Source organism: Rhinopithecus roxellana, chromosome 14 (genome assembly GCF_007565055.1).
Source record: "Rhinopithecus roxellana isolate Shanxi Qingling chromosome 14, ASM756505v1, whole genome shotgun sequence".
Lineage (NCBI taxonomy): Eukaryota > Metazoa > Chordata > Mammalia > Primates > Cercopithecidae > Rhinopithecus > Rhinopithecus roxellana.
In genome coordinates, this window is record NC_044562.1 from 81772733 (window position 1) to 81906473 (window position 133741).

Genomic DNA, 133741 nt, shown 5'->3' on the forward strand with positions numbered 1-133741 from the left:
ATTTGGATAACTTTTAAAATGTATTTTTTTTAACCATTGGCCAAGTATCCTCACATCTTTCATTTCTGTAATACACCATGTTCCTCCAACTCCAATCTGCAGCGAGTGCCCTTGGGGCCTCCTGTGCATCTCCCTGTCGGCACATCCATTCACATCATGAGGAAATGCCTCTTTGCATTTCTCATATATTGAAACCCTGTTTATTTGATACCAGGAACTGTTTCGTTTTGCTTCCTCTTTGGATATATTACACTTTCCAATAACTTCTTTAGCAAGAATACATAAAGGTGAAAAAGTGCATATAAAATACATTTTGGGGAACTTCCATGTTTAAAAATTATTTGTATTCTCTCATATTGATTTATGGTCTGAATGTGTATAGAATTCTAGATTAGAGATAAATTTTGTTTAGAAATTTAAATATGCCACTCTATTGTCTTCTGGATTCCAATGCTGCTATTGATACATTTGATACCATTTATAGCCCAATCCCTTGTTCTTGTTTTTAATCTACAGACTTCTTTAGAATCTCGCTAGTGCCCATCAGTGCCATTTTTTCTGGTTCAAGATCTATTTCAGGCAATCTGGCAAGATGGCCGAATAGGAACAGCTCCAGTCTGCAGCTCCCAGCGAGACCAACGCAGAAGGCGGGTGATTTCTGCATTTCCAACTAAGGTACCCAGTTCATCTCATTGGGATTGCTTAGACAGTGGGTACAGCCCATGGAGGGCGAGCAGAAGCAGGGTGGGGCATTGCCTCACCAGGGAAGTGCCAGGAGCCAGGGGACCTCCCTTCCCTAGCCAAGGGAAGCTGTGAAGGACTGTGCTCCCCTGCCCAGATACTGTACTTTTCCCGTGGCTTTTGCAATATGCAGATCAAGAGAGTCCCTCGTGTGCCTCCCTGGGTATTGAGCACAAAACTGGGCTGCTGTTTGGGCAGACACCGAGCCAGCTGTAGGAGTTTTTTGTGTGTGTGTTCCCCAGTGGCACCTGGAACCCCAGCACGACAGAACCATTCACTCCCCTGAAAAGGGGACTAAAGCCAGGGAGACAAGTGGTCTCACTCAGCAGGTCCCACTTCCATGGAACCCACAAAGCTAAGAACCACAGGCTTGAAATTTTCACTGCCAGCACAGCAGTCTGAAGTTGACCTGGGATGATGGAGCTTGGTAGGGGGAGGGGCATCCACCATTACTGAGGCTTTAGTAGGCAGTTTCTCCCTGAGAGTGCTAAGGAGGCTAGGAGGTCTGGACTGGGTGGAATTCACCACAACGTGGCAAAGCAGCTGTCACCAGACTCCTTCTTTAGATTCCTGCTTACTGGGCAGGGCAATTCTGAAGAAAAGGCAGCAGCATCAGTCAGGGGTTTACAGACAAAAGTCCTATCTACCTGGGACAGAGCACCTGGGAGAAGGGATGGCTGTGGGTGCAGCTTTAGTGGACTTAATCTTTCCTGCCAGCCAGCTCTGAAGAGAGCAGCTGATTCTGACAAGGAGGATTCTCCCAGCACAGCATTCAAACTCTGCTAAGGGATAGATTGCCTCCTCAAGTGGGTCCCTAACCCCCGTGCCTCCTGACTTGGAGAGACCTCCCAATGGGAGTCAACAGATACCTCATACAGGAGAGCTCCAGTGGTATTAGATGGGTGCCCCTCTGGGACGAAGCTTCCAGAGGAAAGAGCAGGCAGCAATCTTTGATGTTCTGTAGCCTCCACTGGTGATACCCGTGTAAACCATCTGGAGTAGACCTCCAGCAGTTTTCAGCCAACCTGCAGAAGAGGAGCCTGACTATTAGAAGAAAAACTAACTAACAGGCAGCAACAACATCAACATCAACAAAAAGGACCCCCACAAAAAACTTCATCCAAAGAGCATCAGACGCAAAGATCAAAGGTAGATAAATCCACAAAGATGAGGAAAAACCAGCACAAAAATGCTGAAAATTCCAAAAAGCATAATACCTCTTCTCCTCTATATGATCACAACTTCTCTCTGGTAAGGGCACAAAACTGGATGGAGAATGGAACTGATGAATTGAAAGAAGTAGGCTTCTAAAGGTAGGTAATAACAAACTCCTCTGAGGTAAAGGAGCATGTTCTAACCCAATGGAAGGAAGCTAAGTACCTTCATAAAAGGTTACAGGACCTGCTAAGTAGAATAACCAGTTTAGAGAGGAACATAAATGACCCGATGGAGATGAAAAACACAGCGCAAGAACTTTGTGAAGCAGAAGCATACACAAGTATCATTAGCTGAATCAATCAAACAGAAGAAAGGATATCAGAGATTGAAGCTCAACTTGCTGAAATAAGGTGTGAAGACAAGAGCAGAGAAAAAAAGAACAAAAAGGAATGAAAAAAGCCTCCAAGAAATGTGGGACTATGTGAAAAGACCAAACTTACGATTGATTGGTGTACCTGAAAGTGACAGGGAGAATGGAACCAAGTTGGAAAACACACTTCACAATATTATCCAGGAGAACGTCCCCAACATAGCAAGACAGGCCAACATTCAAATTCAGAAAATACAGAGAACACCACTAAGATACTCCTCGAGAAGAACAACCCCAAGACACATAATCATCAGATTCTCCAAGGTTGAAATTAAGGAAAAAATGTTAAGGACAGTCAGAGAGAAAGGTCAGTTTACCTACAAAGGGAAGCCCATCAGACTAACAGCAGATTAGGCTGCAGAAACCCTAAAAGCCAGAAGAGAGTCGGGGCAAGTATTCAACATTCTTAAAGAAAATAATTTTCAACCCAGAATTTCCTATCTAGCCAAACTAAGCTTCATAAGTGAAGGAAAAATAAAATCCTTTACACACAAACAAATGCTGAGAGATTTTGTCACCACCAGGCCTGCATTACAATAGGTCCTGAAAGAAGCACTAAGTATGGAAAGGAAAAACCAGTACCAGCCACTGCAAAAACACACCAAAATATAAATACTAATGACATAACACTATGAAGAAACTGCATCAACTCATGCACAACATAACCAGCTAGCATCACGATGACAGGATCAAATTCACTCATAACAATATTAAACTTAAATGTAAATGGGCTAATATCCCAATTTAAAGACATAGACTGGCAAATTGGATAAAGAGTCAAGAACTGTCAGTATGCTGTATTCAGGAGACCCATCTAATGTGCAAAGACACACACAGGCTCAAAATAAAGGGATGGAGGAATATTTACCAAGCAAATGGAAAGCCTCTCACCGCCCCACAAAAAAAAGCAGGAGTTGCAGTCCTAGTCTCTGATAAAACAGACTTTAAACCAACAAAGATCAAAAAAGACAAAGAAAGGTATTACATAATGGTAAAGGGATCAATGCCACAAGAAGAGCTAACTATCCGAAATATATTTGCGTCCAACACAGAAGCATCCAGATTCATAAAACAAGTTCTTAGAGACCTACAAAGAGACTTAGACTCCCACACAATAATAGTGGGAGACTTTAACATCCCACTGTCAATATTAGACACATCAAAGAGACAGAAAATTAACAAGGGTATTCAGTGCATGAACTCAGCTCTGGACCAAGCAGACCTAATAGACATCTACAGAACTCTCCACCCCAAATCAACAGAATATACATTCTTCTCAGCACCATATGGCACTTATTCTAAAATCGACCACATAATTGGAATAAAACACTCCAAAATGAATGCAAAAGAACGGAAATTATAACAAACAATCTCTCAGACCACACTGCAATCAAATTAAAACTTAGGACTAAGAAACTCACTCAAAACTGCACAACTACATGGAAATAGAACCACATGCTTCTGAATGACTACTGGGTGAATAATGAAATTAAGACAGAAATAAAGAAATTAATTGAAACCAATGAGAACAAAGATACAATGTACCAGAATCTCTGGGATGCAGCAAAAGCAGTGTTAAGAGGGAAATAGCACTAAATGCCCACTTCAGAAAGCTGGAAAGATCTGAAATTGACACCAGAACATCACAATTAAAAGAACTAGAAAAGCAAGAGCAAACAAATGCAAAAGCCAGCAGATGATGAGAAATAACTAAGATCAGAGCAGAACTGAAGGAGATAGAGACATAAAATCCCTTCAAAAATCAATGAATCCAGGAGCTGGGTTTTGGAAAAGATTAACAAAATAGACCATTAGCTAGACTAATAAAGAAGAAAAGAGAGAAGAATCAAATAGACACAATGAAAAATGATAAAGGAGATATCACCACTGATCCCACAGAAATTCAAACTACCATCAGAGAATACTACAAACAGCTATATGCAAATAAACTAGAAAATCTCGAAGAAATGGATAAATTCCTGGACACATACATCCTCACAAGACTAAACCAGGAAGAAGTCGAATCCCAGACCAATAACAAGTTTTGAAATTGATGCAGTAATTAATAGCTTACCAACCAAAAAAGGTTCAGGACCAGACGGATTCAGAGCCAAATTCTACCAGAATGCTGGTACCATTTCTTCTGAAACTATTCCAAACAATAGAAAAAGACTCCTTCCTAACTCATTTTATGAGGCCAGCATCATCCTGATGCCGAAACATGGGAGAGACACAACAAAAAAAGCAAATTTCAGGCCGATATCCCTGATGAACACCAATGCAAAAATCCTCAATAAAATACTGGAAAACCAAATCCAGCAGCATATCCAAAAGCTTATCCACCCCTATCAAGTTGGCTTCATCCCTGGGATGTAAGGCTGGTTCAACATATGCAAATCAATAAACGTAATCCATCACATAAACAGTAACAAGGACAAAAACCACATGATAATCTCAATAGATGCAGAAAAAGCCTTTGATAAAATTCAACATCTGTTCATGCTAAAAACTTAATAAACTAGGTATTAATGGAACATATCTCAAAATAAGAGCTATTTGTGACAAACCCATAGCCAGTATCATATTGAATGGACAAAAACTGGAAACATTCCCTTTAAAAACTGGCACAAGACAAGGATGCCCTCACTTACCACTCATATTCAACATGATATTGGAAGTTCTGGCCAGGGCAGAACTTCAGGCAAGAGAAAGAAATAAAGGGTATTTAAATAGAAAGAGAGGAAGTCAAATTGTCCCTGTTTTCAGATGACATGATTATATATTTAGAAAACCCCATTGTCTCAGCCCAAAAACTCCTTAAGTTGATAAGCAACTTCAGCAAAATCTTAGGATACAAAATCAATGTGCAAAAATCACAAGCATTTCTATACACCAATAATAGACGAGTAAAGAGCCAAATCATGAGTAAACTCCCATTCACAAATGCTACAAAGACGATAAAATACTTAGGAATACAACTTACAAGCACCTTCCCTGAGTGAAGGACCTCTTCAAGCAGAACTACAAACTACTGCACAAGGAAATAAAAGAGGACACAAACAAATGAAAAAAAAAAAAAAATCCATGCTCATGGATAGGAAGAATCAATATCATGAAAACTGCCATACTGCCCAAAGTAATTTGTAGATTCAATGCTATTCCCATCAAGCTACCACTGACTTTTTTTGCAGAATTAGAAAAAAACTACTTTAAATTTCGTATGAAACCATAAAAGAGCCCGTATAACCAACACAATCCTAAGCAAAAACAATAAAGGTGGAGGCATCACGCTACCTGACTTCAAACTATGCTACAAGGCTACAGTAAACGAAACAGCATGTTACTAGTACCAAAACAGATATATAAACCAATGGAACAGAACAGAGACCTCAGAAATAACACCACACATCTACAACCATCTGATCTTCAACAAACCTGACAAAAACAAGCAGTGGGAAAAGGATTCCCTATTTAATAAATGATGTTGGGAAAACTGGGTAGCCATATGCAGAAAAGAGAAACTGGACCCCTTTCCTTACACCATATACAAAAATTAACTCAAGATGGATTAAAGACTTAAATGTGAAACCTAAAACCATAAAAACCCTAAAAGAAAACCTAGGCCATACCATTCAGGACATAGACGTGGGCAAAGACTTCATGACTGAAACACCAAAAGCAACTGCAACAAAAGACAACATTGGCAAATGAGATCTAGTTAAACTAAAGAGCTTCTGCATAGCAAAAGAAACTATCATCAGAGTGAACAGGCAGCCTACAGAATGGGAGAAAAGTTTTACAACCTATCCATCTGACAAAGGTCTAATGTCCAGAATCTACAAGGAACTTAAACAAATTTACAAGAAAAAAACAACCCCATCAAAAAGTGAGCAATGGGCCGGGCGCGGTGGCTCAAGCCTGTAATCCCGGCACTTTGGGAGGCCAAGACGGGTGGATCACGAGGTCAGGAGATCGAGACCATCCTGGCTAACACGGTGAAACCCCGTCTCTACTAAAAAAATATAAAAAACTAGCCGGGCGAGGTGGCGGGTGCCTGTAGTTCCAGCTACTCAGGAGGCTGAGGCAGGAGAATGTCGTAAACCCGGGAGGCAGAGCTTGCAGTGAGCTGAGATCCGGCCACTGCACTCTAGCCTGGGCGACAGAGCGAGACTCCGTCTCAAAAAAAAAAAAAAAAAAAAAAAGTTGAGCAATGGATATGAACAGACACTTCTCAAAAGAAGACATTTATGCAGCCAAAAACATATAAAAAAGATCATCATCACTGGTTATTAGAGAAATGCAAATCAAAATCACAATGAGATACCATCTCATGTCAGTTAGAAAGGTACTCATTAAAAAGTCAGGAAACAACAGATGCTGGCAGCACTGTGGAGAATTAGGAACTCTTTTACACTGTTAGTGGAAATGCAAATTAGTTCAAACATCATGCAAGACAGTGTGGTGGTTCCTCAAGGATCTAGAACCAGAAGTATCATTTAACTCAGCAATCTAATTACTGGGTATATATCCAAAAGCATTGTAAATCATTCTACTATAAAGACACATGCACGCATATGTTTATTGCAGCGCTATAAACAATAGCAAAGATTGGGACCAACCCCAATGCCCATCAATGATAGACTGGATAAAGAAAATGGGGCACATATACACTATGGAATACTATGCAGCCATAAAAAAAGAATGAACTCATGTCCTTTGCAGGGTAGTGGAAGAAGCTGGAAGCCATCATTCTCATCAAACTAACACAGGAACAGAAAACCAGGCACCACATTTTCTCACTCATAAGTGGGAGCTGAACAATGAGAACACATGGACACAGGGAGGGGAATATCACACTCTGGGCCTGTCAGAGGGCGGGGAGCAAGGGGAGGGAGAGCATTAGGACAAATACCTATGCATGTGGGGCTTTAAACCTAGATGACAGGTTGATAGCTGCACCCAACCACCATGACACGTGGATATCTATGTAACAAACCTGCACATACTGCACATGTATCCCAGAACTTAAAATAAAATGTAAAATAAAATAAATGTTTGATACAAAAGAGCAATAAAATAAAAGATCATTTCAGAGTTCCATGCTATATTTAATTGTTACATTGCCTTAGTCTCCTATAATCCATGACTGTTCCTTGGTCTTTCTTTGCCTTTCAAAACCTTGACACTTTGAAGAGGATGGACCGACTATTTTGTGGAATATTCCTTAATTTGAGCTGCTCTGATGTATTCTCTGGTTTATATTGAATTTATGCGTATTTGGGAAAATACCACAGAAATGATATTGTTGCCTTTACGGTAAATTATATCGGAGAAACATGGTACCTGAAGTCTTATTATTGGTGATATTAACTTTGGTCATTTGATTATGTTGGCCTTTGTCAGGATAATCCACTATAAAGTTACTATTTTCCCCTTTGTAATGAATACCTATCCTATAACTAGATTCTTTGAGACTGTGCAAATACTTTCTTTCACTAATCTTGGCATCCATCAATGAGTCTTGCCTACACAAACAGGACTTTTTTAAAAAAATTAAATAATAGACTTTACTTTTTAGAGAAGTTTTAAATTTAGCAAAAAATTGAGAAAATATTACAAAGAGTACACATATACCCCCAAGATATACACACAATTTACTCTATTATTAACATTTTACATTAATAGAGTACATTTGTTACAATCAATAAAACAATGTTGAGACGTAATTATTAACTAAAGTACATGCTTAATTCAGATCTCTTCGGTTTTTGCCTGATGTCCTTTCTTTGTTCTTGGATCCCATTCAACTTGCCATATTACATTTAGTTGTCATATCCATAGGCTCCTTTTGGACATGGATGTTTCCTAAACTTTCCTTGTTTTGATTTCTTTAACAGTTTTGAAGAGTGCTGGGTATATTGTAGGTTGTTCTTCTATTGGAATTCGTCTGATGTTTCCCCCATTATTAGTCTGATGATACGGGATTTTGGAGGAATATCACAGAGGTAAAATGCGATTTTCATGATATCACATATCGAAGGTACATACAATCAATATGATTTATGACTGTTGATGCTGACCTTGATCACCTGGCAGAAATAGGGTTTGTCACATTTCTTCACTTTAAAGTTAAATGTCCATCTCTTTGTCCTTTTTTCCATACATTCTTGATAATTTCCATAATTTTATTACCAAAGCATTTAATAATAATAATAATAAACTCTCATAGATTAAATTTCCAAGAGCTCTTTCATATACTGCTCCTTTATGTTTTAGCTTTATTGAGGTTTGAGAAATAAAAGTTACATATATTCAAGGTGTACAATGAGATCATTTAACGTATGTATATATTCTATAATAATTACCATGGTCAAATTAATCAACACATTCATCATTACACATAATTACTATTTGTGTGGGTGTGTGTTTGTGGTGAGGACACTTAAGATATACTCTCTTAGCAAATTCTGACAAAAAAATAAAGTATTACTGACTGTAGTCATCATGCTGTACACAAGATCCCTAAAATTTATTCATCTTATAACTGAAAGTTTGTGCCCTTTTCCCAACATCTCCTCTCCTTATTTCTCCTATGTCCCAGCCATTGGAAACCACATTTTCACACTCTGCTTCAATGAAGTGGAGTTTTTTAGATTCCACATGTAAATGAGATCATACAGTATTTGTCTATTCTATTCCTTTAAAATACAACATCCTCTTCTTGCTTCATAAATATACCTCTCTTATTTCTCATATTGATTGTATTATGTTTGAATTTTCTTCTGTGCCTTACGATCTCTACCTCCACTAAATCACTTCTTTCAATAAGTTTGTTTCAATTTTTCTCTGCCATGCTGAAGGCATTCCTCACATATCCAATGATTCTTGGTTAGTAATCACTAAGAAACCAACAGGATACTCTATGCATTTATGCATATGTTTGGGAGTTGAGGAAGTCAATCTTGAGGATTAGAAGGCTTTATTCTAGGATGAGCCTGTAATCAGTTAATTTTTTTGTTGAGGACACTAAAATGCCAATATCAGTGGGTCTACCCTATGGGTCAGGTCAGGTTTTTCAGAGGAAGACTTTAGAACAGTCCTTCTGAAATATAAAATATGGGGACCGGATTTCTGGGTTCTGAGTAAGGGAAAGAACCTGGAGTGAGGGGAAGAATCTCATGATTTAGAATACAAACTTTTTAATGTTCTTGCTTCCAGGGCAGCACTTCATCTTCTGTGTTTAATACCTCAGATTTCAAGACTCTATAATGCAGATTTTCTACAGAACATACTTCTCACCTTAAGCAGAGGATGAGAGCAGTAGTCAGGGTAAGTTGGAGCTGGCCTTCTGGTGGTCTAAAGATGTTCAAACAACTTTCTGTTTTCAGCATCCATCGTTGTCCAGTTGCAAAATAACAAGGTCTCTTCAAGGACTGAGATGTCATAGTTGTCTGTAGATAGAATTAGCTTGATTCTTACCAGTTTCACTTTTTACAGACAATTAAGTTAGACTTTCTTTGTTTTACTTTACTAAATCATTTTTAACTTTTCCATCTACATTCTATTTAATATTGTATATTTTGATGTTACAGATGTTTCATAGTTTCACTGAAAATGTAGTTAGGAATTTCTGGTTTTTGTTTTCCTTGTCTTAAATAATTGGGGAAGGAAAAAATATGTGAGAAAAATTTTGAGCTGGTGTCTTATCAAACCAAACACAAAGTGGAAGAAATAAATGAAATAATATAACTGTGAAACCTAGTGAATTTGAGGAAATAAACTAGAATCTATTATTATAGTATTCAATTGCTTGTTCTTCAATATGAATTCCTTACTTGGTAATTCTAATTTAGGTTGGAGGAAAGGTTTATTGGTAAATTTGATTATGCTTTTGCAAGTTTTAAAATCTTTGAAAATCACACATTTTTCCTAATTCAGCAGGTGCATCCAGTCCAAACAGAATGTCAACTGTAGACACAGACATGGCATGACAGACGTGTTGGTCATCCCCCCAAACTTACTGTTACCTTTATCTACCTTATTAGAAATCTCAATTTTTAACTCTTGAAATAGTCACCAAAATGAATACATTACTCACCTTTCCTTGCAACCAGTTGTGTCTATGGGGTTAAGTTCTGGCCAAAACGATATGAACTCAAGAACTATTAATTAATGCTTCTGGTTTCCTCTATTCTATTTTTCCATTGCCTAGAATGTAAAAGTGTTGTTAATCCATCCTCATTCATGCAAGTGGGGGTTGTCCACTGGAGGCAGAAAAACCAACAAGATTGAAAATATCCTGATTCCTTTGTATTTTGTAGCCCTGGACTGCTTATACCTGGAATCGCAGGTTTGAGAGAAATAAGTTTCTGTTTTATTCAAGCCACTGTTATTTTAGTTTTTTTTTTTTTCTTTATTACAGCAGTCAATTCTGACTTTTGCACATGGCATGCACATATTCAACTATTTCATGTATATGCACACAAGTAACAATGGGACTTCCAGATAAATGACAGATTACAACTTTGTAATTATCTGTGTAATTGTATTTTATTTTTTCACTTGAAAATGTACTATCCTGGGCTTTTGCCAAGCCTCACTGGGAATTACTTGAGAGAGAATTTTTGGACATGAAATTGGCAATGGAATGTATTATGGTCAGGAACATTTTGAACACAAACTCCAGATGTTCCTATGATTTTTGGAATCTGTTTTAGGGAATACAAAGTATTAAATAATATAGGTATAAAATGTCCAACTTATATTATGAGTCTGTTTTCTCAATGAGATGTTTGACATATTTTCTCTGCTGATTTCTAATGTTAAGTCGACTTTTTTTTCTAAGATTTGTATTGACTATGCCTGACTTTGGAACATATTTGAAAAGTAGGACTGGGACAATGTGTTTATGTATATATCTTAGGAAAATTGAAACCAGTTTAGAAATGTATCAGTGAATTATCAATAGTCTAGAGGGGATTTTGTCTACGTTTTTGGAGAGAGGTCCAAGTGACTCTTATCATCTATGACCTGTTCTTTCATTTCTGAGAATCCCTGAGAAACAAGCTGTTTATTTTTCTCCTCTGTGATTCGCAAACAGCTCTTCAGAGTTTTTTTCACTGATCGGGTACAGATTCTTATAGTTCTGGAACTTAGGACAGGGTTGAAGATTGCAGCAAGGTTTTCTAGAGCAATTCCAAGGAACTTAAACACATGAGTATTAATAGAATCATAAGTTGAATGTTGTACACATAAGAACAATGACAAGAAACTGATTCTGGACAGTACTGTGTTTGTACAGACATGTAAGGATGATAAAAAACTGAAAGGAACAAATAAGATGTATTTCTACACGTTCTCATGAGTGGGAGCTAAACAATGGGTACATATAGACACAGAGTGGAATAAAACACATTGGAGCTTACAAAAGGTGGGAACGTGGAAAGGAGCAAGGGTTGAAAATTGCCTCAGGTGAGGGGTACACTGAAAGCCCAGACTTCAACACAATCCATATAAGACATCTGCACTTGCAGCCCCTAAATGTATTATTTAAAAAAAAAAAAAAAAAAAAAAAAAAAGACAATAGGTATTTGCCAGCGATACTGCCCATAGCACTTGAAAATATAACCTGCATTTGCAAAAGAATATATGAAGTATTAAGAATATAAAAGGCCAGGCATGGTGGCTCACGCCTGTAATCCCAGCAGTTTGGGAGGCTGAAGAGGGCAGATCACTTGAGGTGAGGAGTTCAAGACCAGCCTGGTCAACATGGTGAAACCCCGTCTCTACTAAAAATACCAAAATTAGCCAGGCATGGTGGGACACACCTGTAATCCCAGCTACTTGAGAGGCTGAGGCAGGAGAATTGCTTGAACCTGGGAGGTGGAGGTTGCAGTGAGCTGAGATCATACTACTGCAGTCCAGCCTGGGCAACAGAGCCAGACTCTGTCTCAAAAAATAAAATAAAATAAAATAAAATAAAATAAAAAATCATAAAATTCAAATGATTCAGAAAGACATGATTCTACAAAATGATTCACATTATATTCATTTTTCTAGGCTTGCATTGTGACAGCAATCCAAAATCAGTCTCTATTTTATATTATCCTATAATAAAGCTATGGGAAGTATCCATTCATACTCTTGACACTGATGTGTTTGAGGTAAGAATAACCAACCCTTATTTAAATGGGCTAAAGGGAAAGCGATGTCTCCCAGGGCCTATCTGGTTCAAGTGCAGTGTGAAAGAGGAGGTTTCTCTCTTGACAAGACAGCACATTTGGGTCTAGATCTTCTACCTTCTGAATGCATTCTAAGAAGCACAGCTCCCTTTTTTGCATTTTATTTTATTTTATTCTACTTTATGTTAAATTAATAAATAATTGTGTATATTTATGGGGTACACTGTGATGCTTTGATTTGTATATACATTGTAAAATATTGAATCAAGCTAATTAACATATCCATTGTCTCACCAGCTTATCCTTTTTTCTGTAGTGAAAATGTTAAAAAATCTATTCTTTAAGCAATTTTCAAATATGCAATACGTTATTTTTAGCTGTAGTCACCATGCAATGCAATAAATCACTAAAATGTATTCATCCATTCTAACTGAGACTTTGTACCCTTTGATCAACATTTTATATTTCCTTCTCCCTTACCTTCCCAACCAAGCCTCTGGAGACCACCTTTCTGCTCTCTGTTATATGAGATTGACTTTTCTAGTTCCACATATAAGTGAGATCATGTGGCACTTATCATCCTCTGCCTGGATTATTTAATTTAACATAATGTACACTAGTACTACCTTGTCTTGAATGACATAATTTCCTTCTTTGTAAAGGCTGTATGGTACTTAATTTTGTATATATACCACATTTCTTTACCTAGTTATCCATCAATAAACATATAGGTTGCTTCCATATCTTGGCTACTGTGAATAACGCTGAATTAAAATGGGACTGCAACTATCCTTTTGACATAGCAATTTAAGTTCCTTTGGATATATACCCAGGAGTGAGATTGCTAGATCATGTGGTAATTCTATTTTTAGTTTTTTGAGTTTGCCCTTTTCCAAAATGGCTGTACTAATTTACATTCCCACCAACACTGGACAGGGTTCTCTTTTCTCCACATCCTCACCCACACTTGTTATCATTCATCTTTTTGATATTGTCAGAATGAGATATCACCTCATACATGTTAGAATGGCTATTATCAAAAATAGCTTAGGTTTGAGGCTGAGTGCTTTATTTCTCTGCATCCCTTGGTATTCCCCATAGACAGGACTGGACTTTCTTATTTTTACCATTTCTTTTCAGGCAGATCCATGCTTTATGTCAAGATTCTGAAGCCAGAGGAAATTCTCACACCTATGTATTATAGAAGATTTAAAGCATCCAAGCACCAGGGTTTAAGAATGAAACAGACCAACAAACAATTCTCACGTTCTTTATATTACATGCGATCTGTGGTCTATTCCTATAGTGAATCTCCACATTTTCACACAAAGCATAGAGTAGATTAGGTCATGCATGATGCTCAATACTTTAGCAAATATACTGGTACCTATTCTACTACATCCTCTCTTCTAAGCCCTATTGTAGAACAGGGAATAAACAAGTATCAGCTGTCATGCAGAATGCATTCTAGTGGAACAAGATAGAAAATAAACAAACAAGCAATAGATATTTAGCATGCCAGATAAGCGCTAAGAAGAAATACAAAGCAGTTGCTAACTATGATAGGATTCAAACTGTGAAAGCGGGAATTGATAGCAGAGATGATGTGGAGAAAAAGATAATCCATTAGGTATGAAATCAGAAGTTAGGCTGTTGGATGCTTCATCCAAATGTTGTTGGTATTCAAATGGATGAGAAAGTTTTTAAGAAGGAAAGCAAGAGTGTGAATGGAGAGAAAGACTATCGACCGCAAAATAAATTCTTAACAAATAAGAGTGTCCATAGAGGCAGAATATGATGGCTACCATGTAGCCAGGTAGAAAAAGATGATGCAACTGGAGAACAAAGCTCCAAAGAAAGAGTTTTGGGTTTGTTTGAGTGTGTTTTGGGAGAGTTGTTTGCTTGTCTTTTTTTATACAGGGTTTCATCAACTCTGGATGTAGAGAAGTTTTTTGAGAATTAAAACATCGGGTCCATCCACACTTCTGACACTGACATCTCTGAGGTTACAATAAGCAGCTCCCATTTAAACAGACTGAAAGGAAACCAATGCCCACAGGGGCATATCTGGTTCAAGTGTAGTGTGATAGAGCCAGCTTCTTTCCTGACATGGGAGAGTATGCAGTGTCTAGAGCTTCCACCTGCTGAATACATTCATAGAAAGCACAGTTTAGAAATATGCTTATAAAGTTCTTCAGGCAGAAATGTTGAAAACAGACTCTCCACTGCATAGTTCCTCCTGCTGAGAAACTCAATAGGGGAGGAAGGATCCTCAGCTCATCATTAGGGGCACAGTAATTGCCAAAATTTTTCAGATCCCACCTGGTAATATTACATAACCATTATATAACTGTAGTGCCAAATATTTGTTCCAAAACAAATATGAAAACAAATAAGAAAATGGCTGGCCAACTCAGAATATAAAACCAACACCATTGGTTTCCCATCTATTTGCCTCTTGTTTATATGATTGGTTTGTACAATATCTTGGGATCAACTGCCTGTTCATTACACATTATAAAAAGCAGTACTTCTTTTTATTTTAAATGTCATATTTGAACTTTGAAATATTTGATATTTTTAAGTTCATTAAATCTATACTGTGTTTGAATGTACGGAGAGGTGTGTAGAATTTTACTGGGTGAAAAGGGACATATGTGTCAGACTGCTCTAAGGGAAAGTTTCATGCTCTAGAAAATTCATTTGCATCATCGCCAGAGTGCGAAGAGAAGCTGCAATCAGTCAGTTGTCCACTAAAAAGAAATCAAGTGAATGTTTGATGCTACAGAATAATTATTGTTAATTTTTAGATGTGACCAGGGTATTGAGTTAAAATCTTAAGAAGTTCTTACCATTCAGAGACATATGCTGATATATTTTTGAAGTAAGTGATGTGATGTGTGCACAAAATAGGGTGACAAAATGAAGGTTCTGTGGTGTGGCCTTTGGGAAGAAGGTCCAAACCCTCTTGCCTTCACTCCCAAACTAACTGTATTGCCGCAGTTCTCTAAAATAAACAATTTTTCCTCTGTCCCTCGTGTTTCAAATCACTAGAGTGGGAAAGTCATCCAGAGTACAAAGCAGCTCCAGCGGACTCTTGAATCTTTCCTAAAAACAGCTACACACAGACTCACACGACAACAAGATTACAAACTCTTAACTACAGCAATGCCCAGATTTGAATGCTGCAGGCTGACAATTGCCCCTCTAAGTTCTGCTGGACCACCTAGGCAAGAGGAGAGAGAATACAACTGGAGGTTAAAGAACCAGAGTAGCAGAGTTTGCTGTCTTCCTCTCCTTTCCCTCAGTTTCACTCTCCCTTCCCCCCCAACTTAGCTTCACCGCGCTCCTCCTTTTCCTCTCCTCCTTGGCTGTTCCCTAGCCCCTTCATTCCTTCAGGCTCTGAAGGCCCTCTCCCCCTTCCCCTCCTCATCAATCCCCACTCCTCTTCCTCCCTCCCTTCCAGGCAGGGGCTGGAGGAGACGCCACAGCTGCTGCTGTTACTGCCGCTGCAGCAGGTCTCTGTCAATATCACCCGCCCACGCGCGATCTGGATGCTGAAGTCGCGCACTGGCCTGGAGATGAGGGCGGGGGAGAGAGTGGAGTGGCTGGGAGAGGGGAGGGAGGAGTGGAAAGGAGACAAAAACAGCTTCCAAGCAGCGGGCGCGGCTCAGCTGGACATCTGGGCAGGAGAGGTCTCTGGGTCAGCGGCTGGAGAGCCGCCCCAGTGAGTCGGTGTCTAACTGGAAATTCAGTGGGCCCATTTACTGCAGAGCCACAGCTGGTGAGGGCAGACGCCAGCCTAACAGCAGCTTCTCAACTAGAGCTCAGTAAACCCGAGAGATCCGTGGAGAAAGAGAAGCCCAGGAGGAGGAAAGGGCTCCAAGGAGCCCTGCTCCTGAAGGTTCCCTCAGGCACTGGTGGAGACCTGTCGCTTCGTAGCAAGTAAGTGCCTTTTTTTGCTGCTGTGTCCTTAATGGTGATAGCCGCTATCTGTTGCCAGCCTTTCCCACCCACTCCCACCTGCCCCATCCTATACACACCCTTAGGGTTCCCAGCAGGAGGATAGAGGTTTTAAATTTTGAACGTGCATTGAGAGAGTTACTTCAAGAGTACACTTCGAGAGCAGCCGTGGTCTGTTGGCCTTTGCATGGCATGTGCGGTCAGTTTTCTAATTCCATCAGGTAAGCTTTTGAAACCAACATTCTCTGTTAGTGTAAAATTCTAGACACCCTATGTGACAATGACTTACATGATACAATGATAGTATAAAATGGAGGAAAGATTACGCAGATTGGTGTACACTTCTAGGAATCCTATCTCTTATTCTAAATAACAGAGATTTCAAGACTGATTTTCCCAAAAGAGTAGTCAGTATAAAAGTAGAGGCATTGATGTGATTGGAAGCAGTGTGGTCGATTTAGTCAGTTGGGCATTTTGGTATTGACTGGATCAACAGAGATGATGGTTGTTGTTGTTTTTGCATTGTTTTGCTCTATAAAATGCCTATCTTCTGGAGGTTTTCTTTTACAAGTGATAGTGTGACCGGTTGTATTAGTCTCAAAACTTATGACTTTGGTCAAAACCAGACAAATGATGAGCGCATGTGGAATGACACACCGATGGGCCCCTTTCATTAATGAAAATGATGGGTTCCAGTTTGGAAATTGGACTGAAAAATATCTTGAAATGGGAAAGAGCTTGGGTGATGCTTCTTGTGGATACTTTCCCCACTGCTGTTCATTCAGGAAAGCAGTTTATGGCAAAGTAGAAGGAAACTGGGCCCTGTAATAAACAGAATCCTGGGAACCATACCTGCTATGACTAGCCTTAATTAAAGATTCTATAATCCAACTGCTGTTTTTACAAGTGAGACCTGTAAGGAGTAATTTGCTGAGGCTGCCTGGCAATCAGTAATTGAGCGGGAAGTCCAATGAAGAGGTCTTTGGGATTTAGAACTATAAAACTTGATTTCAATTTGTGTACACATTAACCCAATTATTTAACTTGAATAAGCTTTGTTTTCTTTATTTATAAGTGACACTCCAAAAAGTCCTGATAAAAACTAATTGACAGAGATGATATAAAGGGTTTATGAAAGTATTATGTGTAACTGTTGATTGCATAAAGGATTATTCTGTGTATTTATCTGCTTCACTATTCTGGTTTTCCTTCTAAGTCTGATTCAATATAAGCATACAGAGGACTTTGACATGCAGCTCTAGAATGCACTAGAGGAAGTGAAATTCTAATCCATTTCTTGCCACCTGTACAGTTTAAAGCATATTCTAATCTGAAAGCCTTTATCCTCAAAAAAGTGAAAAGTGTGTGCTTTGGATGGCTTTGCATATTTAAATACCTTGTAATATTCTCCAAATATGCTTTACCCTCTTTCTGTTTTTTGTTTTAAATTTGATTTTAGATGTGTAGTTCTGTTTTCTGGGGATGAAGCCATTACGTATATTGGATATTGCTGAATGTATTTGGTCCATTACTTAACATAGGAGAAATCAAAGTTTAGACATAAATACTCTACTCTTGACTGCAGAGATTAATTAAAGTCTTGCACCTGGGGGATAGGTACTGTGAGTCCCTTCTTTCCCATGGATATGTTTAAAGTAATAGAAGAAAGACCTCAATTTGAACATGGGCTCAGGAAAAGGGGTCAACAGATCCCAGATGGCACACAACCCTTGGACCTGCTGCTGCATATCAGTCTCCATTGGAGAACTGGAGGCAGAGCCAAGCACTTCAAAACTGGACATTCTGTCTCCATAGCCTTGTATGGTAGATAGTTTGGTAGGGGATATACACTCTCACTGATTTTCCCAAAGTACGATAAATACCTGTCTAAAGCATACTAGAAATAAAAATAACAGTATTTTCCCCAATCCCTTACTCAGGGATTGGGAAATCGACACTCCAGCCCTAGATCTCATTGGGTTGAGATATGCATCACAATTGGGGTATTCAGAGATTGACTCACCATCTATCTACCACCTTAGACTCCCTCCTGAAAGCTTATGGTGGAGGCATTGGAGTAAAAGGGATATTCTTGATTTCTGGGAGTCTGATCCCATTATTTCCACTAACCATTTTCAGTATTTGTCAGTGTGAGAAGAGCATCTATAACCTCTGCCCACCCCCACCCCCACCCCAGATATCAGCAATGCACAGTCACCCATTGTCACATGAGAAAATCTTGTACAAACAGATCTCACTTTTCTTTTCCCGCGTTGGTTCCTTCTCTTCTATTAGTGAGGACTAACCAACCAGACAAGTGAGGTCTCATTGCAGCAACATTGAAAGAGGGAGCCTTTGAGGTTAAAGATAAGATTTCATCTGAGGGCTTCAGAGGTTATTTTTCAGTTGGTGAGTATCTCCTGACCCAGCTGAGATTATTATTTACATACATTTGTTCAATTATTGTTTATTACAAATGAGGCTCCATCTTCTTATATTCCATCCTGGAATCCCTAGCAAACAGGTATCCCTGTTGTCTCTGCAGTATTTGTAATTGACTTGACTCAGCCTCGTGCTGGATAAGGATAACCAGCTCAATGGACGGCTCTGATGATGGTGTGAGTCAGGTGCCACACTGACTGCCTAGACATCAAAGAGCTTGATAGAAATGCAGAATCTGGGGCCCCACTCATGGAAATTCTGCCTAGAAATGTCTGATAGTATGATAGGGCATTTGGTTTTAAACTAGAACAGGAGGTGATACTGATTTGGGGGCCATAGACCCTGGGTGAATATATTGTATTGAGTAGAATAGTCTGTCTTTTCTATTTTTTTATTTTTATTTTTATTTTTATTTTTATTTTATTTTATTTTATTTTATCAATTCATCATTTATATCATGTATAACTCTCCAATGCAATCCCTCCCTCCTCCCCCCTCCCCCCTCCCCATGATAGGCCCCAGTGCGTGACGTTCCCCTTCCCGAGTCCAAGTGATCTCATTGTTCAGTTCCCACCTATGAGTGAGAACATGCGGTGTTTGGTTTTCTGTTCTTGTGATAGTTTGCTAAGAATGATTGTTTCCAGCTGCATCCATGTCCCTACAAAGGACGCAAACTCATCCTTTTTTATGGCTGCATAGTATTCCATGGTGTATATGTGCCACATTTTCTTAATCCAGTCTGTCACAGATGGACATTTGGGTTGATTCCAAGTCTTTGCTATTGTGAATAGTGCCGCAATAAACATACATGTGCATGTGTCTTTGTAGTAGAATAATTTATAATCCTTTGGGTATATACCCAGTAGTGGGATGGCTGGGTCATATGGTACATCTAGTTCTAGATCCTTGAGGAATTGCCATACTGTTTTCCATAATGGTTGAACTAGTTTACAATCCCACCAACAGTGTAAAAGTGTTCCTATTTCTCCACATCCTCTCCAACACCTGTTGTTTCCTGACTTCTTAATGATTGCCATTCTAACTGGTGTGAGATGGTATCTCATTGTGGTTTTGATTTGCATTTCTCTGATGGCGAGTGACGATGAGCATTTTTTCATGTGTCTGTTGGCTGTTAAGGTGAGGCTTCCAGTCCACCAGCTGCTCACCCTCTGAGTTCTCCCAGAGGCAACATGGTCTAAGCACTTGATTACAGGTTCTTGCCCATATCTACTCTCTTTCTCTGGCCCTGGGGCTCTATGTTGGACATTTTTGCCCAACTCAGAGTGAGATAAAAACTAAGTCATGCTCACCCTAATATGTTTCAAGGCACCTCTCTAGTTTCTCTCCAATTTGAGAAGGGGATGGACATCTGTATTTTTGGTTTCACATTTGAAAAGCTGAAGGAGCTTTTGGGAGTGTTGTGGGGAGGGTGGGTTGGAATCCTGGAAAACCACACAGACATTTTTGGAGTTGTCGGAAGCAGAGGTAAATAGCCAGTTCTAAGAAGCCTCCAGGGTTTCAGTAAATGTGCCAGTTCTAGATTTTTTTTTAATTCAGAAAATGCCTGGATCAAAAACTTTTAAGAATTATAATCCAAACAAATGGCAGTGCAAATGACAGAGTCTCCTTTTTTAAAAGTCTGAATAATGTTCCATTGTGTATATAAACTACATTTTCTTTATCTATTCATATGTTGATGGATACTCAGGTTTCTTCCATATCTTGGCTATTGTAAATAATACTGCAGCAAACATGGGAGAGCAGATATCTCTTCGACAAACTAATTTCAGTTCTTTTGAATACACATCATTTGTGACAACATGAATGAACCTGGAAGACATTATGCCAAGTGAAATGTTCCAGGCATTGAAAGACAAGTACTGCATGATCTCATAGATATGTGAAATCTAAGAAAGACAAATTCTTAGAGGTAGAGAGTAGAATGGTGCTTTCCAGAGACTGGGGGTGAGGGGGTGAATGGGGAAAGGAAAGATGTTGGTCAAAGTGTGCAAAATTTCAGTTAGAGAGGAGGCATAAGTATAAGTGCTCTATTGAACAGCATGGTGGTGATAGTTAAATAATAATGTGTTGTATATTTCAAAATCCTAAAAGAATAGATTTTAAATGTTTCCACTACAAAGAAATAAGTTTGTGAGATAGTGGGTATATTAATTAGCTTGATATAATCATTCCACAATGTGTGTGTATACGTACATATATATATTTTATATATATATATATATATATATATATATATATATATATATATATATAAAATAGCATCACCTTGTATCCCCTAAATATATATAATTACTATTTATCAGAGATGAAATAATTTTTAAATGGAAGTGCATATTTATGCTTTTGAGAAAGTTGCTTACTTACCACTTTCTTTTGCAAGATAACATATTCTAGGAATTTGTTGGCTGAAATTGTCAGAGTGAGAAAGTTGAGTCCAGAATTAAGTGGACATATTGAAGAATAGAACCTGAAGCCAAAATGGACTGACTTGGAAGCAGAACATAGCTGCAGTCAGAATCCAAGGAGAAAGTAGCAAAAGTCAATTAAGTCAGCCTTAATAAACTGTTTGCCACAGACAAGTAAAAAAGTAGGTATCAGATAATCAACGCCAAATGGGAAGTAACCAACCCAAGTGAAAAAATAATCCAAAAGCAAAATCCAAGTGGGTTGAAGTCAAGAGGTATTTAAAGAACGTTTATTCACACAGATGGCTGCAAAATTTCAAGTGGATTGATGTCATTTTAGTCAAGCTGTCCTTTATTCCTCAAACTTCAGTGTGCAAATTTTCCATTTCTGGGCTTTGGTAATACATATACATGGTGAGTTATGTTCAAGTAGTATAGAAATATTAACTGGAAAGCAACAGAATCCTCTGACACCTTTTTGGACTCTTTCCGCAGATGTAACACTTTACTCATGTCCAGAGGGGAAAACATTATGCACATGCTAACGTATACAACTTTGTGTATATAATCATTATACATTTTATTCAAAGGTGAATGGTGCAAGTTGTTCTCAACTTTACATTTTCACTTAGTAATTGATTTGGTGAAACTTTCCATATGAGCACAGATATATCCATCTCATTCCTTTTTGTAACTAACTAGTATTCCATGATAGCAGTGTACTAGAATTTTTGTTATTAGCCCCTTAGGGTAGACATTTTATTTCTACTCTTTGGAGTTAAAAGTATTGTGTTATTATAAACATCCTTGCAAATATGACTTCTCAAACTTCAGCAAGGATTTCTACATGGTAGCTTAATTGCTGAGCCAAAGAGTACATGAAACTTTATTTAAGAAACTGTTGGTCGGATGCAATGGCTCACACCTGTAATCTCAGCACTTCGGGAGGCCTAGGTGGGCAGATTACCTGAGGTGAGGAGTTTGAAACCAGCCTGGCCAACATGGTGAAACCCCATCTCTACTAAAAATACAAAAATTAGCTAGGTGTGGTAGCACGAGCCTGTAATCCCAGCTACTCGGGAGGCTGAGGCAGGAGAATCCCTTGAATCAGGGAGGCATAGGTTTCAGTGAGCCGAGGTTGCGCCACTGTTCTCCAGCCTGGGTGACAGAGTGAGACTCCGTCTCAAAAAAAAAAAAAAAAAGAAAGAAAGAAAGAAACTGTTGACAAGTAGCCTTGTAAAAAACTGTACCAAGTTATATTCTCACCTGCACTGTGTGAGGGTAGCCTTTGCCTCCGTATCCCAGCCTGTAAATGGTCATATTCATTGAGATGAATCTCAATTATGTCTCTACAGAGTTAGACTACTAAAATTACTGATTGAGGTAATTTTATGTATATCCTTTAGAATTTTGTTGGCTTCAGTCATCTTTCCTCATAGGTTTTGGCTTCATAGAAGTCAATGATAAAATTTTCATAGCCTTCCATAAAAATTTTAAAAAGAAATGCATTTAATATCATTTGAGTTGTAAACCCTGGGGGGAAAGCATTCTAGTCAGAAAGCTCTAAGGGAAAAGTTCCTGCATTAGAGAATTTAGCTGTAAGTCATTATGGAATGTGAGAAAGATGAAATATAAGCCATAATGTATCTATTAAGTGCAGTCAAGTTGCCCAAACCAACAAAAATGTCAATATAAGTTGGTCACTAAATTGCTAAATTGGTCAGCAGGTATGAGTCTTACATTCTCAACAATACAGATTATGTACAATGGTTGCATTAACTCTGTATCTTTACTTATGCAAATGGTACCTTCTAATCCCAAGTTAACTTAGCTTTATTGTCATCACTGCTTTGTTTTTACACCTATCTAAATGTCATTGGTGCAATAGGCATGATACATTGTCCATGTCTGATGTATAGCATAATTGTTTCAAAGTAGCTTGAAAACAATTAAGTGAGAAGTCATTTTATCCTTATTTCCTGCTGCACACAGAATGAAATTGGCATTTGCAATATTATCCTCAGTCTATTGATCCACTGTCCTTACTTTTTTGTTTCATTTTTCTTAATTGATATTATCTTGCTCTATGGTCTACATTCTTGAATGTGAACCTCAATCCGTTTTGGAATGCATTAGGAATATATATTTGATATAGAATAGAACATTCCACAATTCTATCTGGCAAAGCTAATCTAGCATTTGTTTTATCTCCCCTAGGATCAACTCTATTTTCTCAGAAAGCAGAGAGATTGATTCTTTAGGTGCTGCATTTTCAATTCCCTAAGATGGGAATAAATGGAAGTGAGGAGGCTGTGCCTGACCTGGGCAGTCATCTCCTACAGATGGAGAATCTGTCTCCACAGCTTGAGTGCATTTCTTTCAGGCTGTGCTCTAGAAATAAAACTGATGGACAGGGGAAACAATTGGGAATTGTGAGTAAGGAAGAAGAAAAACACTGACTTCTGGCATTCCTTTTCTTCCCTGTCTTTCATTGTCTGAGAAGATGCAGCTGCGGTTGCTGTTATGAAATGCTGTTGATGCAGCCTCTTGCATGGGTACGGGGCTCTCTAGAGAGAGCATTTGCTCACTGATTGAGTGGCCATGTAATTTATCATCCAACTCAGGATGTTTTTGAAAAGAAAAGGATGTAATTAATAGTTAATCCTCAACAACAGGCATAAACCCAAACTGCCCTCAAGTAACCTAGAACTTTAGGCCACATAACTTAAACATGAGATTGGATGGTTGAAAAGGAGAGGACAGAGTGGAAAGGGAAAAGAGAGTTGTTATCCTGGAGGTGGGTGGGAGCCACGGGCAAAGGTGAATGTCCCAGCTGTGTTTTTTGATTTCATACTTTAGAGCTGTTTTGCAACAGGTCCTCCACCATGTGAATGCCAACATTGCAAGGTCATTAGAGCTGAGGGAAAACCAGTGCCCAAAGATACGAAAAGAGTGTGGATCTTCTGGAGAAGGGCTGTTGCTGAACAGGTATTTGTCTCAGCAACTCCTGTATATGCTTTATCTCTCATACTCAGGCTATTAGATGAGAAAAAACAAACAAGAAAATGTAATGATGTGTCTGCTTGCTTTATAAAGGTAGTTGGGTGAAGCTTAGCTATCAGCCAAGGCATCTTTCTGCCTAGCAATCTGCATCAGATTCGTCTTAATGGGCTGCAGCACAAGCTATTCTGAAATAGTCTGTCTGGATTGGGCCACTGGCTCCTAGATTTTCAGTATTATCCCCAGGAGATTTCTGATATGCAGTTCAGAGCTTACATGATTGAAATCACCTGTACTGAGATTTTCTTTATCTATATCTCTCAGTACCAGCGTGTTAACCAGAGGTCACCATCCTCTCATCTTCTCTGTCCTCTTAGAAGCTCCAGGACTTGTGAACGGCAGATTTGACATGGTCACATCTAGTCAACCTTCCAGGGTCTGGTACATTGTTGAAGGTTTTGTGTCTATCTGAATCTGACACTGAGCCAGACTTGGTGCTAGAGGTTTATGAGTGACCTTATATGACACTGTTTAGAACTCTTCTGTCTATTCACTGATTTAGGGTATCATTTGTGGATCTATGAGCTTAGTTCCACTGCTGAGAAGCTGGCAACAATGAAGGGTCAAGGAAATCTACAGATTAAGTCTAACCACAGATTAAGAGGATACTCAAGGAGGTCAGCTAGTTCTGAGAGGTCCTCAAGAGTCCCAGGGATGTCCTAGTTCGGGAATTTTTTAAACAGAAGTTGAGACATCAGGTCTTGCATCTCAGGGGACCATTTTGTATCAAAGACCTCAGGATGAAGGGCAAGTTATAGTCTGGTTGCATCATACAGCCTCCTTTGTATTCCTCTGAGAAGCAGTACAGCCTACTTTTCTTCACTTGTTGAATCCTAACGTGGCCACTAGCCAGGAACTTTTGGTGAAGGATTTAACAGACTAGATCCACTAGAAATAGAATTCCAGAACAGTCCTGGCTCCTTTACAACTTGCTCTTTTTGATGAGATAACAAAGAGTAATTTAGAATTATAGAGGCTTATTTTGCAAAGCAGTGGAAGTTTTGAGAACATCTGGAGAAACTGGGAACACTGAGTTCTTTAGAATGTGGGGCTCAACCACTTTCCCAGGGTTACTGGTAGGGAATCAAAGATCTTTACTGTTTTGAAGCTTCAAGCAGGAACATTTTAGGCAGAACCAGCTTTACTTTTTATTCCTAGAAACCTCCCTTTCTATTGCCTTTATCACTATCATACTCACATTTCTCAGTGAGGCAGGAGACCCTCAAAAAGATCTTATTCCCAGTGATTCGTGTCCTTTTCTAGTGTTTCAACTGCCACTAAGCCTTCCTTATGCTCATTGATCTTAGCATATTTGCAATCAAATGTGACAGGGTGATTGGCTTTGGTTATCCGGCACTGTTTGTGGACTTCTAATCCTATTGTGTCTGTTGACTGTCATTCTGAAGCTTAATGTCCTAAACTGTTCCTTCCCTCAAGAAGAGAGTTATTAATTGTCCCATATTATTGGGAGATTTAACACATAATCTGTAGAACCAGACCCACCAGTGTTTGAGATGATTTTAATTCCAGTCTCTCTTCCTCTTGAAACTAATCATTTTGAGAGATTAACAAGGTAAGACTTGGTTCTTACTTGTTTACAAGTCTATATCCATTGTCCATAAATTTAGTGACTATACTTTATTGTTTCTAGTGTGTTGCTACCTGATAACATACTTGACACTTAATAAGTACCTGTTCCACAAATGGTTGCTCAACAAATGAATGTCAAATGTAACAACTGTAGATAAGCTTATTGCCAAATATAACCCACAAGAATAATCCCCTAAAGAAAAATTATGGTGTTTTAATATATCTGAAATAAAAATGTTAAAATATATAATTATAAAAATTAGTGAATGTGATTTTATTATGGAGAGACTTACTTCTTCACAACTTCTTTCTGCAAGATAGCATATTCTAATAATATGTTTCAAGAGGCCTGAGACAGGTTAAGACAAGAGATATAAGAATGGATAGAGTTACTTATACAGTCTAGAAATCAAAAGCCAACCAAAATCCTAGAAGTGGGATCCAGAATAGATGAATCCTAGGTCAGGCAGATATATTGAAGAGCCTTAGGCAAAACTGGCTGAACTGTGGGCAGAACACAATTGTAAGGAATCTAAAGATAAGAGCCATAAATCGAAGTTATTAAGTTGGAAAAGAGTTGGACAATCTCTGTGGCAAGAAAAGGAGTTGGAGTAAAGAAAGTGATAGCCACACTAGAGTAAAGAAATGCAAATACAAAAAGTATCTGCCTGGGCATGGTGGCTCACGCCGGTAATCCTAGCACTTTAGGAGGCCGAGATGGGTGGATCACCTGAGGTCAGGGGTTCGAGATCAGCCTGGCCAATATGGTGAAATCCCGTCTCTACTAAAAATGCAAAAATTAGCCAGGCATGGCGGTGGATGCCTGTAATCCCAGCGACTCGGGAGACTGAGGCAGGAGAATTGATTGAGCCCAGGGGACGGAGGTTGCAGTGAGCAGAGATCGCACTATTGCACTCCAGCCTGGGCAAAAAGAGCGAGACTCTGTCTCAAAAAAAAAAAAAAAAAAAAAAAAAAGAATCCAAGACTATAAATGAGTTATGCAACAAATAGGGTCAAGCCTGAGCCAGTATTGAAGACTAGAGCTTGAATACTCACAGCAGTACCTGACTATTTTTTATTGGATGTTACATCTTTCCATCTGACTGCTTCTCAATCTTCCCACAGATAAACAGTTCTGCTCTTGGGACTTTAAGTCGTTAAGTAATAATTATGACATGTTTTGGATTACACTTAGAATGAAAAGAGATATCATCAATTTCTTCTAAACCTGAGTGGAGTCTGGGAATCTAGAGAGAAGCATGCTATGCCTTATTTATCGAGCAGTCATCATCCATCAATCTCTACCCTTCAAGCTACAGCTCAGGACAAGAAAATACTGGGGCATCAGGTTGGTGGGGGTGGGGCATGCAGAAGGAAGAGAGTTTCTTAACAGCAAAACGTTTGACAGCGTGGTTGATTTTTTGTTGTTGTTTTTGGGCATCATGGACGTCACTTGCAGTCTACTATTATGGTCTTTATGGGTTGCAAGTTACATTTGTTAGAAGATGAAGCAAATATGAACAAGCAACTCAAAATTAGCAAGATTAAAATCTTAAAATGATGAGAAAGGACATACAAATATATAAAGCAAGAAAGAATGTAAAAAGCAGAGCCCTTTGAGTTTAAAAATAATTTAAGAATGTTAAAATGTGATAGATTATCATTATAATTTATTACTATTATTATTATCATTTTGAGTTATCAGTAAAAGAAAATTAAGTTCTGCATATCCTCTATATAAATTCTGGGAAGTAAGATAATATTTCCATTAAAAAGATGGATAAAAATAAAAATACAGTGCTTTAAAGGATTAGAACTAGTAATAGCTAATGTTTCTTGAGTGCATAGTACCTGGCAGGCATTGTGCTAAGTGCTTTATATGTCTTAACTCATTCAATATTCATATTAATCTATGAGGTAGGTACCCTTATTATTTCCATTTTATAGTGGAGGAAGCTGAGGCATGGAGAGGTTTAACACCTTGCCTAAGGTTACAGTTAGAAAATGATAAAGCCCAGATTTGAATTCAGACAATTTCGCTCCATAATTAAATATTTTCCCCAAATATTTATGATAAAATATTTCAAACACCTAGAAAAGTTGGCAGAACAGCAAAGAATAACTATATTCTCAGTAACTAGTGTCTTCAATTATTATTTTGTATTTACTTGATCATATATCTTTCCCTGTGTCCATCCCTCAAACCATGCATCAATTCTTATTTTTTGATACTTTTCAAAATACATTGCAAATCACAGTAAATCTTATATGTAAACACTGTGTGATTCATATAAGTAACTAGAATTCAGTATTTGTTTATTTTTTTTTGAAGGTAAAGTAAAAGCACAAATTTGAAGTGTACTGCTTTATCAGTTTTGACTAATGTGTGCACTGGTGTGCTGCAAGTTGCCAACAGGATATTGAACATTACCATTACCACAGAGATCATCACACCTTCACAGTCAATTCCTACCCTACTCCCAAGATTAGCTTGTTCTCTTCTAGCACTTCATAGAAATTGGATCATATAGTTTGTAGTCTTTGATGTAAGACTTCTTTCACTCAGCACAATGTTTTTGTCACTTAGTCATTGTTATGTGTATTAGTAGTTCATTGATTATTTTGCTAATTTTATTCTATTGGATAAATAGACTTCCATTTTTATTTTTATAAATCTATTCTCGTCTTGATGGACTATTTCCAGTTTTGGGTACTTATGCTTTAAAAAACATATTCCCATATATTTATTATTTTTCATTCTCTTCATTCTTAAACATAGAAATTTCCATCTGAAATATGTGAAAATATATTTATTTTGTCTTCATTCTTGGAGTATTTTTGCTGTATGTAGAATTCTAGTTTTAAATTTCTTTTTCCTTTGACACCTTAAAGATATTAATATACTGTCTTCTGGTTTCCTATTTATTTTCTGCTAAGAAGGCAGTGATCATGCTTAATCAATATTTCCTAATTTATAATGTGTCATTTTTTCCAAATATTTCAAGATTTGACTGTGATATACCTTACTACTATATGAGCAATGTGACTTAAAACATGTATTAGTGATGATATATAAAATCTTTAGCCTTCTAAATTAGATTTTTAAATCATAAATTATAATAGGTAGGTGCTTTTCAATATGCTACCCTTGTAATCTCTCCATAAAGAATTTCACACATTTTGCAAATGCATATAATCTTTTTATTTCTCTGGGTTTCAGCTATTTATATATTTATATAACCATATGGCCATATACTATATATACATTTATATACACACTCATATGTACATAAATATATCTATTTATATTTGCATGTACAACATGTATACATACATACAGTTTAATTACATATATTAACAACCTCCAGATTTATATTTCCAATCTCTGAATTGTTCTTTTAGTTGTTTCACATATGCCTCAAACCTACCAAAAAATAAAAGACATTACCTTTCCCTAATTTCTAAGCTGATGCTTTCCCCATAGTCCATATTCTTTATATGAATGACTGTCAGTCATACAAGCCGGATTTTATAGCCTTCACTATGAAGACCCATTATCTATGTACAAAGTTAGAAACAAGCTATTAGTCTTTTAAAAAAATTTATTAAGATATCAAGAGACACATTATTTCCCAGTTAACACTTGTTTCTATTTTTAAGTCATTCTATATGTATTTAACTTTAAAATTCAATATAGTTACAGAATAACAAAAAATAATAGTAGTTTCTTTTATGGATGTACTATAATCTTTTTTAGTGACTGCACCTGAGATACATGTTGACTGTTTCTCTTATGTATAAAAATTACACTACTGTGAACATATTTGAGTGCATAAATTAGTTTGACATTTGTACCCAAGGGTCAAGTCTCTGTTGCTTGAATTGCTAGGATAAAGTGTAAACACTTTTATTTATAAACAGTACCAGATTTCCTCTTAGAATAATTATACTATTTTATATGATCAAAAAAGTTTGAGTGTTTTTTTATATCCTAACCAGCACTTTACTTCATTAAACTAAGATTTCCATTTTAAATTATTAAAAATAAATTTATATATGATTGATTTTATAAGTTTTGTTATTTTAAATTTAAATTTTATTTTGCATTTAAATAGTCGAGCCATCTGGAATTTATTTTAATGCAAGTAGTGCATGGAGCCAGGGATAATGAGAACTGGCCACTTCCGAACCTTCCTGTAGGTGTTCCACAAACAATGCAGTACAACAAGAAAAACAAATACAACAGAATATGTACACAAAACTATGCAACTAAATATAACAAACCTACATAAAACCCACACTACCTGCATAACTAGAAGGCAGCGAAAACTCAATCTTTAAAATGCCTGTAAAAGAAAAGTAAACCCAAATTCATTTGAACTGTATCTTATGCTCCAAAGCCTTTATGGAAATTGGGACATAGAAGAGAGAAAAAGTGATTGGTGGGAACTAACACTGATTCAGTGACTGATAGAATGTCCACCTAAGTGTGAATATACCAATGAAAAAGCATTTTTTACAAGCTTCCCTCTATCAGTTATTGAATATCTTCTATTTCTCCACTTTCTTCTGAAACAAACTACTCAATTGTTATGTAGATTCCATATTATACTAATACTTCAAATTATGCTTAATCACAGTAACAAAATTGGCATGGGGAAATGAAATTATGTGATAGATTAGAACTACTACCTGTGCTCAGACAGGCACTAAGATGCAGCCAAGACCACAGCCAATGTCAAATGACAAAACCAGTCCAGTGGACATAAATAATACTTCATCCTCAAACCACCAAAAATGTCACACTGGAGATGGCTATTGGCTCCATTGATATTACTGCTTCCCAAATTGCTACTGAAGCTTCTGTTTCTCTTGCAAAAATGGATTATCCACTCCCCTCTTATTTTGTGTTTTTAGATCTAAATTCAAAATTTTGAGTTGGTTCATTGATTGGATTGGCCAGTCATGTGTTCACCTCTTATATCCATAAGAAGCTGGTAAAGTTATTATCTGATGCTTTCTTTCACTTCTATTGCAGTAGGTCTCCACCTGCAATTCCTGCAATAATGAGTTCCCTAAATCCAGACAGTGGATTACCATGCTAGGCAGTACTATGTCCCCTTTAAATTAATGTCCTCTATGCTTGCTCACCTTCGGTTTTACAAAACAGAAAATGTTTTACTTTGACAACATTTACCTAAAGAAAATTTCTAGACACTCCCACCTTACATCAACCTGTCAGCTACTCAGTTGTGCAAGTTGGTGGCTAAATAATCCCAGTGAGCTCACTGGTTTTTGGACATTTCTAAAGTAGCCATACAGAAGTATCAATTGTTTACACTTGCCCCCCAAAAGTATATATCATAAGTATTTTTGCAGGGTAGTTTCAGTGTACCAACATTTAGATTTAAATTCTTAGATTAGCATTTATTTCTACCACCTTTATAAATAGCTATACAATGATGGAAAAGTCATTATACTGATCAAACACTGTTTCCCCATCCTTAAAATGGTAATCATAAGGAAGATATGAGAGAAAATAAGATAATTTAATTAGAAACATCTAGTCCAGTGCTTCAAAAATAGTACTTGGTAAGCATGGCCATAATCATAATTTCCATAAAGATTAAAATAAATTTTGGCTCATACTTGAATTTGAAATTCGTTTCAAAGAGAATTTTTTTTTTCTATAAGAATTCACCCCATTTCCATGTACTTCTGCAGCTCCTGCAAATGTCAACTGATATTCAACAGAAATGGATTCCACTTCAGTCAACAATATAAATATTATTACAATGAATTTGTTAGTGTCCAAAACTGGACTTGATACAATTGACTTTTATACAATTATTGCCAAAAGCTTACTTTAGCTATTCAATTTTTCAGAAAGAAGTATAATGGATGGATTAACTATTAATCTTTCTATATTTTTTCAGACTTTAGTGCTGTATTAAGATGGCTCACCAGAAAGCATAGTGCCTGGACAATATTACATAAATTCCCCACAGAAATGAAGTTACTGAATTATGATTTATTGATTAATAATTTAACAGTCTGCACTCAACCATCTAGAAGTTGGATGCATGCCACTTCGATTTGATAAGTGCTTGCATTTTTTTTCTTTTTTTTTGCAGTATCACAGAAGGCAATGTCTGCTGTCTATTCATTCATTCATTCATCTAGTCAACAACCCAGGGTAGTTTCATTCAACATCAAAATTATCACTAAAACAATCTTCTAGGATAAGTGACTGAGTTGAATGACAGAATCTGTACTGATGAAACCACTACTGTGGTCCAGGATTTCTTTATGGTTTGATTGAATCTTTAAAACCTTGTGAGATATATGAGGAATTCCAAATTTTACATATGAGGAAAGGTCAGGTGATGTTACTGAGGTCTCATAGCTGGGGGGTGGCAAAATGAAGAGTCCAAGATTATTTTTTATGGAGTAGTAAAAGAAAAAAAAAAGGGATATTATACTAGGATTATGCAAAAGGAAGACAGGCTGGCAAATTGGGTCTTGCGGTTTCGATGGAAGGTGTTTAAACCATTTTCATTAATGGCAGCATCCATGCAAGAAGTTTGTAACCTCTTTTTGTGTCTTCTTTTAAAGTCAATGTTCTTAACTTACATTAGTAATATTTGTTAGCAATCAGAATGGATCCCTAAAAATATAAAAACTGTATTGATTTTGTTAATTCAGTGTTGCATAGTTTTAGTTAGCTAATATTTCAGTCAGACTTTTATATCATGTGAAATTGTGCAACAAATTCAATCCAATGATCTTAATCTTAGAATGTTCCAAAATTATAAGATGTGGAAATTAACAACCAATATTCAGATCTATTTAAATCATCCCACTGCCTGTCAAGAAGTATGTGTTTCCATATTGGTAGTTGGGGAAGGTTTGATGTCCAGATCATTTGTGACAGCTATTAGAAAGATCTTTATTTTCTCGAGCCAAATCTCTTCTGGCTTCACCTCATTGATTCTAGTTCATAATTTTTGAACAACATGAAGACCTATGTGTAGGTAAGAGCAGAGGAGGATTCTGGAAGGAGGCAAAGAAAAAGTGATGCTCTAACTGGAAACTTAGCTGTTGCAAGTTGTGAGATATGAGGTGAGATAATGGAGATGTCAACGTGGATTTAATATAGCAGAGGAAGAAGGCAAAACCTTAAGAGATATCAGAGTTAAAATTTGGGTTAATATTTGACCGATACCGTAATTGATTTTAAAAAAGTAATCAGAGATACAAAAAGAGACATGGAAGAGCAGGGTGCAGAGCCAATGCAGAGTAAGTTTAAAGAAGAAAAGTGTAGTCACTTGCTAAATGTGTCTCCCAGGGAAATAATTGGATTTGGCCAGAAAAAGTATCTCTAGCAAAAAAGATCTTTCTAAAAAAGATCTCTTTTATTATAATGGAGAAGTTGAAAGGTAGATTTCAGTAAAAGAAAGAGTTTAAAACAATGAATAAGTGAAGTATATTGAGTTACTCATGAAATTACAAATTAAGTTCGATATTAAGTACAATAAAACTCAGGACAACTTAGATTTCTACAAAACTAAGGAATATGTTCTTTAAATGCATGCATTCGGTTTACTGGTCTCTATTTTTCATGTCCCAACCTTTTGTACTTTTATGGTTTTATTAGTATACCCAACTTTAATATAGAATTTTTTGCAGGTACAAATTGGAAATGTTGGCTTCACCAGAACCTAAGGGCCTTGTTCCCTTCACTAAAGAGTCTTTTGAACTTATAAAACAGCATATTGCTAAAACACATAATGAGGAACATGAAGAAGATTTAAAGCCAAATCCTGACTTGGAAGTTGGCAAAGAGCTACCATTTATTTATGGAAACCTTTCTCAAGGAATGGTGTCAGAGCCCTTGGAAGACGTGGACCCATACTACTACAAGAAAAAAAATGTGAGAATTAATTGAGATTATTTTGATGACATTTTTATTATTTTATTTCCAGACATACAGAAAATGTAATTGAGATAGGATACAAAAACATAATGAAAAACAGGGCAAGATCTGATTTTAAATTATGCAGAACTACATAAGATATCTCATTCTGGGAGCACACATATTGGAGATTTTTATCAAAACTGATATCTTACCTGGTTAGGTAGTATATTTTGGATTACTTTACTTCATAATATATGTATTAGTATGCCTTAATGTAAGTGAAATATTTTAAGGGAACATGATGATTGTCCATTTGTGGTTTTCAATTTTAAAATGCCTGTAAAATGCCTAGAATTTGCTCAACAATTTAAAATGTTCCATATGATGAGTTTACTCAGAAGTTAGAAAAGTAAATACAACCCGTATGTTATTTATCATTTTTATTCATTCATACATGCATACACTTACTCCTTATCTCCAGAATGACTTTAGGCACCTGCTATTATATGTCCAACCCTAGAACAAGCACAAAATGTTAGGTATGAAAGTAATCACGTTTAGAAATCAGAGATTGGTGTGAACCAATGAAGCTGAAAGAATCGTTAAGGATCCTGCAGAATTTGAATTATAGCTTAAAGAACACTTCAAAGTTCTAATAAGGGAAAGGGAAGACCTATGTGTAGGTAAGAGCAGAGAAGGATTCTGGAAGGAGGCAAAGAAAAAGTGATGCTCTAACTGGAAACTTAGCTGTTGCAAGTTGTGAGATATGAGGTGAGATAATGGAGATGTCAACGTGGATTTAATATGGTGATCAAAGGCCTGATGCAATGAATATAATGTTTAAGTAGCGTTAACCCAACAGATTTCTAAATGACTATTGCATGGAAGAGACAGGATTAGAAAGATGAAATAACAGAGAGAGAGTAATCCAGGACTGAAGTCAAGAGGAGACAGAGAGAACAAAGCTGAAAGGAAACAGCACGATTTGACTGGCTAAAAATGCCAAGATTTTCAGTGTAGAGGAATGGGGATGCCACTGATGAAATGAAATAACTAGAAAGAATATCAAATTTGGGGAAGGTGACAATTAGCTTCATAGTGAAAAAATTAATTCGTAGAGCATTCAATGATATTATCAAATGGGTGACAAGGAACTGCACCACATTCTCTGGATGGAAGACAAAGTGATTTTTTTAAAAATAAATTACAATTCTTTGGAATACTTGTCATGGTGGAAGAATATTGACATTTTACGGTAGAAATGTATGTATTAACTTAAAAGACTCCAGTATCTCTGGTAGCCTCCATGGGCATTATGCAGCATTGTTATAATATACATGCTTAATCTTGAGAGCATTTTAATGAAAGTATAAGTTAAGCCCTCATCTCAATTACCTCTACATTCAGTTTTTGCTATGTTTATGTCACAATAATCGATATGGCACAGTAACCGTAGGGATAGGTGTAATATTGCAGAGTTCTGAGTACCCTGCAGTGTGTACAGACGTGGTTGGCAAAGCGCTAGTTTTGTTATTGAAGACAAAACCAAATATTTTGAAAAATAAACCAAGGCCCAGAGTTACTCTTGGTCTAGTTCCTATGAAACATCTGGAGCAAGAACTGCACAGATAGCTTGGTATAAAAGTGCTGTTATAAATGACAATTTATTTGAGTTACATTAGGTTTATTCTGTTAAAAGTGGCATAAAATAAATACTTTTATAATAAATAAAACAATTTCAGCTCTTAAATTGGGAGATTATTATATCTTAAATTACTCATCACAATCACATATATTACATCTTGTGTGAAGTTTGACATTGTTCTGGAAAATAGCATGAAAAGCATATTTTAGAAAATCAGATTTACTTTGGCTCTTTTAAGTTTTTATTTTCTGTTTGCATTTAAAATAGAGGAAAGATAGCTATAGTATAGGTCAAAGTGTTGACAGATTGTGTGTTAGAAAAATATTTTATTAAGAAGAATTATATCACAATTTGGTTTCCATTTAGAACATTTATTCATGAAATATTGTTGAATATATATTTGTACTAAGTAGTCTATTTTTCTGTATATATACAAATATAAATAGAAATAATCACCTCTGTAAAACATATAATACTGTAGCCTCTAATAGATTATATTTAATATATAATTTTAGTATACTATAATTTATTATGCTTCAGTATGTTATATATTATAAATTATAAAATATTCTCTTTTAGACTGTAAGCTATAAAATATTTCCTATTTGTATTTATTTATACCCCACAATAAAATTTTTCCAAATGGATATATAGTGGATATATATACACACTTTCAATGAGTGCACACATATATATATATATATATATATATCTACACACAAATATAAAAATATACAAACTTGCTCATATGCAGGTATTATATATATATACACACAATATATATACACATGAATATGTATTATATATATGCACACACATTATATATGTACACTTGAATATGTATGTACATATTCATGTACATACACAAGCACGTACACATATTTAGATATATGACTCAATTTTAATTTCAGAATATTTCTGATATTTCATTATTTTTTGTTAGAATTTTAATGCTTTAATATCTCAATGTATTAAGTTTACATGTTATAAATTTCTGGTTTAGATATATGTATGTTAATAATATCATGCAAGTTTGGTTTTATTTCATAGACAATTGTTAAGAATTAATGTACTATTTCAATTCATTGAATCTTCTTTGCTATCATAATCCCACATTTGATTTGCTCTGAAATAAAATCTAACTTTTAACATTCATTATGTCCTCAGATACACCGGCTCCGGCATTTTTAAATGGATCTTCGTGAGCCATTGGGATATTGTGTTCTTCCTATTCTGTTAGTTCTCTAAGGAGACCAGAGGTTGGCTTGAGACAAACAACTTTCTTGGGTGTAACAGTAGCAAAAAATCCAAAAAAGCAAAAATGGTAGATAAACAGACAAGCCTCAATACGAATAAAAACATTTAAAATCCTTCCATTTGACTTAGTCTATAAAAATATATAAAAAAAGGAAAGTATAGCTGTTAGAGTCGAAGACTATAATGATGATTGATTGACAATTTGTTGCATAATTGATGAGATTATGGTTCTCAGTTCTAATTTCACTTGATCGCTTTTCTTCTTATAGACTTTCATAGTATTAAATAAAAATAGAACAATCTTCAGATTCAATGCGGCTTCCATCTTGTGTACATTGTCTCCTTTCAATTGTATCAGAGGAACAACTATCAAGGTTTTGGCACATCCATATCCTTTCCTGTTGACTTGTTGACTTTAAACTGTGCTGACACTAACTGCAACTATACTGCTATTCAACTATTTCTGTAGTATTTTTCTCTTTTCAGTTTATGTCTCATGTTAGGTCATGTTGAAATCTAGATTATATTTCATTAAGTGTTCCACATTTGAAAATACATATAAAGTATATTTTCTAATATACACAATAGTAAATATTAACAAATATTAATGCCCATTGTTCAATAAGATTAATATTTTTCAACATTTAAGAAAATATTTTAGCTCAATGTATATAAATATATGTAATAGAAATATATCTTTTCCAATATTATTTATTAACTATTATTCCTTGACTATAAGCTACCTTTTTCCGACTGTTTATTCTAATTAGTGTCCTGCTTGATTGCATATTCATGTCCCTGACTAATTTGCCAAAATGGATACCAGTATTAGAGTATGTTATATAATTATTTTATACATATCATATATAATTATATATTTTTAATATTTTACATTTTATTTTAATAATATTGAATTATATAATACATTATATTTTATATTATAATAAATTTAATATTTGTTAATGATTAAGATAATATTTCAGTGCTTCACATCTGTTTTCTTTGCTGCTGCAATCTCATTGCTGATTTACTTCTAACTCAGGTAACTTTCATTCCTTTTCATTCATTAAGAAAATCCCTTTCTCCCTTTCTGTTCTATTCTTCCCTTTCTGAAGACATACCAGTAGTCTGACTTGCATTAGACTGTAAGGATGGAAAGACCCATTAAATTATCTGGGGGAAAAGGCTTTCTTGAAGTTACCTTTTGAGCTTTAATATTATTCTTAAAACTAGCTGATTTTGGAAGGTGACTATAACAATATCACCATAAAAAACTTGGAAAAAATATATATATAAAATAAAATTAGATCTTACACATGCCCTTAATGATGATTATTAATTATTGTGTAATCCCTATAGGGATCATATTTGATATTTGATGTTTTTATCATTTACCTACATAATATGTAAAGACTATTACTTGTCAGCTAGGATTTATTGAATTTTTTAATTTTTTTTAACTTTTATTTTAAGTTCAGAGGCACAAGTGCAGGTTTGTTACATAGGTAAACTTTTGTCATGGGATTTTGTTATGCAGATTATTCATCACCCAGGTATTAAGCCTAATACTTATTAGTTATTTTTTTCATAATCGTCTCCCTCCTCCCATCCTCTGCCCTCCAAAAGGCCCCAGTGTGTTGTTCCCCTCTATGTGTCCATGTGTTCTCACCATTTGGCTCCAACTTTTAAGTGAGAACATGCAGTATTTAGTTTTCCATTTCTGTGTTTGCTAAGGATAATGACCTCCAGCTCCATCCATGTTCTTGTGAAAGAAAATTCATATGGAACCAAAAAGGAGCCCAAATAGCTAAGGCAATCCTAAGCAAAAAGAACAAAGCTGGAGGCATCATGCTACCTGACTTCAAATTATACTACATGGCTATAGTAATAAACAAATTAAAAAGTCAAATGTCATGACAAATGCCATAAGACACAGCCTACCCTATTTAAAGCATTGAGTTAGGGCTCAAGGAGCACTTTCATTCTTGAATGTTGTCTAATTTATTGGTGGTTGGTTTGTTTTGGCCTACCAAGTAGACCTGGTCTCACCTTCCTGATGACTTATTCTTAAATGCCAGCTAGTTATCATAAACATAGTATTTCAGAGTTGACAATGTATTACTCTCACCAATAATATTTATATTAAAAAATTTCTGCAGGAATACTTTGCTTGGAATTTACACATTTGAAATACTTGTAAAACTCTTTGCAAGAGGTGTCTGGGCAGGATCTTTTTCCTTCCTTGGTGATCCATGGAACTGGCTTGATTTCAGTGTAACTATGTTTGAGTGAGTATTTCTTTAAATTGAGTCTATTTTAATGTTTTGCTCAGCAAATGTTTTTCATAAAAAATAATTGATGTCTACAAAGATTTCTGCCTGAAGATAGTCTGTAAGTGGTGGGTACTTCAAAGTTATAGTCATTGTGAGCTCTCTCAGCTGCCTCTGACCTAGTTCTCAGAAGATGCAATAAAAAAGAAAGGAGTGGGTTATTTTCTGCTATTTGGAACAAGAATGATAAATATTGAATTTGTGCATTTTAAGTGTGCCTTTTAGTGATCAGTGAGCGAATCCCCTGAATACTTAGGAGAAGGTCCTAGCAGATTTGATTCTCAATTCCCAATCTACATTGCATGTAGCTACATTGCTTAAGACCAGTAAATATGCTAGAGATCAGAATAATGTATCTTAAACACCCACCCCCTCACACACATTTTCTGGAATGCTTCAGACAATTCTAACAATTTCATGTCTCTTTTTAAAATACTTCTATTTAGTGTATTCTAGCTACGGAAATCATTACTGGCATCAAACTCTTGTTAAAAATAATTTAAAGTGATTTTCTATGTGTAGATTTTGGGTCAATTTTTAAAATAACATTTATAAAGGTCATAAAGAGTGTCTGCTATATTGTAAGCAATCTAAAATAGTGTGTCATATCACTGTAATTACTACCATCACTACTTCTACTGTTATTACCATTATCTTTGCTGTTTTGCTCTTTCTGTTAGCTAACACTTGCAGAGCCCTTACTATGTGCCAGGTGCTCTTCCATGTACTTCGCATAAGTTAACTCATTAAATCTCTCAAAAAACCCTCTGAATCAGGAAGTATTATTAACCCCACTTTACAGTTGAGGAAACTGAGGCAAGAAAGATTTAAATAATTTGCTCATGTTGCACAGTTAGTTCATGGTAAAGCCTGGATTTCTACACAAGCTGTCTGGCTTCAGAGTCTGTGCCCTTAATCAACACACAGTCTGCCTTACACCTTCATCGTCATCACCATCACCATTGTCATCATTATCACCATCATCATCAATGTCATCAGCATCATCCTCATTCTCATCCTCTCTTAATCTTTATTCTCATGTCACCACCATAATTGCCATTATCATAAGTTTAAATACTTAAAATGAATCTTATTCCTTAAAAAACTAGATATTCATTTTTCATTGTAACTATCTTTTCAGTAATTAGATAACAAAAGATTTATGAACATAGTGTAGAATATTTTATGAGAAATTAAGAGTGTTCACAATGTCAAACTTCTGTAAACTCTCATAATATAAGTTCATAGATTAATATTTACCTGGCCACTTTCCACTGTAGCAATCTTTGTCTTCTAATCAATAATAAAACTGTTTGCAATATGGATTCATGTGATCAAGGGAAATGTTTGCATATATGGTTTTAAAAATAATTTTCAAAAACCATAAAAAGCCAAGAATAAGTAGCATAGATGTAATGTGACTTTTACGTAACTCTAATTTAATTCCACAGGGTTGTTATAAGATACTCACCTCTAAACTTCATTCCAATGCTTCAAACTGCAAGAACTTTGAGAATTTTAAAAATTATTCCTTTAAATCAAGGTAAGAAATTGTATTGAATATCTTTTCTTCATTTTGTTTTATATACTGCCATGTATTCACTTGAACTTCCCTGTTGTTGTTCAGAGGAAATATTGAACAATGTTTCCACTCTGAAACCAGTGAGTTATCTGAAATTTACATTTATGTCACTCTAGGAAAGAGGAGAAAAATACATTGACTGTTATTTATTTGGTGTAGGCTCAATTTTTACAAAACCAAAATATAGACATCAATAAAATATATTTTAATTTGTAATTCTTACAAATTAAATTTGAACTTATAAAATTCTTCTTAGACTTCTGAGAGAAATAGTGGTCTAGACAGATGTCTAATCTGCCTCTTTATTTTCCTCATTTTATCAGGAAACTAGTTGATATGAACAAAGTAACATAAAATAAGATGAATTCCCCTTTGCTTTGAGTGCTTGGATAGGGTGCAATTCACATACCACAAAATTCGTCTTCTATCAGTGTGGTTGCAACTTTACCACATTGATGGAAGATGCTGAAGACTAAATTACAGCTCCCATTTCTGAAGACGTTCTAACAGAAACACACCAACACCTTCTAGTTTGTTATTGTGAATGAATAAGAACAGTTAGATAAGAACAACGCTACCCAGAATGTTTTAGCTGCAATTCTGAAGTGTTATGAAATAGCTGTATCAAGAAAGCAAATAAGGAATGTAATAAAAGCAAAAACAAAGCCTACAGGCAACTTTCATAGACCAGAAAGAAGGCTAAATATATATAGGTTATGTATTTGTAATTTAGGCAGAACAAATGAGAAAAACAGATTGGAAAGTATGGTGATAATTCATAACCTGTAATATACTCAAACATTGATTTGTACACATTAAGCTGTTGAATTGTGGAGCTCGTGAATTATATCTCAGTAAAGCTGTTTAATAAAAACTATCTGTGGCATGGCAGCTTTATCAAATCTAGTGAAGGAATCAATTAGTGAGAGTTAACCTGATGGGAATTTCACAGCTCTAGCTCCCTTACTACTCCCCACATATTTCACATGCATCTTCATCTTAAGACTAGAGGTAAGAATTATTAAATACATCAGATGAATTCAAGTTGTAATAATACAAGAAGAATTCATTCACTAGAGTTGGAAGCCTACAGGCTAGTAGAGACCTCTTACTTTTTTTTCAAGGGAGAATATACTAGGCACATACCGGCAATAAGGAGTGAATGAAAATATTTTGCAATATAGAAAGAGAAATATATATTTAATAGAAAGCAAGTATCCTCTTTTAAAATAAATGTGCTTAAAAATAGAAGCATACATAATAAATTGTCTTTTTGCAGTCTCTCAACAAATGATGAAATGGGAGAGTAATATGGGCAAATATAACTAACTTTAAGACAGAAAAGTGATAAAAATTATACTACCCTAGATGAATATTCAGTGGTAATAGAAGCCATAAAATAATATTATCAGTGCATCAAACAAGCACGCTTGTATAAAGAAAGACTAGAGGAATTCTGTATTAATACAATAGAACTGAAAAATGGAACGGATTAATGAAGGAGAACAGACTAAAGTCCATCTTATGCATAAACAGTAATCCTGAAAACAGACAAGAATGAATATAAAAGACAAATTATTGAAATATATACAATAGAAAAAACTTAAAAAATTTTTAACTGGAAAAAGACCCTACAAATGAAATAAATCAGCTTATACTAGATAAATAATAACTACAATATACACTTAGACATATTGTAAAATGTTATAAATGTAAAGTATTAAAGAATAAAAGTATTATAAAATTCTTCAAGCAAAAAAGCGAGAAACATACATCATGGACAGGTCACCCTTAGACCTCATGTTAATAGTAAACTTAAGTAGACAGTGGAGTTTCAAAGCTTGGGGGAAAGTGTAGGCAGGGAAGTTGAGACACTAGAATTCTATTATTGGCTGTCATTTGTAGGTATAGTCAGCAAATGTTATGTTCTCAGCTATGCAAGAGTTCTCAAACAATTCTTGTGTATCTTTTCAGAATATCTGCTGAAAAAATAAGTATGAAAATAAAATATTTAGAAATGAGAGTATTTAGTTCTAAAAGTAATTGCAATGAGCTCTGAAACCATTTGACAATATTAACAGAATGCAAATATTATAAATCAGAAGTTAGCACATGGACTTCTGTGGTTCATTCTTGAACTAGAGACATATTTATGTTTTAGAAAACTTTGAAATAGATGTTAATATTATAAAAATTTGATGATTTTATGTTGAAATCCAATTTAACTTGGATGAATTGTCAGGATAGGTCCACCTACATTTATGAATGGCAACAACCTGCGTGGATGAAAAACAGCTGCCACTTCAAGTCAGGAAGATTCATCCAAGTCCTCTTAACTCCCTGTTTGTGTGAATCTATGCTTCCTGGGAAGCCCTTGTAAGGATTTGAAATTTATCCTTTCTATAAATCATGATAGATAATATGTGATACAAAATACACAATTCAACAATTATAACTAGATCAAAGGTCATTACTTATATTAGCAAAAACTGAGAAGTAAGAATAGAGAAATGTGAGAAAATAAACACAGTTATTTTCTTGCCTTATATGGTGGGACTGAGTAGACACAGTCTTACTGATGTAGAGATATGCATGTTATTTCAAAATAGGAACTTAAATTGGATATAAGTTCTCAAAACATGTATTTTATCTAAAATACTAAAGGAAAAAATAGACATAGTAAATTTATTGACAAAGGAAAATAAACACAGTGAATAATAAGGAGAATATAGAAATCAAAAAAGTAAGGTATATTCCAGTGTAGACCTAATTTATGAAAATAAATGCAATTGGTTTAAATTTTTTTTTATCAAGGCAGAGACTTTAATATGAAGTCAGAAATACAATTAAACTTTATAATAGACTTACACTAAGCAAAACGAAGGTTAAAATTTAAAAGAAGGAGGAAGTTATATCAGAAAATTAAGATCAAAATTGGCATATGGCCCAGAACTTTCTAACAAAATCTAATTAGCATATACTAATGAAAATGATTAGCAAAGTTAATTTTATAAAAATGTGATGGTGTCATTTCTTTTCCATCAAACAAAATGTCAGTGCTAAAATTAAAGCTCCACCAAAAACTGGGTATACAATGGAAATTATCTATCTGTATATATTATATATATATAATCTATATATATATATACACAGAGACATATATTTTTCTTTAAGAATTGCTCTTCTTAAAAACATTTCTGACAAAACAATATGGAAAAAAGTTCAGTATAAAGATATACTAAGGACTCATGACCATTGCCAAATAAGCACACCGTGCAAATACACCTATTTTACAAGTTTGGAATAGTAACTACAGAAATTACATTGAAGTGATTTAATTTTTTTCTAATAAACTGCCAAAAATATTTTGAAATGTTCCAGTTTTAGTGAAGGCTTATAATCTGGTTTATACTTTGGTTCAACATCTCTCGAAAACAATGTGAACATGTGGATCAACGCTAAACCACTGTTGTATGTTTGACACCGAAGTTCGATTATATATCTAGTACAATACTTTGAAAAGATTTGCTTATGGTAAAAAGAATGATACAATTGTAAGTGGCAAAAGGAGGCTATAAACATATATTTAATTATGTCAAATTAAAATTGTATGTTTAATCTAGATTATCACGTTTCTGTAGTCACAAGAATGACTTTATTTCAACACTGTCATATTTTACTCAAGAAATCTAATCATCTGAGGTCATTCAAAAGAATAGTTTTCAATTCTCACAATAAGATAGAAAGCAGGTATTATTTCCATTTTAAAAAATTATGAAACTAAAGCATACAAATGTTGACTACTTGCATAGTTAACATCACAGAGTTAATATATTCTTATTCATCATTGTGCTGAGCAGTTATTAGGAAACTAATGCACACAGACTAGCAAATAAGAGAGCAAGTGAAAAAGAAAAGGGAGGAAGAAAGAAAGCAAGTTTATACACAAAAAAGTTAATAGTAATTTATTCTATGAGATATGATTATGTTATTTTTATTTTTTCTACTTTTCTACTTTCAGAAGTCAGCATGTATTATTTATAATTAGAAAAATGAATATCCTTAAATAAAGCCAGTTTTAAGTTTGAATTCTCTGTTAGTATTCTGTTATAAATACAGTTTACATAGATCACAGTTGTGTTATTCTCATTCTTGCTTATTGAAAGTCTTCATAATTTTATTTAATTAGCTCACAAAATTGAATTATTATAAAGTCAATTAAAGAATAATATAGAATACTACTGTTTGAAGCTGTTTATTTTTTCAAGAACATTTTAATTTTGATTTATAACCTTACACCTTTATTTATGCTTACAAACACTGGAGGTTGGTATGACAAGCAATAACCAAGAGAGGGAGATTGTTTTTCTTTGTAAAGAGAAAAAGCAAATAATTAATTTAAAATAGTGTGTCTGAATTATTTTGTTAGGTGTTAAAAATTAGCAGTAATACATAAACTTCAACTTTTGATTTATTATTCACTTTATGTATGAGACCCAAATAATTAGAACTACATTATAAGATAAAACTATTGATTTCAACGGAGTATGCAGTTGCTATGGGAGAAGTTTGCCAATAGTGCTTTTCCAAGATATTACATTATTTCAAAAGCAAATGTTTCTCTTTCCAGGTCTGAAGTCCCTTGCAGGGGTCCTGACCCACTGCTTGAAGAAGCTTATTGGTGTCATTATCCTCACTCTGTTTTTTCTGAGCGTATTTTCTCTAATTGGGATGGGGCTCTTCATGGGCAAACTGAAACATAAATGTTTTCGATGGCCCCAAGAGAATGAAAATGAAACCCTGCACAACAAAACTGGAAACCCATATTACATTCGAGGTAAGAATCACCTTGCCATGTATATAAAAAATTGAAACTTTTGTTAAAGGCAAAGCAGTCTTCCCAGAAATGTTGAACACTCAACATTTTGCTAGATTCCCAAAGGCCCTGGCTTGTGTATTGGATGTTAGGTTAAAAAGGAAAGGATATTTGCTCTTTTCTTCACAATTGCGGAAAGGGATTTTAGCTTCTGCAGAGATCCAAACAGATTTCCAATGTGGTGCTAACTCATAATTACATATAGAATATCATTTCTTGCCCATTTTTCAGAAACAGAAAACTTTTATTATTTGGAAGGAGAAAGATATGCTCTCCTTTGTGGCAACAGGACAGATGCTGGGTAAGTGGTATTAGATTTATTCTATTAAATCATTATCACCTGTTGATAGTACTTAATGAAGGACTGTTGTTTTTACTATTGCTTCCTATTTGATTGTGTTATCTCATTTCATCATCGAAAAAATACTGAGAAGTTGTCTTAGTCTACTCAGGCTGCATTGATGAAATATCATAGACTGGTTGGTTTAAAAACAAGAGAAATTTATTACTCACAGTTGGGGAAACTAAGAAGTCCACATCAAGGTGCTGAGCCAATTTGGTGTCTGGTGAAGGCATGTCCTCTGGCCCATACATGGTGCCTTTTTGCTGTGTCCTCACATGGCAGAAGAGGCCAGAGGTTTCTCTCAGGCCTTTTCTCTTGGTATATCAATCACATTCAAGAGGACTTCACCCTCATAACCTAATCACCTATCAAAGGCGCCATCTCCTAATCACTTTGGGAATTAGAATTTCAGTATGAATGTTGAGGGGACACAAACATTCAGACCATAGCAGAAGTATGCAATGTGGAATACTATTCATCCCATTTTATAAAAAAAAGCAATAGTCAGACTAATTCAATGATTTCTTCAAGGTCAAGAAGCTAGTAAATGGCAGAGCTGGGAATTACACAAGAATCTTTTATTTTTTATTTTTTATTATGTTTTAAGTTCTAGGGTACATATGCACAACGTGAAGGCTTTTTACATATGTATACATGTGCCATGTTGGTGTGCTGCTCTTATCTTCTGTTTTCAAGAGTGCTCCAGAGCTAGTGAGAATGACCAAGAGAGACAATATAAATCTATCATTTGGAAAGAAGTTTTGGGAGAAAAGAAATATGAAAGATATGCTGATGGAAGCCGCGATAGCTCGGGCCGGTTGTCCTGGTGCACAAAGAGGCGAGGCTGCATGTTCGAGGCCAACCTGGGCAACCCTGAAAGCCTCACATCCATTAAAAAAAAAATTAAAAAGATATGCTGATATTTCACTTATTTAATCTCTTATATGTTTTTATGGCTATAATTTACATTAATAAAAACCTCGTTCTTAAAATCAGCATTTCAAAATAATTCTTAAGTGAGATGACAAAACTGTCATGTCTCATTGTCCTATAATTCATAAAGGGGAAATAGGGCACTTCTCAGCAGTGTGTGACTCACGTAATTCCCTCCTGTTGCTTTGCTCAGCTGGGATGACTTGGCAGCCATCTGTAAACTCAGCTCTTTCTTATACTCTGGTGCCCAGATTAACAAAAGGCTCATGGGGGAGGAGAGCATGAGTTATATGGTTTAGTTACATTCAGGGGATTTTGACATTTTCTCACTTGCTCAACACACACACACACACACACACACAATCACACACATACATATATATAGTTTGTTTGTTTGAGACCGAGTCTTGTTCTGTTGCCCAGGCTGCAGTGCTGTGGCTCAGTCTCTACTCATTGTAACCTCTGCCTCCTGGGTTCAAGTGATTCTCGTGCCTCTGCCTCGCAAGTGGCTGGGATTACAGGCATGTGCCACCACGACTGGCTAATTTTTGTGTTTGTAGTAGAGATGGGTTTGTGCCGTGTTGCCCAGGCTAGTCTTGACCTCCTGGACTCAAGCGATCCACCCACCTTGGCCTCCCAAAGTGCTGAGATTACAGGTGTGAGCCAATGCACCCTGTGCTCGGCCTCAGCACATATTTTTTTGCCCCACTCCTGCTGGACTCCCATTCTATTCTCATATCCAAATGGTGAGCCCATCTCTTTGTATCTGTCCCATCCCATTTCAGCTAATTCCTTTTATGTACATTGCAAGCTCAAATATGACCTGAAATACATTTTGGATATACATACGTGGTCATGGATATTCAGGATACAATGGTATATTTCAAGGCAAGAAAAGAAAGTCATGCAATGTTTCACCTGCAGCAGTCATACTTGGCTGCATGGTAAATTATCCCAAAACAACAAGACAACAGAACTTCATTTGCTCAGATACTATGGGTCAGCAATTTAGCAAGTCCCACTGCATGAATGATTTTTAAACTTCTCTTTGTTCCATTAAAACTAAAACAAGTAACATGACTAAACCCAAAATAATATGACAGAAAACTACACAAGGGCGTGGAGAGGGGAAGCATGATTTGCTGGGCTACCACTGTAATCATGGAACACAACACTGAAGCTCCTAAGTGGATAGAAATAATGAGGACTCCCTGAAAGGAAATAAAATAAATATTTAATTGGATCTGCCTCCCCATGTGCAAATACTGCTTATAAATTATCGATGCAATAAGTGTTTTCTCACCCTTAAATAATGGGTTCTACAGGCTTTACATGAAGTCATTTGAAAATTATACCCTCAACCATTGCAGCTGTATTTTTATCAGTACTATTTTCCATCAGTTCACTCTGATGTTCAGATATTTCCCTTTTGATATTGCAGTAGTAATGATATAGTTAATACAAGGCATTTTATTCTTGAAAAATGGTAAGATGATAGATTTAAGTATTCTCACCACAAAAAAAGTATGTGAGGTATGCATGCGTTAATTAGCTCCATTTTGCCATTGCACAATATATACCTATTTCAAAACAGCATGTTGTACTTCACAAATATGTACAGTTTCTCTTTGTCAACGAAAAAATAAAGAAATAGAAAAAAATGGTTTGGCAAAAACCACTTTGAGGCCCCTTTTTATTTTTGCTTAATTAACACCGTTCACTGTATCGGCTTAAAATCTAACTCATGTGTGACTTTTTAGCAGGCAATTGTTTGGGAGAAGACATTACTCTCCCTGTGGAAAAGTGAGTTCTCTATTACTCAGGACAGATGTTCTGTAGCTATGATTTGGCCATAATGTCACCTAACAGTAAGCAGGTTTTTTTCTTTGTCTTCTTTAGTCAGTGTCCTGAAGGATATGTGTGTGTAAAAGCTGGCATAAATCCTGATCAAGGCTTCACAAATTTTGACAGTTTTGGCTGGGCCTTATTTGCCCTATTTCGGTTAATGGCTCAGGATTACCCTGAAGTACTTTATCACCAGGTAAGAACAGAAAGAATCTGTACTGTACTTAGGAATGGCACCATGCCCTCGCTTCTAAGATAATGGTCAAATGTAATATAGTTTAAAAAATTTTTACATGCAGAAGAATTGGAAGACAAAAGAAAAGAGGACTAGAATTACTGAATGTCAAATTATAAGCTGGCCACAATGCCACGTGTATTATATCTTATTTAATCTTTGAAACAATTCTACAAGGTCAGAGAGAGAGAGAGAAGAGAGAGACTGTATGTGTTTGTTTGTGTGTATGCTTTTTATATGAAGACACTAAGATTTGGAGAGGTCGAGTAGCCTCCCAAAATTTACAGCAGTTGAACCTCCCAGATCTCAGATCATGGTCTTGTTTCAAAGCCTATGATATTGTGCATTTGATTATCACTAAATAAAGTACATTTCTAGGTATTAATTCTTTAGTTAAAACATTTTGAATTTATGACATTACCATGTTTTAAGCAATTATTTATTGAATACATACAGTGTCCTATTTCTTTTTGTTCTTCTATTTCCTCTTATCCAGTTCAATATTCAATCATGTTCCAGTTACAATAACAGAAGGCTTACTGTAATGAGAATTGAAATTCACATTCTGAGAGTCTGTGTTCATAACTAATTATGTATGTGTATAGTTTCTCAGGTATGATACTCATTAAAATGGGGATGCAGTTTTTCTTTGAAGAGAAGTTCTATCGTAGTAGAAAATAGTGTTATTTTCAAAGCAGCATTACTCTAACTTCTGAAGTTATTTATAGTTGAAGGAGAGCATTCTTTATTTTTAAACAAACATTCATACACATCCAGTCCATGCTTATTTTGGTTGGCTTGATAAATTTTGGACAATCTATGTGTATATATGGGTCATCAATGATGATAGGCTAAAGTAATATATTTGGGGCACAGAGTTTCATAATATATTGTTAAATGGAAATCAAGTAGACCAAACATACATGCAGCATAATTGTATTTTTGGTAAAAATAAAGAAAATATTGCAAGTGACCTTTTTACGCAAACTATATTTTTCTAATTTTGTTAGACTAGTACCTCCATTGGTATTTCCAGTCTCTTTGATAAGATTCAGTGTTTTCTCCAAAACACTAGGAGGTTCTTATTTCTAAAATAATTTTATCATGTTATTCTTCTTTTAAAAAATCCGTCAGTGTTTTTCAAATTCCCATAGGCCAAAGTTCCAACTCTATATGCATGATATATAGTGCCCTTCAAGGTCTCATCTGCCTACATCTACTGATTTATTTCTTAACGTACTCTAATATATGCTCTCTGTTTAATTATTTAAAAGGTTTGCTGCTTCCTAAATGAGCTTTTCTCGTAATGTCATATTTCCATGTATGTTATACCCTCTCCCTAAATTTAAGTTTCCTCCTATCTGCCTTCAGTTTCATGCTTCAAATTTATGCTGTGAAACCATGATTTCTCCTTTGAGCTTTTCCCCAAGCCCAGTGTAGGAGTAAGGCACATCCTACATGGAATGCCACGGGCCACTGTACTTTCCTCAGATTGTGGTGTTTTAGTTGCTTGTCCAGCTATTTTCCCACTTAGAGATGAACTGCCTGAGAAACTACCTGCTAACTTTTTATCTATCTGAGAAAAAAAATAAGAATTTTTGTCTTATTTTAATTTTTGTTGCTTTCTCAGCATCTACACATAGAATGCTTAATGGAACTTTAATAAAAATATAAGTGAATTTGTATGGGCTTTATCACTGTATATGCTATGATAATACACGTTTTGCTCTTCACTTATTACCCCCAAAATGTATGAATTAATTTTCTCATTAGCAATTGTTTGAAGATAGTTCTTTCCCTCTACCGAAGAAATAGGGAACCAGTCTGGAAGTGTCCTGCTGTTAGGGCTCTCGGGATCTTCATTATTGTACTGCAACTTTTTGTTTGTTTTTTACACTTTAAGTTCTGGGATACATGTGCAGAATGTGCAGATTTGTTACATAGATAAACATGTGCCATAGTGGTTTGCTGCACCCATCAACCTGTCATCTATATTAGGTATTTCTCCTAATGCTATACCTCCCCTTCCCCCCACCCCCCAACAGGTCCCCCGGTGTGTGATGTTCCCCTCCCTGTGTCCATATGTTCTCATTGTTCAACTCCCACTTACCAGTGAGAATATGTGGTGTTTGGTTTTCTGTTCCTGTGTTAGTTTGCTGAGAATGATGGTTTCCAGCTTCATCCATGTGCCTGCAAAGGACATGAACTCATTCTTTTTTATGGCTGCATAGTATTCCATGATGTATATGTGCCACATTTTCTTTATCCAGTTTAACATTGATGGACATTGGGTTGGTTCCAAGTCTTTGCTATTGTGAATAGTGTCCTCCAAGTTTTTACTGACTAATGTAGATGGAGTTTTTTTGATTTTGTCTAGATTTGTACCCTGAACATTGCCTTAAATTGAACTAATTATGAATAGGGAAATTTAGCAATTCTTCCCAAAGAGTATAGTGTATGTTTTGGAGATGATTGTTTTCCATTAATTCAAAATATATTTATTTTATCCAAGTATTCTGGTATGCTGTGGGTACAGAAATGAACAAAACAGTATCAACCCCCAGGGAACAAAATTATGTTTATAGTATAGCTAATATTTATTGGGAACTCAGGATGTGCTAAGATCTTCGTTTATAATGTTTCATTTTATATTCATAAAAAGCATTGAAATAGAGGTCATAGTTAGCCTCTATTTCAAACTAAAATGTAATAAAACTAGAAATTATATACTGTTTTATGCTAATAACAGCATATGCTTTTATGCTCCACTAGAATTATATAGTGGAGAGAGCAAAAGTTCTGAATTCAGGCATTCCCTCATAGACTGTGAGATCTTGGTAGCTTTTTCCCTATCTAGTTTCCATTTGTCTTCTGTATATTGAAAGCAATATTGAATAAGATAATAAACATATAGTTGTCCTTCAGTATCCATGGGGGATCAGTTACAGGACCTCCGGTGGATACCAAAATCCATGAATTCTCAAGTTCCTTAATGTAAAATGGCATAGAATTTGCATATAACCTACATACTTCCTGTATAAATTATCCTGTGTAAGTTAAGTGAGATTACTCATAATACCTAGTACAATGTAAATGCTGTGTAAATACAGTCATGTGTTACTTAATGACAGGGATACATTCTGAAAAATGTGTCATTAGGTGATTTCATCATTGTATGAACGTCATAGAGTGAACTTCCACAAACTTGGATGATGTAGCCTACTATACACCTAGGCTATATAGCCTATTGATCCTAGGCGGCAAACTTGCACACCATGTAACTATACTGAATACTGTAGGCAATTGGAACACTATGCTAAGTATTTGTATAGGTAGGCATATAAAAGATACAGTAAAAACATAGTATAAAAAAACAAAAAAATTGATATACCTATATAGAACAGCTCCATTAGAATCTTTTGAGATCACTTTTGTATATGCTGCTGGTCATTGACCTAAATGTTTTTACATGGTATGAGACTGTATAGTTGTTACACTGTATTGTTTATAATAACAAGATAAAAAGTCTATATGTTCAATATAGATAAAATTTTAATATGTATAGTTGACCCATGGTTGGTTGAATCCACAGAAATGGAACCCATGAATACTTGGAACCAACTCTATTTACTGATGTGCATGGCCTGAAGGGTACTTTTTTTTTTTTTTGAGAGATGGTGTCACTCTGTCACCCAGGCTGGAGTTCAGTGGTGTGATCATGGCTCACAGCAGCCTCAACCACCCTGGGCTCAGGCAATCCTCCCACCTCAGCCTCCTGAGTAACTGGGACTACAGGCAAATACCATCACATCCAACTAATTTTTTTGTATTTTTAGTAGAGATGGGGTTTGCAGTGTACTTTATAATAGCTGCTCCTGACTGCTGAATGCACTACAGTAAATAACAGGTACTTCAGTGACAAAATATTTAACCAGTCCTAAATAGTTTACTCACTGTGATAATAGGGCTTATTAAAAATACTTTTAAAGACAAATATACACTAGGTCAAGAAATTATTTCTCATCGAATGTTTGAACTTTCTATTAATCTGTAAACATTCTTGACTGTTACATCCACACAATATTTTCTGTAGATAATACTTTTCTGTTAATTTAATTTCTCATTTGTTTTCTTAAATTTTGCTCATGTACTTTTGATCAATGAGGTTAAATCAATGGTTAATATTTTATATTTGTAATGCTCTACTTATAATTTTTCAAATCTTTTAATTTTCTGATCTGTCTTAGGCAGTTATTATGAAATAAAAAGCTAGTCAGTGCTGTGTTTGGCAATCTAAAATGTTGTAATTTGCTATCCATAAATGTCACCCACTGCACTGTCTTCATGTAAATGGGTAATTTGACTTACCCATGTAGCTTGTCTAAAGATTCTTCACCAAAGTAGATACTCTGACAGGCAAAGAAATAATTCTGCTCTCCATTCCTTATAAAGACTAATTTTTTACTTTGCTGTGATTTTTCCATAAAGTAATAATTGGAAAAAAAAATCTCCAAACATTCTCTGACTTCATTAAGCTTCATGTATTTAAAGATGCTTCTGCAAAGAAAATAACTTTCCATGTTGAGGCTGTCCAGTTTCTATATCGAGAGATGACAATTATTTCAAATGTATTTTCTCTATCAATGAACACATAAAAATCAAATACCCTGAGTTAGTTAAATTACTAATTTTCCCTTGGTTTTACAGCATATATTTTATATCTCACATGCATGCCTCAAGTTCAAAAGATTTTCATTTATTTCTTCAGGTGGAGCCAGTGCTTAAGCAGTCTTATGATTGCATTCCATTTATGGCTACATTATTTTCCTAACAAAATTTTGCCTTTTATTTTAAAATAGGAGAATCACGGAAGATAAATAACATTTTACTCTTTTGCCTTACTTTCTACCTTCCTTAGATACTTTATGCGTCTGGGAAAGTCTACATGATATTTTTTGTTGTGGTAAGTTTTTGGTTTTCCTTTTATATGGCAAGTTTGTTCTTAGGCATACTTGCCACGGCCTATGAAGAAGAAAAGCAGAGAGTTGGTAAAACATCTAAGAAGATTGAACCAAAATTTCAACAGACTGGAAAAGAACTTCAAGAAGGAAATGAAACAGATGAGGTATATATATATGTGTGTGTGTGTGTGTGTGTGTATATATATATATATATATATATATATTTTTTTTTTATCTTGAAACAACAGCCATTTGTTTGTTCATGATTCTATGGCTTAGGCTTAGTTGAGACAGTTCATCGCTGGTCTCATGGTGGTCACAGATTGCAAAAAACAGCAGGGGAGCAAGCACCAATGCCAAGTGCTTTAAGGCTCTGCTTGTGTCACCTTTGTTATTGTCCAGTGGGTAAAGCAAGTAACATGGCCAAGGTTAGAGTTAAGGTGGAAAGGGATTTCCTAAGGGTATAAATAAAAAGAAGGAAATCTGCGGCTATTTTTGCAAATAATCTACCACACTTATGATTTTTAAAAAATATTTATTTATTTATTTATTTATTTATTTATTTATTTATTTAGAGACAGAGTCTCACTCTGTTGCCCAGGCTGGAGTGCAGTGGTGCGATCTCAGCTCACTGCAAGCTCTGCCTCCTGGGTTCATACTATGATATTTTTTTGTTTGGGTTTTAGTTCTTTTTCTTAGTGATGGTGGTGGTCTTTATTTTTCTATGCAGTTTTAAATTTTTTATAATTTCAACATTTTTTGGAATTTTAAATAGTTGCTTTATTAGAGCATCTTTTTATTATTATTATACTTTAAGTTCTGGGATATATGTCTAGAACGTGCAGGTTTGTTACACAGGTATACATGTGCCATGGTGGTTTGCCACACCCATCAACCTGTCATCTGTGTTAGATATTTCTCCTAATGCTGTCGCTCCCCTTGCCCCTACTCCCCAACAGGTGCCGATGGGTGATTTTTCCCCTCCCTGTGCCCATGTGCTCTCATTGTTCAACTTCCACTTATGAGTGAGAACATGCGGTGTTTGGTCTTCTGTTCCTGTGTTAGTTTGTTGAGAATGATGGTTTCCAACTTCATCCATGTCCCTGCAAAGACATGAACTCATTCTTTTTTATGGCTGCATAGTATTTCATGGTGTATATGTGCCACATTTTCTTTATCCAGTCTAACAATACTGGCAAACGACATCCAGCAGGACATTAAAAAGCTTATCCACCACAATCAAGTTGGCTTCATTTCTGGGATGCAAGGCTGGTTCAAACTAAGTAAATCAATAAATGTAATCCATCACATAAATAGAACCAATGACAAAAATCACATGATTGTCTTAATAGATGCAGAAAAGGCCTTCGATAAAATTCAACACCCCTTCATGCTAAAAACACTCAATAAACTAGGTATTTATGAAACATATCTCAAAATTTCAACTTTTAGATTCAGCGGCTACATGTGGAGGTTTGTTATGTGGGTATACTGCGTGACAGTGAGGCTTACGGTACAAATGATCCCATTACCCAGGTAGTGTTTGGTACCCAACAACAAGCAGTTTTTCAGCCCTTCCTTGCCCTCCCCCTTCTCTTCCCCCTCTAATAGTCCCCAGGGTCTGTTGTTCCCATTATTAGGTCCATGTGTGTCCGGTGCTGAGCCTCCCCATTTAGTAAGTGAGAACATGCAGTATTTAGTTTTCTGTTCGTGTGTTAATTCACTTAGGATAATGACCTCCAGCTGCATCCATGTTGCTGCAAATGACATGGTTTCTTTCTTTTCTTTTTTTTTTATGCTTCTTAAAATCACAGTGCTAGAGGTGTCTTTTTAAGGTCTTGGAGTACATTGACTTCTAATAGATGTTTATATCTGTGTGTAATCAGAAGATCAAAAAAATTTCAATAAGAGAGCTTGCTTTTGCTACAACTTTGAAAAATATCTGGTGTTAACGCAAAAGTGACAGAATCTTCCGTAATTTAGAAATTAGAAAGTACTAAAAGGATGGATAAAATTACAGTACTGAAGTTGTAGACAGAAACAAAATTATTATTTTGGCTTTCTAGTTCTTCCCAGAGGAAATGCACTATGTATCATAGTACAGGGAATTATTTTATTCCTGAAATAATTAAATCCAGATTAATAAAACCTAACAATGTTTTACTGTAATTTTCAGCTACCTTAGTGTTGTGCTTTAATATTTTTTTCAGATTATTTAGCCTCATAGCAAAAACTTTGGTCTATTAATTTGAAAGTATTGACAGAAGTAGCATTAAGGAAGTTTTGGAAAATTGTCTTTAAAAATCTCAACTGTGCATGAGTGTGCTTAAAGAAGGGACCAGGTGGAAGAAAGCAACCAGAAGCAGCTTTCTAATGTTCTGCAGGACCTGGCAATCTCACGTCTCTTCCTTGAACTACCTTTCTGGTAAATGGGAAAAAGGTCTACATTGAGCCAGAGAACAGAAAATGGAGAGGAGCCGTACCCAGAACCCTCTCATAAAGAGCATAAAAAGACAAGGGGGAAAAGTAAAGGGCCGAGATACACTCCCCCACGAAGTGGAATATGTAGTAAAGTACATTAATACCAAACATCCCTACTAAGTCAAAGAGGGAAATGTTAACTCCCCTGTATATAACCCTTTTATTAAGTCATCACCAGTCAAGAAACTTTAGAAAGCTATTGTACCAAAAAGTGGGATCTGAACAACATGATGTAAGATCATACTGAATGACTCGATAGCTACTTTTGTCCATAGCATGCATACCATTGAACAAGAAGCAATTGTGGACTGTGTGAAGAAAACATGTATAAAAACGGCTATTGAGTATTCCCATTATATATGAGTAAGCCACAGAAAAACAAATTTCAAAAGCTTTCTGTTTCTAAGAAATGACTCTGGGGTCCTTCAGATTGAGTGATTAGAGTTTGAATGATATGTTGAATGTGTAATTTGTTCTAAAGAGGTATTTCACAATCTTAAGGGCTTATGGCTGCACTCAATTGTATCCAAGAATGTAACAATACTTCTCTGATCCTAGATGAAATGTTTTATTAACTCTGCTTATGAAGAACTTGGATATTTCCCAGTTTTACAATATTTCTACTCATTTTTCTGCTCTGGATCACATTTTCTGATTTTTAAAAAAATTTTTAATCATAACTAATTTCTTTCTTTCTTTTCTTTTTTTTTTTTTCTTTTTTTTTTTTTGTCTTTTTTTTGAGAGAGAGTCTTGCTCTGTCGCCCAGGCTGGAGTGCAGTGGCCGGATCTTAGCTCACTGCAAGCTCCGCCTCCCGGGTTTACGCCATTCTCCTGCCTCAGCCTCCCGAGTAGCTGGGATTACAGGCGCCTGCCACCTTGCCCGGCTAGTTTTTTGTATTTTTTAGTAGAGACGGTGTTTTCACTGTCTTAGCCAGGATGGTCTCGATCTCCTGACCTCGTGATCCACCCGTCTCAGCCTCCCAAAGTGCTGGGATTACAGGCTTTAGCCACCGCGCCCGGCCATAACCCATTTCTTTTCCTGGAAGATTCCTAGAACATTTTATCAAACAGAATTTTCTGGGAAGTAAAAGTATACACTATTTGTGCAAGAATTTTCCCCTTTTATTTATAAATACAAAAACCGGAAAAAATAATGTAAAATGGAACAAATTGAGGGCTCTACAGATCACTGATCTGCTTGCAAACCAGTGAGATGTCAATTCCAATGCTGGAATTGCTGGGATATTCCTCAGGTGCTTCATATTCTCACATTATAGGAACGCTGTTGGTCATATGGGCCGAAAGCACAGCTCTGCAGTCAGATAAATGTGGATTTCAGCCCAATTTAGCTACTTAATAGATGAATGATGTTTGCCAAGTTTGCTAGCTTTTCTAAACTTCAGCTTTTTTTATCTGTAAAATGTATATAAAGTACCTGTCTTATGAGTTGTAGTGAGGTCCAAATGAAATAAATGCATGTAAGGAACTAAGCATTGCTTACACTATACTAAGCAACTGAAAAACATTATGAAGAGTATTAATAAAATTATTATGAAATGTCAATATTATGGATCATGTTGAAGAGAGCTTTTACACAAACTATTGCACTCAGCAATCTGTATTAAGAACACTTGATTTTTATGGAAAAAATCAGATTGAATAAACTCACATTTTAGAAGTGAATTATCTCATAACAATATAATAACATTAATATCATGCAACATTTATTGCTTATTTACTATGTTTCAGACTCAATGCTATATTTTTACATACATTGTTGCCTTTCTACTGTGACAACCCTTTGACATATTAGAATTATCTCAATATTTCACATTAGAAAATTGAGGTTCAGTTTCCAAAGTGGGAAATGTAGAACTAGCCATAATATTATACAAGATATTAAAATGTTTATATTATTACACTATAACATTTAATTCATGGTAATAAAGTTAATAAATAATCAGTCACTAATTATAGAGAACACAAGAAGGCAAACGCAAGAAGGCATGGCTGTTCCAACAGAGAAACACCTAGCAACATAAAATTCTTGTCTTTGACTCTATTTAGGTATAATTAAAAGAATAATGAAAGTGACGATAGCAGTCACATAAAATGTTTATTGAGGGTCAAATATGCATCAGACATATGATAAGTACCATCATGAATTCTTGAGTTTAATCCTCATTGAGGAGTTCCAGCTGCAGACATTGGTCTATACTCACTGATATTTGATTTCACAACACTGAGGAATAGAATCCATCATTTACCACTTCACTTCCTCATTCCGGAGGCTCAATGCTGAAACAGTAGCATTCCTTGCAGGTGAAACTTTCTTATGAATTGTCAACTACTGGCAAAATCTCAGAAAGATAATCATGTATATAAAATTGTAGAAATACAAATATTTTTAAAAAATATTTGCCACATTTAAAATGATAGTCATAATTCATCTAACTAAAACATGATTGACAATTGTACAAAGCACTGGATATAAAAAGTTTTAATAAACACAAATAGAGTGTCTATCTTCATGAAGCTAATGGTCTAATGGATAGATAGACTATCAAATTATCATAAACACTAAATTGTATCTCAAGGACAATAAATTATGTGTTTCTTGCTATTATGGAATAGAAAACACAAAATACCAGATACAATATATTCTTCCCAAAATTTGAGTTAAGTCTAATAAGGGTCTTGATCCAATTGCTTTTTTTACCCCCAGAGACTATAAGAGAGAGAGGAGTACATTAAATTACACTGAAATGATACAATCTACCTAATAGAGAGTGTGAAAAAGTCTAAAGTATAAGCAACCCAGAATCTTTACAAAATAAATCATGTTGGAAAAAATACATTAAATTACAAGATAATTGATAAAACTGCCAAGTATATAAAATGTTTGGACCTTGTTTGTATTTTGATTAGAACAAATCAACTGTAATGATGTTTTTGAGTAATGAATTGGGTATAATATGAGTATTGGTTAATATTAAGGAATTACTAATTTTACTAATCATGATAATGGTGTTGTTATTTATAGTTTTAATATTTTATCCGAAAAGTGTATTCTCTCTGAAATTTCATTTAAAATAAATATTTCAGAAAATAAGTAGAGTGAAGAATAAATGAAAAAGGAAGAATAGAACATTAGTAATTGTTGAGGCTGGATATTGGTTACTCGGTGGTTCGCTCTATTATTCTCTTCTTTAATAAATTAAAGGAAACTGGGGCAAGTGGAATAAAACAGAGAGACATGGTCCTTTGAAGGCCTTTTATAAAGGATTCTCTGAGTCAGAGAAGGTTTCTATGAGAAACTGACACTTGAGCTGAGATGTGAAGAACGTGTCCAGGCTACATAGATGGAGTGGGCAGGGTGAGTCAGAGAATTAAAAAGGCCAGCATGGCTACAGGAAAGAGTAACCCTGAGTTCATGACAAACTTGTCAGATATTCAGGTAAATGCGAGACATGTGACTAAGTTCTTCCTTATTACTACTTCTGCTCCAAAAAATACTTAAACTAGTTTTGAGAAAAAGAATCCTAGCCACCTTTTCCAGTTTAATTTTAATACTGGATTGTCAAAAGTTCAGGCATATGCCCTTATTAGCTCTTAAATATCCCATAGAGGAAGGGCGTTGAGTAACAGTCCTCTCAATTTTCATTGTAAAATAGCTATGTCCTTAGTATTTGGCCAATGTGTGTGCATTTATTCAATATTTATAAGAAGCTCAATCAAGGTAAATATTTTACTAGGCAGACATGTGGTTTATTCATTTCATATTCTAAAATCTATTCATAGTTGAAGCCAAATTAGTAGATAATTGAGCACTAACTATATCAGCAACAGTATTATTACCACGTACTTTATTCCCCATTCCCCACCCTGGACAATTATCTTTACTGAATTACTTCTTAATGCAATTCCAACAAACATTGTCCCTATCTGAAACAGCTCTATGAAGAGTAATTAATTCCTCTCCATTAAGGATATAATCAAGGATATTATTCACTATGTCTCCCAGTATCGTCTTTAGGAGATACACATATAAGAAATCCCTGCCAGATCTTAATAACAAAAAATTACTTCTATTGGTTTTTAATGTCATGAAAATTTGAAATATCATAAATTATAACTTACCTTTTATGTAAGCTTATAGTTCAGCTAAAAATAGTTTCTAGAATAAGCATAGTTTAAACAACAACAACAAAAATCTAACCCTTACATTCTGAACTTTTTTGAGAAGGAGTCTCACTCTGTCGCCAGGCTGGAGTACAGTGGTGCAATCTGGTCTCACTGCAACCTCCGCCTCCCGGGTTCAAGTGACTCTTCTGCCTCAACCTCCCAAGTAGCTGGGACTATAGGCACGCCCTACCACGCCCAGCTAATTTTTGTATTTTTGGTAGAGACAGGGTTTCACCATGTTGGCCAGAATGGCCTGGATCTCCTGACCTCGTGATCCGCCCGCCTCGGCCTCCCAAAGTGCTGGGATTACAGGCGTAAGCCACCACACCCATCCACACCTTGAACTTTTAGATTACTTTTTAAAAAATTTCTTTTTTTTTCTCAACTTTTATTTTAGATTCGGGGGTACATGTGCACATGTTACATGGGCAAATTTCATGTCACCGAGGTTTGGTGTAGGAATGATCCTGTAGGAATGATCCCATCACCCAGGTAGTGAGCATAGTGGCTGGTAGGTAGTCCTTCAACTCTTGCCCACCCGCGAGCCTTGCCCCTCTAGTAGTCCCCAATGACTAATGTCTATTTTTCCCATCTTAATGTCCATGTGCACACAAAGTTTAGCTGTCACTTACAAGTGAGAACATATGGTATTTGGTTTTCTGTTCCTGCCTTAACTGGCTTAGGATAATGGCCTCCAGCTGCATCCATGTTCATCAAGCTGCAAAGGACATGATTTTGTTCTTCTTTTAGAGTGGTATAGTATTCCAGGGTACTACATTTTCTTTATTTAGTCTACCGTTGATGGGCATCTAGATTGATCCCATGTCCTTGCTGTTGTGAATAGTGCTGTGATGAACATAAACATGAATGTGTCTTTTTGATAGAATGATTTGTATTCCTTTGGGTATATACTCAGTATTGGGACTGCTGGCTTTAATGTTAACTCTGTTTTAAGTTATTTAAGAAATCTCCAAACTGCTTTCCACAGCGACTGAACTTACATTCCCACCAGCAGTGTACAAGCATTCCAATTTCTCCACAACCTCACCAACATCTGTTTTGTTTGTTCGTTTGTTTGTTTTGGTCTTTTTAGCAATAGCCCTTCTGACTGGTGGGAAACAATTTCTCATTGTGGTTTTGACTTTTGTTTCTCTAATGATTACTGAGGTTGAGCATTTTATCATATATTTGTTGACCACAGTATACCTTCTTTTGGGAAGTGTCTGTTCATGTACTTTACCTACTGGGGGAAAAAAAAAAGAGGAACTGGAACTTAGACCTGCAGAATCTGTCATCGGTCTGAGGAAACCCAGTATGCAGTATGACTGGCTTTATCCTCCTCTAGCTGTAGTATTTGTGAAATTGCAGGAGGCTTGACTGATAGTGAAATAATGTAACGATTTTCATGGTATCTATTATACCATTGAAGATATACCACAGCAGAACTTGCCAGCCAGAATGTTGGGTTGGGTATTGGCAAGCCTCAACCATTAACTCCCTCAGTGGTGGGGCAGTGGCAGCCCCTGTGTCAGTTAACTCTATTCAAGAGCAGTCTTTACCTATTTACCCCAAGTTAACAAATACACAGATAGTGTCATCCTTTGCATGTGTCAAATGTAAAAACAGTTGGGGATCACTATAGTATAATATCCATCCATTGTCTAGCTCTTAACATTTAAATTCAAATACCGTTTTACATCTGATCACTGGAAACACCTATGGTCACACTCCTCAGATTTATGAATGCATAGAACCTGTAATATCTACAACAAAGCCTGGGAGTTTTAACTATCTTACCAATGCAAGATCAGTAAAGCAGAAGATCTCTTGAAACCATTATTCGAGAGACATGATAAACAGAAATAAGTAATTCTCTTACAGAATTATGCCTGTCCTACTCATTTAATATCATACACGGTCTAAGACAACCCTTATAAATCCATTCCATTGCTTGTTCTTCAAGACTTATTATCACAATGCCAAACAATTTCTTATTTTATCAAGATCATTTACAAAGTTATAAAGCTAACATTATCCTAACAAAATTTAAGATGTTAGAAAAATGCTCTGTTATTATTTAGTAGTATGTTTCCTGATTGGATATTTTGCAGTAATCCTAAACTATATATTGGATTATTTGCCAAATATGGATCATACCACAACCATTTCATGGTCTTTGCTCCTTTAATATTTGATCTCAGACCTCACAGTATAAAATTTTATTTAATTTTAAGAACTCCTAAATCAGTTTAATAACTGCCTAAAGATTGGCAAGTGATAGAACCCAAAAATTCTGGAACACTCTTAGTGGGAATGTAAGTTAGTACAGCCACTATGGGAACAGTATGGAGGTTCCTCAAAAAACTAAAAATAGAGCTACCATCATTCAGGGATCCCACTGCAGGGTATGTACTCGAAAGAAAGTCAGCATATTGAAGAAATATCTGTACTTCCATGTTTGTCACAGTATTATTCACAATAGCCAAGATATGAATAAACTTAAGTGTCTGTCAATGGATACCTGAATAAAGAAAATGTAGTATATACACAGTGGAATATTATTCAGCCATTAAAAAGAATAAAGTCTTGTCATTTGCAGCAACATGGTTGGAACTTGAGGTTATGTTAAGTGAAATAAGCCAGGCACAGAAAAACCAACTTCACATGTTTTCAGTCGTATGTGGGAGCTAAAAATGTGGATCTCATGAAAGTAGATAGTTTATTGGTGGTTACCAGAGGCTGCAAAGGGTATGTATCAGGGGGTATGAAGAGAGGTTAGCTAGTGGGTGCAAAAAATGTGGTTAAATAGAAGGAATAAGATCTAGTGTTCAACAGTACAGTGACTTTAGTTAATAATTTATTATGTAGTTCAAAATAGCTATAGGAGAGGAATTGAAATGCTATCGATACAAAAAAAAGATAAATGTTTCAGATGATGTGCATTCCAATTAACCCGACTTGATCATTACACATTGTATGCATGTATGAAAATGCCACATATACCCCTCAAACATGTACAATGATTATGTATCAATTTAATAAAAAGAAAGGGCTCCAGGAGAATAACTGGAGTTTTTAGCAAGGCTGTGCACCTTCTTATAGTCTTGGACCTGCAAAGAGAGGATGCCAGTATTAAACCATCACATTCCTTTTCAGGCCAAGACCATACAAATAGAAATGAAGAAAAGGTCACCAACTTCCACAGACACATCACTGGATGTGTTGGAAGATGCTACTCTCAGACATAAGGAAGGTAAAGTACTAAATAATTAGACATTCACTATTGAAGGTACTACTCATAAAATTCACTTTTAAAGAAATTCAGCAATTTCTTTAGAATCTTAGATGGTAATACAACAAAAATTTAAGAAATATTTGAGAATATTAGGATAAGCCATGCATAGAAATTTCAGAATCATGGTGTTTTAAACATTGGAAAGTGACCAAAGAGTACCAAATAATTTTCTTTGTTTAACATTAAAAACATACTGACATATTAAATTGTGACTAAAAATAGAGATCGTGGTATGTAACATTAATATCTCAAGGTCCTTTCTAGACTTATCTCTATATTTTTATGTGTAACCAATGATTATTTATCATGGACAATATCAAAAGGCATTAATTTGTAAAGCATGTAAATCTAGACATTATAAGTCACAATGTTCTCAACTATGTTCCATATTTGTTTTCTTGAGGGATGTCCCTACATTTTTCTTCTAATACACAGTTTGCTTCATTTTCTTTTGTCTAACTCAGCCAAGCATGAACACAATAGAGGAAATTTAATTCATTCAGCTTTTTTTTTTTTCACACACAGATTTTTTTTTTAAATTAAAATTTAAGTTCTGGGATACATGTGCAGGACGTGCAGGTTTGCTACATAGGTATACATGTGCCATGGTGATCTGCTGTACCCATCAACCCAGCATCCAGGTCTTAAGCTCTGCATGCATTAGGCACTTTTCCCAATGTTCTCCCTCCCTTTGCCACCTACCCACTGACAGGCCCCTGTGTGTGATGCCCCCCTCCCTGTGTCCATGTGTTCTCATTGTTCAACTCCCACCCATGAGTGAGGACATGCAGTGTTTGGTTCCTGTTCCTGTGTTAGTTTGCTGAGAATAATGGTTTCCAGCTTCATCCATGTCCCTGCAAAGGACATAAACTCATTCTTTTTTATGGCTGCATAGTGCTCCATAGTGTATATGTGCCACATTTTCTTTATCCAGTCTATCATTGATGGGCATTTGGGTTGGTTCCAAGTCTTTGCTATTGTGAATAGCGCTGCAATGAACATACGTGTGCATGTGTCTTTATGGTAGAACGATTCATAATCCCTTGAGTATATACCCAGTAATGAGATTGCTGGGTCAAATGGTATTTCTGGTTCTAGATCCTTGAGGAATCGCCACACTGTCTTCCACAGTGGTTGAGCTAATTTGCCTTCCCACCAACAGTGTAAAAGCGTTCTTATTTCTCCACATCCTCACCAGCATCTGTTGTTTCTTGACTTTTTAATGAGGGCAATTCTAACTGGCGTGAAATGGTGTCTCATTGTGGTTTTGATTTGCATTTCTATAATGACTAGTGATGATGAGCTTTTTTTCATATGTTTTGTTGGCCACATAAATGTCTTCTTTTGAGAAGTATCTGTTCATGTCCTTCGCCCACTTTTTGATGGGGTTGTTTTTTTCTTGTAAATTTGTTTAAGTTCCTTGAAGATTATGAATATTAGACTTTTGCCAGATGGATAGATTGCAAACATTTTCTCCCATTCTGTAAGTTGTCTCTTCACTCTGATGATAGTTTCTTTTGCTGTGCAGAAGCTCTTTAATTTAATGTGATCCCATTTGTTAATTTTGGCTTTTGTTGCCATCGCTTTTGGTGTTCAGTCATGAAGGCTTTTCCCATGCCTATGTCCTGAATCATATTGCCTAGGTTTTCTTCTAGGGTTTTTCTGGTTTTAGGTTTCACATTTAAGTCTTTAATCCATCTTGATTTAATTTTTGTGTATGGTGGAAGGATGGGGTCCAGTTTCTGTTTTCTGAATATGGCTAGCCAGTTTTCCCAGCACTATTTATTAAATACGGAATCCTTTTCCCATTGCTTGTTTTTATTGAATCCAGCAGCACATCAAAATGCTTATCCACCATGATCAAGTCGGCTTCATCCTGGGGATGCAAGGCTGTGGTTAGTTGTCTCACGCCGAGATGATTAATGACATGGACACACGTGAAGTGGTTTAAGGAGCAGAAAGTTTAACAGACAAAAAAGAAAGGAGAGAGAGAGAGAGCTTCCTCATGCTGAGAAAGTGGGTTGCCCAAGAGAGGGTTTCCTTTCATTCGGTTTTTTATTAGGATAGAATATTTCTGTTTTTGAATTCCATATCAGAATTCTATCTTCAAATTTCCCTTTGCATGCAAAAGTCAAAATTGTCTATTAGTTAGAACTTAAAACAATTTGTGAATGTTTAACTTTCCTCCCTCCCTCCTTCCTTCCTTCCTTCCTTCCTTCCTTCCTTCCTTCCTTCCTTCTTTCCTTCTCTCCTTCCTTCCTTCCTTCCTTCCTTCCTTCCTTCCTTCCTTCCTTCCTTCCTTCCTTCCTTCCTTCCTTCCTTCTTTCCTTCCTTCCTTCCTTCCTTCCCTCCCTCCCTCCCTCCCTCCCTCCTTCCTTCCTCTCTCTCTCTCTCTCTCTTTCTTTCTTTCCTTCTTTTGGCAGAGTCTCACTCTATTGCCCAGACTGGAGTGCAGTGGCACAATCTCAGCTCACTGCAACCTCTGCCTCCCAGGTTCAAGCAATTCTCCTCCTGTGGCCTCCTGAGTAGCTGGGATTACAGGCACACCACACCCGGCTATTTTTTGTATTGACAAGGTTTCACTATATTGGCCAGGCTTATCTCGAACTCCTGACCTTAGGTGATTCGCCCACCTCGGCTTCCCAAAGTGCTGGGATAACAGGCGTGAGCCGCTGCACCTGGCCAGAATGTTTAACTTTTGTATTCTTTCATTTCAGAACTTGAAAAATCCAAGAAGGTATGCCCATTATATTGGTATAAGTTTGCGACAACTTTCTTGATATGGAATTGTTCTCCCTTTTGGTCAAAATTGAAAGAATTTGTCCATAGGATTGTAATGGCACCATTTACTGATCTTTTCCTTATCATATGCATAATTTTAAACATATGTTTTCTGGCCTTGGAGCATTATCCAATGAGTAAATCAACTAACAATCTTCTCAACATTGGAAACCTGGTAAGACTCTCATTGTACATTATTTTCACTTGTAGTTTCTTATCATTGAACTTTTCTTTGTTCATCATTATTCCCATTATTTTATTCTGTAACTTCAATGTGTGACAATATTCATAATTATTGAATGAAGCCTCGTGTTTGTGCTTTATCCCTCCAACCCCTGCTTTGTAAATGTTCTTATCATTGAATAGTTTTACAGCTGGAATTTAAAATTCCCCAGTTTAAATTTGGGATTCATAGTCAGCTGCTTGGCAGTTACATTACATGGAAATTATTTATTGCCCCTCCCTTCCCAAATATACAGTCTCTTGGTACCGTTAGCTCATATATCAGAGTAGGGCAGAGGTGAAATAACAAGCACCTGACTCCTGAATTCTTAATTCTGATTAAAGCAGAAGTTGGCCCTGTCTGTTCTAACCATGTATCTTTGCCCAGGATTGGAACTTATCATTTTAGCCTGGTATTTTTGAGATTCACCTGTCCTTTTTCACATACAATTCAAAAGACAAAACAAATTCCTGTGAGTTTAAAAATAGGTCACATTCAAGCAAATGTATATCATTTAAATGTATTTTCTTTCCCTGTTGTTGTTGTTTAGTTGCTTGGTACTAATAAAAGCAGCCAAACTGCAACAAGTTTCAAATTATACATTTATTTGGTACCAAAACAGCAATTTAGTGATTTCTGCCAGTACGTTTTTAAAGGAGAGCTTCCATAGGTTCTTGCTGTTTTTTCAGAGGTTGAAAAATTAAATATCATATCATGTGCTCCGTACCTCAAAAATAATCATTCAAACTTGAAAGGTCTTCACCCTGAAATATTCATTTGTTTTCTTCTAGGATGAATTTTATTAAAATAATAAAAGATTCTGTATATAGTGTTTGACATTAGATTGTTGAAGAAAATGTATGAGTCTGTCCTTATAATGCAGACTCCACAACTAACCAAATCTTGACAGAGAAGCTGTGAAGAATGTGACAGTGACAAGTAAACAGTGTGTGTTACAGAGTTTTTGTGTGAAGATTCTGATACAGCTCTTGGAATCATATTCTCACCTGTGTGTTTGGTTTTCATTTAGGTTTTCATTGGAATTTTCACAGCAGAAATGATTTTTAAAATAATTGCAATGCATCCATATGGGTATTTCCAAGTAGGTTGGAACATTTTTGATAGTGTAATAGTGTTCCATGGTTTAACAGAACTTTGTCTAGCAAATGTTGAAGGAATGGTTCTTCTTCGATTATTCAGGATGGTAAGTAGAATCCAATACCTAACTTTTATTTGATCGAAGTTTATCTCAGTTTCTGCAGACATAAAATGGGGCTACAGTAATACCTATCCCATTGGGACATTGGAAGTATTAAATGAATTGATTAATATATAAAGAGTTTATTGCCAAGGAAAGAGTAAGAAGTCTCCAATGCTGTTATTTGACCACAATGTTAAAGGAAATAATGCCATATATGCAGGAAATTTGAGATACAGTTTTAGGAAGCAGGGTCAGGGTAACTGAGTACATTTTGGAAAGTAAGAAAATTAGGAGTCTCCAAAGTAGAATTCTAATATAACACCAAGAAGCCGAAATAAGGTGAGTATTTCTAAAGGTCAGGTACAAAGGAAGACCAGTCAGGCCAGCAGAATGTTACTATAATAATTATTAGGTAAAAATTAGTGTATGTCTATGAGGTAGGGTAATGGCGAGACTCAGAAAATTAAACAAAGGAGTAATGTTATTAGAATAATGTTTATTGAAATAATAAGCTTTAGATAAGTTATACATGGTCACATTCTGGTGATAGGTTGAAGGAATGTAGCAGGAATTAAGAACAATTAAGTCCATTTGATCTTATTCTAATGGTTACTTCCTAGAGAGCAGCTCATTCAGAATCCTGTCTTAAATCCTCATCCATAATATTTTCTAATGAATAAGAGAAATATATACAGGATGTTGTCACCAAATTTATGGAAACAGCACTGGCAATTGCAGAAAATGTGCTAAAAGATAGTATCAAAATATTTTAAAGGCTGGTAATGGACTGAATTTAAGATGATTAATTTTTTGCATAGGTAAATGTAAGATCTCACTCTTGAGTCCAGAAAGACAACTGAACACTAGAAAAAGTCAAGAAATGAGGCCAGGAATTTGGAACCAGCCTGGGCAACATAGTGAGACTCCAATTCTAAAAAAAAAAAAGTAGTCACAGTGGTGGTTCATGTCTGTAGTCTCAACTTCTCAGGAGGCTGAGGTGGGAGGATCACTTGGGCCCAGGAGTTGGAGGCTACAGTGAGCCATGATTGTGCTTCTGCACTCCAGTCTGGGTGACAGAGAGAGACTCTGTCAAACAAACAAACAAAAATTGAAAAGAAAGTGTCAGGAAGGTATAGCCTATATAAACATGATGTATGAGATCTAGTTGACTATAAGTTTACTGCGATATAGTGACCAAAAATATTAAGGTAATCTTGTTCTATATAAATAGAAATTTTTAAAAATCTAGTGAAAGGAAGGGGACTATCCAAACTAAACCTAGAATGTTGTGTTTGGTCTTTGACATGTTATTTTAAAAGGGAAATACATGATAGTACCTTCATCAGAATCCAGTGGATCCTGGAAGACTTTCAATATCCTTTTCATGTCAACATATGGGAACAATGTGGAAAAATATTCAATATGTTGTGAAAAGCAAAAACAAAGAATGAATACTTCCCCTAACAGTTATGAAAATATAAAGCTAGAGGAATTGTAGCAGTATAATGCTTAATGGGAATTGACAAATACATCAATAGAAGAGGATATATATAGACTGAGTATACAAAATTATCAAATATTTGATGTATTAAGAATTTTACATAAAATGAATGTTCAGTAGTTAATATTAATAATGCTTAAAACTCTAAACGCTATATATGTATATACATATAACGCTGATACACTGACCAGGTTTTTCGTCCTTTGTTTCTTGTTCTTGATTTCACATTGCTCTATTAGTTGAGAATTTTCAAGTTGGGGAAGTATTGGCCAACATTCCAGATTTTGATGCAGTCTCTTAGTAGCGCATGGGTGGCCCTGAGAGACTTGGTCCTGTTGTTGTTCACATTCATCTTCTTTTCTGCTGCATTCGGCATGAGGCTGTTTGGTCAGAATTATGAAGAATTTGTTTGCCACATAGACAAAAACTGTCAACTCCCACGCTGGCACATGCATGACTTTTTCCACTCCTACCTGAACGTGTTCCGAATTCTCTGTGGAGAGTGGGTAGAGACCTTGTGGGACTGTATGGAGGTTGCAGGCCAATCCTGGTGTATTCCTTTTTACCTGATGGTCATTTTAATTGGAAATTTACTGGTGAGTAGTCAGTTCTTTCACAGTTTCCTTGAAAACTGGCATAATGTAGTTTGGTATTTTCATGATGTGCATTGATGGGATCTAATGGTTTGTAACTGTGGTAGTCCAATAGAGTAACCCACTAGCCAGATGTGGTCATTATCAATGGATATATAATTAGTCTCATTTGAAATGTGCTATAAATGTGAAATATGCACCAGATTTGAAGTCTTACACAAAAAGTGATGTGAACTATTTCATTAATAATTTTTATGTTGAATGCATTTTTAAATGATAATACAGTAGGTCCTTCTTATGCTCAGTTGCACTGTATGTGGTTTTAGTTGCCTGTGGTCAACCATTGTCTGAAAACATCCAGTGGAAAATTCCAGAAATATAAAACTCATAAGTTTTAAATTGCATGCCATTCTGGGTAGTGTAATGGAATCTCCTGCCATACCACTCTGTCCTGCTCTGGGCATGAAACATTCCTTTGTCTAGCATATTCATGCTGTATACACTACCTATTGGTCCTTTAGTAGCTATCTGGGCTGTTAGATAATGTAGTATGCATGAGGTTTGGTACCATCTTCTGCTTCTGGCATCCACTGGGGGTCTTGGGATTTATCTGCCCTGGATAAAGGGGGACTATTGTATTTGTATTTAACTAAATACAAATACTGTTAGTTAAATACAAATGCAATAGTCTCCCTTTATTTATTGGTATTTAGTTAAATATATATTTAGTTAAATACAAATGCAATAGTCTCCCTTTATTTATTGGTATTTAGTTAAATATATATTTAGTTAAATACAAATATGTTTGTATTTATTGTATACAAATTGTATATTGTATTTAACTAAATATATTTGTTAAATAAAATGTATTAGTAAAATTAATTTGCCTGTTTTTCTATGTTTTTTTTTTTTTTTTTTTTTTTTTTGAGACGGAGTCTCGCTCTGTGGCCCAGGCTGGAGTGCAATGGCCGGATCTCAGCTCACTGCAAGCTCCGCCTCCCAGGTTTACGCCATTCTCCTGACTCAGCCTCCCGAGTAGCTGGAACTACAGGCGCCCGCCACCTCGCCCGGCTAGTTTTTTGTATTTTTTAGTAGAGACGGGGTTTCACCATGTTAGCCAGGATGGTCTTGATCTCCTGACCTCGTGATCCGCCCTTCTCGGCCTCCCAAAGTGCTGTGATTACAGGCTTGAGCCACCGCGCCCGGCTGTTTTTCTATGTTTTCTATGTGGCCACTGGAAATTTAAAATTGCATATGTGATTGCATTATATTTCCATTGGATAGCACTAGCTTCTAACCTTGTTACTCAATGTAATATTGGCATCACCTGGAAGGTGGTTAGACCTGCAGACTCCCAGACCCCAGACCTATGCAATCATAATCTACGTTGCAACACTGTTCCCAGGTGATTTGTGTGCCCATTAAATTTTAAGAAGCACTTAAATGTAACACTGCTGTCAGTCTTTTCCCGGCATTGGAATTACCTGGGGAATTAATAAAACTTTGCTGATGCCTAGAATCCATTCTTAGAGATTCTGATTTTAATGGTATGTGGATATGACCTGGTCATCAGGATTTTTTAAAAATCTTCAGTTGATTAAATTGTGTAGTCAAGATTGAAAACCACTGGTCTATAAAAATGTTACATATTAACTAAGAAAGCTTTCACTTATAAGTTTCCTAATAACTGAAGTGGTTTTAGTGAATTAAATAAGTAACTTTCACTACATCTATGGAAAAGATATGGCTTACTAAAAAAATGATTCTTACAGGAATACAAGACTTGATATTTTCTTTTTACTCATGTCATAAAGATCAAGTACGTTTCCCAAAAGACTGAAAAAAATCTCAGGATAAACTCAATTTTACCTTGCCAATCCACATTGCTTGTGTTTCACCTCGAGAAGACCCTTGTCATACAATTATCACATTAGCATTATATTTAATTGTTAATATACTTCTCTATCTTCTTTATTAAACTGTAAGCACCATGAGGGAAAGGACCATAACTCTCTTCTTTATTATAAAACCTAGGACAGTGCCCAACATGTAAAAGATACTTCACTATCTTCTGCCCTTTGTAGTTATTAGTAGTATACTTCTCATTCCCGGTGATATTAAACACCACTCTAACTGGCTGAAACAAGAAATGATCATATATATCAGCATACATAACTCATAACTCAAAATATCAGATATAGATCTTGCTTCAGTTTGGGTGTGACACAAATGATTAAATGGGATCATTATAGAGAGGTCTTTATAGATCTCAAATCTGTTTTCCTCTGTGCTCATTGCTAGCTAGTATCCTCTGTTTTATCAAGATGGCTGCTGCAGTCTAAAGCTTCATATCTTTGTGTTATATCAAGTCTAATAGAGGAAAGAATTTCTTTTCTAGAAGCCACAGCCGATTTTTCCTGTTATCTCATTAGCTGAATCATATGCCCATTCTTAACTAGTCTCCATTGCCCAGGGTGTTGAATACGTTTATTATGTTAAACTGTTCATAACTCTCTTACAGCTGGAGATGGGATAAGATCAAATCCAAATCCTATGACTAATAAGGGGATAAGTGTAATTTCCCAAATAAATTATATATTTCTGTTTCCAAAGGCTGTTGAGGAAAGCAACAACAACAACACACACATACACATAATTCAAAGGGAAAGAAGCAGAAATATTAAGGCATTATATATATATGTATACACACATATATGTGCGTATATGTGTATATACATATATGTATGATATAACATATAAATGTATAATATATATATTTGCCTAAACATTCCTGCTTCTTTGATTTTGAACTCCAATCCATTTCTGTTTTTTGTTGTTTCTACTAACCAGAAACTTCATCAATGTGCAGAGGGATTCCAGGATAAATGGAGTTACATGAACCTCCATTTCCAATTGATTGGCCATCATATTTCTTGGCTCACTAAATCCTTCCAGCTTAATTTTTCTTAGTAGTCATCCAACTCTGAAACATAATGATAATGGCAGTAGAATAAGTAGAAGGGGGAAAAATATAAGGAGATAATCTTTGAAGCTGTTGATCTTTTTAACCTCCATGCTTCTAATGTGGGTTAGTGTAAAAGGAAGATATTTCACATTTTTAAAAATTAGTTTTGTCTTTTCTAAGAAATTCAGCAAATTTTAAGGCTTATGCAGAAACCTTACAAAAAATTATTATATGCCAAAGGAAATGAATTGGTTTTTAAATAGTTCTATGTATTGTTGAGTTGTAGAAAAAGCAGAGTTCAGAATCAAAGAAACATGGGTTCAAATTTCAGTTCTATCACTGTACTAGTCCATTCTCATGCTGCTAATAAAGACATACCTGACACTGGGTAATTTATGAAGTCAAGAGGTTTAATGGACTCACATTTACATAGGGTGGAAGAGACCTCAGGAAACTTACAATCATGGCAGAAGGGGAAGCAGGCATGCCCTTCTTCACATGGTGGCAGCAAGGAGAAGTGCATAGTGAAGCAGGGGAAAGCCCCTTATAAAACCATCAGATCTTCTGAGAACTCACTATCATGAGAATAGCATGGAGGTAACCACCATCATGATTCAGTTACTTCCCACCAAGTCCCTCCCATAACACATGAGGATTATGGAAACTATAGTTCAAGATGAGATTTGGTTGGAGACACAGCCAAGCAATATCATTCCACCCCTGGCCCTTCCCAAATATCATATCCTCACATTTCAAAACACTATCATGTCTTTCCAAAAGTCCCCCAAAGTCTTAATTCATCCCAGCATTAACTCAGAAGTCCAAGTCCAAAGTCTCATCTGAGATAAGACCAGTCCCTTCCACCTATGAGCCTGTACAATCAAAAGCAAGTTAGTTACTTACTAAATACAATGTGGGTAAGGCATTGGATAAACACACCCATTCCAAATGGGAGACACTGGCTAAAACAAAGTGGGTACAGCTGCCATGCAAGTCTGAAATCCAATAGGGCAGTCATTAAACCTCAAAGTTCCAAAATGATCTCCTTTGACTCTGTGTCTCACATTCAGGGCATACTGATGCAAGAGGTGGGTTCCCATGGCCTTGGATAGCTCCATCCCTGTGTCTTTGTAGGGTACAGCCCTGATCCCAGCTGCCTTCACAGGCCAGTGTTAAGTGCCTGTGGCTTTCCAGGTGCAGTGCAAGTTGTCAGTGGATCTACCATTCTGGGGTCTGGAGAACAGTGGCCCTCTTCTCACAGCTCCACTAGGCAGTGCCCCAGTGGGGACTCTGTGTTGGGGCTCCAACCCTACATTTCTTTTCCACACTGCCATAGCAGAAGTTCTCCATGAGAGTTCTGCCCCGGTAACAAACTTCTGCCTGGACATCCAGGCATTTCCATACATCCTCTGTAATCTTGGTGGAGATTCCAAAACCTCAATTCTTGACTTCTTTGCACCTGCAGGCTCAACACCACATGGAAGTTGCCCAGGCTTGGGGCTTGCACACACCGAAGTGATGGTCTAAGCTATACTTCGGCCCCTTTTGGCCACAGCTGGAACAGCTGGGACACTGGGCACTAGGTCCCTAGGCTGCACACGTCAGGGGGACCCTGGGCCCAGACTACACAACCATTTTTTCCTCCTAGGCCTATGCCCTGCTATGGGAGGGGCTGCTGTGAAGGTCTCTGATGTGCCCTGGAGACATTTTCCCATTGCTTTGGTGATTAACATTCGGCTCCTCATTACTTATGCAAATTTATGCAGCCAGCTTGAATTTCTCTCTAGAAAATTGGTTTTACTTTTCTACTGCATCATCAGGCTGCAAATTTTACAAACTTTTATGCTCTGCTTCTTGAATGTTTTGCCACTTAGAAATTTCTTCTGCCAGATACCCGAAATCATCTCTCTCAAGTTCACAGTTCCACAGATCTCTAGGGAAGGGGCAAAAAGCCATCAGTGTCTTTGCTAAAGCACCCCTAAAGGAGTCATCTTTGCTCCAGTTCTCAACAAGTTCCTCATCTCAATCTGAGACCACCTCAGCCTGGACTTTATTGTCCATATCACTATCAGCATTTTGGTAAGACCATTCAACAAATCTCTAGGAAGTTCCAAACATCCCACATCTTGCTGTCTTCTTCTGAGCCCTCCAAACTGTTCCAACATCTGCCTGTTACCCAGTTCCAAAGTCACTTCCACATTTTCGGGTGTCTTTACAGCAGTGCCCCATTCTCTTCAGTATCAATTTACTGTATTAGTCCATTCTCATGATGCTAATAAGGGCGTAACCAAGGCTGGATAATTTACAAAAGAAAGAGGTTTAACTGACTCACAGTTCCACAGGGCTTGGGAGGCCTCAGGAAACTTACAATCATGGTGGAAGAGGAAGCAGGCATGTCCTTGTTCACATTGCAGCAGCAAGGAGAAGTGCAGAGTGAATGTGGGGTAAACCCCTTATAAAACCATCAGATCTTGTGAGAATTCACCCACCATGAGAACAGTGTGGAGGTAACTGCCCCCATGATTCAGTTACCTCCCACTGATTCCCTCCCACAACATGTGGGGATTATGAGAACTACAATTCAAGATGAGATTTGGATGGGAAGAAAGACAAACCATTTCAATCTCTTAATAAATGATGTTGTGCATATTACACAGCCTCTTTAAACCTGACCATACTTAACGGAGGAATGAACATAACAATATTTGCCTTGTAGGGTTATTATAACTTAAATATAATCATTTGGCACCCTATGAGTAATTCATAAATTACACAAATCATTTCTTTACACTCTAGAAAAATTTAACCCCTATATCTTCACCAGATTTTTGTTAGTTATTTAATATTATTAACAAGTTTTATTTAGGCAGATTTTAATTTCATTCTGGGTGTTTTACTTGTGATTTAGGTGATTGCCACCAAGTGAAATATAGTACCCAACTCTGGTTACATAAACCAAACACTGAGGGATAGAAACATGAAAATAAAAGAAAGAGAAAACTTAATACAAAATTCAGTTGCTTTTTAAAAATAAAAAATTTGGTTGTAGATACATATGTTATTCCATATATATTTGTATAATTCCAAATTAAATATATGTTAAGATATAATTCAAGAAATTTAAAATTAAGTAGCCTCAATACATGTTAAATTCCTTTATACATGTTTATTTGTTGATTACAAATCAGAAAGTAATGACTTAAATCTTGAACTTTCTTTCTCTTTTATGCTGTTTGATTTTGCTATGAGTTGCTCAATTCTCACCCAATATGTGGATATCTTTGAGGTGCAAGAAAACACAATTCAGGGGAATTTTAAAAAAATGTTTTGTTTTATATACATTATTTCACCTTTTCTCTCCTAACACAAAAATAATAAATATATGTTTTTAATCTAGTTACAGATTCTGTGACTAGAGTAAAGTTACTCTGAGTTTATACAATACAAATCTCTGCATTTTCTGCTCTCTTTTTTGTTAATTCTTAAATTAGAAGTAGTAATCAGTTCTCTGTAACTTGCACCACTTACACAGCCTGTCTTTTCCTTTAAATCCTTAAAAGAGAGTAGGTTATTTTTAATTCAGACCACATCTGAACAAAGCAGTAGCATTTCTGAGGGTTATAAAATTCTTATCTTACACTACAGTTTCAGAGCACTTAGCACTTTTAAGATTATGTTCATTTTTAGGCTTTGAACATTTTCAGTATATATACATATATATATGAATGTATGTGTGTATATTTGTGTACATGTGTGTCTAAGATATAAGAAATCTTTGATGTAATTTCCTAAAAATATGATTAATATAGCATAAACTTTTTATTGTTCAAATCCTAGCACAAAATCTATTTTTATTTATTCTGTAATCAATTATTTTTTAAAATAAATATTTATTTATTACCTATTTTGTGTCTAGCAGTGTGCTGGTTGTCTAATTAAGAGAAAACATGGTTTTTGTTCATATGAAGCTTACAGTCATGAAACACACTAACACCCTTCCCTTATTTCACACTGTGCCTAATACTTAGCCAAACAGTGGAAGAAAAGGAAACAATTGAATATCTTAAATTATATCTGGTCTCACCCTTTTATATCACGAAGCTGTTGTCCTTTGAGAATAATAGAGTTGCTAATAGTGTGGCTCCTATGGGGGCCATGCAGCTCTTGCCTAGATTATCTATAAGTAAGCCTCATTGCCAAAGGAGACACTAATGGGAGAACAGAAAGGATCAAAGGTTACATAGATTAGACCTAAGTCTGCTTTATTTCTTTATTTCAGAGGCTATTAGCATTTGATCATTGTCCTTTCTGTTTTATTTTTCTCTTCTGAGAATCTTTCATTGTGGATTATAAAAGATATCTGCCAGTTTTTCAAATGCTCTCACCCACAAAACATTTCCCATATTGATATATCTTATAACCAAAATTTTATTGCTATGCTAAAACTATGGATAAGATTAAGTTTATGTATTTGATGACTTTATTCACTGCAAAATACTTTGATTTTTCTATACAAGTCTTATTTGAAACTTCTCTATTCCTAAGAAATAGGAAGATCTAGATAGAGAGAAGTAAATGTAACCCATTAGGATTAAACACTATTAGGTGGGAAGTTCTAATTTTTCCAGATGTGCATGTCCATGAGAAAAAGAGTAATTATTGGAGTGTTTGAGAAACTCAACTGTTCACATAGATCTAAAATTTTGAAAGAAGTTTCAAAATACGAGTCTTTGGAGATGCTCACATACTTATTTTATGTACACATAAATAGCATAATTATCCAAAATTATAATGTATGCCTTACAACTATAAACAAGTTTAAAATCTGATTCTCTGGAAAGTGATCAGTACTTAATCATATTTCTAAGTGACAGTAAAAGTCAAAATATACACTATCTTTGAGTTCAAAATAAGTTACAAGTATTAGGAATGATTCTTCCATCACTTATCTGTTTCTTGTTTGACCAAATTTACTACAACAGAGAATCCACTAACTTTCCTAGCATCTGTGTTTTCATCCCACAAAAGCCATTAGATATGATATTCAGGACCATGGATAGCTCTATACCTGTCTAATTCTTCCTGGGTTTGCAGAATTATTACATGTTTTCCTAGAACAGGGCTGAAGTGAAGTGAGCTGCCTGGAAAAACAACTTATTTGCTCACCTTGAGTGAGACAGCCTGACTCAGTGAGAAAATAAACTTTGGAATAAAGCAGACTTGGGTCTAATCTATGTAACCTTTGATCCTTTGATATTTGACATCTGTAAACCTTGTCTTTTTCATCTGTAAAAGAGAAACAAATCATATTGCATAGGACGTCATGAGCTTGAAATAAATTATTGCTATACAAATCCATAGCGCAGCACCTAACACACTGTGGTAGATAGATAAGAACTGAATAGTATTGTAGTTCATCTGCTTCATTTTCAAATCTCAGATCAGCCTTTTTTGGTCAAATTCATTTTTTAAGTTAACATATAAAATTGTATGTATTTATGGTGTACAAGGTAATGTTTTGAAGTAGACATACATTATGGAATGGCTAAATAGAGCTAATTAACAGATTCATTACTTCACATAGTTATCGTTTTAATAGTGAGAACACTTAACCCATTTATGTCAGAAGTTGCAATTTTTGTGTGAAAATTCAGACCTTGGCAATGACCTTGAGCAGTAGGACATAAATAACTCCCACAAGCTTAGCCTTCCAATAATGGAACACTAGGCACAAATGGGTTAATATTCACACTCTAGAAGCAGAGAGCAGAATGGTGGTTACCAGAAGTTGGGTGGTTAGGGGAAAGTGGAGATTGAGGAGCTATTGGCCAAAGTATATATAATTACAGTTACATAGGAAGAATAAGTTCAAAAGATGCATTTTACAGCATGGTGACTACAGTTATTAATTACAATATATTGTATTATTGAAATATTCTAACAGTATTAAATGTTCTCAAGTCAGTTTTGTAAACAAACTTTTCATTACTTAAAATGAAACAAAATGAGATACATTTAGCCTCATTTTAATTCCTTATTTAGGTACTTTACCTGTTTCTGGCATTGGTGAGCTCATTTAGTTCATGCAAGGATGTAACAGCTGAAGAGAATAATGAAGCAAAAAATCTCCAGCTTGCAGTGGCAAGGATTAAAAAAGGAATAAACTATGTGCTTCTTAAAATACTATGCAAAAAACAAAATGTCCCAAAGGACACAATGGACCATGTAAATGAGGTATATGTTAAAGAAGATATTTCTGACCATACCCTTTCTGAATTGAGCAACGCCCAAGATTTTCTCAAGGATAAGGAAAAAAGCAGTGGCACAGAGAAAAACACTACTGAAAATGAGAGCCAATCGCTTATCCCCAGTCCTAGTGTCTCAGAAACTGTACCAATTGCTTCAGGAGAATCTGATATAGAAAATCCGGATAATAAGGAGAGTCAGAGTAAGTCTGGTCATGGAGACGGCAAGGAGGTAAGATGTTTAAATATCCTGATTGCTTAGTGGTGATTTATAGTATTGTTGATAAGGAAGTAAATAAGCACTGAAGTTCCACAGCCAGATTATCCACTCAATTCTAACTCCATCACTTTGAGCTCCATCACTCTTAGCCTCTGAATTTTTGCTTTTGATTAAATTACTTAAACTTTCCAAGCTTCAGTTTTCTTATATTTAAATGAGGCTAAAATAGTATTTACTCCATGGGGGGATAATAGTACATAGAACAATGCCTAGTAAAGAGTAAGCACTTAGGAAACATAGATAATATAATTGTGACATTTTATAAATTAATAACCAGTCTGTTTGAGGGTACTGAAAAGTATACTGAGGAAACCAAAGTTTTCAAAATCAAGGTGTATGATTTAAGAAATCACTAAATTTCCATGGACTTTATCATCTTAAAATGGGAGATTGAATTAGAACAGTGTTACAATTCCTTCTTGCTTGCTAAAATTCTAAGATTTAAGTCAGATATTTCTGCCCATATTTGGACATTATAATTAAGTTGGACTAAAGGAATTTTTAAAACTTCCCAGTTTGAATTGTGCACAGTTGGTAGCTTTATAACGCACTGGCTTAAAACAAAAAATCAGGGTCGCATTCAAAGAAGGGTAGATACTGTTGTTCACTTAGCTTCTAAAATATACACCCTACTGGAAACAGTCTTATTGTCTCCATTTGCAAACAGCATTGTGTTTTAGAAGGAGGTACAATTTCATAGAAAGCTACACCTACAGAGATCACATCTGTACAAGGGCCTGTAACTTTGGATCCCATTGGGGAATCATTTCAGATCACTCAGGGGCACTGGAGGGTCAGGGAATGTCTCTTAACAGGTCCCCATCATCTCTGGCAGCGTCTTGTTTCCCAGACCTCTTCTGTTTTGGGAGATACTCTCTACAATACCTTCACAAATTGTCTTCTAACAGGAGTTCAGTTTCAATTATCCAAGGTCCTTCCATCATTTACTAAAGCCATCATTATTTTAGTTAGAGAAACATTTTTAATCCACATGCCCAATAGTCTAAGATTCATTTACCTTTTAAATTAATACCATTACTATAAAACAGGCATAAATTCTTACTCAGCACACTTCTCAATCATCATTAAAGATTTTGATTACCATCCATTTTTGGGTGAAATTGCTATTTGCCACAGCACATCATGTTGGAGTCTCCCTGAAAACTTCATGCTAATCTCCTTAGAAATTCTGGAGTGGCCAGGCGCGGTGGCTCAAGCCTGTAATCCCAGCACTTTGGGAGGCCGAGACGGGCGGATCACGAGGTCAGGAGATCGAGACCATCCTAGCTAACACGGTGAAACCCCGTCTCTACTAAAAAATAGAAAAAAACTAGCCGGGCGAGGTGGCGGGCGCCTGTAGTCCCAGCTACTCAGGAGGCTGAGGCAGGAGAATAGCGTGAACCCGGGAGGCGGAGCTTGCAGTGAGCTGAGATCCGGCCACTGCACTCCAGCCTGGGCGACAGAGCAAGACTCCGTCTCAAAAAAAAAAAAAAAAAAAAAAAAAAAGAAAGAAAGAAAGAAAGAAAGAAAGAAATTCTGGAGTATGAAAATACACAGGAAAGCTGTAACTTAAAATAACTGTAAATATCGAAATTGCAGTTATTTATGCTGCATAGTTGTTAGGTCTTGCTGGTTGATTAACTACTCACAAAAGTATTTAGTTAGGTGCTTTCTAGATTATGTAGCCCATGACTCCTTAGGATGTTGGTATACCCACAGCCAAAAATAAAACACAAAAATATATAAATGACCTGATAATTCAGAGATACACTCGCTTGTTTCTTTGGTATTTGTACTTCCAGCCTATTTTTATTAAAATATGCGTATCTATTGACACATATATGCATATATATAGTGTGTGTTTATTATAAAAATAACATCAAAACTGACATCGTATTTTGTAACTTGTATTTTTTATAATGCAGAAGTATATTATGGTCACTTTCTTATGCCATTAAATAATCGTCTATCAAAATAAATGATTTATAATTTGAGTCTTAATTGATTTATTTGTAAAATTAGAATAATACCTACTCACAGGTATTTTGGAAAAATCACATCAGATAGGATATGTGCAAGGCTTTTTACAACTCTTTAGAAATATAAATGTATGATGTATAATTTTAATTACTGAGTGCCAAATATTATATTTAAATTACTTAATGCCTAGTCTCACATAAATATATTGCTATAGATTTTATTTCATTAGAAATAAATAAGAATATATATAAGTAATGGAAATAATAAAAATATCTGTTTAAGAATAATATTCTGCTGGATACTTTACTTTTTTAAATTGAGCACTATAATGATTTACTGACAACTGACCACGTAAGGACTAAAGCAAAAATAGCTTTCTAATTACATTTCCTTGACACTTGCTGTGTATAAGTCCAAGAGGCAGGACAAAATATTGATAATTTCTTTTTTTTGGCACTCTACTTTACCTAGATTTTTTTCTTAATTTTTACGAAATAAGATTTTTTTCATTCTAAATGTTAAAATACACTTGCCTTAATTTTTGTTTTAATTAGAAAGTATTACTTATATGCTATTAACCTTAGAATCTCGGTGATTTTAAAGAATGATTTATGGTATACTTATTTCAAAATAAGGTAAAATAAAGCATTGTGAGAAAATAATTTTAAATAAAGGCAAAGAGTATCATTTGCACTATTACCTGTATAAAGCAACGACCACCTTATTCTACCTAGCCTTGAACTTCAGTCAAAAGCAGAGTGAGAAAGAAGGTCAATCTCTGCATCTGGGTGCTTTTCATAAGGCTGTGCCCCTTTCCCAGGCCTGTCCTTATCCCTATTTCTTGTGCCTTTCCCTCATTTTACTTCATGATAAATCCCATCCTATGATGACATACATAAGACCATCTGGACTGATTTTTACAATGAAACCTAAGTACACTATTATCTACCCATCTTTAGCATCAAAGGATGATTTGTTTTGATTCTACTCATCTAATTGAAATAGCATATATGGGAAACTTGTGACTTACTTCAAGAAAACTTTGGAACCCAAATCCTTTTGTGAATTGGAGACAACCTATACATCTTAAAGAAGCAAAGTGTTATTAACTAAACATTAATTTTAATCTAAGTGTTATTTTAGGTTAAAGTAAGTATCATACAATAGTGTTTTAAACTTCAGTTCTTACCAATATGTATGCATTTTAATATCAGCCATGAAATCGGCCTAAAGTCTTTTAAACCTAACAATATTATTTCTGTACAAAATTTTTCTCACTTCTGAAAATGAAATAAACTTTGACCACTGTGGGTAAATGAAACTTTAATCACAACTTTTTTGGTGGGACTTCACCTTTTAGAAAATAAAGCAGTCTAGTTCATCTGAATGCAGTACCGTTGATATTGCTATCTCTGAAGAAGAAGAAATGTTCTATGGAAGTGAAAGATCAAAGCATCCTAAAAATGGTAAGAGAATGTTGTTAATCTTGCTAGGAAACTAATTTTAATTACAAGTTGTCAAAATGTATATGTTCCTTTAGTAAACATATTCTACCTGGAAGCTAATTCAAATAACTCTCTTAAATAGGTGGCATTGCACATTTCAGACTCAACTACCAGCTAAGTCACTTATTTTAACAATTAACAATTGTTGATTGAACAGTAAGAATTTGGAATCTCCAGCTCATTTCAGGACTTGGTTCATTTCTCTAACTTCTACAGTACTACTTATGTCCTACTTTGAAACAATAGATTATGAATAAACAATGACAGTATAGTGACTAATGATAGAAAAACAGAATTGACTTACTTCAATTCCATCTCTGTTGCCACTGGAGTTTTTATGTGTGTTTAAAGCTAAATTAGTAAAACAATTTGTGAGGTGTAATTTTTTGTATTTGGTAAGTACACATTTTAGTGTATATGTAAAATGAATATGAATATTTTCATTGAATATTTTATTGAAAAATATCTTTAAACTTGAAGTTTAATTGTTCTTTGAATATTTATTAAACTAGAATATCATTATGCATTGTTAAAACAGACCAACATGTAGGTACAAGTTTAATAAAATTTTCAAATATCAAAAATATATGTATATGTTCCATATCCAGTGTGTCAATTGACTGAATCTTTATACATTTCTTAATATTCATGTTAAATATATAAATGTCACCATTACCATTTGTTTTCCTCTGACAGTTATAGGCTGTTTTTATATGAGTAACTTAAATATTGGCTCTATTTCATGAGATCTAAGCACACTTCATTTGACTTCAACATATATAGGTATATGTGTGCATGTGTATATGTATACACACACATTTCAGTGCTGCTTTAACTATACCGATTTTCTGTTTTACTCCTAAATTGTGCCCTGTTCTAAAGCACACAGTGGTATAGCTACCAGTAAAAAATCAAATATGAACATTATTTATTTTTACGGAATATTACTTACAGCATGAAAAATGTGTTTTGGAATCACCATTATCAATAATATTCCACTGCCACAATACTACTCATAGTATTATTTAACACAAGACAAAATTCTAAAATAAAATGTTTTGGCTTTAAACTCCACATACCTCCATTTCTTCGTTTTGTCACCTGTATATCAACCTCTTCTCCAGCCTCAGGTTTCCATTTTGCCAACCCTTTTGGCCAAAGCATAGAGTGCAGTCCCGTACACATGTACTATGCCCACAAAGTACTCCACAGTCCATGTTACTTCCATAATAGTCTCAATAAAAATTCCCATTTCCATGCCACATAAGAACTGGAATCAAAGCAATTAATTTGATTTAACTAATTTTATACCTCTTAATATCTCATAAGTGTTTACATTTTTAAACAGGAATGCATGTTATGCCATGTGAATCTTCAAAGAGTAAATTTTCAGGCATTATATCAAAATGTAACTTTCAGAAGTGAAATATCTGTGTGTATTTTATTTTGCAGTATTAGTGAATATCTACCCTCAGACTGTTTTGCAGAGTGACAAGATGTTCTAGGTCATTTCTGCCTTTCACAATGCCTTTCCTCTCATTAATACCAAACTCCTAAGTTCAGTTTTCCTTTTTCTGGTCAGTGATTACAGTGGTCACTACACCATGGGTAAAAATTAAATGTTTGTAAATCAGAGACAACCTGGACTAGAATTTGTAAATAAATAATTGCTGTGGCACGTAGTAGAAAGTTTCAGGTGTTTACTTTTTCATGAGTTTTCTAGATTGTTGTTCTTACCAATTCCAATCTTAACAGGTTGTGGACGCGGATCATCACTTGGTCAAAACAGTGGAGCATCCAAGAAAGGAAAAATCTGGCAGAACATCAGGAAAACCTGCTGCAAGATTGTAGAGAACAATTGGTTTAAGTGTTTTATTGGCCTTGTTACTCTGCTCAGCGCCGGTACTCTGGTAAGTGAGCAGCCAGGTGTTTGATACTTTGCTGGGGACAAATGTATCATGATTCTGTTAATTTAGAAAGTCAAAACCAGGATTACATTTCCAAGGATATTTAGTATAGCACCAAATAGCACCAAATTTCATATTCTGTGATTTTAGTTTTAAAATCTAAATATTTTCTTAGAAAGTTTATATATTACTCAATATTAAATTTAATATTGATTTTTAATATATTATTTTGCAATATTGAATTTCAAAATATATGAATGACAGTGGGAAAATGGAATGTGAATAGATACCAGATTCTTCTGATTTTAATGAAGTTTCATGTGTGAAACATTTTAGTGATTTGCACATACAAAACTGCTATAATATGCTTGTACTTTGGTACCTATCAAAGGAAAGGGAACTATTGCATATGCTTTAAAGGATCTGTGAACTACAAATGTATTTGACCCTACAATCTTAATTCTGCAGCCAGAATATAAATTCTAAAAAACATTCTACAAATATCTGCACATTAAATGGTTCTACAAGGTAATTCACTGAAGAATGTTTTGTAATAATAGCAAAGGGTTAGAAAAGAAGGTCTGTAATAGCTGACTTTATACTACAAAAAACCATCCGATGGAACTCTGTGCAGCTATTTTAAAAATTCAGAAGCTATCTACATATTTACACTACAATTCATCAAGAGAGAGTAATAAGTGAAAAGAATGGTCTAGAATAGTGCCGCGATAAACATACGTGTGCATGTGTCTTTATAGCAGCATGATTTCTAATCCTTTGGGTACATACCCAGTAATGGGATAGCTGGGTCAAATGGTATTTCTAGTTCTAGATCCTTGAGGAATCGCCACACTGTCTTCCACAATGGTTGAACTAGTTTACAGTCCCGCCAATAGTGTAAAAGTGTTCCTATTTCTCCACATTCTCTCCAGACTTAGATTGAGAAACAGAACATTACCAGGATGCCAGAACGACACTCTTACCCCTCAGTTACTTCCCTATTCCACAAGGGTAGCCAGCATGTGGAGTTCAACTGCCATAGATTAGTTTTATCCATTTCAGACTTATTAAAAATAGATTCAAATTGTGTGTTACTTTTGTATTTCTTCTTCCTCTTACTTTGTTACAGCATCTCACTTCCTCATAATGATCAGGGTCAATTATCCTTGCTGGTATGGTAACTTCTTTCTTACTAGTTGACTGGTACAATAAATCAAAAATTGAGCAAATGACATCTAAGCTTGAGTTTTAGAAGGAGACATAGTATGTCCCCTAATGCTCTTTCTGGGAGCAAAGACCCCAGAATCCACCTATCCTAAGGTTGAGAGAATGGGAAACACAAATACCCTCTAGTGGAATTGTCAGATACTCCATACTATGCCTTTCTCCATCACAGATTCTGCTAGCATCATGGATCTTCATATGGCTCAAATGGAAAGGCTGCTTAGAATATAGTCAACCTATTTTAGTATCTTTTGTTGCATCAGATTCTACTGAAAAATAGCAATCTTCTGCATCACCTGATAATGCATCTTTGGATCAATATTCGCAAGTGTGAAATTTTGCTTTCAAATCCTAAAGAGACCTATCAGGCATTGTATCTCTTTCTTGAAGTAGGAGGCACATATGTCTCTCTAAAGTATCTAGAGAACTTACCATTTCTTGTTCATCAGTCTAATTAACATGATATCATCAATATAATGAATCAATATGATGTTAATTCCTGTGGTGCTGGAGTTAACTGTGACCCCCATACCAACACATTCTTCCCTTTATCCAGCTTCATATTCTATCCCCTTTGATCCAGCCTGTGGTAGGCTGATTAATGGTCCTCAAATATGTCCATGACATAATCCCCAGAACCTTTGAATGTTAACTTATATGGCAAAAGGGTCTTCGCAGATCTGATCAAGTTAAAAATCTTGAGACAAGGAGATTATCCTGAATTTTCTAGATGAGCCTAATATAATCACAATGGTTCCTGCAAAAGAGTTTCTGTAGAAGTTGAGTCAGAAAAGAAGGTGATGTGAGGATAGAAGCGGAGATTGGGGTGTCATCCTTTGAAGACAGAAGAATGTATAAGCAGTCACTAGAAGCTGAAAAAGGAAGGAACTGAGACCCCTCAGCCACCAAAAGGAACTAGCCTTCTCATCACCTCGATTTTAGCTCAGTGATTTCTGATGTCAAGAATGAAAGTATATAGAGTTGTGTTGTTTTTAAGCCACTAAATTTGTGGTAATCTGTTACAGTCACAACAGGAAACTAATATGCAGCCCTCTGTGGATCCACTCCCAGGAAAGCTCCTCCATTTCCTACTAGTACATGTTTCTAGGACCTGCATAGGTACCAGGTTTTCTGGTACATAATCCTTCTCCTTCCTTAGCAATCTTGGTACTTCCCAGGCCACTGAATGAAGAGAGTTGACTCTATTTATACATCAGGTGGCCAGGAGAGGAGGTAGAGGTAGATCTTAAGGAGAGTTTTTAAAAGACACCTACCCTATTGTAGGCCTCTTCATAATCCTCAAGAAAGATTCATTTCAGCTTGATCTTGTAGGGAGGCTCTGGAGCCCAAACTGCACCACACAATTTCACCTTGAGTGACTCAAGGGAGCTGGCATTTATATCTCTATTCCACTCAGCCATTGGTTGTGCTGGGTCCCTCTAGGAGTGGAAAGATTGCCTCTCAGGTGGGGTGGCTCTCGTATAGCAGAGGCAATTCTCCAGAGAGGGCTTTAGTTGTGTGTTATCAAGCAACACTCGGTTGCTGTGAAATAGTTAGATATGCCAGTAAAGGAGTTCTTTGTAGGCAACTCCACCATCTACGACAGTGTTCAACATGTACTTGAAAAGCGTGTGTCATGGTGTAGCTGGGTGCAATTATAGTTTGTTATTACCATTGTTCCCATCTACAGTGGGAGCCTTAGTGATATAGCAAAGATGTTTTTCTTTGGTTAGCTATAGATATAATGTGTTAAATTATCCCACTATGATTGCTTTTGTTTTTAAACCTTCTTTTAGTGTCATCAGTTTTGCTTTATATGTTTTGATGACCCATTGTTTTGGACATACAGATGTACACTTGTAGTATTGATCCCTCTATTATTATGAACTATCCTAAGTTATGTATCTTGCCTAATTTGATACTAGCTTTCTTTTTATTAGAATTCACATGTTAAATCTTTTTGTTCTGAACATATTCTTGACCTTCTCCTTTCTACAATTAGGGCTCATCTGCTCTTTATTGATACAGCAGCTCTGTGATGCCTTTAAAAACAAATGCTTTTAAAACTTTGTACTGTTTTTCTGGTTCTTTACAGTAGGATCATTGGTCTGGTGAAATCTACTCTACCCATGCTAATTGAAGTGGAGGCTTTTGTACATCTTTTTATTATATTTCACATTATGTACCTGAATAATTGAATAATAAATAAATACATGTAACAAAATAAAAATTTTTAAGAGCTTTGTATTTATAATCTTTATGGACTCATTTACACCACAATTGGTTCAATTAAAAGTCATAAAATCTATTGTTATTTTGTATTTACTTCCATTTAACAGTACGTTTCAAGAATCAGATCATTCCTAATGCTATCCCTGTGTGTGATGCTCCCCTTCCTGTGTCCAAGTGATCTCATTGTTCAGTTCCCACCTATGAATGAGAACATGCGGTATTTGGTTTTCTGTTCTTGCGATAGTTTGCTGAGAATGATGGTTTCCAGCTACATCCATGTCCCTACAAAGGACACGAACTCATCCTTTTTTTATGGCTGCATAGTATTCCATGGTGTATATGTGCCACATTTTCTTAATCCAGGCTGTCACCGGTGGACATTTGGGTTGATTCCAAGTCTTTGCTATTGTGAATAGTGCCACAATAAACATACGTGTGCATGTGTCTTTATAGCAGCATGACTTATAATCCTTTGGGTATATCCCCAGTAATGTATGGCTGGGTCAAATGGTATTTCTAGTTCCAGATCCTTGAGGAATCGCCACACTGTTTTCCACAATGGTTGAACTAGTTTACAGTCCCACCAACAGCGTAAAAGTGTTCCTATTTCTCCACATCCTCTCCAGCACCTATTGTTTCCTGATTTTTTAATGATTGCCATTCTAACTGGTGTGAGATGGTATCTCATTGTGGTTTTGATTTGCATTTCTCTGATGGCCAGTGATGATGAGCATTTTTTCATGTGTCTGTTGGCTGTATGAATGTCTTCTTTTGAGAAGTGTCTGTTCATATCCTTTGCCCACTTTTTGATGGAGTTGTTTGTTTTTTTCTTGTAAAATTGATTAGGTTCTTTATAGGTTGTGGATATTAGCCCTTTGTCAGATGAGTAGATTGCAAAGATTTTCTCCCATTCTGTAGGTTGCCTGTTCACTCTGATGGTAGTTTCTTTTGCTGTACAGAAGCTCTTTACTTTAATTAGATCCCATTTGTCAATTTTGGCTTTTGTTGCCATTGCTTTTGGTGTTTTAGACATGAAGTCCTTGCCCATGCCTATGTCCTGAATGGTATTACCTAGGTTTTCTTCTAAGATTTTTATGGTTTTAGGTCTAACATTTAAGTCTCTAATCCATCTTGAATTAATTTTCGTATAAGGAGTAAGGAAAGGATCCAGTTTCAGCTTTCTACTTATGGCTAGCCAATTTTCCCAGCACCATTTATTAAATAGGGAATCCTTTCCCCCTTTCTTGTTTTTGTCAGGTTTGTCAAAGATCAGATGGCTGTAGTTGTGTGGTATTATTTCTGAGGACTCTGTTCTGTTCCATTGGTCTATATCTCTGTTTTGGTACCAGCACCATGCTGTTTTGGTTACTGTAGCCTTGTAGTATAGTTTGAAGTCAGGTAGCGTGATGCCTCCAGCTTTGTTCTTTTGACTTAGGATTGTCTTGGCAATGCAGGCTCTTTTTTGGTTCCATATGAACTTTAAAGCAGTTTTTTCCAATTCTGTGAAGAAAGTCATTGGTAGCTTAATGGGAATGGCATTGAATCTATAAATTACCTTGGGCAGTATGTCCATTTTCACAATATTGATTCTTCCTATCCATGAGCATGGTATGTTCTTCCATTTGTTTGTGTCCTCTTTTATTTCACTGAGCAGTGGTTTGTAGTTTTCCTTGAAGAGGTCCTTTACATCCCTTGTAAGTTGGATTCCTAGGTATTTTATTCTCTTTGAAGCTATTGTGAATGGGAGTTCATTCGTGATTTGGCTCTCTGTCTGTTACTGGTATATAAGAATGCTTGTGATTTTTGCCCATTGATTTTGTATCCTGAGACTTTACTGAAGTTGTTTATTAGCTTAAAGAGATTTTGGGCTACGATGATGGGGTTTTCTAAATATACAATCATGTCATCTGCAAACAGGGACAATTTGACTTCTTCTTTTCCTAACTGAATACCCTTGATTTCTCTTTCTCTTGCCTCTTTCTGGCCCTAGCCAGAACTTCCAACACTATGTTGAATAGGAGTGGTGAGAGAGGGCATCCCTGTCTTGTGCCAGTTTTCAAAGGGAATGCTTCCAGTTTTTGCCCATTCAGTATGATATTGGCTGTGGGTTTGTCATAAATAGCTCTTATTATTTTGAGATATGTTCCATCAATAGCTAGTTTATTGAGAGTTTTTAGCATGAAGAGCTGTTGAATTTTGTCAAAGGCCTTTTCTGCATCTATTGAGATAATCATGTGGTTCTTGTCTTTGGTTCTGTTTATATGCAGGATTACGTTTATTGGTTTACATATGTTGAACCATCCTTGCTCCCAGGGATGAAGCCCACTTGATTAGGAGATATACCTAATGTAAATGACGAGTTAATGGGTGCAGCACACCAACATGGCACATGTATACATATGTAACAAACCTGCACGTTGTGCATATGTACCCTAGAACTTAAAGTATAATTAAAAAAAAAAAAAAGGAATCACATCATTCTTTATACGGGACTATTTTAATCTTTGCTTACTTTTTGTCCTTTTACGTGTATTGATATTGAAAGTCTGCCTGCCTGTTTTCAGTGCTAAAATATTTATGAAATTGCTTTCAATGACATGATCAGACTTTACATATTCCATAGTCAAATTAAGGTTGACATTAAAACTGAGAAGCTTTGGAGAAACAATTATAGTTTTAATTAATCTTCAGTATTTCAACTGGTTTACCTGATAGCCTTATGGATTTCTAAAGACATTTTAAAAACATATCTGTTTCTCTATGAGTAAGTGGCATATATCTGTGAATTGCTACCTGGAATTACAGATAAGATTCATGTCAGATGTGACTAAAGTTTTATCTCTTAAGTTTGATTAACTGATTTTGGAGGGGATTTTTGGATTGCTATTTAAAACAGTTATGAAGCTAGGTTCAGCCAATATAAGAACTAGTTCTGGAATCAATTAATGATGTCTGTCATAGGCATGGGGTCAAATAATAATACTTCTGGATTGTGTCAATAAATACAAGCATAGTGAACCAGCCCTGGGGTCTACAACCTCTGACAGTGCTCACCATATGCCTATTAGATATGAAATTTTGTTCCCTTCTATGTCAAAAGAGTTTTTAGAAATTACCTCTACACCTAATCCTTATATTTTTTTTTTTACCCACAGGCTTTTGAAGATATATATATTGATCAGAGAAAGACAATTAAAATTTTATTAGAATATGCTGACATGATCTTCACTTACATCTTCATTCTGGAAATGCTTCTAAAATGGATGGCATATGGTTTTAAAGCCTATTTCTCTAATGGCTGGTACAGGCTGGACTTCGTGGTTGTTATTGTATGTATTTCAAAGAAAATTTAAAAGACTATTTGATTTACTTTTTCTTCCTCAGTCTTACTCTCACTTCCTGTCAGTTTATTATATCTTTCCTTTCCCTCTCCATCTACATTATTGGTATACGACACCTTTCTTAGTTTATAATATTTAACATCTATCATTTTCTTCTCATTCCAAAATTTTAAAAGCTCAGCACTTTATTCCTGGATTATTATAATAATCACCTTGAATTTACTGCTAACCATGTAAGTTTGTTACATAATATCTTGATGATATCAGCACCCTAAAGTCTTTCTTTTGTTGTCTTAACTCTTAAATCATATATCACAATTAGACTACTTATGATGTTCACAAGTGTGGGGCTGATCCAAGCTCCCCAAATTTCTCACTTAGATCTCTACAATAGATTCCAAAGTGGTGTCCTTGCTTCTGCCCTGCACACCTTCATTCTGTTTTCCACATAGCAACCAGAGTAACTGTGGTGAAATGGAAGTCAGCTCATGTCACTTCTCTCGAAACCTTATGATAAACACCCATCTCATTCAGGGTAAAATCAACAATCTTTGCAATCAATGCTCTACAAGTATCTGTGTAATCCAAACATATTCCCTGTTATGCTCCCTTTCCCCTGTCCAAGTCTATTTACTGATCCACCAGCACCAACTTTCATGGAGCACTTCAAATATGCCAAGATTATTTTCTTCTTAGTGCCTGTGTACTTATTTTTCCTCCAACTGGAACCTTGGCTGGCATTGATGCCTTAGCCAAAATGAAACCTTTGAAGGTCTTTCCTTACAACACTATTTAAACTGCAACCACTCCAATGCTCCCTTTCTCTTTGTCTGCTTCCTTCATCTCCATACCCCTTATTAATATTGTATCATTTGTTCATTTATTTTGTTTATTGTCTGTTTTCTCCCACTAACATATAAGTTCCATTAGGGTACAATTTTTTCTTAGTTTTCTTCCCTCCTTTAAGTCCTGTGCCTAGAACAATTTCTGTCATATTAGAAGGTTCTCCGTGTTTTTGTTGAATGAATGAATGGCTCTCTATTCTATAAATAATGATAGAAGCTCCTCAACCTACAATTAATGATTTAAAATAGCTGACCTCTCTTTCCTAAGTTTGCTCTTTCAAATTAGCCTTTTGCTCTAGCCAAACCATACTATGCCTGCGACCCACCTTCTTGTTTCCTAGTCATTGTTCTGTGTCCAGATTCCTTCATGCTTATGAAAATAATATCCAAAGTTCAAAGCCTACTTCAAGGCTGTCTCTTTAGTAAAGGGTAAAAACAAGAAAATTTTCATAATGTTGACTTGAAAATATAGAAATATCTGAAAATATAATAAAAGTTAATCTTAGCTTTACCACCTTAGTCAGTATTTATGAACATTTATTAACCTTGACTATATTTACTTTTAAAATTTACCTTTGTATCTGATTATACTTTTTGTAATATGTGTACTTTTGACTTAACAATATTCGTATCTTCTTTGATTCTTATCCTCTGAAAGCCTATCTTGTATATTTTCTTAACCATATTTGTATATGAATGCATTTGTAAATATATTTCTTATTTTGTTTTAATGAATATCTGCATACGATTACTGTCTTACAAGTAATTATGAAACTGATTCTTAATCTAATTTCAAACTGAAAACAGATGTCACTATAAATCGTTGATCATAAAGAGTATACAATATATAACTTTTATTTATCTCACTAAAATACATTCCTTATTACCAAAAAATAATGTAGTTTTATCTTTTTAAAGTGATTTTAACACTAAATGATTTTCTTATAACTTTCTGTAAGTAATTATTAATGTATTTTGAAATATATGTAAAAATAATTCACAAATTTACTGGTAAGTTTTTGCTGTATATATCTGTTGTAATAAATGCAAAGTTTATTTTATTTTACATGTTATATTGATTAATATGGAATCCTATTCACTTTTTTTAAAAAAAATATATAGGTGTTTTGTCTTAGCTTAATAGGCAAAACTCGGGAAGAACTAAAACCACTTATTTCCATGAAATTCCTTCGGCCCCTCAGAGTTCTATCTCAATTTGAAAGAATGAAGGTAAGAGATAAGTTTCTAAGCTATATCTACAGATTTTTATTTGTAATTACTAAATTTGCACAAATTGGGAAGCTTTGTTTTCTTCTCATTTGTACCTTTAACAGTATTAATACAACAAAAATCTTACATTTCATTGCTTAGAAACAGAGAGGAATAGGTACGTTTATTAAGATTCTACGTTCTTATTCCTCATAAAGTATAAAAACCAATACGGACAAGTAAAAGAAACTAGTATTTGAGAGAGAAAATATAGTTTTAAAGTATATTTCTACCCCATATACATATGCATATTAATGAAATTGTCTCCATTTTTAAAATACAATTGTTAGAAAATGGAACTTGGATTAGTTAACAAACTTTAAAATTATACAAACATTGTATACCCTAAGTGGTTACTCACTGAATGAAAGAAAAGTTTGAATTTTAAGATAAATTTAATTTTTTTAATGTCACAATCACAAGCGATGTCCTGTCTTCATCACTCACATGTTAAAACCTCTTCTGAACAATGTAAAGAAAATAGATTGAATATTATAAAATGGACAGTGTCTGAACAATGTAAAGAAAATAGATTGAATATTATAAAATGGCCAGTGTTCAATCTTTTGTACCTGAAATGGAAATCGCATAATGCTGGACCTAATAGAAAAAAAATGGAGTCTCTGACCACCACAAGTAGTATAAGTATGTAGCTATACAGTGACCCATTGTATATAGAAATGACAGAACACATTGAAATGTACCTTTTATTTTATTTTATAATACATTTATGTGTGTTTGCATTTTTATTTACATAGATTTTTTTATACCAGTCTGCCACTTTACTACCTCATATCACATATTCATTGCTATGGTAGAACCTAGTGAGAAAATTATTAACGTTTAACCTTTATCTCTGTAATTTATACATTATATATTACATTTAAACTGTTATTGATTAAGAAACCATAACACTTAAGCTCTTTCCACTTGGTAAAAAGCGAATGTTTATTTTTCTCTCAAAATTTGAGTGATTATTATACATACAAACAGAAATATAAGTAATTAAAAATATGTATTTTATTTAAAAAATAATTTCAGAAATTTTAATAATTTCACTTTTATATGATTGTATAAAGTACTTAAGTACATTAATTATATTTGTATATATATACTTAGTCCATGATTCATGATAATATTCTTGTAATTCATACAAATGTGTCATTGACTCATAATAATAGTGCTTAGGCCTGATCTGTTTGTTAAATACATTTGATTTATTTGTGTTGGGAAATTAATATTTTGATTATGTGGTAAATACATAAAAATTCCAAATGTGACAAAATCCCAATTCTACACCTCAGAAACAAAAAATCTAACATAGTAATTGTAACATATAATATCTTAAGAAACAGACTTCATTAACCATATCATGAAGATCCACAAGGTGGTGATATTCCCCAGTGCTTTTAAACCAAAATAAGGTGGAAAATAAGCTGAAAATAAGGTGGTTGAATGGTTCGATAAGATTGAAGTTAAAATGACAAAACAGCCTGGGCACGGTGGCTTACACCTGTAATCCTAGCAGTTTGGGAGACCAAGACGAACAGATCGCTTGAGCTCAGGAGTTTGAGACCAGCCCGGGTAACACAGTGAGACCCTGTCTCTACAAAAAATACAAAATAGCCAGGTGTGGTGTGTGCACCTGTAGTCCCAGCTACTTGAGATGCTGAGGTGAGATGAAGTGAGAGGATCACCTGAGCCTGGGAGGTCAAGGCTGCAGTGAGCCGACATTGCTCCACTGCACTCCAGACTGAGTGACAGAGACTGTCTCAGAAAAAAAAAAAAAAAAAAAAAAAAAAAAAAAAGACAGCCACCTTTCCAGTATAAATACTGTTCAGTGATAGGAAAACATTATAGAATATTGTAACATGTAAACTACAGAGGGCCTATTTACTCAAAATACACACACACACACACACACACACACACACACACACCCCTAAGTAAGTATGTAACTAAAATAAACAAACTCTTTTTTATTTTTGAAAAACGAGATAATACCAGTTCTTTTTCCTAATAAGTTTAGACATATAGGGAGGAAAAAAAAGTAACACAATCAGCAAGTTGTCTGCCCCAATTTAGAGAAAAGCAGGAAGAGATTTGCCAGGGAAACTGACTCTTTCAGAAATTAGGCCCTGTACTATTTAATGCTGTACATTCATTAGAATGGCAATGAGACAATGGCTGTGGACAATTCAAGGCCAGGAAAACAGTAGCCAGGCTTAGAGCAAAGTCGGGTTCAGACCTGAAGCCTCATCTCAACCTCTGGAAGTTCTGTAAATTATCGCTGAAGATATATCATTGAGTATATTAGGAAGCCACATGCTTATAAAATTAATGATTTATGTATTTAATAAGTTTAAGATCTTAGGTGCTGTCTACTTTTCAAATATATGTGTCAACTATATCCACTCTTTTTATTCGCTATATGTGGATTTTCTAAAAGACATAGCATTTTTCTTTAGCAGAACCATTAATGGACCTTTCAAAATATTTAAAAGTATTAACAAAAGATCTAGTTTTAGAAATAAAAGTGTTACTGAAATCATAGTTAAAAGCCAAAATATTAATTCAAAGACAGACAACTATGGAATATCAGCAAGAATATGCAGGCAAAAGGATTAGTATCTAGTAATGACTGAAGGAAGGAAAGGTTAGAATGGTAGAAAACGAATCAATGGTGCCTCAGGAAGAAAGTGAAAGAAGGTCAGGAAAGGGAAAGCAAAAGTATAAAATAAAGAGAGGCCGGGCACAGTGGTTCACGCCTGTAATCCCGTCACTTTGGGAGGCCAAGGTGGGTGGATCACCTGAGGTCAGGAGTTCAAGACCAGCCTGACCAACATGGTGAAACCCTATCTCTACTAAAAACAAACAAACAAACACACACGCACACACACACAAAAACAAAAAGAAGCTAAGAGAAAAATAAGTAGTGGAAATAGTAAAACATATTATTATATTAGATATAGCAACTGATTTGCATTTGCCTTAGCAGCTTCAGTGGAGTAATAAGAATACAATTCTGATTTGAATTTTAAAGAGTGGGGTCAGTTGAGGAAATAATGACAGTGATTATAGATTATTGCTGGTATTCAAGTTTAGGTGGTGGATTCATCTCCCAAGCTTCCTACTCTGGAGTGATTCACCAGTGACACCAAATGGTTCAGTGATGATTGAATCTTTGTGAAGTACAGCAACCCATTTAGTTTCCTGAAGCAATCTCTTCCCATGGCTTCATTGACAGTACAATCTATTGGTCTTCTGATTCCTCTGACTACTCTTTCACATATTCTATTTCACTTAAAATATATAATATATATATATTAAGATAACCTCATACATACACATGGGTTCAATTATCTTGAATGATCATTTCTGGCACAATACAGGAAATCAATAAGCATACACACACACACACACACACACACATTGAGTCAGCAAAATAATTATTTTTACTAGTATTTGTACTAATCAGCTCTATTGTCATTTAATGATTTTTTAGTACAAACATTTTAAGAATATCTAGATTTGAATGTATTTTCTTTTTTTTTTTTGGATGGAGTCTGGCTCTGTCGCCCAGGCTGGAGTTCAGTGGTGCTCTCTCTGCTCACTGCAAGCTCCGCCTCCTGGGTTCAAGAGATTCTCCTGCCTCAGCCTTCCAAGTAACTAGGACTATAGGCACCCACCACCACGCCCGGCTAATTTTTTGTATTTTAAGTAGAGAAGGGGTTTCACCATGTTAGCCAGGATGGTCTCGATCTCCTGACCTGGTGATCCACCCGCTTCGGCCTCTCAAAGTGCTGGGATTACAGGCATGAGCCACCATGCCTGGCCCAATTTGATTGTATTTTCTAAATAAAAATTGAATTGCTATTTAGGTTATTCCAGTACGAGTAAGTGGGCTGTTAAATCTTTAGATACAGCCTTTTAAGGTTTTTAAAAAATATGTCATTATATCAATTAGTATTTTTCAAACTGATCAAAAACTAAAACAGTTTCAGATTTCCTATCTAAAGTTTACATTTTTTATATATGCCAGGTGGTTGTGAGAGCTTTGATCAAAACAACCTTACCTACTTTGAATGTGTTTCTTGTCTGCCTGATGATCTGGCTGATTTTTAGTATCATGGGAGTAGACTTATTTGCTGGCAGATTCTATGAATGCATTGACCCAACAAGTGGAGAAAGGTTTCCTTCATCTGAAGTCATGAATAAGAGTCAGTGTGAAAGCCTTCTGTTTAATGAATCCATGCCATGGGAAAATGCAAAAATGAACTTTGATAATGTTGGAAATGGTTTCCTTTCTCTGCTTCAAGTAGTAAGTACACTTTTGACTTTTCCTTATTAATTATATATCATCCATATTGTAGGTTGAATGCAAAGGGCAAAATGTGGGTGATTAATACATTTCGTTATAAAATATTTTAGTGATTATTAGTAGATAAATGTAATGGGACATACAACTATCAGGGGAACCCGCCCCCAGTATTTCAATGTAGGTTCCTTCTATTTTCCATGTCAGCTGGCTGAGAAATAAAGAAAAAGAGTACAAAGAGAGGAATTTTACAGCTGGGCCACCGGGATTGACATCACATATTGGTAGGACCATGGTGCCCACCTGAGCCTTAAAACCAGCATGTTTTTATTAAGGATTTCAAAAGGGGAGGGGGTGTACAAACAGGGAGTAGGTCCCATGCTTCAAGGGGCAAAAAGCGGAACAAAGATCACATGATTCTGAGGAAACAGGACAAGGACAAAATCAGAACTCCTGATGAGGGTCTATATGTTCAGCGATGCACATATTGTCTTGATAAACATCTTAACAGAAAACAGGGTTCAAGAGCAGAGAATCTGTCTGACCAAAAATTTACCAGGATGGAGTTTCCCAATCCTAGTAAGCCTGAGGGTACTGCAGGAGACCAGGGCTTAGCTCAGTCCTTATCTCAACTGCATAGGACAGACATTCCCAGAGTGGCTGTTTATAGACCTACCCGCAGGAATGAATTCCTTTCCCAGAGTATTAATATCAATATTCCTTACTAGGAAAAGAATTTAGTGGTATCTTCCCTACTTACACATCCGTTTATAGGCTGTCTGCAAGAAGAAAAATATGGCTCTTTTTGCCCAACCCAGCAGGCAGTGAGACCTTATGGTTGTCTTCCCTTGTTCCATAAAACTCGCTGTTATTCTGTTCTTTTTCAAGGTGCACTGATTTCATATTGTTCAAACACATATGTTTTACAATCAATTTGTACAGTTAACACAATTATCACAGTGGTCCTGAGGTACCAGTGAGATGTACATCCTCAGCTTACGAAGATAACAGGATTAAGAGATTAAAGTAAGACAGGCGTAAGAAATTATAAAAGTATTAATTTGGGAACTGATAAATGTCCATATTAAAACGAAATCTTCACAATTTATGTTCCTCTACCGTGACTCCAGCCGGTCCCTACATTCGAGGTCCCTGACTTCCTGCAACATACAACACTAGGCTAATTTAAAGAGACAGGCCAGACGCGGTGGCTCATGCCTGTAATCCCAGCACTTTGGGAGGCCGAGGTGGGCAGATCATGAGTCAAGAGATCAAGACATCCTAGCCAACATGGTGAAACCCCATCTCTGCTAAAAATACAAAACTTAGCTGGTGTGGTGGCGCACGCCTGTGGTCCCAGCTACTTGGGAGGCTGAGGCAGGAGAATCGCTTGAACCTGGCAGGTGGAGTTTGCAGTGAGCCAAGATCATGCCACTGCACTCCAACCTGGTGACAAAGTAAGACACTCTGTCAAAAAAAAAAAAAAAAAAAGGAGACAAAAGTTAAATATGGTCCCTGCCCCATTGGATGAAGGAAGTGGAGATGCAAGTAAATTTAACAGAGGAAATACAGATGCTGGCCCACACTATTTTTACCACCACTGATCAGGTTATAGGGTAGTGTATTAGTCAGGGTTTCCCTAGAGGGATAGAACTAATAGGATATATATATCTTATTATATATATATATAATACATATCCTATTATATATTATCCAATATAATATATATTATATATCCCATATATTATTTATCCCATTATATATTATATATTATCCCATATAATAATATATATTCTATATATATTTTGTGTGTGTGTGTGAATATATATATATATATATATATATCCCATTAGTTCTGTCCCTCTAGGGAACCCTGACTAATACATTACCCCATAACTTGATCAGTGGTGGTAAAAATAGTTTGGGCCAGTATCTGTATTTCCTCTGTTAAATTTACTTGCTTCTCCACTTCCTTCATATATATATATATATATATATATATATATATATATATGATATATATGTATATATAGGATATATATGTGAATATATATATGTACACACACACATATATATATAAAAAGGGGAGTTTATTAAGTATTAACTTACATGATCAATGATCACAGGGTCCCACAACAGGCTGTTTGCAAGCTTGAGGAGCAAGGAGAGCCAGTCCAAGTCTCAAAACTGAAGAATTTGGAGTCCAAGTTTGAGGGCAGGAAGCATCCAGCGTGGGAGAAAAATATAGGCTGGGAGTCTAGGCCAGTCTCGTCTTTTCACATTTTCCTGCCTGCTTTATATTTGCTGGCAGCTGATTAGATTGTTTCCACTAGATTAAGGGTGGGTCTGCCTTTCCTAGCCCACTGACTCAAATGTTAATCTCCTTTGGCAACACCCTCACAGACATGCCCAGGATCAATACTTTGCATCCTTCAATCCAATCAAGTTGACAGTCAGTATTAACCATCACAGGTAATAATTATTTGGTCCAATCCAAGTCGCTACTTTTTATCTCTTTAGCATTTTGAGGAACTGCTACTCAGTGACTCAGTATCTAGCAGATGTGAAGAGTTGAACAATTCCTCTTATGTCTCTCACAGAAAAGAAAATGTATAGCAGCTACAAGCCACCATGACACATGGCCGCATGTATTTATTTACCATTTATATATTTGTTTCCCTATTTATCTTTTTCTAGTCATACTATCTTAAAATATTTTGTTACTAACTACAAATAAACTAAGTACTTGAAATAGCTGTTAACAGACAATATAATAATGAAAATGTTGAGAATCCCAATTACACAGTATGTGGAAGTGTGGCAAACCTATGTCAAATGTTTCAGTGCACTAATAACAGATTGAGATTTTACTTTTTATTTGCCAGGAAGCACAAATTTTAAATGCATGTCATTTTTACAGGCAACATTTAATGGATGGATCACTATTATGAATTCAGCAATTGATTCTGTTGCTGTAAGTATAATATCATTTTAAAGTCATTGTTAGGATACAAGCAAAGTCATTTTTGCAATTTGAGCACAGGACACCAGTAATAATGAATAGAAATTAAACGCTTTTCAGATTGGATATTTCATTGGCAGTGAAATTCTTCCAGAGTTATTATATACAATGATTGAGGTCCCATAGGCTCATTTGAAAGGTTACCAGATTTTGCAACAATGGTTAAATGAATGAAATGAACTTTAACATTCATACAAAGCAATGATATCCTTTTGCCAAAGAGCAAAAAGAAAACAGTTTCTTAGGTAGCATTGTTGGGTTTTCTTGTCATAAATTGTTTTATAAAACTTGTTTTAAAAAGCCGGTATCAATAATTTGCTTATTTTAAACTTCTAGGTAAATATACAGCCTCATTTTGAAGTCAACATCTACATGTATTGTTACTTTATCAACTTTATTGTATTTGGAGTATTTCTCCCTCTGAGTATGCTGATTAGTGTTATTATTGATAATTTCAACAAGCATAAAATAAAGATAAGTATAAATATTGTTTGTTTATCCAATGTCTGAGGAAATCAGGCATATGCATAAATATATAAATGCCCTGCTTCAAATAATTGGCTTTGGATTCAGCTTAATGTCATTTTTATTTGACATGTATCTTAAAAAATCATGATTAATGTTCCTGCACTTTGATGAACATTGCCAAAATGTTCATCTTTACATTGACTTTTAAATCCAAAATATGTACTACACAGTCAAGTTTGAAAGTTAAAAATTATAAGTGTCTGTGCAAAAATTACAAGTGTTTTGAAAATAATGATGTACTGAAAAATAAATACTGTAAGTAAAATTTTCTATCTTAACAAATATGTGAAGAGTTCCAGAAAAAAAGCACTCTTTTACTCACTGTTATATTTAAAGCCTTCACAGTCAGCCAGCATGGACATCTTTCTAAGTCAGAGTAGTTCTTTCTGCTAGAAGTAGAGAGAGTCATAAATCCTAATTGGGTGGCCTAAGTAGGAGTGCTTGAACCCGAAAAGACAGAGTTCAGAGACGGAATTGAGTAACTACTGTTTCATGCCATTTCTAAAAAGCGACTTCCTTCAGGGCCTCCACAAATGCAAATGACTAAAAAGACATGTAAGTGAAGTTGTTTTACACAGGCACCTAATCTCTTTTGGGAAGCCTTCCAAAAAAGTCACAGGAAAGAATAGTTTAATTTTGAAATTTTATCTTCAGCCATGTAATCAAACTTTAGCCATGTGTAAAATCTGATACAGTAGACCCTCCTTATCCAAGGGGACTTTGTTCCAAGACCTCCAGTGGATGTCTGAAACTGCAGGGTAGTACCTAACCTGATTGCTATAAATCAAAACATGTTTCTGTTCACGTTAAGATGGCTTTTCCATGACTAAGGCTTATCATGCACTGTGGCCATTTGCAATTTAAAGTGTAACAGCAAATCAAGCATACATTTATTTTTCATTCTTCACAATTTCATGGACAGAAGATTCATTCATACCATAGATTTGGCAGCCTCAGCATATATATATATTTTTTTCTTTCCTTAAGTCAAGCACTTTCACCTTTTCTCTTAAAGGAAGCACTTTGCAGCTTCCTTTTGGCATATTCGAATGCCAGCATCACTTCTCTTCCATTTTGGGGGTTATTATTAATTAAAATAAGGATTATTTGAACATAATCGCTGCGATAACAGAGATAGCTGCAAAGTGACTAATGTGTGGGTGGCATAGACTGAGTGGATATGCTGGACAAAGGGATGATTCACATTCCAATTTCCACAGAGCAGGATGGCACAAGATTTCATCACACAACTCAGACCCACATGAAATTTAAAATGTATTAACTATTTATTTTTAGGATTTTTCATGCAATAATTTCCAACTGTGGTTGACCATGGCTAACTGACGCTGTGGAAAGTGAGACTTCAGATAAGGGGGGACTACTGTGTATCACTCTTGAGTCTCCACCAATGAAATAGGAGTAGACAGCTGAGTGATCAAATGTGATTTTGATTGGATGCTTCAGCTTTCTACGAATATCAACCCTGTAGGATAACATACTAAGATTTGCTTCTAGGCTTCCAATTGGAGTTTGCCATCAATTTAATCGAGCAGGTCCTGATTTAGAGCAGTAACAATTCCTAATTCCTAGGACATGACATTATTCACTTCACATATATTACATAAGGTACTGAAATTAGCACTATAAACACAAAAATTAATAAGTCCTCAAACATGCTATGAAGAAGCAAGCACAAGGTACTTTTGGAATAATAGTAAAAAAAAATCTTCTGATAGTATTTGAAAAATAAAGCAATATACAGTCATATAAAAATGATCACATATGATCATTTCTGTTTATTTCTGCTTATTAAAAGATACAAACCAACTTTTCCTTTAGCTGTTGAACTCAACCTTTCTTAGTAAATATTTCCAGATATCCCCTGCTGTTTCTCCTTTGCCCTCTTCTACAACCCTATGTGAAAATAGAGTTGACGCTTCCCTAACAGAGTGCACTTAGAGATTACTGAATTTCTGTCACTATCGGCATGTATTCTGTATGTGCTTTTTATGGATTTTTGGGCAGAAAGTCAGACATGTTCAAACATGATTTCATTCACTGCAGTTAAGCCTTTTTTTAGAAGAGTAAATCAATAATTGCCAAGTCTTTAAAATGCATACTAATATAAGGAAAAATTTGGATTAAGTGTGATTTTAATATATTTTTCTTTCCTTTCTTTACCTGGGAGGCTCAAATATCTTTATCACGGTTAAACAGAGAAAACAGTACTGCAGGCTGAAGCAGTTAATGTATGAGGACTCTCAAAGACCAGTACCTCGCCCACGAGTAAGAAAATGTCTAGATTTTTTGAAACTTCAATGGAGGTGTTTTTTATATATTATTTTAAAAGCCTTAACAAATGCTTTTGACAAAATTTTTGTGTCCCTTAGCAAAGCTTTTCATGGTCATTTTGTTTGTTTGTTTGTTTTTACTATATGTTATAGTTTGGCAAAAATTTGGGTTCACACTCTCATTTATTTCGGGAAGAAAGTTGTAGAGTATAAAGACCATATATATGTGTATGTATCCTATTAATGGGACTATTACACCTGTTTTTTTACCCACAGAACAAACTCCAAGGATTCATTTTTGACTTGGTAACAAGCCAAGTTTTTAATGTCATTGTTATGGTTCTTATATGTTTCCAAGCAATAGCCATGATGATAGACACTGAAGGTCAGAGTCTAGAAATGTACATTGCTCTCTACTGGATTAACTCAATTTTTGTTATGCTGTATACTATGGAATGTATACTGAAGCTCATCGCTCTCCGTTGTTTTTATTTCACCATTGTGTGGAACATTTTTGATTTTATGGTGGTTATTTTCTCCATCACAGGTGAGATTTTCTTTTGTCAAATTTTTATTCATAATAATATTAATTCAAGCAAGCTCTTACACTAAATATCTCATGAAATATAGTCTCCTAATAAGCAAAACAGATAGGGATCTTTTTTTATTTTCAACAGGAATGCTTCACATTTGTATTCATACATGTACCACCCATGCCTGATAGAGATAAGATGTTCAAAAATATTTCTTGGACTAATAACATAGACTTTGCATCACAAGCCACCAGGTGAATGTTTAGTCACCCCTTCATTCTGTAATATACATTAATTTTCTAGATGACACTAGAAAGATCTTTATGCCTTAGAATGATGTAACCTTTCAAGTCTGTTATTATTTCCTTCCCTCTAATCTCTAAAACTATTTATAACTTATACAATACTAGAGTTTCAGGCTTTAATAAATTTGTTGCTTGTTTTCTTTTACTTTGGCGATCTCTCTCTTATTTAATAAATATACTTGATAATTCTCTTTGTGAATAAAAGCTGTATTATATACAAAAAATTCAGTAGTAAACAAGATAGGTGTAATTTCTGTGTACACATAGCTTACAGTCTATTAAAGGATATAGATAATTAAACAGTACACTTTAATATGTGCTATTAAGGTTATGGTAGGGAAGGCACAGGGTGCTGCAGCAGCATAGCAGAAGGAGGTCACCTAATCAGTGAGTAGAGGTCAGAAAAAACTTTATGGAAGACGTGAAATCTAATTAGAGACTTTTCAGATAATGAGATAGCCAAGCAAAGAATTTAGTGTCAAAGAGTTTCGGGCAGAGAGATGTTTGTCTGCTTCCCCATAACACACATATTACGATGTAAGTTCCATGAGAGTAGGAACAATATTTAAGTTTACTGCATCAAGCACTATTCTATGTATTTTGTAGTAGAAAATGTAGATAAACTGTTTGCTCAGATGTGCTTCCAAATATTCACTCATTCAGTTGATAGTGGAAACAATGCACCTAACTACTGAAAAAAACCGTAAGTTTCAGAAAAGAAAAAACTATCAGAAAAACTGATAGAAAAGTACGTGAAGACAGGAGGGAGCTGATAGGAAGAAGGCTGAGGAAGGATGGAATTAGAGTCCTGTAAGACTGAAGGGGACTTCATCAGAGAACTGGAAGGAAAAGCAATTGCAGTCAGAGAGAAAGCAGTTTGAATTTGAAGTTTCAGAAGGCAAGGTATCCTGGGTCCAGAATGTGATTATAAATGTGGATTTGTAAAATGATGGAGAAGAATATAATAACTTGAGAAGACCAAAGACAGAAAGTAGCTTTTAAATGGATTGTTGATGGTAGATGCTAAGGTGAAATGAGAGAGATTGAGTCAATTATTGAAGTATTCAATGAATATGAATGAAGAATGAGTAGACTATAGAGCCAAGGAATGGTAGGAAATGATATACCTGAAAGGCATGATCCACAGTGTCAAAAATCTCTTTCTTTATAAAGATAATAGGAAGGAAAAGTGACCAGAAATCACATTGAAAAGAAAGAAAGATACATGTTTTTTCTTTCTAATCTGAGGAAGGTGGAGTGGGGAAGAATGAGCTCCCTGTATTTGAGAGGGTTGCAAGGGAAATAGAGGCTTCAAGATAGAGCCAGATTTAGCCATCATCCTCTGTAAACTAAAACAGGAACAGAAATCCAAACACTACATATTCTTACTTATAAGTGGGAGTTGAACAATGGGAACACATGGACACTGAGAGGGGAACAACACACACCAGGGCCTGTTGGAGGGTGGGGTGTGAAGGGAAGGAATTTAGAGGACTGGTCCATAGGTGCAGCAAACCACCATGGCACATGTATCCCTATGTAACAAACCTACATGTTCTGCACATGTATCCTGGCGTTTCTTTTTAGAAGAAATAAAGGAAAACAAAAATTAAAAAAAGAACCTTCCCCGCCCCCCAAAAAAAGAGATTGGGTTAAAAAATTAGTGATGAGAATGCAGAGGAATTTATTCACAATTTAGTGATACTTCCATCATAATGAAAGAATTTGGAAGGTTGAAGGGAAATGAGAATTTGGGTCAGAGTAGAAGATTCACTAACGCACTATAGAGATAGGGTATTGATAGAATAGAACATCAGCGAGAAATGTTATCTTAGGCAGAGACCAAGTTTAACAGAAATGTGAGACGTGATTCCTCCGGATTCAACAAACCTACCATATCATTTAGAAGTCTCTTGGGATTCTTCCTTCCACTACCTTCTCAACTCGAAATAAACAACATTCTCTCTAATACTTCCAGAGAACATGTCTTTAATGTAATTATAATTTTAACTTGTTTGATAGTTCTTATGTTAATCACTGCCATACTTCCCTCATCTAACTACCACAGCTACAAAAAAGTTCTAAAAAAAAAGACTTATTTATTAACTCATATTTAAAGTTCCTGGAGCCCCAGTACTATTTATGAAATAAAGAAATTAAATTACAATCTATGAATCATGGAATGCCAGACATTTCTGTAATTGTATTTACCAATTAGGTCTTTCTGTCTTATAATTATTTTAAATGTCTATCACTAGTTTCTAAATTATAAGGTTCCCGAAGACAGAAATCATGTCATTCATCTTTGCATATTGATGTGATATATTTATTGGGCATTCAATAAAGGTTACATGGAACTAAATTTCTTGATCCAATAGCAATAAAAAATTATGACTATTGTCCTACATTACAGAATCAGGTCATCTGTAATTCCACAACTACTTGATCTATACTACTCTTAGATTATGTTACAGAAAAATAATCTTCCAAATTTAGCTAGATACCCTAAGCATTGATACAGTTGGTGTTTGGCTGACCCAAACTTTCAACATACTAACTGTTAAATGAGAATGATTAGTAAAATAGAAGGGATCAATAAAGGATTAATAAAATATAGGGAAAAACGATTAAGTGTAAAATAATTTATAGTCCTCAAAATACAATTGTGTTTGAATAATTGTATAGCCTGCTTTATCTTTTCCCACCCCCAGGACTATGTCTGCCTGTGACAGTAGGATCCTACCTTGTGTCTCCTTCATTTGTGCAACTGATACTTCTCTCACGGATCATTCACATGCTGCGTCTTGGAAAAGGACCAAAGGTGTTTCATAATCTGATGCTTCCTTTGATGTTGTCCCTCCCAGCATTATTGAACATCATTCTTCTCATCTTCCTGGTCATGTTCATCTATGCCATATTTGGAATGTACAATTTTGCCTATGTTAAAAAAGAAGCTGGAATTAATGATGTGTCTAATTTTGAAACCTTTGGCAGCAGTATGCTCTGTCTTTTTCAAGTTGCAATATTTGCTGGTTGGGATGGGATGCTTGATGCAATTTTCAGCAGTAAATGGTCTGACTGTGATCCTGATAAAATTAACCCTGGGACTCAAGTCAGAGGAGATTGTGGGAACCCCTCTGTTGGGATTTTTTATTTTGTCAGTTATATCCTCATATCATGGCTGATCATTGTAAATATGTATATTGTTGTTGTCATGGAGTTTTTAAATATTGCTTCTAAGAAGAAAAACAAGACCTTGAGTGAAGATGATTTTAGGAAATTCTTTCAGGTATGGAAAAGGTTTGATCCTGATAGGACCCAGTACATAGACTCTACCAAGCTTTCAGATTTTGCAGCTGCTCTTGATCCTCCTCTTTTCATGGCAAAACCAAACAAGGGCCAGCTCATTGCTTTGGACCTCCCCATGGCTGTTGGGGATAGAATTCATTGCCTCGATATCCTACTTGCTTTTACAAAGAGAGTTATGGGTCAAGATGTGAGGATGGAGAAACTTCTTTCAGAAATAGAATCAGGGTTTTTGTTAGCCAACCCTTTTAAGATCACATGTGAGCCAATTACGACTACTTTGAAACGAAAACAAGAGGCAGTTTCAGCAACCATCATTCAACGTGCTTATAAAAATTACCGCTTGAGGCGAAATGACAAAAATACATCACACATTCATATAATAGATGATGACAGAGATGTTCACGCTACTAAAGAAGGTGCCTATTTTGACAAAGCTAAGGAAAAGTCACCTATTCAAAGCCAGATCTAATCCCACTTACCACCTCTTTGCATATTTCTTCACATATCTGAAAAATGTTGAAAGCCTAAGCCAGGAATAAAAGATCAGAAAAAGTAGAGATAATAATCAATTCTTTATAACCCATGGTAATTAAGCTTATATTCACAAGACTTCATGCCAATTCACTTTTTAGCATTATATCTAACAAATCCAGAGAACCCTTAATATTGCTGCAGTGAGTTTAAAGCGGGTTAAAGTGGCCATTTGACAATCTCATGTTTGTTTTCTCTATATGGCTTATATGATGTGTGCCTTCTAGGGAATAAAGGGAAGTGGTGATAGAGATCAGCAGCAGCAGCAGGGGCTTTCTTTTATATTTTATGTATAATTTAATGGGCTTCAAGTCACCACTATTAAGACTTACAAGTAAGCAAATACTTTCCTGATGTGGGATGGTGAAATGCTACTGGCTATTAAATCATAAACTTGCCTAGACAAATGCCAATTGGAAGAAAGGAGAGAGCAGTTTTTTAGAAAGTGCCTTTGAGATCAGCCTTAGAGATTCTTGGGCTGATTAAAGTTGCATTTGAAAAAGATTGGTTGAAGCTCTATGTTTATTTTTGTATATTCTTGTTTCCTTTTCATTTTGGAACTGGGAATGAATAGGATTTCACTGTGCTCGAGCTCCTGGTTTCTCATCTCTGGCTAGTTCCACCTAAGCTCTGGCTCTCGAACAGGACAGATTCATAAAACAAGAAGCATAAAGGAGAGTTATGGCCTATTGAGGACCGCGCTGGGGGTGGTGAAGAATGAACAGACACAAGAGACAAAGACAAACAGAGAACATGGCGGCCACGCGCAGAGCCTCCGCCTCACTTTATTTATACTCCATAAACCTCACGTCAGCAGAAATAACACAATGCAAAACAAACTTTCTCTACCCAGATGTAACCTTCTGCTTAGTTCCTTGTCTCTAGGCTCTTCCTTATTTGTCTGCCTTCTTGGCGCCTACTGGAGTTCATTAAGAGTTCAACTGGAGATACTGTCCTTGAACCCTATCTATTCTTAGCATATTGTTTTCAATGGCCCCTGCAATGGCCTACATTTTTTTGCATTTTCTTCTCATTTACACCTATTTTTTAAAAAAGCGTACGTTTACTAAAATGATGTAATAGATAATATGTTAATAGACCCAAGCTTTACCTTATTATGAAATTGATGTATTTTTACCAGTTATTTCTAATGTAACATTGAATATATAAGATCTGACAAATGTATGTTTAAATATGAATTAGAAGAGTTGAGAGCTACCATTATGTACGGGGATTCTCAGAGTGTCTTGACCCTTAACTGGGAAGTTGTGGCAACTTTAAGGTACTTTTTACTGTACGTTATAATTCTTTATAACTTAGAGAAAGATAATGGTCACTCAAACTATGAGAACTATGAATTAGGAGATAAAAGTTTAAATTTGTTGTTGTTTTATAACAGTAGTATGTACAAGTGAATTTTCCCTTATATATTTACATTTTCAAGGTTTTTAATCTTATCATGTACATCAATACTCTATACAATGTTTTATATTCAAAGAACTGTAAAATCCTAAACATTAGTTTTCACTATTGAAATCATTATTATTATTTTTTTTTTTTGAGACAGAGTCTCGCTGTGTCTCCCAGACTGGAGTGCAGTGGCGCGATCTCGACTCACTGCAAGTTCCAGCTCCCAGGTTCACACCATTCTCCTGCCTCAGCCTCCCGAGTAGCTGGGACTACAGGCGCCTGCCACCACGCCCAGCTAATTTTTTGTATTTTTAGTAGAGACGGGGTTTCACCATGTTAGCCAGGATGGTCTCGATCTCCTGACCTTGTGATCCACCCCCCTCGGCCTCCCAAAGTGCTGGAATTACACGCGTGAGCCACCACGCCCGGCCTGAAATTATTTTTTAAATATAGACATAAGTAGTTGTCCTTTGACTTATTCATATAAATATAGTCGTTTGCTTAAATGTAGTTTGAGATTCTGCAAGTTATTCCGACTGTATGAAGATTGATTTCAATGAGCCTGCTAAGTCCTAAAAGATTCAGAAAGAAAATTTATATATTATTGATTTAAATGTCATCCTTTAAATATGTTGTGTAACATTCAATATAATTTATATATCAGTAATTGTATTTTATTCTGAATGCATGATCTCAAGCCTTAACTATTATAATCTTTTTTTGCCCCTCAGAAATTGAATAACCTAACCAAGATGCCTTTAGGGGATGCCCTAAATGAATGTAATTTCAGAATGTTTTTTTCCTTTCTAAGTGTTCCTTCCCTTTATCCCCCTGCTCTCCGTTATGTTATGGGGACCAGTGAGGAACCAGTGTTGACTTGGTGAAAATGTGACAGCTGGTGCTTTAAGCTTCTCTGTTTTCTATTTCTTGGGAATCCTTTACTGTAGAAACTGCTTCAGATACTTAAACTGAATCATAACTTGCTTCTGTAGACTGCATAAAGACAACAAACTGATTTTAGTTTGAAAACTATGTCTTTTACTTGTAAACCTTGTTTGCCAGTTAGCTTCCAAAAGCTGTGTAAAGAGTTATTTTTAACAAAGTCTTAACAATATGTTACTTTTTAGATACTATAGAAAATAATAAATATAACTTGTAAACCACATTAAGCTGTGTTTGTTTTTAATTTGATAAATCATGTTGGCAACTTTGTGTAGTTTACTTTTTAAAAATAAGCTTTACATTGAAGTTTGTTAATTCAGGCTTAAAACTGGAAACAGTTGTGCTCTCTTTAGATCACATAATTTTGTAAAACAAATTTTAGTAAGCTTACCAGAGGCCCCTACACATTAACAAGATATAAAAAGATCACTCTTCTCATCAAAATTATAATGATAATTTTATTAGATATATTTTCGTATTATCAGAATTTGCTTTCTGGAAGAAAATACTGAAATTAAATTTATTGATACACTACTATTTATCAATTTCTGCATCTTCAAAAATGTTATTGTGCTTCATTAATAAATATAATACACTTGAAATTGTTTTAAAGATAATGGTAATAGCTACCATTTATTGAGCACAGTCCTATGCCCAGCCTTATCCTATGTATTTATCATGCATGAAGAAGTGATCACTCTTAGTTCATGAGTGAAAAAAGTTAGGTTTAGAAAGGTGATGAAGTTTTTATTTGGCAGAGACCTTATAAGTAAAAAGGCCAGGACTCTAAACCAGGTCCAGTTACAGAACCTAGTGTGTTTTCTCTCACACTCACTCTTGCTCTCTCTCTCTCTCCCTCTCCCTCTGTCCCACTTTCCCCATTTGGTGGAGGGAATTTTAAAAGTAGAGACATTCCCTGGAAAAAGGGAAGTCACAAGAGATAAAATCATAGAAGTTGAAAAATTCAACATTTTGTGAATGCCGAATACTAAAGGTAAACCCAGATCCTATTCAGATAAAGATATATCTGAGACTGAAGAGCTTACCGACTACTGGGGAGAAACATAACTATGCAGCTGGTTATAATATGTGATAATTTTTATACTATGATTGTACATTGTAATACACATATGGGCAGGAATAATGGGTTCTGTGTTGGATATCAGAGGTGAAGTGAGTAAAGTGGGCCGCTGCAGAAAAAGGAGGACTTTGTCAATTAAAGAAGCGATTTTATTAAACACAGAGGCACTTGTAAGGAGACGAGTCCACCACAGAGATGAGACCTGGGCATCCAGCTTATAGTTCTTCATCCTGGAGGATAAAGAGATATGAGCCAAGGAGACGATGAAATCCCTATTGCAGAGGTTAGCTAGGAAATCTGAGCAGAATTACTCTGGACACCTCAAATCCCTTCTCAGACATGTTTTATTTTTCTCTTTGGTTTTTGAATTTTCTCTTCTGTTATCTGTTCCTCTCCATAAATTGTTGGTCTGCATTCTTAGCTATAATGGTCAATAAAGAACTCCAGTGAATGACTGAGTCTTCACAAGTGGAAATTTTCATCTTTATGTTTGGTAAACTAAAACTTTCAGGGTTAGACACTTAATCATCTCCTCATCTGTACAGAAACTTCTGTCTTCAATTACTTATAATCACACACTGGCTCAAAGAATTCTATCCCAACTCCAGCCCCAGGTTCTACTCACTATCCAGGTGGCATAACCCTATACTCCTGGATTCTAGTCTAGGCTCTTTGAAAGTCTGCACCTTCAAATGATCCATAAGTTCGCAGTCCACATTTATACACAATTTTATCACAATTTTTTCCTTATTTTCTCCCTCCATTTTGTCCTTTTATGAAAATCTGTTGAGCACCTCCTAGGTATTAGGCACAACAATTTAGAGATAAATAGGATTGCTCTTATCCTTAAAAAGTCATTTCTTAGTGTGACAAAACACCATGTTGGAACTATTTGTTAACTCCCTTCCAATAAAGGAGGTTCTCACCAAGAGCTAGTGGAAAGTTTTACTGAACTGAGCAGAAAAGCTGGATCTTGAGCTAAGTGTTCAAGTAAATGGGATTTTGTTGGAGGTGATGATGAAAATGAGGAATGACATCCTAAGCTGAAGTAACAGCAAATATAGAAGTGTGAAAAATAGAGTCCATAAACCCCAAGTCTCTCTACTTGTATGTTAATGCAAAAAGCATTCAAAAAATGGCATGAGATGGTAGAGTTGGAATCTAGGATGTGTTCATGTGAGGGAAAGAAAAATGACAACTCAAGAGTGTTAAGGTTGAGATGACTTCAAAGAAACACTTAGACTGGGTGCAGTAGCTCATTTCTGGAATCCCAGCACTTTGGGTGGCCAAAGTGGGAGGCTTGCTTGAGCCCAGGAGTTCAAGACCAGCCTGGACAACATAGTGAGACGCTGTCTCTAAATTTAAAAAAAAAGAGAACACTTAAAGTGGGCTTTCTCAATTACCAAGCAATGCCTATCTTATACATTAAATTGCTCGTATTGTCTATCAATCATTATTTTTAAACATATTTATTGAGACATGATTAACATATCCTTGTAAAGTATATAATTAGATGGTTTTAGTATATTAACAGAGCTGTACAAGCATCACAGCAATTCAAGTTTGTAACAGTTTTATCTCTGTTGAGAGTCACTCCATATTCCACCACCACCTAACCCTAGAAAACCATGAATTTACTTTCTGTCTCTATAGATTTATCTGTTCTAGACAGTTCATATTAATGGAATAATATAATATGTGATCTTTTTTCTTTTTTGTTTAACTTTTATTTTAAGTTCAGAGGTACAAGTGCAGGTTTGTTACATAGGTAAACTTGTGTCATGGGGGTTTGCTGTAGAAATTAGTTCATCACCCAGATATTAAGCCTAGTACACATTAGTTATTTTTCCTGATTCTCTCCCTCCTACCGCCTTTCACCCTCCAATAGACCCCAGGGTGTGTTGTTCCCCTCTATGTGTTCATCTGTTCTCATCATTTAGCTCCTACTTATAAGTGAGAACACGCAGTATTTAGTTTTCTACTCCTGTGTTTGCTAAGGGTAATGGCCTCCATCTCCAATCATGTCCCAGCAAAGGACATGATCTCATTCTTTTTTATGGCTGCATAGCATTACATGGTATATATGTGCCACATTTTCTTCTTATACACTGTTGGTGGGAATGTAAATATGTGATTTTTTTTGACTGGCTTCTTTCATTTAGCACAATATTTCTTTTTTTTTTTTTTTTTTTTTTTTTTTTTTGCTCTTCAAAGAGTTTTTATTTCATACCAGGGTTTCTTCTACATTCAAGGGAATTATAGTACTTAAATTCTCCATTAGAATGCTATTGATTATGACCAAACCAATTCCATTCTGGTATTTCCTTTTAAGCTTTTTTGCTATGCAGACAAATTGTGCAATTAAAGAACATAATGTTTAGGAGTTTGTGTAATTTAAACATAGATAAGGTATTTTCACCAAAATTAAGCAAGTTTTATTAAATTAGGAAGATATTTTTATTTTTTTTTTATTTATTTTTATTTTTTTTTTTATTTTTTATTTTTTATTTTATTTTTCTTTTTTTTTTTTTAATTATACTTTAAGTTCTAGGGTACATGTCATTTAGCACAATATTTCAAATGTTGTAGCAGATATCAGTACTTCATTCCTCTTTATTGCTGATTAATATTTAACTATGTGGATATATTATATTTTATTTATCCATTCATCATTTGGATTGTTTCCACATTTTGAGTATTATGAATAATGCTGCTATGAACATTAGTGTACAATTTTGGGTAGATCCATTATTTCAATTCTCTTCACTATATACTTAGAGGTAAAATTGGTACCACTATGTTTAATTTACTGACAAACTGCTCTACTGGTTTTCAGAATTGTTGCAACCATTTTATATTCCCACCAGCAATGCATGTAGGTGTCATTTTTTCACATTCTTGCTAACATTTGCTATATGTATTTTTGTTTACAGCAATCCTGAGTATGAAGTAGATTCTCACTGTAGTCTTGATTTGCACTTTGCTAATGGCTAATTATATTGAGAACATTGTCATGAGTTTACTGGATATCTGTATGTCTTCTTTGGAGGGATGCCTATTCAAATCCATTGCCCATTTTTAGTTGGATTATCTATCTTTTATTTGGGGTTCTTCCTATATTTTAGATAGCAGTTCTTTATTAGACATATGATTTGCAAATATTTTTCTCACGTTATGTGAGTCGTCTTTTTACTTTCTTGATTATGTCCTTTGATACACAAAAGTTTTAATTTCGTTGAAGTCCAATTTATCAAGCTTTTACTTGTACTTTTAGGATATTTGAGAAACTATTGCCTAATCCAAGCTTACAACGATTTACTCCCACGTTTTCTTCTAAGAGTGTTGTGTTTTTAGCTCTTATATTTAAGTTTATGCTTCTGAGTTAATTTTTGTGTATGTATGGTTTGAGAAAAGAGTCTAAGATTATGCTTTTGCATATTGCTATCCAGCTGTCCCAGCACCATTTGTTGAATATTGTTCTTTCCCCATTCAATTGTCTTGACACTCTTGTTGAAATCAATTGACCAAAAATGTAACAGTTTATTTCTGGATTCTCTATTCCTTTGACCTATATATCTATTCTTTTTCCATCACCAAACTGTTTAGATTGCAGTAGCTGTGTAGTAAGCTTGGAAATAAGAAGATATGACTCCTTCAACTTTGTTCTAATTTTTTTTTTTCAAGATAGTTAGGTTATTCTAGGGCTGTTTCTACATAAATTTTATGATAAGCTTGTTAACTGCTACAAAAAAGCCAAGCTGGGATTTTGATAGAGTTGCCATCAAAACCCTATCAAATGGTTTTGAGAATCGTTTGAGTATTTTTGCCTTGTTTTTCCTTATTCATTAATATGGTATATATTTTACTTTTATTTACAGGTTTATCAATTGTATCAACTTTTTAAAAAACAGACTTTTGTTTCATTGATTTTTCCTGTTGTTTTCCATTTTTCTATTTTATAGGATTATCCTATTTGTTATTTCATTCTTTCTGCTTGCTTTATATTTATTTTGTTCTTTATAATTTCTTGAGTTAGGGAATTAAGGGTTTTTTGAGACATTTATTCATAGCCAATATGCCCTTTAAGATTAAAAGTTTTCTCCTTGACACTATTTAGTGGCATTTTACATATTTTGATATGTTATAATTTTTTTTATTCAGTTCTGTGTATCTTAAAAATTTCCTTTAAGGCTTCATCTTAGGCCCTATGTATTCCTTAATTTCCAATAAGGCTTTCTCTTAGGCCCATGGATTTAGAAATGTGCTGTTTAATTTCTACAGATTTGGAGATATTCCTTTGTTTTATGTAATTAATTTATAATTTTAATCCTTTGTGGTCAGAGAATACACTATATATGACTTTAATTATTTTGAATTTATTGAGTTTGTTTTATGACCCTGGATATGGTCTATCTTAGTAATTGCTTCATGGTCTATCTTAGTAATTGCTTCATGGACACTTGGAGAAAATGTGTATTCTGCAATTGTTGGATGAAGTGTTGCATATATGTTTGTTAGATCCTGTTCGCTGATTGTGTTGTTCAGATAATCGGGATATAGAATCTTTGTTGATTTTCTGTCTGGTGTTTTTATCAGTTCCTGAAAAGGAGCTGTTGAAATCCCCAGCTACAATTATGAATTTTTCTGTTTCTCCTTTCAGCACTCTCAGATTTTCTTACATGTATTTTGAAACTCTGTTGTTTGATGCATATATAGATGACTGTTATTTCTTCCTAATAGCTTGCTTTTTGTCATTATGTGTGTCCATTTTTGTATTTAATAATTTTCTTTCTCTGAGATCAACTTTATCAGATAACAATATAGCCCATTTTGTTTTTTTTTAATTAAGGTTTGCATAGCAATTTTTTTTCCCACCATTTTACTTTCAACCTATATATGTCATTGAATTTGAAGGGAGTTTCTTGTAAGCAGCCTTTAGCTGAGGTATATTTTTTATCTATTTTTTTGTTGATGTATTTGGAACTCTTACACTTGAGGCAATTATTGATATGCCAGTACTTAAGATTGCCATTTATTAGTTCTTTCCTATTTGTTTTCTCTGGACTCAGACCTCTGTTTCTCTTTTCTCTTCTTCCTGCATGTTCCTGGAACATATTTTAGAATTTCATCTGATTTAATTATAGTGATTTTGAGTGTATCATTTTTGATAGTGGTTGTTCTGAGTATTCCTGTATCTATTTGTCTCTCTCACTATCTATCTATCTCTTTATGAGTCTACTTGTATTACTATTTTAACCTTCCCTTTTCTTCCCCATTTTTATAATATCATCATGAGAATGAGATTATGCTATAATTTTGTTCCAGTCATCAAACATCACTTACAAAGCTCATTGTATGACCTATATTTCTGCTTTTTGTATTATTACTTCTTCCTTCCTGATGCTCCATGATCTCTTCTTTTATTCATCTTTTCTGTTAGAAGAATTCTATTCAGCCAGTCTTTAAGGATTATGTCTGCTAGAGAATGTAAAATATCTTATATTCTCACTTATAAGTGGGATAATGGACTCTAGGGAGTCCAAAGCGAAGAAGGTGGGAGGGAGCTGAGGGTTGACAAATTACCTATTGGGTACAATGTTCAATATTTGAGTGAGGTGATGGGTACATTATAAGCCTAAACCTCACCACTACTCATCTAATATCCATGTAACAAAGAAGCACATGTACATCTTGAATCCTAAAAAAAAAAAACAAACAAACAAAAAAAAAAACAAAAAAAAAAAAACTACTCTCCGTGGGTGCACATTCACAATTGAAAATTGTAGTTAACTAAGAGGATTCTTTTTAAATAGTACATCTATGTTGTATATAGGATTTGGGGGGCTAATGTTTCTCATTCTTGCTTTACAATTTCATATTACTGTGTTTCTTATTTAGAACCATTTCTTGACATCAGTGTATTGTGGTTCGGTTTTACCTATGTGTTATGATTGAATTTCAGTGTCAATTTGCAACTCTGTATGTATACTTTAAGTCAATATGGAGTTTAATGAAAATATAAATCAGCTATTTCTAACACCATCATCTCTCTCTGGCTGCATCATCGCTCTCTGGCTGCATTCCAGATTTTTCTGCCTTTAATTTTCAACATTTTAATATGATGTGTCTGGAAACTTTTCAGAAATGCATATTCAGTGACCCTACCACAGAACCAGAAATTATGGGAGTGGGGCTTGTGTTAGCAAGCCCTTCAACTGATTGTACTGCAGAGTAAAATTTAAGATACAGTTACCTAGATCTGTACTGGTAGCTACTACTCACATGTGACTATTCAAATTTAAATTAATTAGCAAATAAAATTAAAACTTCAGTTTCTAAATCACACTAGCCACATTTCAAGTATTCAATAAAAGCCTGTATCTAGGGTCCACCATATTTGACAGCACAAATTTATTACATTTTCATCATCTTAGGAAGCACTACTAAACAACATTGATTGAAGAATAAATGAAATTTGTCAGAGTAGTATATTTGTAACAGTTTATCATCTGTACTGGATATCTTCCTTTTGCCCTGCCAGAACTACTCTTTACCCTTCTTCTCCTTGCCCTCAGCTCTTAGAGACTCACTCACAAGAGCTGTTTCCATGGGTTCTCTTGACCTCTGGCTTCTGGTTGAGTTTGACCAATGGGAAGCACCAGACCAAGTGTTTTCTCCCTCCCTAGTCACTCCGTGTAGCTTCCATTCTTTACCTATGGCCATAATTTCTGTAAATGTTTCTTACATCTACATCTAATCTCTAGGGCAATTTTTGGTAACTATTCCCTTCTTGTCCCTTCAGTCTTAGAAGCAGAATCCTTTGGTTTCCTCTTAAACCTTGCCTACAGTATTCACAGGCCCCTTTGTTTACTTTTCTTCAGATGGTCTCCTTGGAGTGTGACTTCTTCTTTCTACAATGCATACAATAATGATGCATATCCCTGGTTCATGCATCAGCTGAACTTTTGGCCTTTAGTAGGTTTAGAAACTGAAATAACTCAAATTTTATCTCCTATAGTAGTGTTCCCCAGAGTAAGCTTAAATCTTATTTCTCTTCATTAAAATCAAGATGAAGAGAGAAAAAAAGAAAGATGAAGGAAAGAGGAAGGAAGGAAGGAAAGAAGGAAGGAAGGAAGGAAAAGAAAGAAGGAAACTATTATAGGGTGCATACTATGATTCTTGTATTTTGTTGAGTATGTCGCACAAGCTTGGAACCACAGTAGAATTACTCATAAAAATGAGTGCCATGCTCTGTCACTCTGAGGAGCAAAATTGCAAACAATTCAGGACACACACAGTGATTGAAAGTCTTCAATATTTTTCTTAATAAATTGGAGCTTTAGCCAGGCACGTTGGTTCATGCCTGTAATCTCAGAACTTTGGGAGGCCAAAGTGAGCAGATCACGAGGTCAGGAGTTCGAGAACAGACTAACCAATATGGTAAAACCCCGTCTATACTAAAAATATAAAAATTAGCTGGGTGTGGTGGTGCACACCTGTAATCCCAGCTACTCAGGAGGCTGAGGGAGGAGAATTGCTTGAATATGGGCGGTGGAAGTTGCAGTGAGCCGAGATCGTGCCACCGTACTCCAGCCTGGGTGACAGAGCGAGACTCTGTCTCAATAAATAAATAAATAAATAAATAGGAGCTTTAGAAGGAATAAAACGTTATTTTCTAACTAGATATCATCATTAAGATGATTACACTATCTGAAACCTAAACCTGAATGTAATTTCACAGTGTTAACAGGTAGTATAGCTGTCTAACATAATATCCCATTATAATTGACTCTTAATTAACAGTATAGGTATTATAAGCAGTAGTTGCTAATCCTACACTGACTTTTACTTCTTTTGCTTAGTAGAAATCTCTCCAAGATTCCTAAACAAAAACGAACAGGAAGGAATGTGTCATGATCCCATGACACAGTGCAATGTGAAGCAGGAATGGCTTTTTGATCATTGAGTATTCCACCTTGTTTCATATGTGAAAGAGCCCCCTTGGTTTGCTTAACAAATATTTCTTTTTAATTGTTCTAGCAATCATGGTTGACAGTTCTGGTCAGGAAAACGATTTGTTTTCTCAACTGAGTGAACCTTTTTAGGCCAAGTTGGAGCACCGACATATTTAGGACACGCAAGATTCCATGAGAGTAATATCAGTTTGATTAAGGGAGATGAGTTGTTTTTATTTTTATTTTTACATCACAGAAGTGATGAATATTTATCTCTAAGATGTCTACTTTTCTCTTGACCTTTAAATTACTAAATAATTTAAAGTATTTCAATTATTTCTGTGTCCTCACATTGCTTTCCACAGAAATACAACAACAACAACACTGGATCCTTCCAGTGTACAAAGATTCTACTGCAGTCAAGGTCTGCTAGGGATCTCTGCTGCTGCAGTGTTTTATGCACACAGGAAAGATCTCGTGAATAATGTACAGTTATAAACAGGTGACCATATCAAGCTTCCTTCACTTAATGCTATTCCCAAGTACACTCTGAGGGAAGTAATTGGATACCTTTATTAGCAATTGATCTATACAGGAAGAAAGTGTGATGAAAAGCCTGGCAAGGCATTGATTGCATGTGCATTAGCTTACACTGATCTTCAGTACTTTTACAGAAAACTCACATAAATTAGAACAATAACCAGAATTTTATCACTAAACAGAAATATAGAATATTTAAAAGCCTCAAGTGTGAAAATCCAGAGAAATTCTTTCACTCTAGAGTATTTAAGAAGCACAAGCAGCTATCAGGAGGTCATCTTACAATTGGACAAGTGCTTGTGATGTAGTATTCAGTGCTGATGTGCCACTGATGGAATAGATTGTAGGATGTGAATCCACTCTGTTCTATTTTCTTAACACCGATGACAAGAAGTGTCAGAAGATGCCAGGTACCTTCCTGGAATAGCTATCATTGTTCTCCAGTATGATCACATTACCTTTTTATTATTTTAGATGAAGAAAATAGAGGGTATTTTTCCCTCAATAACAGACTATGTATTAGATGTACAATATAACAGTCTATATGCTTTTACTTTAATTAGCCAAAATTATTAACACAATTGCCTAAGTGTAATTGCTGTTATTGATGGGGGTAGAGTGGATGACACCCATGGTCTGATCATACACTAGAGATATCAGCCTCTTGACTTTTTACACAAATCAACAAGAAAATGGAAATGTGGTATACTATCATAACTATACCATGAATTATTATGTAGTAAACACTCATAGGTATGTCTAAGACATTATAATGTTGTCTGTATGTTTTATATTGATTGTTTTCCCTTGGTGAATATTGTTATTAATAAATCTTGTATAATATTAATTGTATGGGATATTTTTGTTTCTGAGATTATAAGATAGAGTTATTCATGTCAGTGCTCTGGAGATTCTATGTTGTTGATTATAGAAAGTTTTATTTAATCACTACTCTGCTATGGTTATGTTTTCCATATCTTAGCTATCCCAGCTCATCTTCATTGGTTTAATGCACAAAAATTAAATATTCTAATGCTGAAGAGAAAAAATGAAATTTCGGGTTGTCATTATTGTGGGGGTGCAATCACTGAGAAAATTAGATTTACTTAAGGTTATTTAAAAGTAAAGTTAGGGTCTTCTGTTTCTGTTTAGGATGGATTAGCTGTTGTGGGAACTGCTGTGTCATTGTAAACAACTAGAAAATGAGATAAAAGGTATGAAACAAATATTTTTAGACATTGAAAAGTAAGTAACACAGGACTGTGAAACATGACAGAAGGGATCCTGAGAAAACAAAAATGTGAGGATCCCTGTTCGCTATGAAATGCTGCTCTGGACCTGACTTAAATATACTTCAATCCAAGCCTCAAAGAGGTTAAACTACTCTGAACATAGTTTAAGTGCCTGGCGTATTTTAGAAATATAGTAAAATATAGCACATTATAAAATTCACAATGTCCAGTGTCCAGTGAAAATATTTAGGTAGGGAAGAAGCAGATAATATGACTTTTAACTAGAAGGAAAAAGAAACGAAATCGGTTACAATATAAACTGTGAAATCAGCAGACTAGAATCTTAAACTAGCTATTATATACAGTATAACTATGAACAAAAACATAAAGGAACACTTAAATATAATAATAAGAGAAATTGGAAATGTTTTTTAAATACCCAAATGGAAGTGTTAGGGATTTTAAAAAAATCATCTAAAATGAAAAATAAACTGAATGGGTTTAAATGCAGATTAGACACTGCAGGAGAGATCAATGAACTTGAAGCTGTAGGAATAAAAACTAAATTTAACAAGGAGAGGAAAAAACAAAGTGCTTCTGTGACCCGTGAGCCAATATATAGCAATGTAAAATATGGGTGATGTTTCCAAAATGAAGATAAATAGATGTTTTTTAAGACAAACACAAAATAATTGCATTTACCACCAGTAGTGCTATACTACAGTAAAGGCCAAAGGAATTTCTTCAGGCAGAAAGCAAACGATATCAGATTGAAATGTGGATGTAAACAATAGAATGAAGAGCACTAGAAATATAAACATGTGGATTAATGTAAAAATCATTTTATCATTTTGAATATCTTTTAAAAGATTGTGTAATGCAAAGATAACAATCTCTGTTGTTGATAATGTATTTGTAATACATATTACATATGTATAAGAAATGTGTTTAACAATAGTACAAAGGACAAGACTGATGAAATAGATTTATACTGAATTAAGATTTGTATACTAAACTTGAGGTGCTATAATAGTATTTCAAGTTAGGCTGTGATAAGTTGAAACAATATATTGTAAATTGTAGAACAATAATTAAAAATATAAAACAAAGAGAAAGGCTAATAAGCCAATAGAGAGAATATATTAAAATCCTAAAAATAGCAAATTATTTTTAAAAAGTTGTAAAACAAAAAGGAACAGATTGGAAGAATAGAAAACAAATTGCAAGATCATTGATTTAAACGACACTATATATTGATAAAAATGTTAATAATTACATCATTAAAATACTTCTAAACATGACTTAAAATACAATGATGTCAAATAGAAATTTTAAATTACAAAACCCACATTACATATGAAGATACAAACAGATTAAAAATACAAAATTGTGATATATATGCAAACACTAATTCAAAGAAATTTGGACTATTAAAATTGAAAGTAGATTTACAAGAAAGTGATATCATCAGAGGTAAAGATGTATATTTTATAGTAATAAGGGAGGCAAATTAACAAGAATAAATAGCAATCTTAAGTGTGTATGAACATAATAGCATAGCTTCAAAATACATAAAACAAAACTGATGGAGATTAAAGGAAAAATACACAATTCCCAAATATAATCAGAGTTTTCAACACTCCTCTTTCAGTAATTAGTAGAACAAGTACACAGTCAGGAATAATGTAGATGTGAACAACCAACTTGACTTTATTGACATTTATAACACTCTCCTAACAGTAGCAGAAGACACATTCTTTTCAAGCACAAGCAAAGTATTAACTGATACATAATAAGCTGGGACATAAAACAAGTGTGAACAAATTTGAAAGCATTGAAATTATTCAAATATGTTCTCCGACTCCATCAAAATTAAATTATAAAGCAACAAATAAGAGCTATATAGAAAATCCCCTATTTTAAAACAAAAGAAAAAATCGTGTCTAAATGATCCATAGATCAAACAAGATATCAAGAGATGTAGTAAATCTGTCTTTATTTGCAGACAAAAACATAACCTACACCTAAAATCCCACTAAGTTTTTAGAAGGAAAAACTATTACACCTAATAGAATTTAGCAAGGTACAAGATCAGTAAACATAAAGTGTTTCCCTATAATATGATTTAATTTCTGAAAGATTAACTTAATTAAAATGTCAGATTCAACGTACAAGAACTTTTTTAAATTAAGTACTTAGAGAGAAATTTGACAAACTGTGTGTATAACCTGTACTCTAAAGACTATAAAACATTTTTTAGAAGACTTAAAGAAGACCTAAATAAATGGAAAAAAATACATTGCTCATGTATTGGAAAATCCAATATTGCTAGGATATAACATTTTTTCCAAATTAATGTGCAGGTTCAACATGATCCCTATCAGTATCACAGTAGATATCATCAAACAAATTATAGAATTTATATGGAAACACAAAGGTCTTAGAATAGCCTAATTAAGTTTGAAAAAGAGTAACAGAGTTGGAGAACTTCTATTACCTGGTCTGAAAAACAACTAGAAAGCTGCAATAATCAAGGTAGTGTAGTATGAGGGTAAGGATTATGTGCCAAGCTCAGTGTTAAGGTCTTTATATAATTACAGTCTTATTTAATAATCACAGACTCATACAAGGCAGGTGTTATTATTCCTATGATGAGAGAGCTAGGGCCCAGAGTGCTTAAATAACTCTCATGATAACACAATTAACAAGCTTCACCTGCCTCTGAAGCCTAGGCTTTTAAAACACTATAGCATGTTTTATCCCTTCATAGAGTTGTTTCATATTCTTTCTAAAAATGGATGTTCTTTAATACTGACTCTAAACATACTTGTTCAGCTTTAGAAATTCCAAATTTAAATGTAGGACAGAGAAGATGATATCTCATTATTTTACAGCTCATTACCTGTCATATTTCAAAGTAAAATCACTGAAAAATAGGATAAAAAGTCAAGTGATTGCCGGAATAATGTTAAAGAAAATAAATTAGTCAAAGGGAGTAATTATGTTTTCAATTCCTGAGAACTACAATGTCCTTGCCAACCCAACTTGATGACACAGATCATTTTCCAAATATATATGATAAAGGTGACTTCCAAAACCCTGTAGAGTAGATCATTTAAAGCTACAATGGGCTAGTGGTCATCATTTTGGCTTTCTATCGCCCTCCTCTTCCTTCTCTAGATCTCATGAGGCTGATGCTTGTGATGACATCCCTTAATGCCAATGGCCTAGAAATTTAGCAAAGGTAATTGTGTCAACTGGGTCTCAGTTTGCACGTCTCTGGGGTTCTGGTTCAGATACATATTTTTGAGGGTGTCCAAAAGTTACAAGAATGTATGGATGGCTGAACCTTCAGACAAATCCCTTTTGTTCCAACAACATTATTGAAGCATGGAATTTGATATGGTTTGGCTGTGTCCTCACCCAAATCTCATCTTGAATTGTAGCTCCCACAATTCCCACGTCATAGGAGGGAACCAGTGAGAGGTAATTGAATCATGGGGGTGGGTCTTTTCCATGCTGTTCTCCTGATAGTGAGTAAGTCTCACGAGATCTGATGGTTTTATAAGGGGGAGTTTCCCTTCCCAAATTCTCTCTTGTTGTCACCATGTAAAAAGTGTCTTCTGCCATGACTTCCCAGCCACGTGGAACTGTGGGTCCATTAAACCTCTTTTTCTTTATAAATTATCCAGTTTGGTTATGTCTTTATCAGCAGGATGAAAACGGACTAATACAGAACATGATGAATACTCTGAAAAGAACATGGAGTGCAAGTTATCTGTGTTTATTAAGTCCAGAATTTTTGTGCATTGTTTAAGTTGGGGTACTCTCCATGGTTTAATCACACTGCAAAATCTGTGATAAAAAATAATATAATGATGGGTTCTCCAGACAAGAGGTTGTCAATACTAGCCCATGACTGGTACTAGTCAATGAGGAGTTTTTACCTCTCCTCAACTTCTGACTTTTCCGTGGTGGAGATTGGTACCTTCAGTCTACAATATATAAACAGCCATAGTTCTGGGGATGGGGAAATTTCCAGTTTCTTTCCCACAGCGCTTACAGTTCTAACCATTAGCCAGTTCATGCCCTGGCCTCCAACCCTTTCATTCTCATTCTTTCATAGAAGGAGAAAAAGTCATAAATAGTGCCAGATGCTGGAAGATGAGACTATTTTCCTCAAAACTCCTGTAGTTTTTCTAGAATGATATTATATGTAGCAACTGACTTTGTTTTCCTCAATATTACTATGCAATATAAACTTATTTCTGATACAGAAGATTCAGCAAAAGATCTGCATGGAAGTTCATTAGGAAGTACTCTCTGTAATTATAGCTGAGAGGAAGCAGGAAACAAGATTGCGGAGAAGCAGCAGAACTGCAGTGCAGCTGCAACAGCAGCCTCAGTGAAATCATGGGAAGCTCTAACTTGTACCCAAGCAAACGAACAGGACCTTCATACTTATATTAACCAGTCATTAGATGTGGGCTGCCTCTGAGAAAGGGTCAAATCTTTGCGTGTGGCTGTTTCCTTTAGTTAAGGACAATTCCCAGAGAGAATCACAGCTATGAGCCATCCGCATCCCATACTCTCTCCAACTGAAGAAATGAATCCGTTGTTCATTGTTCCTGAAGGGGGATGGGAAACATAACACAGTTCTCTATATATCTTACTACCTGACATACACTGGATCCTGGGATATACTTAATATTTGTTATCTTCTCTGTGTATTGCTATCAAATATGGACCCCTAATGTGACAAGTGTGAGTCCAGAAAATAATTACATGCCATATGATACAGCAAAATGAAATTGTAACTTTTAAATTTTGTAAATAAACATATTTCTCTACACATTAAGAAATAGAGAGATTGGGCTGGGCGCGGTGGCTCAAGCCTGTAATCCCAGCACTTTGGGAGGCCGAGACGGGTAGATCACGAGGTCAGGAGATCGAGACCATCCTGGCTAACACGGTGAAACCCCGTCTCTACTAAAAATACAAAAAACTAGCCGGGCGAGGTGGCGGGCGCGTGTAGTCCCAGCTACTCGGGAGGCTGAGGCAGGAGAATGGCGGGAACCCGGGAGGCGGAGCTTGCAGTGAGCTGAGATTCGGCCACTGCACTCCAGCATGGGTGACAGAGCGAGACTCTGTCTCAAAAGAAAAAAAAAAAAAAAAGAAATAGAGAGATTGACAAAAGTTTTTTTTCTGTGAAATACATTACTTTATTCAGAGATTATGTTCTATATGTACTCCTTTGGTGTTAAAATTATATTTTAAAATATGTAATATAGGTATTAAATAACATATTTGGCCATTTATGTTAAGTGACAACATCATGTTAATTTCGACACATTCAACTTCTTCCTAAATACTTCCACTTAGCTGTCTCAGAGCATCTCAAAATCAATATGTATAAAACTTGACTCATCTTCCACCATTAAATCTATTTCTTTTATAATACTAACTCTATTGTAGGATGGGGGGGAGTGTTAATGAAATCATCACTGCCATCTATTGTCACTAATTTCAAAAACTTTTCTGTTTATTTTATATGCCTCTATCTACTCTCCTATCCAAATTCAATAAGCACTTACTTCCTCTCAATTCTACTTAGAAAAACAAACCAAAAAACCTACCACTTCTGACCATACTACTCCATTTTCACTTCCCTAGTTTCTTTAGGTCTTTATTTTTTATCTTGTATATTATTGTTCAAACCCTCCTTCCCAGCATTATCAGAGTAATATGTATTTTTTTCTTTTAAAATAGGAATAATGCTTCTAAAATCAAATATGATGGTGACAATTTATATTTCCACATTTAAAATGTCTCCTTTCCTCTTTAAGTTCAGGCAGTTCAGCAGGGCATATTCAAGACCTTTATCACCCATGCCTCCTTTCCTCTGGGCTTACCTTCCCTCATTCTCCCAAGCCCTACCTCAACTTCATCAGTACAGAAACAAAATATTTACAAAGGGCCTTGTTCGTGCATACCATATTCCCTCTGCCTGCAATTCCCCCTCAAGCCCCATTCATCTAATTCTTGAACAACCTTCCAAGGCCAGTTCAAGCATCACTTGTTCTGGGAAGTCTTTGCTGGAGCCCAAATAAAGAATTAGAATAAAATGTGACACACACTTTGACACACACTTTGAGGGCATAATGGAAGCATGGAGGAGGGGAATCTAGTCCATACTTGGCAGGTCAAACAGGGTTTAGAGGGTGTGATGCCCAGGATCTGAAGGACAAAAGAGGTGGCTCAGGAATAAGTGCTGGAGCAGAGTGGTCCACCAAAAGAAAGTGCAAAAGCAAAGACCTTGATGCTAGAGATCAGAATGGATGTTAAAGAATTTGACCTTGATCCTGAGAACCACTCATTAAATAAGCGAATGTAGACAGTTGGTTAGAGTTGGGAATGCTGGCAGTTGACAGAGCAGTATGAAGTCTGTTTCTATAGTCCTGATTAAAGATCATAGCACTCAAGCTAAAATAGTGCAAGTAGTGATAGAAATAAACAGAGACTTTGGCATAAATTTTTCAAGAAAAAAAGAAAGGAGAAATCTCTGGTAAAATTAAGTTTTCTCTATGCTTCTTTGTTCTTTGCTTAAATAAAACCACCTTTTCTTTCCTAGGGACCACTGAATCTCCAACACTTGCCCCCAACCTCTTTGACTTTTGTTAACATGTGGTAGAATTCCTTTAATTACATATTTGTGAAGAAAGGAAATACAAAGTTGACCCAAAAGCAAAGATGTAAAGTTCTGGCATAGAACTCTTATCATTAACATTGATATTTCATCAAACTAGGCAGAAACCATTGCCAGATACCTCTCCCCACATCTGCCTTTACTTGCGATTGCTCTGCTTTTCTTTTTCTCCTTTCTTTCAAGAGAATAAACTGGTGAAGGTAGGAAAAAAGTGAGAGGGGATATTAAAGGTATCATTCAAATTTCATACCTGTTTGGAAGACTACGAGTGTCTTTCAAAGCTGTGCCACAGTCAGGAGTAATCTCCATTTAACAGTGTGTCAGGTCTTGGAAGATGACCAAGGGCCTGTAACCAAACAGAGCATATCTCTTCTGAAGAGTGCAACTCCAGCACTGGTGCTATCGCCTACCTTCCCTCAACTCTCCTCAAGCAGTGCTTTGACTCTTTGGGCCTCAACCCTGTTGTTGTACTCTATTCATTGGGTACCTGTCTAGCTAGGGCTTCTACCTGTTACCTCTAACCAATCCCATCTTGAATTTCCTCCAATCTATTTTATTGTAATGGAAGGAGTAAAAATATTTTCATAAATTTAAAGAAAGTTTGAGATACTATATTTAAAAATTAATACTTCAAAAAAATTAATTGTATTTAAATTTTTCAAATAAAGCTTTAAAAAATATTCTAGTATTTACATCCATTTCTATTGTCCCTCTGCCTTATCTTGTTTTAATTTCATATATATTTCTGAAATACCATATGTTCTTTCTTTTTCTGTTAGTTTGTTTAAAATCAAAAGAGAATATAACACAAGGTTATATGGTTAAAGGAAGACCTTTCTGTATCAGGTGTACCCTTTACATAAGCTAAATAAATATTTGTGGAGAAAAATCACAAGTAAGCAAAAAAAAAAGTTCCCATAAAACAATTATAAATTGTTGACATTATGTCTCAGCAAAAACAAAAAAAAATTTTTTTTAAATCTAAATCAGATCTGTGAGGTTTACTAACTGAAGTTATCTCCTTGGAAATTACTTTTATATATAAAACAGTCAGAAGTGGTTGTTTCAGCTCATCTAAAGATGGACCATAAGTCTGAACACCAGCAAAATGTACTTTCTGGGCCAGGCACACTGGCTCACCCTGTAATCCCAGCACTTTGGGAGGCCAAGGCAGGTGGATCCCTTGAGGTCAGGAGTTCGAGGCCAGTCTGGGCAACCTTGGCGAAACCCTGTTCCTACAAAAACACAAAAATTAGCTGGGCGTGGTGGCGGGCGCTTCTAATCCCAGATACTCTGGAGGCTGAGGAGGGAGAATCGCTTGAACCTGACAGGTCGAGGTTGCAGTGAGCCGAGATTGCGCCATTGCATTCCAGCCTGGACGACAGAGCAAGACCCTGTCTAAAAAAAATACACACACACAACACACACACACACACACACACACACACACACACACACACACACACGACTTTCCCCCTTGCTTCGAATGTAAAGAAACTATTAATATCAAAAGGTTTTTTACATCACCTCGCATAATAAAACAGTCTACTTATTTTGAACACCAGGTGGCAGTAAATGTGGCATTTAGCCGAAAATGAAGGTGGAAGGATGAAACTGATTTTGAACTTTATGTATGCAAAGGAATAAAAAATAATTTAGTACAAACTTTCCGGTTTACAGAGGAGAAAACTGAAATACGTAGAAATGAGGAGACATGCCCAGAGATACAGTAGTAACTGGCAGATCAGTAAATAGCTTCCGTACTCTATCCAATATACTACGATGCAATTTAACTTTTCTGACATGTTTGATTTCAACTCTACAGGTTTATTTGCAAATAAATGGATTACTGAGAGATTTATTTGTTTAATATTTATTTTGTTATTATATATGTAACAAATTTTATTTTCAATTCATAGCTATAATGTAGGTGACTGCTATTTTCAAAATGTATGTATTTTCTTTAGGAGACATAGAAAAGCCACTTCTTTATGGAGATAGTGTAGCATGGTGCTTAAGCTTACAGGTTCTGGAACCAACTTATTTAGGTTGTCACCTTGGCTCGTCCATATATTAGCTGTGTGGCCTTGGGCCAGTTGTTGAGCCTGAAAAAAGACTGGAATTATAATAAAAATACCTACCTCTAAGAGTTGTTTGCTGGGTACTGTGGCTCATACCTATAATCTCAGCACTTGGAAGACCAAGGTGTGAGGATCACTTGAGTCCAGGAGTTCAAGACTAGCCTAGGCAACATAGGGAGACCCTGTATCTACAAAAAATAAATCAACTTCACCAGGTGTATTAGTCTGTTTTCACACTACTATAAATAACTGCCCGAGACTGGGTGATTTATTTAAAAAGGGGGATTTAATGGACTCACAGTTCTGCATGCCTGGGGAGGCCTCAGGAAACTTACTATCGTGGCAGAAGGTGAAAGAGAAGCAGGGACCTTCTTCACATGGCGGCAGGAGAGAGAAGAGAGGAAGGGGAAAAAGTCCCTTAAAAAGCCATTGGATCTCCTGAGAACTCATTTGCTATTGGGAGAACAGCATGGGGGAAGTTGCCCTCCTGATCTAATTACCTCCCTCTCTCAATAGGTGGGAATTACAATTTGAAAAGGGATTTGAGTAGGAACACAGAGCCAAACCATATCACCGGGTGTGGCAGTGCACGTCTATGGTCCCAGTTACTCAGGAGGTGAGGTGGGAGAATCACTTGAACCCAGGAGGTTGAGGCTGCAGTGAGATGTGATTATGCCACTGCACTCCAGCCTGGACAACAGAGTAAAACCCTCTCTCAAAAGACAAACAAACAAACAAACAAACAAAATTTTCTTATATGGATTAAATGGGTCAAAAAAATAACATTTATTAATATAATGCCTGGTATATGTTACAACTTCAATAACTGTTGCTAATCTCACTGGCAAGAAACAAAATTTCAAGAGTTAAATCTATGACTCTTCTGAATATTTTATAAAATCATGCCGATCATTTTTATACAGTATTATTTTTATATGCTATTACCATTCAACTTGTCTTCACCACATTTCACATGACAATACATTTTCAGCTTATCAACACGTTTTTTTGAGTGTAAATAAATTCAGACTTTGCTAAAACAGGCCTCTGGTTTAAAATTTAACATATCTTATTAGACACTGTACAAATATATTCTGCTTTTTAAAATTTTTTTTTTATTCTTGTTCACTACCATGAAAATTTAAGTCTACTGAATTGCTCAAAATACAGCAATGTAAAAATAGCAAATGCAACTAGGCTGAAAGCAAAAGAAATGTTAGAAAAAAATCCTACAACAACGGTAATAAATAATTTCAAAATTTTGATTTAAAAGATTAACTCAGCAGTCCCCAATCTTTTTGGCACAGGGACAAGTTTCCTGGAAGACCATTTTTTTTCACAGACAGGGGTGGGAGATGGTTTTGGGATGATTCAAGTGCATTACATTTATTGTGCACTTTATTTCTGTTATTATTATGTTGTAATATATAATGAAATAAATATACAACTCAGCATAATGTAGAATCAGTGGGAGCCCTGAGCTTGTTTTCCTGCAACTAGAAGGTCCCATCTAGGGGTGTTGGGAGACAGTGAGAGATCATCAAGCATCAGATTTTCACGAGGAGCTCACAACCTAGACCCCTTAGATGCACAGTTCACAATAGGGTTCGCGCTCCTATGAAAATCTAATGCTGCCACTGATCTGACAGGAGGCAGAGCTCAGGTGGTAACACAAGTTATGGGGAGTAGCTGTAAATACAGATGAAGCTTTGCTCACTGACCTGCAGCTCATCTCTTGCTGTGTGGCCTGGTTCCTGCTGTGGACTCCTGCTTTGACTGATTATTACTTTTATGATAAAAACTTGCAGTGTGAGAATCTTTAAATAAGAAACTTCGTATTTAGAATGTAGATTTCTATAAACAGCGAACTAGTCTTTTACAGCTGCACTGAAGACTCTTGGACCACTAGGTCTCTGTAGACCTCTCTGGCCTCACCTCTCTCTAAAGCCCCTCTAAAATCTTCAGAACTCTTGGTCCACAAACTGATTCTATCCCCATCATTGCTTTAAAATCTACTAACCTGGCAAGAATCAGTTATCACCACATCTTAGACTACACATTCTAATTTGCCAATACTCCTTCTTAAGGTAATCAGAACAACAAGAAAAATACCGATATTTTCAAACTCCATTTCATAGTACATAATTAAACTTTCAATGTAATAAAGATAATGGAATAATTAAATTTCAATAGCTGTTAGCTGTTATCTCCTTTAGAGTAACAGCTTGGGAAGTTATATCTTGTATCATCTTGATAGGTTTGCTGAAATATTTTTAAATTTTTCTTTTGGAACTATCTTCAGGACCTATTTATGTCTTTTTTAAAGTATTATGATTATTATTTTCTTTTTTAGAAACAGCATGTCAATCTGTTGCCCAAGCTGGAGTACAGTCACAAGATCAGAGCTCACTGTAGCCTTGACCTCCCAGGCTCAACTGATCTTCCCTCCTCAGCCTCCTAAGTAGCTGGGACCACAGATGCACACCACCGTCTCTGGCTAATTTTTTTATTTATTTCTTTTAGAGATGGAGTTTCCCTATGTTGCCCCAGGATGGTCTTGAACTACTGGACTCAAGCAATCTTCCTGCCTCACCATCCGAAAGTACTGGGATTACAGGCATGAGCCACTGCACCTGGCCATATATATCTCTGAGGGAAGAAAAATTTCTGATCCTTGAGAATTAACTTAATAAATGTAATACAAATATGTTAAATGAATATATTAAAATACTTATTAAATGTTAAAAAAGATCACAGTTACCTATAAATTATTATAACTGTATAACAAATGTTGCATTAATATTTTATTGTTTCAAATACTATTAATGATATATATATTCATATAGGAAAATAAAAGTCTGGAACAATAGCAGTCAAACTGCTAAAACAGGTTGTGAATGAACTTTGTTGTTGCAGGGATCATTAGTTTCTATTTTGAATGTGTATATATATTCCTTAACTACTTTTCCTAGTGCTGCCTTTATAATA

The 133741-nt window shown here is 35.4% G+C and overlaps 1 protein-coding gene across 3 annotated transcripts; it reads left to right on the forward strand.

Annotated features, from left to right (window-relative positions):
- The first annotated feature begins 16185 nt into the window (after positions 1 to 16185).
- On the forward strand, positions 16186 to 109623 carry SCN7A (sodium voltage-gated channel alpha subunit 7). 3 transcript variants are annotated; one of them, XM_030917139.1, is made up of 25 exons: positions 16186 to 16455; positions 33669 to 33924; positions 37081 to 37199; positions 37555 to 37644; positions 38971 to 39099; positions 40593 to 40684; positions 45354 to 45560; positions 45831 to 45900; positions 48775 to 48916; positions 53874 to 54080; positions 63739 to 63835; positions 66595 to 66833; positions 67912 to 68085; positions 69823 to 70179; positions 79184 to 79618; positions 83007 to 83112; positions 84907 to 85061; positions 91670 to 91843; positions 93823 to 93930; positions 98012 to 98290; positions 101208 to 101261; positions 101646 to 101783; positions 104019 to 104123; positions 104405 to 104675; positions 107678 to 109623. In XM_030917139.1, exons 2-25 carry the CDS (start codon positions 33694 to 33696, stop codon positions 108742 to 108744), a joined length of 5046 nt encoding a protein of 1681 aa, XP_030772999.1. In that variant the 5' UTR covers positions 16186 to 16455; positions 33669 to 33693; the 3' UTR covers positions 108745 to 109623. The 3 variants fall into 3 exon arrangements, with proteins under 3 accessions (XP_030772999.1, XP_010363599.1, XP_030773000.1); XM_010365297.2 differs by having other exon boundaries at positions 33681 to 33924; XM_030917140.1 differs by lacking the exons at positions 16186 to 16455; positions 37081 to 37199; positions 37555 to 37644 and having other exon boundaries at positions 33716 to 33924.
- Positions 109624 to 133741: the final 24118 nt, after the last annotated feature.

Coding starts and splice junctions, on each gene's coding strand:
- SCN7A (XM_030917139.1), top strand. CDS start 33,694: ATGTTGGCTTCACCAGAACCTAAGGGCCTTGTTCCCTTCACTAAAGAG. Junction 33,925..37,080: donor ACTACTACAAGAAAAAAAAT/GTGAGAATTAAT, acceptor TTCTTCTTATAG/ACTTTCATAGTATTAAATAA. Junction 63,836..66,594: donor TACTCTCAGACATAAGGAAG/GTAAAGTACTAA, acceptor CTTTCATTTCAG/AACTTGAAAAATCCAAGAAG.